The sequence below is a fragment of the Xiphophorus couchianus genome, chromosome 22 (genome assembly GCF_001444195.1).
Source record: "Xiphophorus couchianus chromosome 22, X_couchianus-1.0, whole genome shotgun sequence".
In the NCBI taxonomy this organism is placed as follows: Eukaryota; Metazoa; Chordata; class Actinopteri; order Cyprinodontiformes; family Poeciliidae; genus Xiphophorus; species Xiphophorus couchianus.
The window spans coordinates 8,076,755-8,188,845 of record NC_040249.1 but is presented as its reverse complement, the minus strand read 5'-3'; the positions used below and the strand labels follow the sequence as shown (position 1 = coordinate 8,188,845).

General features: G+C 38.6%; 4 protein-coding genes across 5 annotated transcripts in view; 2 read left to right on the top strand and 2 right to left on the bottom strand.

The window, feature by feature from the left end:
- zranb1b (zinc finger, RAN-binding domain containing 1b) overlaps positions 1–20,257 on the bottom strand; it is a 20,891-nt gene extending 634 nt beyond the window's left edge. The window contains exons 1-10 of the mRNA XM_028006405.1: positions 19,856–20,257; positions 16,190–17,257; positions 10,209–10,396; positions 7,696–7,849; positions 6,575–6,646; positions 5,749–5,947; positions 4,114–4,234; positions 3,611–3,740; positions 1,408–1,637; positions 1–1,207 (exon numbers count right to left, since the gene is read on the bottom strand). The exon at positions 1–1,207 is cut by the window's left edge and continues 634 nt beyond it. Of these exons, the coding sequence (XP_027862206.1) occupies positions 989–1,207; positions 1,408–1,637; positions 3,611–3,740; positions 4,114–4,234; positions 5,749–5,947; positions 6,575–6,646; positions 7,696–7,849; positions 10,209–10,396; positions 16,190–17,171 (2,295 nt within the window). The 5' untranslated portion in view covers positions 17,172–17,257; positions 19,856–20,257 and the 3' untranslated portion in view covers positions 1–988. The remainder of the gene's footprint in view (positions 1,208–1,407; positions 1,638–3,610; positions 3,741–4,113; positions 4,235–5,748; positions 5,948–6,574; positions 6,647–7,695; positions 7,850–10,208; positions 10,397–16,189; positions 17,258–19,855) is intronic.
- A 2,362-nt stretch (positions 20,258–22,619) lies between these two features.
- Positions 22,620–35,259, bottom strand: abraxas2 (abraxas 2, BRISC complex subunit). Of its 2 annotated transcripts, none has more exons than XM_028007384.1 (9): positions 35,145–35,259; positions 33,209–33,299; positions 32,734–32,770; positions 32,323–32,389; positions 31,910–32,100; positions 30,669–30,791; positions 28,181–28,265; positions 27,965–28,082; positions 22,620–26,395 (listed from the first exon to the last, which is right to left on the bottom strand). In XM_028007384.1, the coding sequence occupies exons 1-9, from the start codon at positions 35,214–35,216 to the stop codon at positions 25,827–25,829; spliced, it is 1,353 nt and encodes a 450-aa protein (XP_027863185.1). In that variant the 5' UTR covers positions 35,217–35,259; the 3' UTR covers positions 22,620–25,826. The 2 variants fall into 2 exon arrangements, with proteins under 2 accessions (XP_027863185.1, XP_027863186.1); XM_028007385.1 differs by having other exon boundaries at positions 30,669–30,788.
- An 18-nt stretch (positions 35,260–35,277) lies between these two features.
- eef1akmt2 (EEF1A lysine methyltransferase 2) lies at positions 35,278–42,050 on the top strand. Its single transcript, XM_028007386.1, has 6 exons — positions 35,278–35,436; positions 35,762–35,827; positions 36,685–36,799; positions 37,527–37,634; positions 39,960–40,176; positions 41,543–42,050. Exons 1-6 carry the CDS (start codon positions 35,327–35,329, stop codon positions 41,638–41,640), a joined length of 714 nt encoding a protein of 237 aa, XP_027863187.1. The 5' UTR covers positions 35,278–35,326; the 3' UTR covers positions 41,641–42,050.
- Positions 42,051–46,107: 4,057 nt separating this feature from the next.
- LOC114138287 (protein FAM53B-like) lies at positions 46,108–75,341 on the top strand. The gene is made up of 5 exons (XM_028007449.1): positions 46,108–46,250; positions 59,446–59,703; positions 61,645–61,699; positions 64,798–65,621; positions 74,130–75,341. Exons 2-5 carry the CDS (start codon positions 59,623–59,625, stop codon positions 74,484–74,486), a joined length of 1,317 nt encoding a protein of 438 aa, XP_027863250.1. The 5' UTR covers positions 46,108–46,250; positions 59,446–59,622; the 3' UTR covers positions 74,487–75,341.
- Positions 75,342–112,091: the final 36,750 nt, after the last annotated feature.

Genomic DNA, 112,091 nt, shown 5'->3' with positions numbered 1-112,091 from the left:
AGATTGAGAGAATAATTAACAAAATTCACCAAAAAAAAAAAAAAATCATAAAACTGGAGAAAAATATACATAAAGCTCTTATTAGCTCAAAGAAGTTTCCAAACAATAAATATGTAGAATAAATTCAAACACACACACACACACAACTTCTCAGTTCAATCAGTTTGTAAAAAGTAAACCAAATATCCAAACATGTTATGTTAATGTGCTAAACCTTAGAGGGCAAATCTCCCTTCATAAAATATCTTATTTCAAGCAATGATAATTAATTTGAAATGTTTCCATAAAGGTGCATTGCTTATAATAAGGATATATAATAAGTTGTTTATTATGATATAATCTCTGGTTTTCTGAAGATCATATTTATTGGCTTTGTCCTTGTCAGTTCAAACACACAAAAAAAATGCTTAACAAGCCAAACTCCTGTACAACACATTGAAAAGATCAGGTTGGATGTGTGCTTCTGTCAGTGCCCACGCTGAATAGTTATAAAGTGTTACCTTAAATAAATGCTGGTATATTTCCTTTAATTTTTTTTTTTAACAGCCACATGCATTTACATCTATGGATAAAGATTAGTTTGTTTTTTTTCTGTTACATTTGAAACAAAGGGTCTTCTGCATTTCTGAACCTCTACGCTCCACATCTTTGTCAGTCTGGAGTTGGTTTGATTAAACAATTCAAAGTGTTTCTGTAAGAATTACGTCCGAGTGGCTGTGTGTACCAGAAGAGCAGCCATGTCTTCTGTAGCTTTGGAGGTGGGATAGGTTGAAATAAGGGAGGGGGAAACAGGAAGAGAGAGGGTTGTGGTTCCCTGTCCTCTGCTGGAGGCTTTCACAGTTTGTCCGTGTCGAAAAAAGAATAATAAAAAATGGAAAATCAAAATAAAACCAAACAGAAAAAAAAGAAAGGTAAAAGAAAAATAAATAGAGAGGAGGGAGGAGTCCTGCCTCCTCCAGACCCGCTCCCTCCTTCCGCTTCAGTTCAGTCACTCGTCATCATCGTCCTCCTCCTCCTCGCCGTCGGACAGCGAGGCGCAGGGGCGGATCTGCCTGTAGCCGTCCAGCCACTTCTCCACCATCTGAGTGACGAGCGGGTGGTTGCGGCGGCGGGAGCTTTTCTGCAATGCCACCAGAATGCCGCCTTCTGTCACGCAGCAGTCCAACCACTCTCGAAGGAGCTTCTCCTGTTGCTCTTCGTTTCCCATCTGAAAGGACGCAGCGAGTCTTAATATGCACAACTGTGCTTCACAAAAGTAAACATTAAAGACATGAAATATGTAATATGATGAAACATAGGACAGCAAGTTTAAATCCACACAATGGAATCATTTAGATCAAAGCATTTTCACACACTGGAACAAGCGCACAAAGAGGTAAAACTAGTCTTAGTGGTGGAACTCTTTACTTCTTGTGCCGACAGGAAGTGGATGTGAAGCAGCTTCCTCTCGCTGTCGACCAGGGGCAGGAACGTGACCGTCTCGTCATCGTCTGTGTTGAGGTTGGCGCCTGCGCCGCGATTGTCAAAGCCGTCGTTCTCCATGGCGACCAGTGCTGAGAAATGGCCTCGCGTGTAACCCAGAGCGATGGGGCTCTTCCAGCAGAAACTCTGCTCCCACAAAAGGGGCAAGTACACACCTAAGACAGACGGCGAGGGGCAAACACAAAGGGTATTATATTTACATCAGCCTTTGTAAAAATATGAACTGTTAAAACCAATGACAATTCAGAGACTTCAACATTTGATGTACAATTTGAAAGCAATTAATTGAAAGGAGAAATAAAGCAGTTATAAAACTCATATTCAAGTAAACAACCAACAACTTCTATAATGTGTACTGTGGTTAATCCTGGAGCAGAACAAAGTTCTTTCTTGTTTCTGAGCTGAAACATTGTTTACACACACTCCATTTTACATCAGAAGCTAACACACACAAAGTAAAATGATGAACTTCTTATTGTGTTTTTGCATCACATTCAGCTGCGAGTTGTGTTTGGTATTTTGTAATGACGACAGTTAAGGTTAATATCATTTTTTTTTTTATCCTAAAAATGGGGTGCTGTGGTGGTGCAGGGGTAAAGCACAGCCCACGTATGGAGGCCTTAGATCTCATAGTGGAGGTCACAGGTTCAAGTCCCGCCTGTTGACCTTTGCCACATGTCTTCCCCCTCTCTCATTACCTATTTTCCTGTTTAACCACTATCAAAAAAATAAGTTCAGTTGATTGTCAATACAGACAGGGAAAAATGATAAGTACTCCCCTTTCACAGCTCAGATTTTAATAAAGAAAATTAAGGACAGGAGCCACTAAATGTGCTAAGAAAATTAGATTACTTTTGCCAATTAATCTGGAAATGGCTGTAATAGCATTTCCACACTGTATAAATTCCACCATAGTACAGCAACAAGGATGAACAACTAAGAAACATTTAAGTCTCACACATTCACATCAAGATCAGACTGGCTTACACAGTGCTCCATGTTATCCTTCACAGACATCAGTACGCATGTCAAACGTGAATGATCCCAAGAATAACTGAACCAGCTCAGGTGGTTAATGAGGGTTGCCATGGGAAGTACTTAACTTTGCAGAACACGAATAATTAGTATTTGTCAACACAACTACTTTTTCTCCGAGTGTATAAAGTGCAGAAAACAACAGCGTTATCATATGTTATTGTCATTCTATGGCCTGTTTATGCGCATTATGCAATGATATTTTGATGTGATAAACTCCCACAAGCACACAAACAGAATCATAGTTCTGATGGTCTTTTGTACATAAGACAAATGGATTACGGGATGTTTCTAATCATTTGGGTTGTTTCAGCCCATTTAGACTTGGTCCTAAGCTTTCTGTCTGGAAACTTGAGGATTTATAAGATGCAGTACGCAACTCATAAATCATGACTAAATAGGCTTGGCAAGATTTTGCAACATTATGGTGTTCTGAAAACAAAGATGCAAGTATCCCAGAGTTGATTAGACTTGCTGGAATAAGCCTCTGAAGTTGGAAAAATATTTCTGCTTTTGTAACTCCTAAATGTCTCCTTATGAAACTGAGTTTTGCTCAGCAACTTTCCAAATAAGTACAATGTTTTTGATCAACGAGCCGAGTCGCTCTGTGCTTTACTCTGGCTCCTGGCAACTGGAAATCACTGGTCCATCAGGGAGGCTTTACCACAAGTAGTTGGCTCCCATTGAGGATTTTCATCAAGTCCAGCACACCATCAGTAAGAGCAAATTGAATCCAGACTGTCTTAGAGTTGGTTGTGGAAGTAGACTTCATGTTCACATGTGGCTCTAAGTTCTTATCCTGATAGTTTGCATGTGGGAAATTTACTTGCCTTGTTGTATTTTTGCTCCTCTGACACTGACACTTTTTATAGTTTTGAAGCAAACAGATCAAAAACCCCCAAATGAATGGTACTAGAGTAGGTTGAGTTTTGTCAAGCACCTGAGCTATGCGGGCACATGTAGGCTGCAGACATTTCAAAATAAAAGTCTACTTCCTCCACACCCACGGGAAAGGCTCATCGTAAAAAAAACCCCAACAAAGCATAAATTTTAGAGGAAAACAACATCGACTCAGACAGAACTCATTGCTCACCTTGAAAACGAGTGTAGCCCAGTGTTTCGCCACGGAAACTTTTATAATACTTCACTCCGTAGACAATGATTGGCCTACGAAGTATGTGTGCAAGAACAAAAATGTGGGTCTGCTCCAAGCTGGATCCTGGCTGTGAAACAAAAGTAAAAGACACTGTAAAATTTAAGAAAAGAATCTAGGAGGAAAGTAAGGAAAAACATAAAAGAGGAAAGCCTTTTTTATGCTGCCAATTGTAAAAAAAACAAAAAAACAAAGAAAGCAAACGATTACTAAGCTTTCACGCCCAGATATAAAGCATCCCACCCAAATGCCTGGTCGGTGAGGTCACTCAGCAGAGTGCTGATGACAGACAGAAGGCACTTTCCCAGGACATTACGGAGAATGTTTACTGTGGCAAAAAGCAAGAAACCTTCTTGCATAATTGATGCATCATTAGCGCTTTAAACACAACCTCCTGTCCTCCACGCTAAGACGCCGGTGTTTGCTTTCGTGCACGTGTATACCTGACTGGCGAGCGACAGGATGAAGGCCCAGTCCTCCTGCCACTGCTCCTCTCGGAGGGAGAAGTGCAAGCCGAAACTCTGGGAATACCACGACTCCCACTCCTTCCAGCGGCTGTAAAACCTGCAAAATGCACAAACGGCTTAGACTGTTGCATTGATTCGAACGAGCGCACAAAGACATGGTGATGTGGTTGTTGTTGTTAGTCTTGCTCTGAGTTTTAGAAAAGCTGCAGCTCCTTCCAAGTAGACGTGACTCAAACGAGGCTCATCTTTATTTACGTCTGATGCTCTCCCACAAACAAAGGCTACTATCTTTATTGTGGGAATGATTTCTGAGCAGAGTTTGACAGTGCAAGAGAAAACATGGTTTCCATTTTCTTCTACTCACTCGAGCTCCATTATAAGGCTTGCAATACTGCAAATATCTAAAGCCTTCACTGCACATACACTACAGCATGGGGAAGATATTTTTGGTTAAACTTTTGAAATAAGGAATCATTTCTTTTCACTTCACAGATAGGAATTTAAAAAAGGCAACAAAAAAACTGCGGGAACAAAACTCAATAGAAACATCTTCCTCAGTTTAAAAAAGATTAAATCATGTATATGAAAAACTTTTTGTGTAGATTTGTAATGGAAACTCAACTACTGTCTCATTTCTAGCACTTTATGCTGTTAATCTAAAATGTTAATTTTCCGCAACAATCACATTTTGTATCTTTTACAAATCAAGTAGACAGTAAAGAACAGAGAGAGGCTGTGTTCCTGTCTATCTGAACTTTTTCTGTTAGTTTGTTTTCCAACTTTAAACAACCAGGTCTATTTTTATTTGCTGGGAAAGGTATGTAGTTAAAATTTGTGTCTTGGAATAATCATAGTGTTGGACATGAGCATAGGAGTGCACCGATCTTTGATTTTAAGTGATATGCCATGCAAAATCCATCTTATTTATATTTAAATAGACACAAAGTTTCTGTATTTGCTTTTCTTTTCTTTCTTTTTTTTGCGCTACAAAAAAAGCCAAAACACATGAAATTTTGTTGGCGGTTTCAGTCATTTTGTTAGTTTGTCCTTGGCTGACCTCAAACCTTGTGATTTTGTGAAAGCAAAATATTGCTGTCCACTTTATTTTTGGAGAGGCTCAAAACATTCCTGTAATCTAACCTGTTGTGCAAGTTTTTGAAATGCAAAAAAAAATATATGAAAGATTAAAGAAACTGACTTTTTTTTTTTTAGTTTAGCTAATCCAGCAGTTTGGACAGAAATGTTCTGAACTTTTTCATTTATATTTTGGAGCAGTGCCTCATGTGCAGCTAGAGCAAGTTTTTAATTGCTTCACAGATATTTTTCAGTGTTTTTCAGTTAAATAAGGTTAGAATATTAACAGTAGTGGAAAAAAAATAAAAAATCAACTCAATCGCTCAAATTCAGAATCAGATTGGTAATCAGCCAAAACATTTCAATCTATGCACACCTAGGTCTAAATCCTTCAGTCCTCTGGTTAAAATGCAACTCTAACAGTCAGAGCTTCATTCAGCCTTCAGTCGAATCAGTCACGCTGGTCAAAGGCAGTTTTAAGAGGAAGCTCTGCATCACTGCTGTTTGTACTATTGTTGCTGAGACTGCAGGTCTCACCAATGTGAGCAGTCATGCAAGCTGTCGTGAAGAGTCTTGCGGAGCACAGAGTCCTTGTCGTAGATGCCCCACGTGGCCTGCAGCACCGAGTCGAGGAGGCAGTCCCCCGCTGTGCGGTTCCAGAGTGCATAGAGCCGGCTGTCCAGTCTCGTTCCGAGCTCCAGAGACCAGTTGATGATGGGAGACTCTTCTTCGAGTTCTGACCAAGAAGGAGACAGCATCGGTTATGAGTGCTACTCTCAGCATTTTACTACAAAACCAAACCCACATGAAAGATGGGTGTTCACGTGGAAAAGCAAACAGGTTTAAAGCAAAGTCAACCTGGCTAACTCTTTAAAGGGAAAGGTTTACTTTTACTGTTTACTTTCAAGCCTCCAGCGAACACACTTTTTTTGGGGGGGGAGCTGGAAAAAATTACTACGAGACCTAACATTTCCCATACTGATGTGATTTAACAAGCCCCACAACCGTTTGCATTTAAGTAAATGGAGAAAGCTTCTTTTTTCAGCGTGCTACTATGTCTCCAGGCTGAACTCTAACATTCATCCAACGAGGATCAGAGAAAACCCTAAAACTCGATTGGGCTCATTAGCGCAGAGTGAAACTGGCAGACATGATGGAGGCAGAGCAACAAGCTGGCCACTAAGAAACAGAGTTGGCGGGAGGGAAAATCCATGTAACACAACACTGCCGGCATGGGGGCAGCCTCTTTGTTACTGTGTGTGGGTTGTGAAAGGAGTCCGTGTGTTCGCCTAGCAACCAGACCGTTGTCAGATAGGTGACACTTCAGCAAAAAGGCGCAGAGCTGACGGAGTAAATTATTCACCTTTCTGGACGTCTCGGTCCAGCACCTCGTCAAAGAGCTTCTCCTGAACCGCAGGAGGCAAGTCCTCAATATCTGAAAGGGAAAACAGAAATAATAAAATAAAATACATTTAGCTGAGTCGAATAATATTCAACTTATGACTTTTTGATTCGTTTAATTGTACAGTTTAATTCATCGCGAACTTTAAATGCAACATTTTCTGTACTCCACCCACATTCAAAGCTATATTTTAACATTATTGGCAACATAATACATGCCCAGTAATATTTGCACTGTGTCCTTTAGAGGGTTGCAGAGAAAGCAATTCCCTAGAATGAATAAATGAATAAAATTCACTAGAATTGCCTTGTTTGATGACAAAAGAACTGTGAAAAATAAAACAAAACGATCACAAACAGACAAAAACGACCAACGTTTATCTTGACGTCAAGTGTGCCCACATGTCTGATCGGATCACGATGAAATCCCAGCTTATTTCACCTAAAGCCAACTTATAGTACAGCAGCCAGTGAGCTCAGAGCTGCTCTCAACACAGAAGCTTGTTCTTTAGCTGATATTAATGAATGCATAGCCTGTTTGGAACATAACAGAATAGGTTTTGCTGATGGCTGGAAGCCAATGTCGGCACTTTTCCGCCTGAACACATGGCAAAAAAAACAAAACAACAATTCTTAGCTTAGAACAAACAATAGCAGCCACACAATAAGTGAATGCAAAAACAATTTTAACAAACATCGGTAATCCTAAATGGAGTTTTCTTATGGGTTCAAAACATAAACAGCTGGTGGGGTGGTATCGTCTTTGTGGAAGTACAATGCTGAAACAGTGAGGCAGAGGTAGCCTCCATGTGCTGGCTGTTAGATGAAGACAACCGGAGCATTATGCCCCCGTCAGCATGGGAACAAGACGCCATTTCATACCCGGCGAGTAAACAAAACACGCATTCTGATACACACTTAGAAGGCCAGAGAGAAAAGGCCAGACAATGCGCTGCTGCAGTTGCAGCTGCAGAGTTTCCCCCGAGCATTCGCAGAACCCTATCAGCCTCAGTAATGATATTCATGAATGTTTCTGCTCCACCGGTTTGTTCAAGCTCGTTTGCTAGCCGACGGGCTGCTGACCTGCAGGCAGGGTAAAGGTGACCAGGTCAGTGAGGAAGTAACAGGTGAAGTCGCCCTTGCGCTGATGAAGAGAGGCCGCCACCTCGCGGCGGATCTGCTCCGTCAGTTCGGGACACACCATGGCCGGGATACACTTGGCCGCCTGCTGGGACACCTGACAATAAGAGGGAAGCTTTATTCAGGGATATATGAAACCTGAACATTTCACACTATAGTTGATGGTCACATTTCTTTGTCTGAGTTTTGACCAATGAATGATTTGATTTACTGAGATCTGAGGAGAAAAGTTACAAGCTTCTACTCGTGGGACGAAAGCACATGTGACTTTACAAAGGCTGACATGTAAAATCAGATCATAACAGTAAACACCAGGGGTGTGTTGGTATGAGATTCTTACAGTATGATACATTGCAGTATCTAAAAAAAAAAAGACTAAACATGATGCAGTTCATTTAATTTCAAATAGAAAAGCAATAATTAGTCCAACCGCTTCTAAATTAAAACAATTATTATAAAACTAAAATGTTATCCTTCTATTTTAATTATTGTTTACTGATAAAAAAGAAATAAAAAAGGTTAAAAATTGTTTTGTTCTGTCTGCTACTCGACACACAAACTTGATTCTTCTCTTGTTCCTTTAAGATGTTTCACATCTTTCTCCAAAAGCTTCTTCAGTTCTGAATGTGGGCAACAAATAAGGTTTACAAGTTTTCCCCGGAACAATTACAATAAGCAGGCTCTTAAGGCCACTAATGGGGCTGTTAAGTCCATATGAGTCACTCTGTTTGGGTCTTTTTCACTCGACCATCCAAATATCCCACCCAAGGATGTCAACATGTCAGTTGTTCTGAAACAGAGTTAACTTAATAAGCATGATGGGTATCATGCCTACACCATGATGGCGTAACTACCTTGCTGATTCACTTTAACACCATAACTATCTGTGTTCTTTGCACCCATAAGTATTTACATGTAATTTTTTCTTTTTCTCTCAAGTTCTTTTAAAATGAGGCAAAATGTCACAGATGTTTTTCAACCATCTGACTCACAAGGCACAGCAGAAGAACGACGGTACCACACCACTCCATGCTTCAGGTAGCTAGAGAAAACGTCACTTCTTCTGGCATCTTATTAAAAAGGCTTTAAACTATTGGTATGATAATGCAAAAACCTGTATATGCCTTTATACTGATAACCAGCCATTGTTTCTTTAAGATAAAAAAGACCATGAAAGGTAATTGTAAGGACTAACCTAATTTAAATACAAACAATAAGAAGCAAAAAGGGACATAGGAATATTTTTTTAGGGGCAAAAGTGTGAAATAACATCATAGAGCTTAAAGAAATTATCCAAAAACACCTCCAAATAGTTTTATTTGTTCTGGTTTTGAAGTTTGGGGCTAAAAGCTTTGAATGTTCACAACAACAGCTCAGCGGACTCTGCCATTTGAGCTAATTTAGCTCAAACCTGTCAGAGCTGTGCCGCTGCTAGGGCGGGAAAAAGAGCAGATCCGTCTGTGGTGTGTATATAGGCTGCCGTCAGCTTTGAAGCATTTTAGGAAAGTGATCCGGTGGTTACTCACTGCCCCTCCCCGGAGCAAAGAAACTGGGCCACTGGCTGAGTGGGAGGAGAAGTGTGTATACAGATAATCTGGAATCACTGACAGCAGGCAAACTGCAGCTCAACCGCAGCACATGTCCACGGCCAGCGGGGAAATGCTCACACAAGATGTTGATGCACAGACTGAAAAGCAGTGCTACGTCTTAAAAAATCCATTGTAAAACACCAACAACATAAAAGTATAGTGGTAATTGTGGAATGATTATCATAATGAATAATAAAAGTGGGCCTTATTGCTTTTATAGAGAGTGATTGTTTGCAGTTGTAAACAACACGCTCCCACTGGATACAAGTACTGCAATAATCAAAGCATAATTCAAGAGAAGCGGTTTAATCAGAGCTCTTTTTTGTCTTCTAATATATATTAACATATAAAAAACTGTCTTTCTGTGTAATAAAATTTATGTGATCGCTAAATATTTGTAAGTAAAACAATTGTGTATTTCACCGATTTATTTATTACATCTTACTGGTATTTAAGACATAAATATTAAAATTCCTCACAAGCATATGTACGAACAATCTACATCAAGCCTTAAAGCTATAGTATGCAACTTCTATGAACAATATGTTTTTGTTTTTTTTACATATTTGTTAGAACTGTCAATATCCTAAAAATGCAATGAGAATAATAATATTCTGAGGAGAAAAAAAGCAAGTTCCTCCCTGTGGTCCCATTACCATCTGCAGAAATGCACGTTCGGTGACAAACAATCAATCAGGGCAAAGAAGAGTGTCTTATCATTGTCAGTCACCCTCCTGTACACGCTGATCACACCTTTCCCCTTGCTCTCTGCTCTGACCAACAAATGGCCGCTTGGTTACAGTAAACACACCTCAAAAACCGTCACACGGCAGCTACAAAGTAAAACTGCCTTGCTTCTTGACTGACCTCTGTGAGCAGGACTGCCAGCATGTCCTGCCTCTGGAAGCGGATGGCCAGGTGAACCAGCGTGAAGCCGTCGTCGAAAGCAGAGGGTCTGTTTAAGAGCCGCACTTCGTCTGACGTCAGCTGCCTCGCTATGTCCCCTCCGGACGTCTTGTAAGATTCCACCGCTGCCAGGTCACCTTCCACGACACCTTTTAAAGACAAATGAACGGAGGACAGGAGACGACTTTTCAACAGATAATAAAGTGCAACTCAAGACAAATCTACTACAAAAGCAAAATGTAACATTGAGTTCCCACAAAAGAACATTTAAAGACAAGTTTAGATTTTTTTTTTAAATGTAGGTTTTATGAAGCTTTTAACAGTTACTTGGAAACTTGGAAACAAAAAAAAGCAATTTTATTACCAATCCTAAAAAAAAGAGACTTCAAAAAGGACAGCATGTACTCCAGCAAAATGTATAAAAACATAAGATGAGAATGCGCTTCATCTATGTGGCAGTTGTTGACTGTTTCAAAGTCTAGAGGAAGCACAACAATTCAAGGGGGTACGCTGTAATGTTAGTTGTTTAGCTCTCATAGATCTTAGCAGGAAGCTTGAGACGTGTTAGATCAGACATGTGCAGACCTGTGGTTTCTATTGTGTATTTCAAGCAGAAACGGAAAATAGCTATTGTTTTTAGAAAAAGGGCATCCTGAAAACATACTTCGCATCATACTTTCTCTTACAAAAATGTAAACAAATAATCTCTAAATAGTCCCATGGAACGCGATGTTTACAAAAGGTTATTTGTCATGAAATCACATGCCTGATAACTAAGTGGAAATTATTCTGTTATTTAAGGGTCTAATAAAACTGGAAAAAGGTGGACAGCGTGTAAACATCAGTCATTACATCAATCCAATATGACCTTCACTGCTATGTTATATCAACAATTGGACCAACATGGGCCAATTATTCATTCCTGTGCTCTTGGCTTACACAAAACATATTTTATTATGGCTAATTTCACAATGAAGCATTCATGCTATTGTTGCTGTTCTTTTTTTTCTTGCTTTATTGATCAGAAAGCTCAGCGAGTTCATAAAGATACTGATTTATGGCAGCTGCTTTTACAAGGCTGGCGTTCCTCTTTGATAAAAAGCCCTGGCCCTGTTTCTGTTCATCAACTCATAAAATCAACATTCATGTTTAAATACAGTTATATTCAATTAATAAGAATATGCATTCTGCTGAGGCTATTTTTATTTTTTTTAAAGCAACAACTTTTAAACAGGTATTAAAGATACTTTACATTAAGCCCACATTTTTGTATTAAAAATATTCTTTATTGGTCTGATGTAATAGTTCAATTTTAAATAGTGTTTTCAAGTGGAAAATCTTTACAATAAACAGAAATAAAGGCTTGGTATGATTAGTATGTTTGTAATTAATTTATATGATGTGTTTCACTGAAACAAAACAGCTAATGAGAATTAACTTTACAATAATATTCTAATTTATGGAATATGACTAAAAGTGAAAAGTGACAAAACACCTTAAACTGCTGCTGGTCTCCTTACTTATATTATTGGCCATTATTTATTGCAATCTAGGCAGTTCTTTGTGATATTCATGTACTGTTCAGCAATCCTGCGTCGTAAATTTGCCGTTTATGAGTCTGCCAAAATGTGCATAAACAGCATTGACCTGATTAACATTAATAAAGTGTTGGACTGCCTGTTCTTAAATGGAAAAGTATTGAGGGTAAAACATTCCTGACTCAGAATCAAGAGCAATTTTCAATCCCAGATCTCCACAAAGACAAATATTTGAAGCCAACAGTCCAAATTTCAGTTTTCTCAGCTTGAAGACATAAAAAGTGTTTATTTAAATTTGAAGTTCACCAAAAAAAAAAAAAAAAAAAGGAAAAAGTGAACGAATGGTCATGTAAACAATCAAACACTCTCTGCCCACGAGGTTACATGATGGGAATATTTTCAGTGAAACTTTGAACTCATCAACAGTAGCACCAGGCTCTAATACAGGCTGCCATGCAGTGAAATGTGAACTGCTGTGTGATAAGTCTAAACAAGAAACATGTTTTTTTTTCATCATTTAACCAGAACAAAACCATTTGTCCGTGTATATTATGATTATTATGACAAAACCTAATCAAATAGGAAAGAGGAAACTGGTTACAACGCCTTGCAGCTATACAAACAGGGTCTTCTCATTTCCAGCTCATACAGTAAATGCCCGTGGAGCAGCCTCTCGTACATTTTGACAGCATCAAACACTGCTGAGCTTTTGTTCTCACGTCAAAGGACCACACACAAAGCTCAGCTGCGTGAGCTGTGTGCGAGTGGGAGCTGGAGAGACACAAAGTGGGAGTGCCATGTGGAGCTGGCTGGCGCAGAGAGGGATAGAGAGACACGAGAGGAGAGAAACTGTACAACAGCAGAATGGGATCGCCACCACTTCCTACAAAATACTCCATTAGTGTGGGTGTGCCTTTAGCCACGACTGTACTTTTAATGGTACGCCTAACTAAAAAAAAACACACACACACAAAGAGATGCACTCTTCAAGGCAGATTGATGAGAGAAAATGGACCAATTTAAGTGATTGTGGTGTTCCTCCTACACACGGAGCATCCAGTTTTATCAATTTGCGTAGCGATGGACTCAACAGGAACGTAGACAAAAACTATTATACGGTACAAGTTGGCACTTTGAGGTCTCCTCAACCTGCTAAACCACCCACTTTAACAGGGCGATGCACTTCCCAGGCTCACATTTGGAAAGAGCAAAATACCTTGGTTGTCTCGGGTGCTGCACAAAGAAACATGTCAATGCACTCATGTGCATTAGGTTGTTTATTTGTAATAAAATCATAGTTGGCAATAAAAAGGACGCCAAAACAAGCTGACTTACACCGGACATATCAGCAGTACACCTTTTTTGTAGTAGAAATTATGAAGCTAATGCAACATTCCGTTGCAAAAAAAAAAAGTCCTTATAGAGAAACCTAAAGCAGATTTTCATTAGTTCTTGCATTTTTTCCAGCATGGGGGCATTTAATACTTAACTTCGAAAAGCACACTAGGTCTTAGAGTTTTGCCAAACTTGAAAAATCTGATTTCAGTTCATAGACACCTATAACACATTCAGACTTGGCACATAAAAGCTAGTTTATGAAGTATAAAAAAGGAAGAAAACAGCACTGATAGGTCTGAAAGCATAGAGAATAGAACTGCAGCAGACAGAATGTCACTCTCTCTGGCTGTATCGCATTACAAGTCCCTCAAATTGTAGGTTAAAAAAAAGAAAAGCATTGTTTGGAATATTAATATTGTCCCCACTGATGTCTCGATGACAAAGAATTCATCATATATTGTGCACCCTTCGTCTGATCTTTCTACGGGGAGTACGATCAACACACTGCTATATTAAAAAGTAAAAAGAAGCTGCATGATGAACAGAGACATAGAATGTGACCCATCAAGGTTTGTTGGACGGTTTGGACTGTCAAGCTCCGAGCCCATATAAGATCAATGTAGGAACTTATTTTGATTATTGGCTGTTCTAAAAGGTTTTCTTCTTCTCTTTCACTAGTGAAAAGTGCTGGAAGATGCTGTGAAAGCATTATTATTTTCTTTCCCCCGATCTGAAACTATTTTCCTGATGGCTGGAAAACATGAGCCACCAGAAGCTCCATGTGGATATGATTTCCGGACAATCTGATTGACTTAATCAGCTAATAATCAGCATTATGTCTCCGCAGAGCTGTGAATGATGATCACCGGTGTTGTTCTGATCATGAGGCAAAGCAACAGGGTATTAAAACAGCAGAGATGATCCTGTTGTTCCACTGATGAATCCGTTATTTATAAGGTTCTTCACACATTACCATTTTAATTGTTTTCATGTTGTGCATACAAGCAAACATTAGTAAAGACTTTCTTTGTTAATAGTAGCATTTCTCTAAGCTCTGGTTATTCAGCAGCAGACAGTGTGCTGAGTGTTTGAACATTTCGCCTATATTCATAGGAGCTTCCTTTGACCATACCTCCGTTTCCTCACACATTCCTAAGTAGGAGACTGTAAGCTGCATGTGACTCCTAGATAAGGAACGTTTAAAAGGCTCAGAGTCTCCGAGGCTTAAACATAACGTTTGGCGACTGAAAGCTCTGGAATTAGTGAAATGCAAGCAAAAATAACAATCAGGAGGTTTAATATTTCATGTGCCGCAACAGAAACTATTCAAATCAGACCACACCAACCTACTGCAAAAATGGCTGGCAGTAATGACGTTAGGTCAACATTCTTGACCCCATTATTGACATTATTGCCTATACTTCCATTGGTGTCTCTGATAAAGATTCAAACTTAGAAGAAGTGAAAAAAAATCTAAGAATTTAGTAAATGTATTTCTGTCTGTGAAGCAAAAACTGATGTATGGAATAAACAATATTTTAGGTGTACCGTCATAGACCTGGTAGCATCACATGCAGTAAGCGTTTATCAAATGTCACACTTTTAAAATGTACTTTCAACCATCAGTTCTGGCTCCAGGTCTTTAACACCTACAAGTTATCTATTTATCAATGCCTTCAAACACAACACAGTATGTCTAACAACAGTTTCTGTCAACAGGTTTTGGACAGCTACTTAAGCCGCAGTTTTCAAGACAAACCTTATTAAATACAAACTCTTCTCATTAGACGAGAGCTGATCATAATTAACTATCAAGAACTTTTAATTTCAATTCTCTAAAGAAACAACAATAGATCACTTTTAGAAGGGACATTTTGGAATGAAGCGCTAAATGTCCGCTGAAAAATAAACTTTCTTATGGAGGCGTTTCCCACCGTGGATAGTTTTGTCAAACCACCATCATGCAAAAAACAAGAATTATAGCATCCATAGCAAGTTAATGTTGCCATAGGTTTTCTAAAAAAAATAAATAAAAAAATAGAACTCAACTAACTAACTCAATTACTTAAGACTTAATATGGAGAATCTGGTTGCATTTAAAAACTGAAATTGAATTAATGTAAAAAAAAAAAAAAAAATTTAAACTTTGCAAACATCCTGTTTTATGGATATCTGTCTAAAATGTGATGTGCATGTTGCTCATTTGGTTATAACATTTCTATTGCTGGCATGTCAGTTGTCTAGTCAGCCATCCAGAAACAAGTTGGCACTGCCATGGCAGGCATTTATCAAAGCATGATGTTTGGGACAACCACTGAAAGTTGGATAGTGCTTCATTAATTTTGTCTAGTCTAAATACTCAGCGTGTTTTCCTTTAATCTGTCAATCCCAACATGGCCGCTGGAAGCAGAAAACTAGTGACATTGACCATGAAATAAAGCTAAAATTTTGGTAGACTACACACAATAAAAAAATCACTCATATTAAAGACAAGAATAACAACATCTCAAGTATTATGACTAGAAGCAAACACGCTGCAGAAATGTAGGAACGCAGAAAATAAAAAAAGACCTTAAAAACATCTTTATTTGATTACTGAAACTGTTTGTGGGTTTAAGATTTGTCTTGTTAGTGTTACAGGATTCCTATGAACAGACAGGGATCGAGCCTGAAGGTTAAACTATACACAAATTTAGAAAACAGAGGAAACAGGCTAAGAATGTGTTTCATTAGAAAAAAATATACATGTCTGGTCTTTTTAAATGCTCATCTACCTTTCTTCCCTGCATCTATAAGTGTGTATTATGGATGGCAAACTGTATGGGGAAATTTTTCCTCACTCAGTACTGAGGCATTTTAAGTATGCACAAAATTCCAGAATCAGTAGGTTGCAAATGTGAGTAATCTGGATGTAACTCTATAAAGTCTGTTCGAACAGGTCGTCTTACAACTTGTAAAAATATCCTGCTAAGTTGTATTAGGCAAATATAAGATAAGAATCGTAACCCTTTTATGAGGCTGATGCCTTTTTTTTTAAAGTGAACATCACATAAACTTGAAACTTACCAACACATGCGTTCAGGAAGAGCCAATCCGTCCTTCTCATCCTGTTCTTAATTTGCTTCAGTTTTTTGAAATCCACTTCCAGCTCCTCTTTGCTCCCAATCCCCGCTCCTGACGCCAGTTCGATTCTCTGAAAGTCCATGTTCACCTCAGACTCCCGTTTTTCAGATGGAGGAGACCTCCTCTGGCTGCTGCTGCAGCCCACCACTCCCCCCACCACGCACCCAGTTCCCTGCCCGACGACACCCCTTCTGTTGTCCCTGTCCTGCTCGTTGAGCTTGGAGGACGGCTGCTGGCTCTCAGGCTCTGACGCCAGCTTGATGGGTTCGGCAAGCAGGCTGTTGGGCCGGGGATGGTCGCACACGACGCACTTGAGTGCCTTGGCCCAGTTTTCGTAAGTGCATGCAGTGCAGGTCCAGTGCTGTGTGTGGGTGTTGAGCCTGTTGCGGTCGTTGTATTCCTCGCAGGGGTCTGTGACGGTGACAGGGGCAGCGGGGCGGCATCCGGAGCCCGAGGTCTGCGGCGACTCCGTGGGGCTTCGTGGCTGCTGGGTGTGATGTCCTTGACGAGTTGCATGTTGACCATGCTGCTGCTGCTGTTGCAGCTGCAGTTGTTGTTGAGCCTGTTGCCTCTGACACAAGCACTGGGTACAGCGGATGGCTCGAGGCCAGTTCAGGTAGGTGCACATTTGACACGACCACTTGCTACTCGTCTCAGGAACGTCAGTGACGCGGACGCGGGGTCTTGCGCTGGAGTCCGGACAAATCAGCAGGCTGGAGCCCCCCTGCGACGGACTGTTGCTGAGGTCTGCGGGGTTCCAATGATGCAGACTGGCATCTAGGGCAGGGCTGCTCTTAAAGGGCTCCTCAGTAATGATGGCACCCCCGCTGGGCCTCTGAGCGCGGCACATGGTGCACTTGATGGCTGACGGCCAGTTCTCGTATGTGCAGTATTCACAGGCCCACTTGGCAACCAGCTCTGTCATCGTCGCGCCGCCGCCGGAGGAGGCTTCCAGCCGTTCAGTGGGACTGGCAGCTCGGCTCTCAAGGAGGTCACACAGCAAGCAGTGCACTATGGGGGAAACGAAAGAAGGGCATCAAATTTGAGTAATTATTCATTATAATGCCAGATGTACGCACAAAACAAAAAATATCACAATAGAAAAAGATTGCAAAAGTTGGGACTTCTACATTTTTTTTAAATTCCTCTTAAAGCTGCAGCCTAGAGCGCAGCACTGATTCCTGATGGCACCTCTAGGGCATACTGTAAGCAGCATACGCATGGCAGGCAACTGTGCCCTACAACTGAGCTGGGTAATAAGAGACAAGGACGGATGAAACACGACTCTCGGCGGGGAAGCGCGTGACTGATTAAGACAGACAGAAGCACGGAAATTATGGATGGATTATGAGAGCGCGGCACCCGGGCAGATGCATGTAAATATCTCTCACCCCTTTATTATAGAGGAGCTAGATAATCGGACTGCAAAAGAGGCAAAGCGCCTCTTTGAAGTTGTCTCGTGGCTCACTGAAGCAATATTACAGGCCTTTAAAAATAAATCATACCCCTTGAACTGATGTTATGTGATAAACAGTAAAAGGACCAGATTAATCTAATGCATATTAAAATATAAAAATATGACAGGATCCTAACAGGATATCTTCATACCAGCTGTTCACATTTAAAAACTGACCTGTCAGTCTGTTCTTTTACACAATGCCGCTCAAACTTAAAGGGGATATATTATGTATTTTCCAGACACATAGTGTCATTTAAGTAATTTTGTTAACTGCAGTTGTTATACAAATGCTATATATATATATATATATATATATATATATATCAAATATGACTTAAAAGAATTTTTACTTCCTAATTTAACACATTGAAATTGGGCCTCTGCCTCTTTAAAAAAAAACTTCAGCTCTTTTTGAAACTCCGCCTTCAGGAAGTCATCACAACATTGCCTCCTATATTGACCCTTTAACAGTGTTTTTAACCAGCGCTGCACTGAGAAGTAGTTTGCATAATGAGCTCTGCAAATGCGTAGTTTCACCAGGTGTTTGCTAATTGCTGCTGCCTAGTCTGAAGGAGCTGAGTGGGGAAGTCGCAGGGGAGGGCTGCTCTGTGAGGCAGAAGCTTGGAAATTGCAGCTCTGGGGAGGAGCTGTGCCTCGAAGGCGGAGCTAGGTCCACCCAGGCATTTTGCACAACTGACTGGGAAATTAAAGGACTTCTCAAAAATGCATGACAAAATCATGTTTTTGACAAGAGAATAACATAATAACAAAATGTAAAGGTCAAGAAAGGACTATTTTACGTAATGATTACCTTTCGATCAGATTAGACGTTTTGTTTTTCAGCTTAAATGCTAAGTATACAAATCTTTTGTACACTTTTGTTTTACCTACTGCTCTGAGTATGTTCTTTTATCAACAGATCTTTTTAGAGTCTGTGTACTCCAGCTAACGGTTAATTGATCACTAAGTTAGCTGATGATTATTTTAATAATTGATTAATCACAATGAATCCGATTAATCGTTTCCACCCTGAACCAATCCATTATAGCTCTGGCTGAACACTAAAAGTTGTTGTCTTGTCCTGCTGGAAGGTGAACCTCTGCCTCAGTATCAAGTAACCTGGAGCATCTAACAGATTTTTTTTTTCTGGGACAGCTCTGTATTTTACTCCATCCGTCCAACCTGACCACCAGCATGTTTCACTGTGAATGAAGATGGTGTGTTTAGTGTGTGTTTTTTTAATCCTCTGGAGGAAGCGCTTCTTCTTCTTTTTTTTCTACATGTAGGCCAAGGAGTTTCAATTTGACCTCATCTGACTGGGCAACTTGTTTTTTTTGCATATCTTCTGTGTCCCTACAAAGCTTAATTTCCGTAAAGCTATGTTGTTTCATTGTGGTCATTTATTGTACTTTTACGGTCTACTTTCTGGAACGCCTCAGTGTTTTATTGTTTTGCCACTTTGTTGCAGGTGCTGTATTCTTCTGTGGCTTTCAGGAAAAACTCAGTGGTTCCCCAGACTTTTTTTTAAGTGAGGGATCCTAGGAAAAGTCAGTTTTGTTTTAGTAATCCACCCATCCATCCATAACCCCCCCATCTGATTTTCTCCCAGGGTCAGTTATTACCATCATATGAAACTGGATCCACGCCTCACACGCGTTTCCCGGTAACGTCCTGCACAGTCCCTCAGACAGGAAAGCTGTTGGAAAGAAGTTGCCTCGCAGCTCAAAGGGGAGTAACATTACTGTGTTTACACCACGCCTCTAAGTTTACCAACACACCGTGAGAAATTCTGCAAATTTCTCCTAGCTCCCAGACACAAGACTCGCCGAAAACTGGCGCATTTTCCAGCCAGTGACCTCAGACCTGTTGTGAATACTTTTCTGCTAAATAAACAAAGTAATTTAACTGCCCGTTCGGCTAAAACCTTCCCCTGGAAGCGATAGTTTAGCTACACTGCAGTCTACAGCCACGTTATATCCCGAGCTAGCAGCTGGTGGCTATTTTACATCACAATAACCAACCACTGGTTCGGTTGTCAGACAGAAATTACAGCAGAGCTAGCCCGCTAACATGACCAGATTATGTTTTGGCCGTAACCGCCTGACAGGCCCGAGTCAGTTGTACAAGAAGACGGCAATGTTAACCCTCACCTCTGCTTTGCTGTGTTCATACTCCTCGGTGTCCTGCTGCTTCCCCTCCCGGACGGAGAGAAGCCCTCTCCTCCGGTCCGAAAGTCGGGATTTTCTCACTTGCACGACACTAACCGCATATTTACTTCTTTCTGTGGGAGGTTGCCGTTCAACTGGCAGTACGTGTAAGGTCCAATGAACAATATCCCCCCCCCACCCCCCAAAGTCCCGTCCCTGTGTTGCTGGTTCCAACGCTTCAAATCATTTTAATCCTTTTTGCCGATCAAATCCCAGGTTGACGGGCTTTAATGGCGGCGGAACAGGGGGAGGGAAGCAGCCGAAGAAGGGTTGAAAAATACACTACAGGGGAGAGCAGAGAGGGCTCGGAGCCGTGTTACAGTCAGAGGCTGGATCAGGATTTACCACCTGAATATGCCGACTTCGCTGATTGGTTGTTTTTGTCTGTATCCATTGGCAATGACCAATCAGATTCTACGTCTCCCATTCCAACTGTTAAAAGACTCGGAGGATGCAAAACAGACACGAATGTCACAGCAATAAAAACAGCAGCGTGCAGACTTTATATATATATATTCTTTTTCTAGACTAGTGTGAGATTAAAAATAAAATATTTAATTTTGTGCATCGTAATACGTTGCATTTATGGCAAACTGCCACGTGGTATCTCCTCAAAAGGGATGATGTCATCGTAAAAATACTGCAGCAAGCAGTCTGCAGCAATGCATAACAGCTTGTGCAACAGTTCTCCGTCTGAAAATATAATTGTCAACTGTACTATAAGATTTCTGAATTGTGCATCGCATACGAAAATCAGTTGCCAAATATTTATGTTACTTTAAAAAAAACAGAAACAAATGAGAAACTGTCATTTTACCACTTTGAGTAAGAAATGTATGGAGGTCTAAAAGTGCTGTAACAAAACATCTAATTATTGTCTAATGAGCCAATATTTGACCATATGAATATTTGTCTACATGAATAAAATAGATATATTGTGGTTGTTTTTTTAATACCCATATTTTACACCACTAAATTAAATGTATGCTGATCTTAAGTACCATAATAAGTCAAAAAATGTGAAGAAGAATGTATGGAAGGACAAATGTGCCCCAATTCAATGAAAACAAATGATTACTCAACCAAGTCAAAATTAAGAAAAGGTTGTAGGTTACTATAAATATTTTAGAAGAGTCAATTAGAAGAATTTCACTGCAAATTTCAATATTATTTTACAAGTGCCTACTTATTTTAAGGCCACATGCTGCAGTAACTCAACAATTAATTGTATTTTATCAATACCTGCGCTTTAAAGGGTCAGTATTACATAGTGCCAATTTATAGCACAGTCAAGTGACTATGTCACCTTCAATTGTTATAGAAATGCCAAATGTCTTAAAAGAAACTAGACTTTGTATTTTACCACCTTGAAATCAGGCCTCGTTCTCTTTGAAAACTGCTCTTTCTGAAACTCTGCCTTCAGGAAGTCATCACAACATTGCTCCTTTACTAAACCTCAAACAATGTTTTTTACCTGCCGCTAGTCTTAAGGAGCTGAGTGGTGAAGGGTGCTCTGTGAGGCAGAAACTCGCTTGCTTGGAAACTGCATCTCTGAGGAGGAGCTGCGTCTCGAAGGCAGTGCTCGATCCACCCAGGTGTTTGCACAGTTGAATTGCTGCCACAGCAGATTAAAGTATTTCTCAAACATGCATGAAATAATCAAGGCAACACTCCAGGTATGTTTTTGATGAGGGAATAACATTATGTAAAGCTCAAACAAGTCACTTTTATGCAATACTGCCCTTTTAAAACAAAGAAGAAAAAAACAACTGTCTTTTAGCCTTTTTTCAGTAGCCTAATAGTATCGTAGTGTCACAATTAAAAAAAATAAAAATTACTAAATAAGTCATTATTTAATAAAATTGAAACACACCATCCACTAAAACATTTTTAGATATAATATACATATAATTATTTCACTATGCATTTAATTATTTAATGGCTATTTATTTCCACACATCATAAAAATATTTTACCCATCACCCTTATCCGTCAAAGTCAGAAGGTGGAACTAACACTTCTTCTTTACCAACTGTAAAACTCTCACAAGCCTGTGTTATCTTTAGGGTTTTTCTAAGGGGAGTTACATTTATCACACTGTACAAATAAGCTTTTGATTTGCACTACTTCTTTTGAAGTCAATTAAAAGTGAGGTCTGTTTTTCCATCTGTAACACAGCCTGTCTTTTCACTTTTCAATTACCAAAGCTGAATTGAAATTGTATGGCAGTTCAAAAACACTATGATTCAACAAAAATAATAATACATTTTAATATTACTAAAATCATTATAAAGCTTAGTAAATATCCTATTTAGTAAACTAACACAGCTGTAGTCAAAACAACCGATCTAAACTTTAAGGATAGTCAATGAGGTGCTAAAAAGTTTTAAATGAGCCACAATGACAATTTTAATTATTTCATGGTGATCTACATGATGCAAAGAAACCATGAAATTATTGAATACAAAATCCAAGTGACTTCAAATTTTAATTAAAATTTACATTTAATTTTTTATACATTTTGAAAATGTTTTATTCCTTTTAATAATTCTAATCTTTATAACTCATCATTTAAATATTTTATCTGCATTTTGCAGATAAGATCAAAATAACTGTGATACCATCTATTTTATGAGCAACATATAAGTTAACCTACAAGCAGGTTGACTTGTAGCCTACTTGCATAAGAAAACAAAGGAGCATTAGATCACATATGAACGTCTCATTTATTATCCCTCGGTTTATCCACCTCGTTCTCTGTGCTTAACCAAACAAGTCCTTGGTCAACTTTCATCATATACACAAATCCAGATAAAATTCCAGAAGATCTAAGGTGTGTGCACTGAACTTTGTGCTTTAAGGTGAGGTGATTATGTTACGGTCCTCTCCACAGAGGAAGCAAAAGGTCACCTCGTACAGTGAGAGTACGTGAGTATACATTTGGATTATGCTGCAACTTGAAAACATATCGATCTAAACAGTGTAGATTCTCACATATGGTCAATCTTCTGCACCAAGGAGCTGCAAAGTTTTCACCCGGGCCAACGCCCACAAAACATTTATCAGAAGGTGTGAAGAACAAAGATTATAAGAGGACAATCTCTGAGAAATGCTGCTCTATACCTTCACATCACTCATCTGAGACAAGCTTATACAGTACAGTAAGTGCTGTTTATATGTTATCCACTACTGTCTAATATACATTCATTATTTATTTCCTTAATTCAGGTTTCCAAGGAAATTGCACTCCTCAAAAGCTCATTTAAGTCATTTCATTTTTCTTTGCACAATTGTTACTCTAGGTCATTTTGAGTGCCAGTTCCTGGTCAGTGATGCATTGGCATTACACATCAGGGCAAGGGAAAACAAAATAAAACAAAAAACACAAAAGAAAAAAAATGACATACAAACCGAGTGTCTAAATAAAGCCAAGCTTGTTCACAAGACAAAACCTCTCCCCTCCACAAAATATATCCGGTGCAGTGCAAGCTATGTCCATGCTAAATTTAACAGTGTCTAGAAGTCACCGGTTCATGCAAAAGGTTTTTCCACAACCCAGTTATCCACCGCTCCTGTGGACGCCATCTGCAAACGCATTGATCTAAATGTCAGTCATCAACTTTTTCTTGAAGGCTTCCCAGTTCATTGGCCTTGGCTGCATTTCCAGTTTCAAGCAATTAGGCAGCCAAACCAACAATGCAACTTTTAAGATACAGAAGTTATTCCAGACGGCAAGACAAATAAACTCGAGATGCAGGTAGACAATAGGCATGGGCCATTTACCTATATATTAATTGTATTCTACAACATTTTCCAGTTTAATCTTTTCAATACTATGTGAAAGAAAATGGCAGTTTTCAGAGACCTCATAGCGCCAAGAATAACATCCAATCTGTTAATATTTCCAGTTTTCATAAAGTCACATTTTGGAAACAGCTCTTTACTCAAGGTTATCATACTTTGAGAATTACTGACCTTATAAACTAAACTCTTAAAGCTTTGCTGTGCGGAGCACAGAAGGGCTCAGGGTGACATTCTCCTCTTTTACTGTGCATTGCCAGCCAGCTTCCTGAAAGAAACTGCAGCACTTTTCCCTTGCCAAACAAATTAAGCTATTTGTAACCATTCTCCATTACGAAAAGCACACACAGCACAAACGCATAAATCATGGCACTGTCACAAAAGGAGTAGCATAGAAGTCCATGTACCAAATTAAAATAAAGGTTTCAGAAAGTGTTATTATACCTGTAATAGTCAACATAGGAAGATTATTTCAGTAGCAGTAAAAATTATTGCCATTGCTTTGTTAATGAATTGATTTAGATTATTTGTTTTAAATCTTTGTTGAAATAAATTGATACCATAGTATTTTTTTATTGAAATTAAACTGGCCCATGCCTATTACATGGAAAATATTTAGGCAGTGAAGAAATAGTTGCAGTACCTTAAAGTTAAAAAAAAAGAAAAAACCCTCTGGAAGCTGATAATGGAAAAGACAGAAGATGTTTATCTACTTTCACTGCTCTACTAAAATCTTGATTCTGAGCACAGACACAGACTGCCCAGAGTGGAAGGCACTGTATACTAAAGCAGGGTCAAGATATTTTATGAAAAAAAATAATAAAATCACATTATCTAGGTCCACACACGCAACGTCGGCCCAAGCAGATGAGAATGCGTTAGCGCTGCTGTTAACTAAGCAGAGACAAGAAGGCAAAGAGATTCATTTCCACTGTCAAAATCAACACACTCCAGAGGCCTTTCATTACAGCTTTCACAGAGACGTGCCAGTAATAAAGCGAGTTGGAAGTGGTTATATGAGCACGGTCAGTAGTATTGAGACAACCAGAATGGTAAAAATGAAGGTAGCAGCCAAGTTTTTATATGAAAACGAACAGATAGAAGCAACTTTTACTAGTGGCTATCTCTCTGTGTTGCAGCAGCAAAGGGAACTTTAAGCATTTTGTTAGTAAAGCTACAGTACACTGTGTTTGCCCCGTGAACCCTGTACAATGCAAAACAAAGACAGAGAAGAAAAAAAAGCTGAAACTGTCAAAAAGGACACAATATGTCAGCATTGGTAAAGCAAAAATAAAAAGGAATCTTAAGATTTAAGTGCAGCAAAACACATGAACGTAATCCTAGAGACAAGTCACTAATATTCTCACTCAAAGTAGAGAAATTGTTAATGTGACAATACATATACATATTATGAATATAAAGCACCTATTATGGAAGTGGCAGAGTAATGTTGACTTGAAATCTATTAATCGTTTAAACAGGCAACCATTTGCTTTAATCATCGGACGCTGTAGAACAGAGTCAAATAAGTCAGTAATCATTTGCCTTTGTTTAATATTGTTTAAAGGCAGCAGAACATGTCCCTTTACTTTCTTAAAGGGATTGATCAAAAAGAAAAAAAAAAGGAATAAAAAAATAAATTGTGCAAGAAGTAATGCAAAAAACGACGCTTCAGCCTTTGATGCAAACGTGACACAAAGAATGCAGAAAAACAAACGTAAAGAGAGTGTATAGCTGTTTTATCACAAGCAAGTTAGCCAACCAGCTGGCAGAAATTGCTTTGTTGAATCCACATCTGACTCAGAAATCAGACAGGTCCACATTTAAGTACCTTGAATGGCCTCAAGAATATATATATATATATATCTATAAAAAAACAAAACAAAAAAAACAAAAAAACAGACAAGTTTTACACCAGTGAGACATATCTGCAAAGCCTTGCAAGATTTCCCCTAAAATATGACAAACTACCCAGTGGGAAACCATGTGTGTATGCCTTTCTCTTTCAGGACTGGCACTTCCTTTTGTCTACATTTGCTCATCTTTGATTGCTTCCGATTCCCACCGTTAACAGGCGTGTCGCTGACTCGTGTCCCTCTCCCGTAGCGTGTTTCTATGTCATTTGCGAGTCGCGGGCGTCGCCATCGGGGCCGAGGGCAGCCGGTCGGCCTTGAGCTAAAACGCTGGCTGAGATCAGAGGCAAATGAGACCCTTCGCTCACTAAGTTCTCGTATTCACTACTGTCCTCGTCTGCCTCATCTTCATCCTCCTCCTCGTCATCCTCTTGCCCAGCAGCTTGTCTATCTAAAGAATCAGAGCTTGATCCATCGCCGTTGCCGAGGTACGGGGTGCTGGGAGTGCCAACAGGACTTAAACTGGCACCGAGGCCCATGCCTTGCCTGAGACCGAGTCCCAGGTCTGTCTGGACGGGGGCCGGGGATGGGTGACCCGGTGAGCCCACAGCTTGGGGCCGAGGCAACAGAGCAGCCCTGGTCGGCGGGGAAGAGGAGGAGAGCAGATTGTCGTCTTGGGATAAGAGGTCAGTGTATGATGGGGGGTTTGGTGAGGTACTGGGTCGCTCCGGGGCCGAGGGTGCGTCAAAAGCTATTCTGGAAAGAATGGAGGACGCCTCGCAGGGTTCCGTGTTCTCTTCAGGCGGGGAGCGGGAGTCCTCACGGAGCCCTTTACAACAAACAGACAGGAGATAAAGTTGCTCAAAGTTTTCATTTAGGAGGGAGAAACGCATTAAAACAAATCATCCACTGGTGAAGCATTTAGAGAGGTATCAGATAAAATGAAACTATAACATTTGCTGTCAGATATTGTGCCCTGCAAAAGTTTTCAGACCCTCAAACCAACAAAAGGAAATGCTTCTTAATGAAATGAAAAGAAAGTTTTTGCCTATTCCTGTTTGCTCTGTCAGACAGGATGGAGAGCATCTGTTAGGTTTGAGTTTCAAGCAAAATGGATTAGGTCTGAACTTTGACTAGGCCATTATGACACATGTACAGGCCTGTAACAGTAACAAATTTTGATGGACGATAAATTATCCCAGACGTTATTAAGGTAAACAATAACATTGCTGCTTTGAGAACATTTTAAGGTAGTATAATGGTAATGGCAGAATAAACCCTCTCAAAGACAACAAACTTTTAACATTTCCGTCTTGTACAGCCTCCAGTATGTTTTCTATCAGCACTGACATCTTCTCATCAATTCTCACAACCCTGTCCCTGTTAGTGAAGACCACTCCCACAGAATGACACTGCCACCACCATGTGTGATTGTATATTAATGATTATGTAGTGTTTTTAGCAATGCAATGTTTGGCTAGCAGGCCAGAAAGTTTTACTTTGGTCACATATGACCAGGAGCCTCATGCATAAAAGAGTGAGCAGTTTTCACACTAAAACTTGGCGTACCGAAAAATTTAGAAAAGTGCGTTTCGGCACATGGACCAATGCATTACATCTTTATGAGACAAAAACTGAGAAAAAGTACTATTTACATTCGAGCGAGGTTTTCACATACTTTTATTTTCTTTATTTTGTGTGCGTGTTAGCTTATTATCTGAGGATAAATGCGGCTCAGTTTCATTGTTTACGTTTAAACAATAAAATATTAAAATCATGAAAAACATCAGGTTTGACGCTTCTTGGCCTAAATAACAACAAATGTAGTCAGACTTCAGTTTATTTAGCTGAGTTTTGACGCTTTGTAGTTTGATATTGTCCACAGAGAAAGTCTGCGTGGCTGCCGCACATTTTCACGCCAGCGAAAAAGTGTGCGTATATTTACACAAACTTTGACCCAAAGTTAATTTTTATACATACCGACTTGTGCGTAAAATATGGCGCCCCACATTTTTTGTGCGCAAGCACGGTTTATGCATGAGGCCCCTGACCACTTTCTAAATGTTCGTAGCATTCTTTCATGGCTTGTGTGAAATAATACTTCTTATGACTTTCTTTCAACAGGCTCTATTCTTTTTGCAATCCATCTGATTAGCCAGGTTTATGGAGATTTCCCTCTGAATCCGTCAATCTCTTCAGTACTACTAGAGTTACAATGGGCCGCATGATCAAACCTAAATTGTGTGACAGAAACTTGGTAGTTTAGGTGGACGATATCTAGTGATTTATCCATCTATGGGTATAAAAACTTTTGAAGGCACAACATTTAATCTATTGGAACATTAGGAGTATCATTTTGTCCTACATCTTGACTTTAGAGCCCAAAGTGGATACGTACTTCTTTCCTCTTCTGCAGCTAAGCGTTTCCTGAGAGCGATCTGTTGTTTGAGTTTGTTCACCTCGTCTTGAAGTTTTTCTCTAACACGTTCACTTTGCTCCACCTCTCCACAAACAGCCTGAGGATAAGAGAAGAAAGTGAAAAGCATGTTTACTGCCTGAACTGCTTTACATTGAGGATTAAGCAAAATTTCAACACATCTACCAAGAAACTCACCTGCACTTTGTCTTGTAGGGCACTGTAGACTTGGAATATTGTTCGGATATCCTTCATTACACCATCTTTGTCGAAGAACTCGGCGCTGAGGAAATATTAAAAATCAAATCTTGATTTTGTTTTTGCTGATACAATGATTGCAAAGTGCGGACTTCATTAAAAAAAAAAAAAAAAGATCATCAACCAAAGCCACGTCTAAGACATTAAAATGTCAATACTGCAAAAGATTTCCTTTGCATGTTGAGTGAGGACATTTGGACAGGAGGGCCTGACTAAATCTAAGCAGTCTGGTCGAAGCTGATCTGCAGTAGAAACAGTGGATCTAAGTTTAGACACAAAGACACAAGCCAACGCATGTGCTGGCTGTCGCATACCAGCCTTCCCCTGGGCTCAGCCATCAGTCCTACACAATCTATAATGTTGAAAGAAAAGCTAGACAAGTGCATTCAAATTAGGGTTACCTAGAAAAAAAAGCTAGCAGTCAGATACCAAAGCTAAAATAGTATAGCAGTTTAAATAATAATTTACATAAATATTGATGCCAGTCAGTATTTCTGTCCACCCCAGTTACATAACTTTGAATAGCTGTAGGCTGAAACTCGCTCATCTCTCTCTTTCTCCCTCTCTCAGCTGAACACATGGAAGATGGCTTTTACAAAGGGATGCAGCTGTTCCCATGATCAGACTACCTTCATTTTGTTTTATTGTGCTAATATTAACAGCTGCTGCAAGTCATTTTATGTTGATGTCTAGAGCAAAGAGTATGCCACTGCAAAAGGTGGAGCAGTTGCACTCCTACACCCTTATCAGCCGTTGTACAGTTGCCACCAAATTTATTAATACAGCTGGCAAGTTAAGATTTAAAGTTATCGTTTTACACAGACACCTGCCAAGAGATTAATAACACAATGTTCAAGTCACATAATTTGAGAGAAAACTATTTTTTCCTTTTGTTTTTTTAATTCAGATTTAATTAAAAAATATGACAAGTTCAAAGTAAATTATCCTCTTCTCAATAATCAATTGAAAACATTTTTTTTTTAGCGTTACAGCCATCAAACCCTTGTTGGCCAGATATTAGCATGACTGCTAATCTTTAGCTCTCTACAGACATGTAGTGTCAAGTCAGAACTCTGGCTTGGCTTCCCTGCTACCCAGAAGCGCAAATATTGCTTCCTTCCAGTCAGAAGAAATGTTCAAATTATACTTTAAATTAATTTTGGAATTGACTGAAGACATTAGAAAACGTCACGTGCAGGGTTTTTTTGTGTACTCAAGTAAAAACAAATTCCGTTGGTTCTGTTGTTGGATCTCTAGAAAGTTATCTCCTTTGAGAAACATCAGTACGAAGAATCCATCACAATCTACTAATATTTTGGTGGCTCAAACACATAAAAAAATGTACGCAAAAACGTTCATTGCTAATATATTAATAGTCATTAATGCTGTTATAAATGTGCTCTCTTACTTCAATTTTACTTAATTATTTTTCTTAATTTGTGAGTTGCAGCCCCTACATTAAAACTATCAAAAGAACTGAGTATTTTCTGTGTTGACCAGAGAAGTATTTCTTAATCCCTCCACAAAGTTGCAATGTTGCAATTGCAAAGAATAATGCAAATTCACTTATTTGCAAATTTTGAATAGACTTGGAATTTTCACCAATCACTGCAACTTTTTCAGAAATCAAACCAATCACCTTAAAGTTGTCTGTATTGTTCTGACCAATCACTGCAGACGGCTGAATTTCGACTAAATCCTTTAGGCCCCTTCTAATTTAACCTTTATTTTCATAATATCCTTTCAAAACCAAACCTGCAGGATGAAAGCATGTGTGACGCTAAATGGTAATATTTCATGGGTAAGAAAGCTATCAAAAATAGTAAAAAGGCAGAAACTCATGCATATAGCTCAAACGTTGCACATAAATACAATTTGTAAATTATTAAACAACTTTAGATAAGTTAATTAAATATTTCCCTCTTTTGATTTATTTCAAAAAACATTTTAAATCTGTTGTGCAAGATCTGCTAACACTGTGTATACTGTTTCTGTTAACTTGAATGATCTATACAAAATTCTTCTATTGAAACTTTGATAACTCCTCAGTACATGAAGAAGGTACTTGAAATGTTATTTGCACTTTAAATAATAACTATGTTAAAATCCTGTTTTCTTTTGGTAAAATTGCGTGCAGGAGTTGCAACTTTTTTTGTGAAACCATGTTATAGCAAAAATAAGGCTTGCAAATTTGACAACAATCTTTTGGTAAAAGATGACGCAAAAATTTAGAATTTTAAGCCGCAATATATGGAGTGACATGTTTTGAAGCTCTTTCTGATCACAGTTGCACACAGTCTGTAGCCAAAGTGAACATCAGGTGCAGATGGCTGCGGCACTTTGACATATATCAGGAGATAAGAGTGACTAACTGAACTTTGTTAGCAGTGGCTCGGACGTAGCACAGAAATAGGAGCCTGAGACTTACCCGTGCTCTTTGATGACCTTGGCATAGTTGAGTGAGGTGTTGGGTACTGAGGAGAGTTTGTATTCCTGCTGGCTTGTGTTGCCGAGATTCGGGATCGTGAGTATAATCCTCTGGTTGTACCTACTGAGAAGAAATGACCAGTTAGTCTCCATAAAAAAAAAAAACCCTTTCAAACCATGGCATGTATATATATATTTCTTTTTTTTCCAACCGAAATAACAACTTTGCAATAAATCACACAAATTTTACTATTCAGGTGAAGGTTTTGTGTTTATGCTTTAAAAAAAAAAAACTCAGAACCTCAAGATCGGTGTCTAAAATTAGAACACGAATTAGTCAAATTGGTGGATTGTTAATAGAGCTGTGAAGCTGTTTGCAACAAAATTGACACTAAACTTAGAATTTTATCTGCGAACATTCCAGCTTTTATTTTTCCAACACCTTCACCACGACTCCCCGACCTATTTAATGATTCTTTTTCCTATGTTTCCAGTGTAAACGACTAATACAGGTAGTATAATATTATCATGCATACAGCTAAAGCCATTAGTATTGATAAGGCATTATTACTTGTAGCATTATACTACTAGTTCACTAAAGGTTGAACAAAGCAAAATAGGTAACGCACTTTCTAGGTTTGCTTCAGGTGGAGTAGCTTTGTCCTTGCATACCTCACTTATAACCAGTTGGGATGCGTATAATATTTAATGTTTGTTAAGATGACTCATTGACCCTAACTTGTCATTCTATACGTTTATTTTTGTTTCTTTTTTACATTCTAAGATAATGATGGCTTTGCTACAGCCTAGCCATCAGAGGCTAAAAAGAATATAAGCATACATCTCATAGAAACAGAAAGTCATGGATTACTAATTGGTTATTAGTTACCTATTTTTGCTCACCACTGGACCCCAGCCCATTAATAAATATCCTCCAAAGAAAGGCTGGATTTTTCCCCTAATCTTTTCTGTGTAAAATATGCTACTGCAATAAAGGTGAAGTCATTTTTAAGGCATGTAACATTTATTTTCCACAAGAGCCAATATATTCGTCTGTGTCGCCAAGTACTCCAGTAGTACAGGATGATATCGAAAGAGGTGTAGTTTAAATTTAAAGAAATAATAATACTTTAAACAAAAGACATCTGCAAAAGGACAAAACTAATTCACTAGAAATGAACTGTGGCTAAAGAATCAGATGATCAGACAACATTCTGAAGAGATAATGTGATTCTTTGGCACCTTCGGTTCGGCCTGAAGAGCACATACTCCAGTGCATGCGTGGAGCTGTTGGCTGTAGAGATGAAGCTAAAAAGAAGGAAGACGAGGTCGGGCACACCGAGCAGCTGAGTGAGTTGTTTGTGGATGATCTGCTCCCTGAACGACATCTGCTGCTGCGTATTTCTCCGGAATCGATACCAACCGATGACATTCTACACAATCAAAGATACGTTTGTTTGAAAAACAATGGAATTTCATTCAGATGCTTAAAATGCCATACAGAGAAATGTCAAAATCCCTGTTTGTAGTTAATATGAATATGTAAAAATATACATAAAATATAAAAACAAGTAAAAAAAAAAACTGAACTAATTTCTTTTGTTTTTCCATTAAGGTGAGAACAATATCTGAATGTAAACAAAGAAATGACTCACTTTTCGCCTATCTTTAAGAATGTTGTTGAGATTTTCCTCACTGACTGTACCTGCGTAGTCATAAAAGCTGAGAAGAGGGGGAGGAAAGTCAGTTCAAATTCATTTATCAGATTCATACTCTTCTTCTGACAGGCCTGCAATGAAATCTAGTCTTGTCAGAGGGAGCCATCTACTGTCCACTGTCAATCACAAGGTGACAAAGACATAAAATGGCATTGAGTTGTTTCAGCAGATATCCACCCACCAAGATACTAGATACGGTTTTACATGCACAAAAACTGGTTTTCTTTAAGTAATAAAGCCAAACATCCTGCAGCCCATTATCAAAAGCTAAATCTGCAGATTATCAGACAGAAACATAATATTAACAAAAGAAGTTTAAGCGTAAAAAAAAAGAAAGCTATTGCTTACCTAAATAAATGTGCACATGGGTCATGATTATGAATTTCTGCAAAGAAAAGAACAATTAGTTACAAGTAATCATATCTATACGTTTTAAAGCATTATCCAAATGCAAGAATAAGTGTGGAAAAACACAGCAAATAGACTAAAGTTTTTAAAGCCATCACTTCACTTTATATGGTGGCAAACAAAAATAATAATAAAATAGTAACATCGTATCTTTAAAGAATGGCTTGATTAAGCAAATATGTGGAACTCCAGAAACGATGCTGAAATGTGGGTGAAGGGGAATAATTCATGATTAAATATCTAATTCACCCTGGTACCCTTGCTTATGTCAAATTAAATACTAGAAATATATGCCAAAGGTTGACTATGCAACTGTGGTATGTTGACTCGCAACATATACCGTATCTAGTATCACCAAGATACTAGATACGGTTTTACATGCACAAGTTGACATCCATGTTATTAAGCTGCTTACCTACTACTTGCAGCAGCTCCGAACTGCTAATCTGTGCATCACTGATGCTGACAGTCTCTTCCTGCCTTACATCTCCTAATAGGAAGCCCTCCTGCAGAACAAAATACATTTCACAACCCAAAGTGGAGGCATAATTATTAAATTCACAAAACCACTTGACAAACATTTGTTTCAAAACAGGCATAAATACAAACTGTATTATCATGATTCATGTTGCCTTTAAACTAGACTCTTTTTGGAAATCTATACACGTTTACCGTCATTCGTGTGTCTATTGTTTAAGCAGAGGGGAAAAATGCCTCCAGCTGCTCGTCTGGAGGCATTTACCAATAAGATTGTTTTGAAGAAAAAAAAAAGACAAAAACAAATTACGTCAAAGCCAAATGTCAAACCACAGCCGTAAGCAGACTTTTGGTTTGACCTAAATACACAGAAGAGCTAAAACATGTGGCAATGATGACCAAACATTAAAGGTGCAAAAAAGGCAGTGGTCCACCTTAAGTCAAAAAATACCCTAAAGCTTGCTTAGTACAGTCTGCACTTTAATAGTGCACAGAAATACTGATTACATAACATTGCATCTAATCACAATAATTATGATAATCAGTGTTAACCAAAGCTCTCCATCTAACCTGACAAAGTTTGAGCTATTTTACAAAGAAGAGGAAATAATGTACGGCTCTGGAAATGCAAAACTACCACAGACATACCGCTGCTTTAATTACAACACAACATAGGCAGCTTTGCAAAGTACTGACTCATGATGCTACATACCAATGCATGCCACAAGTACTTTTCTTCTCTCTTTTTTTGTTGTTAAAAAAAAAACCCATCTCAATTCACAACTATGCACTACTTTGTGTTGATCCATAACATAAAAGTCAAGCACATCTTGATGAAATTTGTAGGTTCAAGTATTTAGAGTCCAAGGGGAATGAATAATTCAAGGCATTGTAAGTGAAAAGAGGTCCGGATCAAATTTAAGACCCAACAATTCCAGTAATTCATTAGGTGGGACATTAATACAGTAACTTTTCACAGCTTGTAAGCCATAAGTTTTACGCTTTTAAACTGTGTTAATGCTGCTTGAACTTTAGCTCAGTTCTATACAATTCCTTTATCTGCACAGAGATGTCAGCTGACAGATGTTTAGCCAGGAATGCAGTTAAACTTGTACCTTGCCTTGCAGGAACAAAGCTCCTATCAAGGCCCACAAGATCTCGAAGATGTAAACACACCAGCTCTTATTACCTCAGCTGACATGATCCTTAATGTTAAAAGTTTATTTTACTTCCATTTGTCACGCAGTGTAACTCTTGACTTTTGATAGACACCAACCCAAATCAATAAAACTAGAGAAAACAGAATGATATTTAAAAACAAGTTGAGCAACAGCTATTAGCAAACTGGCTAACAAGCTAATTTAGCTATGCTAAAGAAAATATAAGGAAACAAAGTTATAACTTTAGCTATTCGATCCTCCCGACTAACATTTAACCGTGTTGTCCCTTTATAAAAAAACAATCAGCATTTTAATGCTCAAAGACCGACGTTAAGAGCAGATATTACCTGTACCGATACACGGAAGTCAGTTGACTTTGGCTATCATGCTAAGTAGCTAACTACTGGATATTTCCTGAAAACCTAACTTTAGAAGTAGAAGTATTTATAACTGTATAACAGGTGTTTATGCATACAGCATCCTACATTTAATTATACAAATCCACATTATTTCCTGCTAATGTAATACATTAGATTTTCAGAAGGTTGACAACCCTGTCTTCGTGTTTCTCTAACCATAGTATACAAGCCGGTAGATAGACGGAACCAGGATGACACAGGAAAACAACACAAACTAAAGCTACCAATAAACCATAATACACACCAACGAACTACATAGACCTACGTGAGCACTAAGCATTTTCCGCCAACTTACATGATCTGAGTTGCTGTTAGCGCTGTGATAACACACAGAACTGAAAGTGTAGCCTGAAATGGATGCCGCCATGATGGAAACATCCCTATCAATCCCAATGCCCCCTACGTTTAAGGACGCGCTCCTTTGTCGCAATTGCTTGTGGGAAATGTAGGCTGCCACTGCTGTGAACCCGCAGCAGCATGGCAGATGCCAGACGGGACTCACGTTGTTGTGGAAACTGCTCCGATTCAGAAGAAGATAAATGTTCCGATGATGATTTTGAAACGTCAAAACTCGGAACCAAAGAATAGTAAGAGTTCATTGTCTTAATGTTTGCATGTAGCTGGATATTGACGTCTCAGCGTGTCAGTTAGCTGGGAGCTACATGTTTTTAGCTTGAAGAAGCTTCTGTAGCTTATTAGCCTAAAACACATAGGCTCGGTATGTCGTCACTAAACAAGTCTGTCTTTTGATGCAGACCATTGCAATAAGTTTATTTATGTCTGCTTATTATCTTGCTTATGGCGCGTGTCCCTGTGCATTTTCTTTTTTTATAAGGCAACAGTATTTTAGTGTTTGCCATCTTGAGTGTTGTATTTGCTACACTGGTTTTCAATGGTTTTCTTATTCTACAGTTGGGAGGAAGCATACCAAAAGGAGCTAGAGTCGTTTAAAGACATTGGAGACGTTGGCGAAATATGGTAGGAAGACGTTTTCTGTATTTTTTGTGCTGATCACTCTTTAACAAATTGCCGCATGGTTTTTTTGAACAGCTTTTCAAATGCTGAACTATTTTGTACTATAGTAACAGATTTACCAAACTATAATGAACAGTTGAAACCATTACTTTGGGGGAAAAAAAAAAACAACTTATATTTTTCTCATTATTTGACATCAAATTTGAAGAAACGTTTTTCTATTCTAGGAGAGTATTACCAAACAGTATTATTTCTGAACATGTTTCAGTTATTTTGTCAAATTACCTTCAGACATTTCCTTTGATGTGCTTTACCATATATATATATTTTTTATGTATTCAAGCTTTATGTTACCAAGAAAATCCCATTGAGATTAAAAGTCTTTTTTGCAAGAGAATCCTGGCAGTATGAAGAGGTTACAGAACATTCACAGTTTAGCTTTAAGATAATTCACCTTAACAGCAATAAAAATATTGATATTGACCCAAATTTTTATATCAATGCACTGCTACTTAAATCGTATTATTTCACCACACACGTTGCAGCAATGGATAAGAATGTTTTTGTATTGTTGTAATCTTTTTTTGTTTTTCTTCCAAGTCATGTTGCAATCCAGTTTTAGTACCAGTCTTATTATTGTGGTAGAATCTGGAAATCATATTTACTGATGTGGTTAACTTCCATGCACTATTTTTTTTCCCACAATTTTACCTTTACAAAACAGCATTGTAACCAATCATGTCTGTTTGCACTCTTTGGATTTTGGTTTTCAAAATTTACAAAAAAAAAAAAAAAAAAATCACCATAACTAGATTCACCAGCAATTTCCACAACTTGAAATTGTTTTTTTCTCCGTTAAGGTTTGGTGAGGAAAGCATGAATCGTGTCCTGCAATGGATGCAGAAAGCTAAGATCCCTGAGGATGCGGGCATTCTTGACATTGGCACGGGAAATGGGGCCTTCTTGGTTGAACTGGTGTGAGCAAAATGAAAATAAATGTTCATTTAAATGTCTTTCATGTCTTTGCTAAATATATCATTTTGATTATAAACCTTTTAAAAATGTTGGAAGATTTTCTAAAAAAAAAAAAAAAAAAGCTCTGACATGTAAATATGTTGCTAATATATTTTACAAATTTTTCATCAAAATGTGACATGCATGAAAAAAAAGTGTTAAAATGGTAAAAAGTTACATATATTTCATTGTGCTATATTGTAATACTGGCAAAATACGGCTTTTCTGTTAGGATAATTACATCACAGTGAAAGCTTAATGTGTCAATTGTGATACAAAAAATCAGAAAACCACACAATGTTTATTTTATTAAAAGCATTCAATTTTAAGATAAAATAAATCTTTATTTTCTGTCAATTACATTGTTAATTAGTCTTTAAATGGTTAAAAAGGTTCACTCTACAAAAAAAAAAAGAAATCACAAACTTTTCCTCTAACATGCTATGTGTCAGCAAGTCCTATTGGACCTGTTTTCAGTCTGGGAGAACATTGTTGATTCCCTTTGCAAAACTTATTTTTTGCGCAATACAAATGAATCCCCTTCAAATTCTTCAGGAATTTGAACAATCTGTGTAGTTGATAAATAATTTTTACTAAGAGGAGAACAAGTGCTTCAACCTATCCTTTCACAAAAATGTATGTAACCTTTTACTAACATTAATCTATATTACATTTTCTTTCTTCTCAGGCAAAACATGGATACAGAAACCTTACCGGTATAGATTATTCTCCAGCATCAGTAGAACTGGCCCGAAATGTTCTGCAGGCAGAGGGCTTATCTGATGTCACTGTAAAGGTGGGTTGAAGTTTGCCCTGTAATCAGTAGCTCTGAACATGAAATAAATGCAAAGAAACATTCACTGAGATGCTAAAGATATAAGCTGGTGTGCAGCAGATGTGAAATTGGACTGTCATTTTCATAATTCTTTATAATTAAGGAATGGCTTCCATGTTTATGGTACAGTAAATGTTCTTAGTGTGAGGAACGCACAAATATCACTGTCATTTTTATAAAGAAAAGAAAAAATAAATATGGACATCAAAATATACCTTTCCCCAGCTGCTCTATAGTTGTTTTCATTTTTAGAAAGTTATACAATTAAAATAACTTATTTTTTGTTTATATAAACAAATCTTTATTAATATCACACACCCATAATCCACAATAAATGCCAGGTTTGTTTTGTAGATAATTTCAGGTGATCTTAAAGTACTGTTTCTTGTGTCAGAAAACATGAAGTTAGCCAACCAAACTCACAGAATCATCTTGACTCAGCTTATTAAATTATCTTTGGAAATCACTGATGTTTTGACCATTTTTAAAAAATAATAAATAAATAAACTGCAAAGGTTGTGAACATGTTGCTAGGCATCACCAGCATAAGAAATTACCAACACATTGAGAATCAAAAGTGTCTGCCAGGAAGTTTCAAATGAACTGTGGTTGGGCCACTCAGCTAGACAAGGTTTAGAGCAGGGGTGTCAAACTCCAGTCCTTAAGGGCCACTGTCCTGCAGTTTTTAGTTGTGCCACAGGTACAAAACACTAGAATCAAACGGCTTAATTGCCTCCTTATTGTGTAGATAAGTTCTCCAGAGTCCTGCTAATGACCTAATTATTCTATTCAGGTGTGATGCAGCAAAGGCACATCTAAAAGTTGCAGGACAGTGGCCCTCCTGGAGCTTGACACCTCTGGTTTAGAAGGACAGCTTAAAAAAAAAAAAGAGGTAAAATGATTCTGCATCAGCTGACATCAAAAGCATCTGCCTAGTCACCCTAGAAGAGTGACAGCCAGAGAATCAAAATGATCTGGAGAAATGATGTTGGATGAAAAAGTCATACACAGATGATTGTGGTACAATGTTAAATTATTTGACGTATATTACCAGAACATTAGCGTGGCTATATGAACCTTTTTTTCTTCTTTTTTTGCAAAATGAAGAATCACTTCACCTAAGTTGTCCACTTAAAATCTGTACAGATATCTACTGTAACAAATAATACTTAAGACCATGTCTTATATTCATATATAAGGTTTAGAATGTGTTTTTATATCACATAAAATACTTTTAAACTCATTGAAACTTTGGCAGTAACAGGAATAAATACTATTTTGATGCACTTAATATAGATACATTTGTGTAGAACTGCACAGCTTTCAGCATAGAGTGAGTCTGAGCCAGGCAATGTTTGAGAAACCGTTGCTGTGTTTACCGTGTGGGGTAGTTAGATGGGAAGGAAAAGCCTTGAAGGTAATGGAGGTCTTCCCACCTCAAACCAAACTGGCACCATTGTCCACATAAACCAGTATCAAAACAGCCTATAGATGCATGGTGGTCCAAAAATGTGTAATGACTGTTATCTCTCACATAATGTGCATGCGTTTGCAACTTCATCATGGGTGTCCAGCTAGTTTGAGATGACTTTCTGCTCCAACACTGCTGATTCAAATGGTCCTAACTGCCTCCTGCTAATGAACAATAATTTGATTCAGGTGTGTTGAGCCAGGGAAAGAACTAAAACATGCAGGACACCGGCCCCTGGAGGGACTGACTTTCAACACCACTGTTCTACATGAACACACCCACAAAGGTGTGCTCTCTGCCTGTGTAGGAGGGCTGCCATTAAAAGTCAATATTGACCCCCGCTGGATAGGGGAAGCACAGTGGTGTGAGCATGTGAGAGAGGAATGTTGGCATCGCTATCATTTATGCAGTGTTGGAGGTTGCCAAAATAATCAGAGCGTGTTTGCCTTTTATAGGTCAGTTATAGTTCTAAAACCATCTCAAGTCCCCCTCGGTTCACATTTGAGCATCTTTTAGTTCTGCATGCCTATATGTTGGTCATCTAAAAATATTTCTAGATTTCTAAGCCCAGGTAGCCACTGTTAATATTCCTTCATGAAGCTCGTATTCTGTGGGACTTGGCTGTTGAGTATGTGGCTGGTGGATTCACCCTGGAGGTCTGGTATTTTGTGCTCTGTCCACAAAGAGGGTTCACTCTCTCAATAGTGCCATTGTTGATTCTGAAACTTGTGTAGAAGTATTAGAAATATGACTATTTCCATTTCGTACTGTGGAGTGGACGCGCCAGCAAATTTTCACCTTTCCACTATTTTTAGGAGACGGATTTCCTGAACTGCGGTGGAGAACTCGCAGGTTTTGATGTCTGCATTGACAAAGGAACTTTTGATGCAATTAGTTTAAACCCAGACAACAACAAGGAGGGAAAAAAACTGTATGTCCACACGCTAAAAGATGCTCTTAAGGACAGCGGCATCTTTGCTATCACTTCCTGTAACTTGACAAAAGAGCAGCTGCTGGAGCGATTCTGTGAAGGTGAGAGGAAATCCATTGTTTCAGATGTTAAATGTGCTCATGTGTTGTCGAGTTTGTTTGAATAACTCTAAAGTTTATATTCCATAGTATAATCCTGGAAAACAGATCTAAACAGAGGTGGAGGGCCTCACAAAGGCTTAGTCGGAAATTATGCATTTTATGTGACAGTAGTGGTACATAACTGTGATGTGGGAGAAAAACTAAACGTTGGTTAAGATTTGATACAATTAAAAGTCTGAAAAGTGTGGTATGCATTTGTGTACAACCGTCCTTGAATCAATACTAAATTAGGCAGTCGTGGTGTGATAAAACTGATAATTATTTAGGCTAAGAAACAACAAATTTATGGCTTTTTGCCACAACCTGCAAAATGAATGTTCTTGCGAAAGTAGAAGTAGAATTAGAAGAGAATATCAGAAAATTCTTCTTTCATTATTGACTACCAAATCTTTTAGGAGAATGTGTGTTTGACAAAGTTTGGCTTTAAAACATTGTATTTCAGTTGTTAGCTTGCTAAAACATGTTTTGGTCAGAAACAGCTGTTGCTTAGCTGACTTTTTAAAAGGTGTTCGTTTGGTCACTTAAATGCAAAGCAAATTGACTTGCCCGTCGGATCCAAAACGAAAAACCCAAGACAAGTTTAAAGGTGTATAAAGTTAGTTAAGTTTTTAAGCGAGTTAGGTTATTGAGTTCTCTTTTAGTAAGTAGTCAAGAAGGTCATATTTAAATCATTATGGTCTTCAATGATTTACATTTAACCTAGTGAAACATGCAGAAATTGTGCTGTAGATGTGAAATTCATAATAGTGAGATTGGGGAAAACGCTATTTTAAGAGCTAAAATTGGATTAAAATATTACGAAACTACACATTCAGACGAATGCTAGTTGAGCTGAAAAGGAGCTGCCAAACTTTCCTGATCGTCTCTGGCACATATTTTTTCCAGTGCTGTCTCTCTGGCATGCAGCAGCTTCATCTCAAACTGTTTTGTTGTCTAACTCTCAGTCCAGAAAAACCACATACAGTTCCTCAAGTCACAATAATTACTTGACAGGTTGTTAAGCTGCAGGGAACAACGGCCTGTACAGTTTAAGCTGAGGCAAGCTTTCACTGGTTGTCACCCGTCTCCCTGCAGTCACTCTGGAGAACCTGCAGGGGGCCGAACAGCCTCGAGATCTCCTCTTTCACACTGACAGCTTGCCTTTAGTAGACCCCAGGAAGCAGCACAGATGGTGGACGGATGGTTGTCTCACTTTCCTGCCGGCTTAACCTCTTTTTAGTTACTTATAGCCCAAAAGAAATGAGTGACTGCTTGTGTTTTGATGGGCATTTCTTAACTTGGCAGTATTCTGTGTTTTTTTTTACAGGGTTTGAATTTGTACAGGAGTTGCCTACTCCCAGCTTCCAGTTTGGAGGAAAAACTGGCAACAGTGTGGCAGCACTAATCTTCAAGAGAGTGCATTGATTGAAGTTTCTCATGTGAATGTTTGTCTTTTTTTAATTTCCTTTTTTTTTTTTTTTTGTCTATTTGAGACCAGATATTTTAGCTTGATCTTTTGTACAAGTCATAACTATAGTGTATTGCAATAAAGCAAATCCTCAGTAGCTGACTGGGATTTTTTTCTTTATATTAAATTGAGTTTTTGTTGTTTCAGTTCACTTAGATATTTGAATAATCTTTCAGTTTGATTGTTGTATTGTACTTAGTTTGATTTTAAAAACAATGCTAACACTTTCAGTTATCGTGACTCATTTTTAATCAAACAGAAGTCTGTATTTAGTTTGTACCTGCAGGGAGTCCTAAGCCGTCCATTCATATTTTGCTGAATATTTTTATATTTTTCCTCATTCCATAAATCAAATTGTAATCCCTGACATTTCTTTGTAATGATTTCTTTGAGAGTCCCAACACACAGGAAGCCAGTGTTCTCTCTCGCTAGGTTGTAAATTAAATTTGTCTTTCCAGCCATGCAGAGAATAGGCCCAATCTAATTTGTTCAAATGGAAACCAGCAGCACTGGGGGTCCCGAGGATGATGATTAAGAACCTCTGACACAATGAATAAACAGGAGGCCGTGACTTCTGTGGGAGAGGTGCTTGTCTGCCCTCTTCCTTTCTCAATGGCGTCATTAATATCTGCCAAGCTCTGGATGCTAATTGCGAGCTGCACAGGCAAGTGGCCCGATGGGAGCCGTCTGCGTTGAGACACTCTTGTTGGGTAAACACATCCGAGATTTACAAGAATTACTGCCTGGAATTTTACAAGACTGTGGATATCCTGCCTGGATAACGCATGTTATGCCCACATTTACGACATTGAGATTTTCCCATGAAGTGAAACGTCCTTTGAGGAGTTTCTGCTCAGTTCCTCATGCCCGCTCAATACATTAAAGGCATCACATTAAGCAGCAGATTATTTCAGACTCATGCTAGAGTGTCACAAAGTCTTAATTTTATAATGCAATGTAACCTGCCAGGTTCACACTCTTTGATACAATCCTAGTTTTCTCTCTAAAACAGTACTTCTGGAGGTTTTTTTTAAATCTTATTTTTCTTTTTCCATTGACTGTGTACTGGTGTACTGTGAAGTAAACAAGTTCGACAACAGGAGCTCATGACATCACAAGAGGTTTTACTAAACGTTGAGTAACTTGTGGTCATTTTTAACAGATTCTGAAGCACTCAGGTTGCTTGTGAATTGTAAATGGTTCAGTCTTACTGACTGACCCACTTATAATGATGAGCCTAAAGTTATAGTGGATGTTGATTGGGTGACAAAGCTGAAACAAACCATGATGATGACAATAATTGACTATAAAACTTCAACTGCAATAAAATAATAATAAAAAAATGTATTTAAAAAATCAAAAGATCTTGAATAGGTTGCCACCAAAGTCAAGAGAGTAATGGGCTTATCAATTGAGTGGGGACATTTGATCTAAAATAAATAAAGATTTACAACACCATTACAAAATAAATAGAAAAGCTGGCAGGTTTCATGGGTTTGATAGATTTTGTGGGGAAGCCTAATTGGTAGCTTTAATCAGTAGTAGCAGTACAATAAGACTAACGTAATTTATGTGAAAGTGGACAAACTGAAAGAATTCTTGTTTGTGTTAATATGCCATTTTTAAAAATACATTATTCTTTCAGTTTTATTAAGATTAGGCTGACGACTGCTTCTTTTAAAAGTTTATTATTAGGTTAAAAGAGGTAAATCAAACTTTAGCAGATCATTTACCACCCTAAACAAGTTTCATGTCAACGTTTTGAAGTTTCACTTTTATTCCACTCATGACCTTACAAAAGAAAGTTTTTGGACTTGATGTCACAACCCACTGGAGGACTTGCCAGCAACATTCTGTGCTTTCATTTCAACTTCTCAAGCGTGATCCTGCAAATATTTATATTTTTCACCTCATCTCCCTGGAAACACGTTTGAAGGTCTCCTAACAGGATTTTTGTGGATTGAAGTGAATTGCTCCAGCATGTAGCGGTGAACTTTTCCATAGCAGGATGTGGATGTCTGTCTGACAGTGAGAAACATTCACACTCTGCCTTTTTGAGTAATGACTGCCCAGGATTCAGTGGTTCTCAATGTGTGGTGCATACGCCACTGGATTTACCTAGGCTCCTTTAAAATGATTGTATTAGTTTTTTTTCTGTTTTTACACATTAAATGTGAAGAAATTAATTGTGACATACATCTAAATAGCACCCGACGCCATTAAGCACAACTTCTTAAAAACAAGAGTTCTGTGAAAAAGAATTTAATACCTCTGCAGCTGGAGATGAATCAGTGGTTATATAAATATATATACATATATTTATATATATATATTTTTTTAATTTATTTTTTTTAACTGCTTCAAAATGTTACTGCATTGAGGCCTGTATGTGGCACTGTAACACTGCCACTAAAATATACCTAAACAAAGGAGGTGAAAGACACATGCCTGTAAAGCAGGCTGTTATTACATTCTTTGACCTGGCGATGTGACATTTTGATTATCTCCATGAAAACCCAACAAAGGAAATCACCTCACAGTCATACTGGTTTACCCATCTTATAACTGGTGGTGTTGCTGTAGTATTGATTGTACAACCTCTGCTAAGACAAAGTTACAGCAAAGGTGTTTGTAAAAAAAATAAATAAAAAAATCTAGAAAGCTGTTTTGCAATTTTGATAAATCTTTGGTAATCTGTTTTGATAATCACACACTTACTGACATGTCCTTTTTTGCATCTGCACCAATTATGGAGCCAAATTTAACTTGTAATTCTAGCGAGTATGTGTTGAATAGGCACATACTCGTGCCATCTTGCAACACCACCAGTTGTAAGATGGGTAAACCAGTATGACTGTGAGGTGATTTTCTTTGTTGGGTTTTCATGGAGATAATCAAAATGTCACATCGCTAGGTCAAAGAATGTAATAACAGCCTGCTTTACAGGCATGTGCCTTTCACCTCCTTTGTTTAGGTATATTTCAGTGGTAGTGTTACATTGCCACATACAGGCCTCAATGCAGTAACATTTTGAAGTAGGTTTTCGAAACATTAAAAAATAAAGTGAAACTGGGCTATTCCTGAAAATGTAGGTTTATGTCTCCATTAGTTACCAATAGTAGATGATCCAAGATTAATGTAACTAAAAAGTTCAATTGGAATTGAAACTGAATACCCTGTGTATTTACTTATTTTGTCCACAAAGGGAAATCAGTAGGGATTAGCCATATCCTGACCTCTGAACAAACGTAGTTAATTAAAAGAATGAACAGTCCTGCTGAAACATCTAGTTGGATTTTAGTTTGAATAACTTACTTCCTTTTTTGATATACGTAATAATTAATCAGTGCATAGCATACTAGTTTTTTTTCTATTTCTGACTGCATTCATGATTTTTTCAACAGAAAACTGTCACTTTCAAATAGTCAAACCCGCAAATTGTGTACACTCATAAATTGGCAGATCAATGTCTAATGAAATTTGATTATCACTTCCCTTCTATGTTTTTGGCAATGGACTTGACAGCAGCAAGTACACCATCAGATAAAACTATCACCCACCTGCTATTTAAAAGATGGGTGGATGTTTTTATTTTATTTACATTTAAAAACACTGGGCCAAGTCATATAATTCAAACAAAATATTATGGGTTATAGGCATAAGGTGGAATAATTGTCTTTGTAAACTTCTCAAACTGTTTCCAAAACGTACATTAAAGTAGAAATTTAAAAAAAAAAAAGGGCATCCATTTTGGATTTCGAGACTTGGGTTGGTTGGTGAGAAACTTCTGAGTTTTCCATCCCAAATTCTAGATTTCCGGGAACACTTTGTTCTATTTTCCTTCACTTAAAAATGGGAAACTTTGTCTTCAGAGTAAACTAGTAAATCGCAAGTCTTACTGTACTTCTGTATTAAAATGTCTGTCAATACGTCAGTACTTTGAATATGTTGTGGATTAATAATTGTGGTGTAACTTATGAGAATTACCAACGGCCTTTTATTTACAACATTTTCCAAACATTTTTCATCCTGTTTTGTTGCTTTTCCGAAGAACAGCAGCTAAACCTAAACCAATTTTAGCCTACTAAGTGTAACTATATCGTTTTACATTTAATATACATGACTACACTGCGTAGTAAAAGCAGCAAGAGGGGTAGGAGGAGAACGGAACATACCAACGCGCAGGGGGAAGTAGTGGCATACTAGTTTTTTAAACCTAATTAAAAGTAGCTATTTCTGAGCTTTTAGTGAAACATTTTGTCGTTAAAAGTTGGTGTTAGCGCTTTGCGTGTTAGCTGCTGCCTTGTGTGATTTCATATAAGTTTGTTTTTTTTTGCTCTTGATGCCTCTCGCCTCCCCCTCCGCCGTCCTGCTTGAAGTGGACGCGGATATTGTTGCGCTCAAGTGGAGTCTGAAGTCAGCAGCTCCGTTCCTCGCAGTTCTTCTCAGTCCTGAGTGGAGGACGCCGAACTGACGGCTACAGCTGCGAGAAAAATCTCGTTTTCTCTCTTCATTTATTGAAGATGACATAACTTCAACAAAAAAAAAAAAGACACCTGCTGACCAGGTAGTATTCACTCAGACTCGTAGTTGTTTTAACAGCTGCATCTTGATGTTTCTGCTTGAACTGCTCAGAAGTTTACAGTGGCTCATGCTTGCCTGGGTTTCCCCTGAAATCCAGGCAACATACTTAGGGGAACTAGAAGAAAACTTGTGCGTGTGGTTTTGTGTGTTTAAAAAAAAAAATTCAACTAACATAATCAAAGTAGAGAGATAAATGCTGGATAATGACGGCTTCAGTGAATGACTAGTTTAAAGTTTGGACTTGACCAGTTAAGGCTTAATAAATAGCTTTAAATGTTTAGGACTGGTGCACACACGCACTTATAGATAACAAATAGCCTTTCATGTGACAGTCAAAGCAATGAAACTGAATATGCAGATACCGTACCAGTGTGCAGAGGCAGTGCGGTTGTTCTGCAGTGTATATTGACAAACAGCTCCTCACCACAGTTGTGAGAAGAGACCGAGAGAGAGAGGCATGCTGAAGCTTTGTTCCATATCTCTCACTCAATCTCCACCACATATATACTTTTTCTCCCTCTCTACAGATAAAAATCTCTAATCACTAATTGTAAAGGTTTTCTAAGGACAGTTCTCAAAAAGATGTTTTGTTTGTTCTTTTTGCAGTGATTTTGCTGCTACACCAGCGGGTAAATGTGGCAGGGTGTTGATAATATGCGCTGGTGTCTCATTATGATTATGCTTCTATATGGCAGTCATATACAATAAACTTGTGTTATAACACGTGAAACTGAAACCACTATGAAAAGAAACAATAACAATGTTAGTACAGTAAATCATTTGCAGTTATTCTGAACAGGCCGCCTACACAAGCCTCATTTTGCAACCTCTTTATTGCAGCCTTGTATAATAATCCAAATGAGGGCACTCAGAATGTGGTAGCAAAGTGTTCAACGGCCTGTGTCAATGGGCGATTTATTATTTTTTGGGGTGTTTAGGAAGTCAGAGTGTTGGCTTATGTTTTACCTTGCTTAACATTTTATGACTGCTGGTTGATCTTTTGTGGACACCACAAACACAAGAACACAGAGAACTGGTTTTTGCACCGTAATCGGAAATACCTAGAAAAGGGACCTTTACGGCAGCGCTTGGGCTGTAACGTGCAAGGAAGAGGGACAAATTCGGTCAGCAAAACAGGAAATGTCACAGGCTCTTTCGCAAATCCTGTTCTGTGAATGGCCCTTTCGAATAGAAAATGTAGAAAAAAGTATAAGGTCGACACAAAGCATAGTTAGGCAAAAAGATTTAATCTCATGTCAGCTCCAGTGTCTAATTACATTTGAGATGTTGATAGGGGTGCTTCACAGAAAAAAAAACAAGAAAAAACCCAAAACTGGTTTGTCTCGAAGATAACTTGCTCAGTCTTTCTTATCTATGTGAAAGAATTTTGATGGCTATTCATGACTTTGATTTCCAAAATATACCACCTCTGCAATGTCACAGCAAGGCATGCCATGCATTGTATTAAGGCATTCCAAGGCTAAAAAATAAAGGTAAACCTTCTTCTGTCTTAAAGTGCTTTTAATGAGAAGTGACTGAAATGTTTTCCTCTGTGCCTCCCTTTCAAGACTTCCTGCTTTGCACTGCCTCTCAGCAGGCTGAAAGAAAACTACAACACATTTGTCTTGGTTGCAAGAAGCTAAAATCTTTCTGTTTTTAACACTTCCCACTTCCAAAAACACATGGACAGTCATTGTGCCGGGATGAAATAGTGATGGCAGCATCATTCTGCAGGGTGCAACCCATCACTCTGACTAATGAGCAGCATGTCTATTCAGCAGTCAAAAGTGTTTTCATGTATTACATTTTTTTCATAGTTTCAGTTCATTTTAGCTTGTTTATACTGCACACATTTAATTGCCAAATCAGAACACTGGTCATCTCAAGGCACTTTAAAAAAAAACAAACACATTCAATTTGGTCATGATCTAAACACAATTTCAGCCCAAAACGGCTCAGTATGATCTGTCTGAGAAAACAAAGTAGACACACAAAAGAGTGGTGCCAAAAATCAATATGAGAATCAAAATAATAAGTAGTAACATATATATGGATGACATTATTGGGACTGTAATACTTATTTTAGTAGTTGTAGAAAAGTTTGGTTGCTTTTATGTCTCTAATAAGGGCAATTAGATGCATTTTTAATATTCATGATACAGTGAAGCCATGTAATTTTTAATCTAGGTTATCACACCGTGAGAACCGCATGTCTAGCCAACGCCTGTTGGGAACAAGCAGTCCAGATCCATCAGATCCTGTCATGTGAATCTGTAAACCTGTTTTCATGGCCTGTCTGATGATTACCCTCCTCGACCCGGTCCAGCTCTTTGTTTTTTAGCTCTGCGCTCAAGTCTTGGGTCACGTGTACAGGGGTTGAATTGGCTGGCTTTTAAAGGTCAATTCAGTTTATTGATTTAATAAAATGAGGCATTATTGTTCAACTCAAGTCAGTTGTCAAAAGGGTTTAAATGACATCTCAAGTTTAAAATTAGTTCAATTTTACTCTGCCCTTGAAGTATCTAATTACTGAGTAAAGAAAATGCAATCAACCATTTAACGGAGGTTTCCCGTTTTTTTATACTGAGTGTTGTGGAGGCTTTGCAGCTGTACTCAAAAGTGGCCAGATACCCTGGCAAATTGTTGTTCAGTTGCTGGCAGTCACTTTAATGAAGTGCAGCTTTGGCGTGCAGCACTTGTACTCAACAACAGCTCTGGCACTGTTAGTCAGAGGGCTTGTTTTTGACATGCTGGAAGCATAATTTATGGCAGCAATCTAAGGCTGGTGTCTTTTTTTTTCTTTTTTTCTTTCTCTCTCTTTTTTTTTTAAAGGGGATCACTCTGCGCTGCACTGTGTGTGCTTAAGATGCTAACATTTGCAAGGCTTTTGTGTTGCAAGCAAAAGGTCCTATTAGTGCTCCATTCTGCCAGTGGGCAGCTGTGTGCCTGTGGCTGAGCGGGCCTCTGGTCCATTCAGCGTCTGTGTGTGCAGCTCTAACTCGCTCTACATGCTGACGCGCATGCTGCCACTTTCAACCCTCTTTCGTTTTGCGTTGCCATTTCTACTTCTGTGATATTCCTGCAAAGATAGCGCAACACGATTATTTACCATGACTGTCTGCGCCCATCCGTGTTAGATTTACTTTTCTGGGACCTGTAGTCCAGTGCAGCCCTGCACCCGACGTACTGACACATATATTCACTCCGATCCCTATTTATATGAATTCTGCTATTCTTTCTTGAACGTATTCCTTCCTCATTAACATAACAGATTTGAGAGTCTGGCGTCTTGTCACCCACAGAGCCTAAGACCTACATCTGAAAAGAAAAGAATGGCTCGGAAAAGAAAAGAGGCAGACTTGCAACACAAGAACTACCCCAACCCCCTAAAAACCAGACTCCTGAGATGAAAAGCTTTCTGGGATGCAATAGAAATGTTCCCATCAACACATCTCACTCTTGTTCTCATAGATAGTGACAGTGAGGAAGCACCTTGAGTTCAGAGAGAGAGAGAAAGAAAAAAAGAGAGAGCAGTTTTTTGACTCTCAAATGAGGATCTGTCCCCTCGGGGGCTTAGTTTTTGTTAGTTCGTTTGCATATCTGATGTCTGATGCTATTGCAGACTTTGTGTGTGTTTAACCTGTTTCTGCTGGAAAACCCCATAGTCCAGGTGAGCTGATGGTTTTGCATTTTCTTTCTTTTTGTTATTGTATTCTCTGGTTTATGAACAACAGTGTTTTGCATTCCTGTCTTTACCATTTTGAAATGACTTCTCAAAACGCCAATCCCATCAGGTCTCGTCTAGATGATTCTGTGTGTGACTTTCTGTTTATATACTCCCTTTTTCTGATATAGTTTCCCATTTGCCTCTGATTAAGAAAGGAGAACTGAAAGCTTACAACTTTATTTAGTGTATTTTACAGCCTTTGTTTCCTTTCTGATGCCTAAATAACTAATTAAAAGACTTACGCTAACAATTGACGCTGGTGAGAAGAGACACAATATTTAGACCTTTTCTTAAAACTATTTCCTCCAGTTGATGGATAAAAACACCTTAAATCAGTGCCTCTGGGTTATCCTAAAATGTTTGCCTAAGAATCACTGCTTATTACTTAGACTATGGGTTAAATAATAATTTTGTAATCAGAAATTGGTTTGGGACTAGAATGGGTCGACAAATTTTAAAATAGAATGCATTTTTTGTGTTGCTAGTACAAGTTGTACTCAGCAAATCCTGCTAACTGGCCTGACAAGTGACATGTTTCCAGTATGTTTAACAAAAAGCAGCAATTCAATTTTACCTTCGTGCCAAATTGCTATCAGTGTTGATTGACGGTGGGGCAAAGAAATACCTGCAACATTTCACATTGTACCAGATTTTCTAGTGAAGACAAAGCCCAGATCTTTGTGGGTGTTGGTTTATTTTTCTAGCTCAGAAAAAAAGACTTTAATCTGACATTATAAATTATTTCAAGTTCTTTGGATATAATTATGTGGTTTTTCTTTATCACATTTTCTTTTTTTTAATCTATTACGATACTCTGAGTTTTTTTTTTTTAGTATTCATGATGAGATCACATGATGATGAACAAGCATGAGTCTGAGCAAATAAACTCCATGGTATTACAAGTTTTATTGCCACAACATTTTTTTCATACATTTGTGGATGTTAAGTTCCAAGGATTCCCTCTGCCCCACAACTTACTGGAACGCTCCTAGTCGTTTCTGTGCAACCTTCAACATTAGAAACCAGACCTCAAGTTGGTAACGAAAAACTTTTCCTGTTTTCTGTAAATGGCTTGTGACACTTTGTGTGACATTCTTCAAAACTGTCTCTATTTGGCTTGATAGCAGAGACACTGTCACCTGATAATCCTGCTCTTACAAGCAGGACCAATTTTCATGGAGACTTGTAATAACCTACAGTCTTTATGCTTCTGTAATATATTATGTTTGAATCCATTTTACAGGTTATTACAAATAGCAGCACGGAAAACAAGTTACTTAAGTTTGCAACCATCAGCTAACTAGCAGCAGGCCAGGCACTCATGAGAAATAAATACAAAAGTTTTTTCTGACTAAAGCTAACCTTTCTGACTAAAAGTCAGAAAGCTAATATTCAAAGAGATTCTTTTTCTCAAAAATCTATGTGAATGTACGTATGTCACACTTAAGAAAATATAGATTTTACTGTGGCCACTTTTTATTGCTGTGAACTTTTTCACGGCAGCTCCATATGGGTCAGAATGACCTGATGGCATTCTAACTTTGAGCCACAGTATCACAGTTTCACAGTATTAACAGGATAATTGAAAACATATGTTCTGTTGGGTTCAACTCAAGTCAGTTGTCAAAGTTTAAGTGATGTCTCAAGTGACACTCCGATTTTAAACTAATATTATTCTGATTCTCTTTGTTCCACACAGCTTTAGTCACATCATCACTCTCTCTGGCATCTCATTAAAATGACTTCAATTAATGTTGTGGAGAATTTATACAGTTTTGAAACTTTTAACTTTTTAAAACCTTGGATGGCTTCAGCCCATAAATCCCTATAATCCTTTCTAATCAATTCAAGGACCAGAATCGGACCTCATTCTAGTCTGATTCTGGTTCTTTTGTAATTCCTAATATAACACGGCAGTTGTTGTTATTTTGGTTTAGCTACATGGACTAAAGCAGACGTAGAAAAAATACAGGTAAAGTCGATTACTACTTTCAAATCCATATGGTAGTTGCATAGAATACTACATCTTTGTGTTGCATATGTATACCAAGTTGATATTTGAAATTAGCTAGGTTATCTGCATGGGGAGCTAACATGCAGTCATCTACTACAGACATGCAACTTGTAGCTTGCTAACTCTAGCTTTAACAGTATTAGCTTCATTAAAGTGAGTAGAAGAACATCCCTGCTTGACTGTCCAAGTTTTTCATGACCAGAAATGTTTCCAAACAGCCAAGCAAGGAAAGAGTGTGGCTGCCATCTTTAAGCTAGCTGACTTAAAGATGTGTAGCCTACAGGTGGGGAATAGGGAGTGGGGGACTTCATACATTTGGGGAAAATACTGGCCACTTTCTGCTTTATCTCAAGAAAAGGACTTTAAACTTGTTATGCGCATTGTGCCTTGTCAATTATTTTGAATTGCTAAAGTCATTCTGCTGACAGTGACTAAACCGGCATATTTTTTTCACAATATGAAATCATCCACTTAAGTAAGCAAGTAAGAGGCGTAAGAGGAAGGAAAACTACTTAAAATGTTTTTGGTAAATTCCAAGCTTGCAGTCAACAATACATTCTAATTCATACTATTTTCAACATTGTGGCAATGGTCCTTCCTGCTTTGCTTCGCACAACGTAGAACACCCTCAAATTGTTTGACATTTTTCCTATTTATAGCTGCATAAACAATGGTGGGCTCGTGAAAGAAAAAAAAATATATATACCCAAAGTCTCACACCTCCAGCTTGCTCTTAAATCCTGACTGTTTAACACCCCTGTTTCACAGTGTGCTGAGCAGTCAGAGGGGTCCATGTGGCAAACTGAGCCCCGTCACGAATGAATGAATGGGCCGATGGAATGCTGCATAGTTTTCATTCTGACATACTCCCGTCCGTACACAATCCCTAAAACTCACCCGCAGCTCTATGGTGGGAACATGGTGTTATGTAACACCAAAAGGATACTTTATTGGCTGATCAGTTGTGACAAGATGTGCAATATAACTTACTTTTGCAACACAGGAGGGGTCCCCGTTTTATTTATTTTTTTATTTTTATTTTTTCTGAGCTGAACAATTGCAAGGGTTTGCCAGGAGCTCTGGAGGCTCCCATGTAATGTATCCCTGATGGATTAGGGCCTTGGCTTGTGTGCAAAGAACAGAGCAGGGCCAGGCACTCATGGATAATGGAAGAAAGCACCAGAGAATGGCAAGGATTGATTGGGAAGGAGCAGTGTAATTAGTGGGCTACCTGATGTATGAGTAGCCATGGCATGTAGGGGTTACTCCCAGGGGCAAGGGGCCTCATACCTTTCTTTTCTTAAACTAAAACACCTGATCCGATGCCTGTCAAGCTTCTAAAGAATTAATTTAACTAATTTCTGTTCTGAGACACCAGGGTCAAACCTGAATACATTTCAGAGTTTCCCAAGAAGGGTGAAAAAAACCCAACAGTTTTTAGTTTGCACATAGCTTAATAAACGAGCCTTTCTCATTGAGGCAATTTCCTATAACAAATACACTTACTCATAAACTGATGAGCTGTCCATACAACAGTTTTAACAAGATTGGTGACGTCTGCTGTCTCCAAATCAGCAGTTGTCAATGTTGACCTTCGTTTGTGTATGGCTGCTATGGCTACCCATTCAGTTCCTAGAAACAGTGTTTAACTTAGCAACTATTTTATAAAGTACAACCACGCTCTTAGTAAGTCAAGAGTGTGTACAGCATATATGAGGCATGAAGACAGATAGGAACATCATTTGAACTATGTCGTTAAATTTGTAAAAAGATGCAAATTTGTTTTGTTTATACACATATATGCTCATTGTGAGTTTTATGCATTAGACTGTGAGTGTATTGCAATAGAAACAAAAAAAAGTGATTTGCCCACGGGCAAAGATTTAGACCGTGGTCAAAATCTTGCTGCTGTTCTTAAACAGCTGCTGCTGTTTTTGAACTATTGGTATTGCGAGAGCATAAATAAAGTCTGTAATAATGTTTAAATATGTGACTGAACATCTTGTAACTGGTGTTAGTCAGTTAGGCTGTTTGATAATAGATAGGTTTTATTTTCAGTATTTTAAGTTCCTCAGGGTTGAATGTGTGCAAGGTTGGATTTATACCAAGAAAAATGTTTTTTTTTTTTATCATATTTTGTACTGTCAGTAATATTCTTATCACAAGGCCAAAGCACCTACAAATAACTAGCAAATTGGTAGAAATTGCTCCATAAAGCAATAAAACAGTTGCAAATAAACTTTTACACAAGATCTTTGGAGAAAAAAAAATCTTAAATCACTCGTCTCACAAGGGGCCAAACTTGTTAGCTTTTAAATCATTTCTTAGAATTTTTTTATGCTTTCTGATGGTCCCTTAGTGTTTTTTGTCAGACACATACTCCTTTTTCTCTCATTTTTTCTTCAGGGTCTGATCAGTTCAAGAGGATTTTTAGTTATATTTTTTGTGATAATACACAAAAACAAGCAAGCTGAAGGTTTTCAAAACCCTAGAGATGAGTCTTTCATGGTGAATCAATTTCAGTTGGGATCTTTAGACACTGTTACCAGCTTCCTGTAACAACAACACAACTTGTTCCACTTTCTGGAAACTGAGAAATATGAAGGATAAAATAGTTAAGAGTAATAATAGTTTTAAATTATATCAGATATACAGCTTAAAGTTCATGCATCTCTTTGGTCTTGTGCCCTGATGTGTGTTTCAGATGCTATTAATCTGCTATAGAAAGTCTCTCATATTTTCTCTTTGGTTTTTTGAACTACTTCCTGTCAGGCCAATTACAAGAACTAGACAGGACATAGTAGAAAAGATTGAAAAAGAACAACTTTAAAAAGCTTGGACAATTATTAATTTAGTAAAGTGCAAAGAAATTACTTTTGCATAGTGCTACATGTTAAATATTTCTTTTTCTTTAACCTATAAATCTAAACACATTATTATTTTCCTCTGTGGTAGTGAGGCAAATCCCCTGCATTACTGCCATTTGCAATAAATCCAGTGTAATGATCAGAATTTGGGACCTGCTCAGTCTGAGTTCTTTGAGTCCTTTTGTTAAAGCAAGAGTAACATATTATGCACTGTATGTCAAGCTCATTTGGGGATTTCTCCTTTTGCGTCTTTGGTAATAAAATCATCGAGCTCCACACCCAGTTTAGCAGCAGCACAGTTTTACCACAGGGGAAGTACAGCTCATACATTGAAAGTATGCTTACATCTGCAACTGATGTCAGTGTAGCTTCGTGTCACTTTGTGTCGTGTAGTAAGATGAATTCCGGTGTTAACTGCACTTAAAGAATGACTGTTAAGAAATGGCAGATCTGAGAGGTGACTTGATGTTAGGTGAAGTTTGCTTTTGCTGTGCGAATCTGGAGCTACTTGTATTTCAGATCCCTCAAAAAATGAAAGAGTCAGTTGAACTGAGTGACATGTAATATTACAGTAGTAGTAGTAGTAATAAAATCTGCAAAAGTGAAACTCTTTAGTTTTATCTTTATGTTGACACAAATAGATAAAAAATGTTTGAACGTATTCTTTGAACAGTCTTATACAGCATGTGTATTGCTTTATTGTTATTCTGGAATTGTGTGTAAATTCATAAAATCCTACCGACGCACATGAAGGATTATGGATCATAACGAAACTGGAGACATTGTTTTTACCACAAATAAATAAACATGAATGAACATGAAGGATGAAAGTAGCAACAAAGACAAAGTGGGATTTTAGCACATAAAACAAAAGCACTGTCCATCGGGGTTTAGGTCCACGTAAATGCAACTTTTGATGTCTAAATGTGGTTGATCACTTGCGCTAACCAAACCTGATTTTTCTATATTATTTTTTGTTCAAGTCAAACTTGGATGGTACCAAAGGGCTACAAAAGTCTGATTCAACATTTCTTACTAGATCAAATAAAAGCAAAGGCAAACTAACCTTAAATAGCTGTGAACACTGATCTCCATGGACATCCAATGTTAGGTTTTTAAACTGATGCCTCCAATGTGGAGTAGTGTAGCTAGGCTCTGAGACACCTTCAGAGAAGAAGAAAAGAACCAGATTTATTAGATGTTCTTGTTTCTGGAAGCACAAATAGAACTGAAACAAAGCTGCAAAAAGTCACAAACAAAAGAACTAGCTAAATGTCTGGCCGATGAACTTTTAACAGTGACGATAGAAAAATGTTTAACTGACGGATCAAGGCTTTGTTTTTCCGCTTGTGAAGATGTACTGGTGTTAAAGTGGGCTGATTTTGGCCTACTTTCCTTCGCAAGTGGATACTAGGGTGATGGCTAAAGGAGTCCGTGGTATGTCTCAAAACCCCCCAAGCCCTTTAGGACGACTTTTACAACCTAAAGCACATTATCTTGAAGAGGGGTGGCTCTGTATTTTCCATGAATTAACTGTCCTCATTTAAGACAATCACAAAAATGTGGCTAAAGTCAGCACCTACATCAAGAGTCTTAAAAAAATTGAGTAGTATAAACTCAGATGCCCACGCAGCGCCTTGCTTGCTTATCATAATCTAGTTTGGTGGAAAAAGAGTTCTTTAATTTTATTTTGACAGAAAGCCACTGATCAAAGTCTTGACACCAGACGCGTTCCGCACAAGTATGCAGTGGCCACAGCCAACTGGGTGACGGACAGCAAACGTCCCATCACAGAACTTTATTGGGGGCCCAAATGGGCGTCTATTCATCTGTCTGAGCAAATCACTGTCTGGGCAAAGAGCCATGTCAGCTTAGGTGCCCTTTTTTTGCGCCCTCCTGTGTCTCTGACTTTTTGTGAGCTTAGCGCCGCTCTCTGCAGCCTGCTATAGGCAAGTAGATATAACATAATCCTGTCCAGCCCACAAATATTGAATTTAAATTGGGACTAATTGACTTTTCCCTCATTATTGATTTGTGTAACTGGTTTTGGAATTGGAAATGTGTGGTATGTTTCCTTTACAATCCCACAGCAATTTGTTGAGAAGGTGCATCAGCATGCATGATTCAAAGTCCTTATAGCCTTTTGTGGTATTTTAAACAATAAGAAAAACATTGATAATGCCTCTCCTAGTTTTCAGTGAAGGGATGTATGCTTAAGAGAGGCTTTGTGATTCATCAAATTCCAAGTTTACTACAAGACCAAAATGCTATCAAATAGAGGAACAAAACAGCGAACATTTTATCATATCAGTGCAAGTCCAATGCAAGTACTCTACAGCTAAACTAAGCTCTGGTTTCCTCATCATGACAAGATGGTTCATTAAGTAAGCTTGGCTCCAGGGTTGAATTCACACTCGCTCTTGCCCTCTCCCATGACCCCACTTGCCAGTCCCCTATGCAAGTGCAGGTTAGCATAAACAGGCAGCATGTACAGGCACACAAACACAAGCTGCTGTTTCAGCCCTTATGAACACATCCTCAAATCACCCTGACCTCACACTGTCGCAACCTTCATGCATGACCACAACGCGCCTTCGTCCTCATTCTGATTACCGCTCATATACACACAAACCCTGCTATGCTGCTCCACCCAAAACTTCGGTGTCGGCCCTAATCAGTAAAGCAGTCTAAAAAAAAAACTGAGCCAGGAAAACATTTCCTCCTCCTCCAGCTCTCTCCACCAGAACGAGTGCCTCTCGTCTGCAGAGGCCGGTTGTGCTCCAGTGATTCTCTGGGGTAAATGGAGATAATGGGAGTCATATGCTAGCATTTGGTCCGAGGGGCAAACTTACATGAAACATTTAGATTCTTTATGTAGTCATGCAACTTGTGGGGGGAAAAAAAGGATTGGACAAAGATGGCATTGTGATGTAATATGACAAGACTATGGCGGCCCAAATATGTTTTATCCAGTCCCTGTGTAAACAACTCCCTCATATGTTTTCTTTTAAGAAGTTCTCAGCAAGACTTGCTGTCCCTCAAAGCTAATTCAGCCCTGTGTGCACACCCTCACACCCGAGAATGTTTAGTGCAACTACCCTTACTTAACGCTAAACCACATGCTAGAGGCAGGGTAACATTGCAGGCCTGGAAGAGCCATTAGCTTCATATGTTGTTCCACATTAGAAAGCTGTCATTACCCAACATTTGACCTGAGCTATGAGGGTATTTTCTATTTAGATACTGTCAGTAGGTCTAGTGGCTGGTTGATGAAGGAGTTAGGCCCCCAAGCCAATGCAGCTATCTCTCCTGAGAAAAGCATGAATGAATGAGCATTCTTCCATTTGAGCAAATTACAGCCACATATGCTCCATCTGCCCTCCACAGGCTTTTAAGAGTCTTGTTTGGTGCAGTTTAGCTTTGCCAAATGCGGGTGCAGGCGACCGCAACTTCATATATGTTCCTCCTTTGCTCGGGTCTCCTCACCACATCTGTAGTCGTTTGACGCGAGTCCTGTTTTTTTTTTCTGGCATTAGTTAATCTCTGCCTTCTGTTTCAGCGCGTTAGGATTTCCACATGTCCAGAACCAAAACGTTCAATTATTTACAGGGATGAGGAAGCACTCGGCAGGCTGTTTTATTTACCAGGACAGTAGTTCTATAGGCGTGAAGTTCTTCTGGTAATTTGGGTGGTTAAACATTTTGAAGTGTTAGGGTGTTGAATGCTAAATGGAAATGTTTGTCACATCTTTTTTAAGTCTTTTATCCAGATTTAGTGAGTAAACATTTTCCATTTTTTAGCCCATTTTATATTGTGGATTAATGGATGCTATTTCTGCAAATATAGATTTGTATACATTGCATGTATTCATATTTTTTATTTATTATGTTCTACTGTTTACATGTAAAACAACCTGCTTCTGGGCCCGTCACAATTCAGTTTAGCTCTTTGCAATTTTAAAAAAAAGTATCTTGTATTCCTATTTTTGCCTTGATTAAAAATCCTCACCTCTTGAACCTTTTCCACAATCTTTTCACCACAGAAACAAACTCCAATGGGCATGATTGTGAAGTGGAAAGAAAATTGATGTATGGCTCCCAATAGATTTTCTCCTAGGTTTGCCCTGATTTTAGCTTCAATTTGGTTGTCCATGTCTAGGAAAAGTACCCCCATCAGCATGATGCTGCCAGGACCGTGTGTGACTGTGGAAATGGTTTGTTCAGAAAAATCTGTAGAGTTGGCTTTCTGCCATACAATGTTTTGCTTGCAGGCCAGAATTTGACAGGGTTTGTAGGAGGATGTGGATGTTATTTAGATGGAATATTGTACAGATCATATTTTATTAGTTCATTCCAAGTCCTTACCTTGTACAAACAGCCTGAGAGGCTAAATTTCTCTCACAAGCCTCTATTTGCCTAATACCGCTGAAGGCGATACAACTGTGTTTAAGCATACCTCTTTCCAGGGTGGAAAAAAAGAGCAGATTTAAGTGAATTACAAAAACCCCCATCGTTTCTTTGTTTGGTATTAATGTTCTTTTCGTTTAAATCTCCTGTTTTGGTGAACACAGGTATCAGCTGTATTACCAGAGACTGGCTTCGTCAGCACTGCTCTCTTCAGATGGGAGGTCACAAACTGCTGGTCCGCTTCACCCAAATGCACTATCTGCATTCTGCCCTTGCATAAAGATGGCCGCCCGTGGCTTTTTTCTGCACCTGTACACCCCGGAGCAAAGCTGCGTGCTACCATGGTGATCATTTTCTCAAAAACACTGGAAAAGAAGAAGGGTGTCAATGATGTAACGTCCAAGAGCCCCGACAGACAGCCGGTAAGAGAAACTTTACCTTCAGGTTCATTAATATCTAGTACGGAAGTCATCGTGGAGGTAATCACATGTTATACATATTTGGGCAATCTAAATGAGTATTACAGACTGGATTAAGCAATATAGAAGTAAATGTAAAATATGCAGAGCTGTTTTAGTTGAAAGTGTACCTCCTCACAAGGTGACCCATGCCGGGTCTTGTCCATGTCAAGAACTTTTCTGCACAATTTATCCCACAATCTTAAATATGCCAACATACACAGAATTGGTTTGAAATTAAGTGTGCTTCTGTTTGTTGATGTACAACCACTTCACTTTTGATTTATGTTTCTGAAAGTGAACAAGAGGATACTCTTTATTTTAATATTTTTAAATGTAACCTGTCTTGTATCTTGTCTAGGCATTTCAGGCATACCATACACAGAAGGCTACATTGCCCAGGGTAGTTTTGCTCTGAAAAGAGATGTCTTAAGATGGTGTCCTAATTGTATGGCTGACTTTATTAAATCAAGACTGCATATAGCATCAGAGTAGACAGGCCATAGTGCTGCCACAAAAACCTGTGTTTGTATGACTTTCATTCATTTGGATTATTTGTGTATGGGGGTGTGAATGGGTGGATATAAGTATGTGTGTGTGTTTTCTTTTATTTATTACTTTGCATTTTTCTTAAGACACAAGAGACTAGCTTTAATCAATAAAAATAAAATGGTTTACAAGATGTACTCCAATCACTCAAGTAGGTATTTAATAGAAAAATTATTAATTAAACTACTGGATTCCTTGGTTATGCCATTCATCCCTGAGGGCATAATAATAGGGTGTCACTGGGCTGTCCTGCTGTAGATCACTGCTGCAACATAAATATGTAAATCTAAATATCTAAAAAGAAACAAACAAAAAAAAAGCTATTGAGTTTAGGTTACAAAGTGTTTTCCTGTGATGTTTTTATCATTGGCAACACATTTACGTGTTTTAGATTCATTTGCCTGTATCTTAGAAAACTTTTTTAAAATTATTTTGTTGTGGAAACAAAGGTGCCAAGGTGAATGAAAGCAAAGAACCACATTGTGACATTTAGTTTTATCCTTTATAAAACCACCACCATCTGGTCTTCACAGTTACCAGATGGTGGTGAGATGACTTCAGATGACTGTAAAACATGTAACCGCTTCTTTAGACTTCAAGTGAAGTGAATTCTTAGATAATGTGCCGTGGGTCCATTGTCCAGCTTTGTTTGGAGTTTTTTCACCTTTTCGTTTAGAGCGCTGACTGTATATATGAACAAGCTTAGTGGAATAACTTTTTTTTGTTCTCCAAGTTCTCCTGTCATTCCCATTTTGTAAATAGCCTATCATGTCAAATCATTTTTACACCTTAGAAAAATGAAAAGTCATTTATTTATTTATTGATAAGTCCTTGACAGTCTGAGTCTTATTCCTTATTAAAACTTTTCGCAAAGTAGTGTTAATTTGCAGCGTTTGCATCATCTACCTTGTCTTGATGAAATGTCGTCTTTTATTTTTGGTTCTGGTTTCCCTTCTTTAGTGAAATGTCTGGCTCTTTAAGTTGCTAAATGTTCCAGTGGTTCAAAATAAGTCACCCAAAGAGGTGCTACTTCCCTGTCTCATTTCTGCTTGACTCTGAGCAGTTGTTTTGAATACTTCAAAGTATCTTCACATTCTGCAAATAAAATGGAATATTGATAGAACAAGACTTGTTCACTAAAACAATACATTTTTCAGAAAATTAACCAACTTCAGATATATTGATGTTTTCAAAAGAAGAATGTGAAATATGTGAAGGGTATATTTTTTATTGCTAGTAAATGAGTGGAATTTATGTCAATGTTTTTCTTTGCCTGACGGGCAATTTTGCAGGAATTTTCTTTCCTGCATTGCAGTTTGTTTTGTATTTTACTAACTGTTTACTTGTTCTCTACAGAGTGATCTCCACATCATGAGCAGAGGGACCACCCTCTTCTCCCGTGGAACCGTGGGTGAGTTGGTCTTACTTTATCCCTCCTTGTGTGTTAAATCCAAATATATGCTCAAAACATAATAGTTTAATGACAGACCGTGGTACAATTACCAGCAAGGTTGCTTGGGTTTCTATTTAACTCCTATGAAGAGGTAATAAGTACCAACAGCCAAGCTGTAAGCGAGGAACATTTGTAAAATTCTCAGTACGTACTGGAAGTAATTCATTTACTGAAAAAGTTGGAACTTGGAAACGTCAAAGTTGAGAGATTAAATTATGTTTAGATCATCAGAAGTGTGAGAAAAAAAATGTAGCGGCTGTCAGCAAGTTTTTATATGCAAGGCCATATAAAATTTTGAGGTTAGGACCAAACTCTTGCTTTTCCACTTGGACTTTTGTGCTCTCTTAGTTTTTTTTTCCCTCTTAGTTGTTTTAATTGCACAACTGGAAATTTCAGCTTTTGTTTAAAAATTAAATGCGTAATTAAATTGAATTCTTCTACCCATCAATTAGAGTATTTTCCTTCTCTTTTTCATGGGATAACACCACAAACTGAAAGATTCCATGTCACATTGCAATCCAGCTTTAAGATTTTTGTCAAAATAGTGGTACTTAGAAGACTTCAAAACATTGGTCTAATGCATTGCCTCTTTAATGCCTTTATTAGTCAAACCATCACGTTCAGTGACCCTGACTTCAACTGTTTTGTTGTTAAGTTTAGTCTCTCACTTCTCCCTTTCTCCATCTGTCCGTCATCCCCTTTTCATGATAAGGGTGCACCTGCCTCCATACAACGTTGCACAGCATTCTCATGGGAGTGAACTGTAATTGAATACACTGTCGCCTATGTCAACAATTTCCCCTAGGCTCTGTTGGAGCTGCAATAATTACTCCCTCTGTTAAAAGACACCCTGCTGTAAATACAAGTTTCCACTTTGACCCCTTTTTCTTCTTAGCAAAAATGTGTTGACGTCACACGTTTTAGAGCGGTCTTCCTTTTCTACTATTAATCCTGCTCTTCTGGAACAAACACAAATATTTTTGAGTTATTTTCCAGCATTACGGCATTGAGGTAATCTCTGATGCCCGCATACATTCTTAGTCCACCCAAAACGGTTGTTTCAACCAGTGATGAAGTTTTCCCGAACCTTGAAACGGCTTTCCAAGATGATAGGATTTAGACTGCCAGAGGATCTCTTTGCCAGAAGCCTCAGTTGATTCATTTGGCTTTGTAGCTTAAGCAACTGTGGCACTTTACTGTCTGCTTATTATCTCATGCAGCTGTGTGGTAGACCTCCATGCTGATGATGAGATACCTGCCAAATCCCACTGTTTTTCAAAGCATATTTCTTGGTTCAAGAATTTGCATTTGAGCTGGTGAAACATTCAGGAATGCTGACTTCCTCAGAATTTCCTAAAAAGCAAAACAAAAAAAGTTAATCATCCTGCCTCCACTGTTTTGAGGAAAACAAAAAAATTATCTGTAATAATGAAATGAATAGACAAGACTTTCATCTGTGGTTTTTCTGCTTGTATTTTATCTCCTCATGTGGGAAATAATCCAACACGAATACACTGTGATCTCTCTTAGTCATACTGTTGGTTACCTAACTTCATGCTTTAACGAGCTCTTCTTTGCCAAATTCCTCTTTGAAACGACCACCTTTTTAAACTTCCTACTAATCTTGAAGCTCTGGTCAATGAATACTAGGTTTCACAGTGCCTTGGAAGAGTTAGTCATAGTCCTTAAATTCCTTTTCAAAGCTAGTCACGTCACAAAACTCTAACGTGAATGTGTTTTATTAGATATTATGTGATAAACCGGGGGTGTTAAGTTAATCACAGAAGTAGCCAAAGCTTAAAACAAAAACTTCTGTGATGTGAGCTTTAAAGTCTTTAAAACTTTATTTTCAAGAAAAATGCAAGAACACAATAGCAGCATTTGTGCCATTTTGCCTGATTAGTTCGCTTGGCATTGTTCTTCCCAGCTAGTTCATTAATGTGTGTTGCTAAGTTCTGTGTGGTGGAAAGTAGATGGTAAATGAACTGATTTTATGTGGCGCTTTTCTAGTCACACTAACCACTCAAAGCGTCACATCTGTATGTGTGTAGAAGCTCAAAGTCAAGATAGTGTCGTCTCAACTTATTGTGAAGCACACTGAGTTTTTTAATATTATGTGTGTGTGGGAGTGGGTTTCAAAGCACCGTTTTATGCACCCATGTCTGTACTTTCAAGTAAATGTGGCAGTACACTAATACATATATATAATTGTAACCTACTGTCAATAATAGATTTATCAAATTCTCTTTTCAGCCATAACCTTTAACCCAGGACACATCTGTAATAGACCAACACAAAGTTGCATGTATTTGTGAAGTTTCTTTTCTTTATTTTTTTCTTTTCTTTACTAAGTAAGTCAAGAAAAATAAATCTAGCATCGGTATTGATTCCACAAACAAAGTCTATATTTTGAACATAAAATCACAATATTGATGATAAAAATATTCTTTAGCTGTAATAAGTCAGGCAATATTAATTGTTGCTTTTTTAAAATGGGGGTGTTAAACAAATTTGTTTAGTTTATCAAAAATGTTTAATTGTATTTCTTTATAGATATTTTTTAGTTTTTATGGGAACAGATGCTGTCTTAGAAACGGGATTGGTAACTTGAAGCTGTATCAGTAATAGAAGTAAATATTAAATCAGCCAGTCATTTTCTACTTTTTGAGTCACATATTTCTTACGGTCAACATTATCCATGTTTTTTATCACACATGAGCAACATTGAATTGAAGGGTTGAGCTGTTTGGGTTATTCATTTATGAATCAGCATTTTCAGACAAATGAGTTTTAGCTTGTTGTTTAGTACAAGTCAAAGCTCATAAATTTCTTTTGGATTTTCTTCTTAGCTGTGTGTTTTCTTTGAAGCTTGCAGCAGCTTTTGCTAGATAATAATATCTCCTAATATCTCTAGAAAGCTTTCAATACTTTGGTAGTACTTGTGTATGTAAGCTGAAGGCCACAATACTCTTTTTAATGTAATATATTTTTCTTAGCTTTAATGGTTTTAGGTCTCCGTTTATGTCAGACTGAGCCTGTTTTTTTATTAATTTCAGAGGCAGACAGATGGTTGGACCTGGGACGAAGCTGTGCCATCCAGCAGAAAGCTACAGATTCCAGTTTGGAGAGCCTGTGGGACGTGGTGCCTGAACCCGGAGGCCTGCACTGGGCCAAAGAGCCGGGCAGCACCACAGCTATCACCAGTCTGATAAGAGATCTCACTCTGGGTAACACCGGCACAATCGGCACCCACGCGATGCCCGTCCAGACACATTTCACACCCGCAACCCAAGCTCCTGCGGCTCCCCCGAGCAAACGGCAATGCCGCTCCCTGTCCTTCTCAGACGAGTTCAGTGGGTTCCGCTCATCTTGGAGACCTCAGGGCTCCCGAGTGTGGACGTCGGTGGAGAAACGTAGGTACCACAGTGGGGGGAGCATCCGAGGCGGAGCGAGCCACTTCCCCCCAATGCAGCGCAGCTCCAGCTTTAGTTTGCCCTCATGCTTGAGCGCACCCTCAGACGGCACCCGGGACCCGCCACTCTTCAACCAGCAACTGCCTCTCCACCTTCAGTTCACCGCCTCTTCGGTTTCCCCCAGCTCTGTTTTCTCACACCACTCCCACAGTCAGGTCTTCCTCCGGCCTCTGTCCCTTTCCCACGAGCAGATCAGTCTGAGAGAGCTCCAGCAGGAGGAGGCGTCCGAGACCAGCTCTCCGGACTCGACCCCGGAGCTCGGAAGGAGAGGCGCTGGGAAGGGCAGTCTCTCTCGGAGCAGGTCCCAGCCCTGTGTGCTGAACGACAAAAAGATTGCTATGAAGCGCAGGAGACCAGAGGATGCCCAGGAGCAACGTCCCTCCCTGGATTTGGCAAAGATGACTCAGGTTAGTTGGAAATGATGACACTCACTGACAAGAACACACAAGCACACATTCATTTGAAACCATATAAGTGGGAAACTTCTGGTGCTCTCCTTTTTTCATGGGATTAAACTTAAACCAGTTTCAGTTTATGTCTATAAGTTATTCTGTAAAATGCACTTGGGAATCCCTACAGTGAAGTACTTACACAAACAAATACCTTCTTATACATGTTTTTTGTTGTTGTTGTTTTTTTTTTTACCAAAGGCATCTTAAGGTGATCCTCAAACATAATTAGAGAATATTGTCTTAGTGTGATTACCCTGGATTAAATCAGTCCTGAAAGATGTTTTCTAAATTAAGTTTTCCTTCAACTCATGGAGTGGAGTTTCCCATGTTCAATCACACAACCAAACAAATTATATTAACTATGAAAACTACATTAATTATGAATTTAGTTCAAAAAGCTTAGCTTTTATCATATTTAGCTTTATTAACTCATTTAAAATGTTATATCAGCATCTATGTAAAACTTGGACTTCATGAAATACTGCAGATCAACACCAGCAGATTACGGTACATGGCTCCCTAAATTATCACAACAATCCACCTTTTAGCCCTCTACACTCTTTCTGCAGAATCCATGAAATGTATGACATTCTTTTTGTGCCACCTGGTTGAAAAAGACTCGTCCGTGATTGGCTGGTGGTTCATTTATGTACAACTAAAGTGGCGAGCGCAGAGACTGAGCAAACAGAAGCAGAGCCGTGCGCAGGCTGAGTGCGAGTTGTCAGAGTTGAGCTCTGCTGAGTGAGCATTTGTGAGATTTATTCGCATACGAATCAAATTGTTGTTCATTTATAGATATGTCCGCTCAGATCACTAAAATAATGCCATAGAAACATAAAGTTTACTTTGATGACAAAAGAGAACTTTGGAGCATGAAGCAATAATCCAGTCTTTTTCCTCTTTACCCTGAGTTAAATTCTTCTGATCACAATGTTGGTGCAGGAATGGGTTAACACAAAGGTTGTGGCTGTACTAGACCATGTCATAGTCTAATGACTATGTCACTACTGTGTTTAATAGCCACTGTATCACTGACGTTAGCCATAATCCACACCTTTGTAAATCTCCCACAAACCCTTGAATGCATTTTCCTTCTCAATCCTCTAAAGGCTGCAGTTATCCCTGTTGCTGTGCACCTTTCTCTACTATGTTTTCCTTCCACTTAACTTTCCAATACTATTCTCTGAAAAGACAACTTCTTAACCAATGATCTTTTGTTGCTTTTTTTAACTTTTGGAGTGTGTCAATAAACGTGTCTGCTACAAGGAGCTATCAGGTCCTTATCACTATTTAGCACTTGGACATAAGATTTCTATCATGTAAATATATTTTTACTCATCTTATGCAGTGTTACATCCTTTTGAGAAACTGGAAATAAATGACCTTTTAAATGATATTCACATTTTATGAGTTGCACCCATGCACATCCAAGTTGTGCACTGTTTTTATGAACACAATCAGAAAATAATCCATCCCATGGAGGAACTTATGGTAATCTAAGTGTATTTTGTCTACTGTCAAAACAGTGAAAGAAACAATGGGTGATTAATTTTTAGGATATTTGGATGTGCTGATCTCCATCTTGCGTTCCCCATGTCGAGAGTTTGTTTGTTCTTTTTGTAAGGTCAGAGGAAGCGCTGGAACATTATAAATGACCCCTGGACAAACCCAAACCCGAAATAGAACGGCACAAGTTGTTTAATCACATGCACTGTTTTAAATCTTGCCCTGATGGTTTTTACAGAACTTGTCCTTTCTCATTCCGTTTATAGTTTTCAATGAAATGCTGAAATTCTGGACTCAATCGGCAGCATGAATGCCTAAATAGCTTTGGGCTATCAGATTTTAAACCATGTCTATTTTAACTTTTTTTTTTTTTTCTGAGCACAACTTTATGATCCTTTGAAATGTACTTCCATAGCATTTCTTGTCAGGGGAATTTGTCCTTTTCCTGACCCCTGATTAGAACCTATTTATCAATTTATCCATCTACTCTCCTTTCCATTTTTCTTTTTTTTTTACAAGCTGCCGTGTTCCTAGCCAGTCATCCTTAGGACTCAGCCAGGGCTGGAGAAGCTAGGCCTTTGTAATGGAGTCTAGCAGGCATGTTTCCTCCAGTCCTGCCAGCTGCTAAAAGGGGGGAAAACAAGAACACTGATGACACATCTATATACACATTATAAGTCTACGCGCACTCGTGGAGTCAGCTTTATCTCTTTCAATACCTTTGCTGATTCCAGGTGATTGTTAAGGAACTGTGTGTTCTGAAGGTTTGGCAGATTTGCCAGATTACCTTTATCTACTTGCATAACTGAAACCAGCATTGTTGAAGCAAGAGTGCAGGTTTGATGGGCCATTTCAAGGCTTTGCTATCCGTGCGCTTCCCTTCCCACATGCATAGTTGGAGTGAGAAATTTAATCTGCATGTGAGTGATGGCAATCTCCTTTTGAAGCTCTTACTCTTAACCAGTGGTATTAAAGCTGTGATGTCTTTTTTTATTTGACTTCTGAATTCATTTGGATTTCTTGATTACTAAATGATAAAACTTCTTTAAGTTAGAAAGCTTGCTACTTTCTTGGCCTCCTTATAAACCGCCTATATGCACAATATGGAGGTGAGTCCGTATCTCTCAAACACATCTCCTGTTCCATGTGGAGCTTGGTGCATGCCACTCTCTATGTGTAAGATGGCTGAGTTTGGTACTATATTAATTAGCGTAAAGATTTTACATTGGTCCTTGCAGCAGCTTGGTGGCAGTCAATGCACTTTGCACCAATGCTCTTGAGAGGGCTCCAGTAACTTGAAGCAGTGCCAGAACAGTGAGGGTGTGATGATCTGGCAAGCTCAGATCTGCTACAAATGATGTTATGACCAAGTCAAACTAGTGCATGCCGACCACACCTTCTGGATAATCTAGCACTTCTGCTACCAGGCTCCTGCATGTCAAACTCAGAACTTGAATATGCTATAATTTTGGTAAAGAATTACCACAACTTCCCTTTGCAAGCTGCAAGCATGTCGAAAATAATCGTAGTAAGAAATATGGAGTGCAGTGCTTCATTATGCTTGTCCTGCAAAAACAAAGTTTGGGTGTGTTTTTTGTACAGTGTTGTGGCCTAGTTGGGTCTTAATAAGTCAGCACGAGACAGTATTTTTTTGTGAGCTAAGCTGTATAAAGCGCTATAAGCCCATAGCTGTAAATATAAGAAACACATGTTTAACATGATCTAAGGGCTTTTATTTAAAAGTGCTTTCTCATAGCTTGCCAATGTTGTTTTTTTTTTAAAAGAAGAGTGATATGTAGTTTTCACACCTTGACTTGTGAAATTTACAAACAGCTGAAATTCTTATTTTCTATTAGTATGAGTAAAACTCGCCCAACCTGCACATCAGGAAGATTTCTGCTGGATCTTAAAAAGTCTTAAAGTTTATCATCTCAATTTTAGGCCCTATATGCCCTATTGCATTTTTTCAAATGTATAATATCATATACTTTCCATAATATAAAAATATTGTTGTTGTTATGATATTACTGCTGAATGTTTTGTAGATTTTGGACGACAAACATATTTGGACTCTTTTCTTGCTTTTTATCCCACATAATATTCCCACTGATCTTTGTTAGCCTTTGTAGCTTGGCTATTAAAAAATGTATATCAAATGTGGGTAAGAGAGCAGTGAAAATCTAAAATCTAAAGCGTCATAATGCAGAATTTGCATGCACTGAGTATAATAAGGTTGTCCTTTTTTTTTCTTGATTTCAAGATCAAACACATTCACACTCTGACATTGACCGCAATTCAATACATTGTGCACCTCTAACATTTTTGAAAGCATAATTGATCAAAACCTCAGTGTGTCGTGATGCTGTTAACCAATTCATACCTATCTGTTGCACAATACGTTGCCTAGAGCTTCCTGGTCCATTTTAAAATGAAAGCACAAGGCAGATTTTATATCTATTTATTCCTGTTCCTCAGGTATTCATCTTCCCATATTTTTTTAAAAAGTGGGTGTGTGCCGTACCAAACTGTCAGACACAAAGGATGCCCTGCGACTTTGCTTCGGGCTGTAATTATAAATTTCTACTTCCTCTCACATCTTTTATGTTTATGGAGTTATGTGTGTGTGCAGAAGAGTAACAAAAAGAAAAGGGGGAAAAAGCAAACATTGATCATGATTGACAAACGGAAACCGTTATACTGGAAGGGTTAGAAATGGAGTTGTTACCTTTGAAAGTGTGTTTGTGGTTCACTAAGCAGAAGGATTGTGGGAGGATGAGTCTCCTGTGTGTTTTGTCAGTGGAACATGGTGTAATTTGGCCTTTAGATTCCCCCAGACCACGTCAATGACAGAGGGTGTGAATTCTGGGGATGCATGTCGTGCTAATTGGCTATAACCCGAACACTGTAGGGATTTGCATGTTGCCACCACCAGGATTTCTTGAATATCCTTCTAGCAAGCAATGTGTGTCAGTTCACCCCTCAATCAACTGCCTCTTTTATCCCTGGTTGGCCTTCCACCTTGGCGCGCCTCTGTTTTTTCCACAGAACGGTGGGCGTTGCCAGCTGTCAGAAGGGGAAATGTTATCTCTTGATAGTAGTTAACTTGTGGAGCGATTGTTGAGGCAGCATACACTCTGCTTTTTAGGAAATGGCTTTTCCAGCGTCTGTCTGATCACTTGATAACTTGAGTTCGGTTATTCCAAACCCTGACGAACATTGACAGGGAATCTTTTGGTGCTGCTGCGTTAGCGGTTTTTGGTGGCATGTTGGGCAATTCAATGTTTGTTCATGTGTGTGCAGATTTGTATGAGGGAGAAAAAAACTGGCAGACTAAGGAAGAAAATATTATTCCAGAAGATAGCGGAACAACTCCTCTTTCCTCTCTATTTATATCTTCCTGCTGGTCCAAGTTCTCTGCCCCCTCCTCTGCCTGTATCTCTTTCCATTTCTGGGATTGCACACATGGTGATCATTGTTGAGTTACAAGCCCTGTAGGCTTGTGGGAACTCCTAGTTGGGTGCGTCTCTGTGTGTCCTTACTCATAAATGTGTATCAATCCATAATATTGATAATGACACCTTGTCAGTATCAGATTGATACTTTAGTTTCAGATTCCTTTTTGAAATTATACTTTATTATTGCACTACAGTTTCTTAAATCTACCACAACAACGATTTGTTTTGATATCCTTTCAGATTATACATTTTTTCCACTTTATTTATTTAGGAAAAAATACACACAAATTAGCTTTGTAAATTTTTCTTCATCGTGTTATATTTTGTAGACATATATAGACTTGTCTTACTTTTTGGATGAAAGGAAGAACCACAAAACACATAGAGGTCAAAATTTTGATGAGGTATCCAACTTAAATTTAAAAAGGAAGTATTGGTATCAGCCGTACTGGCCCTGTGTTTATCTGGTATTTGATCATCTAATAGTCACATTCATGCAAATAGTAACTTGAAGCGGTTTGAGGTAGTCAGAGCTTGTGAGTCTTATTTAGTGTCACCGCAGAACTAAATGAACGACAGCGTGAATTTTTAAAAAAGTTCCTTCCAATTTTTATGGTATTTTATTTCAAGCATTTCTGTTTATAATCTGCATGACTCTTCTCAGTTTATAGTGCAGAACTTTTTCCCTTTCATTTACAACGCTATTGTTTATCAGGAGGAAATTTGCCTAACGTCTTGGCGGGTGAATCTGCAGCTGCCTTTCCATCCTGTGTTGTAGATTGCATGTTTTCATTGAAAAGCTGTGCTTCAATGGCTCCTGCTTTGAAAAAAAAATGCCTGATTGGTGTTTATCATTTACATATATATATAAAGAAATACACCTCTGTGACAACTAATCACATTCAAACACAGAATGCACCGTTTGTGTGTCGAGTTTATTGTTTTTAGGATTTAGTTTGCTGTGGCAGGAAAATTGCAGACTGGGCCTCACATAGCTGCCTGCATTTCTCCTTGCAAGAGTAGCGGAGACCGCTGTTGTTGCTAAAATTAACAGAAACGCCAAAGGCCCTCGGTATAGCAGGTGTCTGAATTGTCTGTTCCTTCTTTCTCTGTAAACACCATGTAAAGCAGAAGCAGATTAAGTTAAGAGTGTCATTAGATGTGAAGTTGTCTTTTGTGACTTTATTTAACACTGTTGACAACATCTCTAAGGATATGACACTGCATTTTGGGGAAAAGTGACAGACTAATAACAAACCCCGTCACCCTCCATACCAGAGTATACCATGCAAACAGTGTTTTCCTTTTTCTGTTCTCTGGAGGAATGCCCGAGTTCTGCAGCAACTATTCAGTTGACGGTGTTGTGCAACTTCAACCTTAACAAAACTTGTTTTATGTTCAGTTCACACAGGTTCAAGCTCGGCTGTCTGAAATTGCTCGAATTCAAATCATACATTTTCAGAATTTTGCGACAAAACACCCAGTGCTATATTCATAGTCTCCACATGAACGTGAGCACATCATGAATCGTTTTCATGAATTTATTTTTAACACTTTATATATAAAGTGTTAAAAATACTTTGCTCACTTAGTGTATTTTAGCCTAAAGTACACATAAAATATCTTATCTCCGTTTTTCTCCCTGAATTATTAGAAAGAAAATGAGTCTGAACTGTTGACTAAAAAGCACCTGCTGAAGAAAACGGTTTTAACCTCTGCTATGCATGGCTGTGTGAGTTTTCAGAAAGAAAAGTTGGCAATGGAAGAAACACATTAAGCCGCTGCTTTATTCCCCATCCTGTTTCTGATGTACCTGCTAACCCAAAACTGTTTTCACGCCCCACCTGCAGCAGGCATGTGCACCGTAGCAGCAGAACTGGAAAGCAGAAACATCTAAACATAATGTGTCCGATTTGATTGTTAAGGCAGGTGCCTTCGGTTTATATTAATAACTTATAAATCACAGCAGTTACAGTCTTTGCCAAATATTCTCCGTGGAATATCCAAAGTCTGCCTTAAAATAATCTTGTATCTTTCATGCACTCGCGATACATTTCATTGTTGATGGGACCATAAATTATGCTGTCTACCTGAAAATCCTGAACAATAACGTCTTCAGTTTCTGACCTTAACATCAAGTGCACTTGCAAACACGACACATTCTGAGCAGGCTGTTTGTCTTCTGAATTAAAGCAATTCTGCAAAACTAAGGCCCTCCACAGGGATATAAATGACTCACAACACAAACACTTAATGGTAGCCACACTCTTTTTCTCCCCCTCGACACATAAAACCTTTGTTTGTAAAATGCATGTTATATTTAACATTTAACTTTAATTAATAAAGAAAAAAAAATCTGTAAGGGGGAAATACCTTTCACTGCACATCTTATTCAGCATAAGATATGTGTAGGATCTGAAAGCTTGATATATAAAATATAACTTTGCTGCTCCAGCCCACCACCAAACCCACTCAAAGCACAGTCTGCCTCAGTAGATTTTATAGAAAGCATATTGTGCAGAAGCTGCTCCCCCTCCTTTTCTTTGCCCTCGTCTCTCCCTCTGCTGCGATAATTAGTAGTGGGGTAATACTGGGGAGGGGGGATTTGAACGCAGAGTTCCAAAGCTTAGAAATCCCCTTTTCTACTCCGCTGGTGTAAGTACAGCAGAAATGCCTCCCACTTTAACATGATCACCTCAAGTGTTGTCAGATGAAGCTTGCTAATTCAGCAAAAGGCAGCAGAACTTTAAGCCCAGACAGCAAAACGTCCTGCCTCAGATTTTTTCTTTTCAGATCGGGCTCTGTCACAAAAACACACAGATTTCCAGCTCTTGGCTTCAAAATCTGCTTTTCAGCACGTGTTAGACAATGCTACAGGTGCCTATCGTGTGAGATTAGGCTTTGTGGAGCAAACCCATCTCTATTCATCTCCATGCCTTGAACATCTGCTGCCTGAGGGCACTCTGGTGATCATTAACCCCTACACCGCTCTGCACCTCTGTCTTTGTTCGCTGCAGAGAGGAAGCAGATAACTTTGAGCCTCTTTTAACGTCACGTTTTGGAAGCGGGCTGCAGTGTTTTGCTTGCATACATTCCATCTGAAACTCTCAGCGACTTAAATAAGGAATGACTTTACCGTACTTGGTGCGTCTCTAGCCACGCATCTGACCAGACCGCTCTCGGACAGAACATACTGTCTGTGGTTTGCAGCTCATCCCGTTGATTCTTTTTATTTTTTTTATTTTCCACTATCGACCCAGATTGGTCGGAATAATGCGTATGTTCCCCGAGTGGCTTCTGTGTGTGCTTGTGTTTACATGTACACATGCTGTTGGTGAAAGGCAAAGCCAGCTTTTTGGCTGCCCAAACAGAAACCCAATCTACTCATATGTTCCTGGGGAAAACAAACTTGGGTTTAAATTGAGAGCTGTCAGAACTCTTTAACTTTTATAGTTTCACTGAAGTGGAGTAAGAATTTTTCCCTGCTCTTTCTTCCATCCAGAAACTTCAGACCTTTCAAAGCCTCAGCTGGCCCGGATTCTCGTCCTTGGACGGCTTCAAGTCCAGCCCGAGCGGGCACTCGTTCGATCCCGCCGGCCAGTCGGAGGCGGACTTCGCTGCTGTGTCTGAGCGGGGGCTGGAGTTGCGGACGGACACGGTGGCGGACGACGAGGAAGAGGACTCGTCCTACGGGGAACTGGACAGCGATTCCGCTTGCAGCGTGGACTCGCGGCCCGGTTCCCCTGCGTGCTGCACTGTGGACAGTAAACGCACCCTCTGGAAGGGTGACTGCGTGAAACAGAGGGATATTTTCCAGCTCGGTGGGGAGCTGGACCTTGAGCAGATTGAAAGAAACTGAACATCCACTGTAAGGTCACATTTAATGTACCAAGAGGTGACTAATGAAATGCCATGAAAGGGATAAGATACTGAAAGGACTCAGAAAGTGATCCATAATGAAATATTAAGTATGTTGCCGAAGATTATCTTCTGAATTTCACGTATGCCTTGAACATTCTTTCTGCTATAACCAAAAAAGCAGCACCCTTTGAGGATTTTTTTTAGTTTTTATTTCTTATGAGTTGGTGATTTGACTTACCTCAGGAGTGGAAAATTGGGGGTTTCTGTCTTAAAAAGTGTCTCCTAACCCTCAATCTCTTTCCAACCTGATAATCTTTCCAAAGTCAGCTCACTTTAGTTTTTTTTTTGTTGTTTTTTTTTTAGTACTGTAGTAGTAGCTGAGCTCACCTGTATTCAGCTCAGATTTGCTATTTTCAGAGTAATCTGAAAGCTGGGGATGAAACAGAAGACAAAGAGGTCTTCTTTCAGACATTCAGTCTTGTTTTTCTCCTTTGTCTATTGAGCGCACACATAAATCTTTTAAGTTTGAATGTAGGCTCCATAAGCTTTATGAAGAGTTGAAAAAAAAAAAGAAAATCAAAAAGTGCCTTCTTTTGAATGCTTGTTCTTGTAGTTCTTTTCAAGGAGAAAAGCCTCACCCTAAAGCCACTGTGTCTGACGTTTATATGCAAAGTGTATGTTTGAATTAAACACTGAATCTCTTTTTGGGTTCAAACAGCAGTGTGTATTTTTCTACATTTCTTTTGTTTTTTTTGGAGGGGGGGATTTTTTTTGTATGTTGTTTGCGAAGGAGCAAAGATTTCAAGGCCTTTCTTCTAACTGAATGGAAATAAATTCACAACCTGCACCAATACGTCTGGTTTATTTGCTTCTTTCATTTCTGCACAAGGCAGATTTCTAGATCAAAGTTGAGATGAGCAGTTTCCAGGTGCACTTTAGAAGCTGCACCCTCTCCCCCACAGTCACTTCCTGCATCATGTTTCTGAACTACTTTTTGTTGTTTGTTTTTTTTAATACTCTCTTTTCAATCTTCTGCAGTATTTTCAGATTTGTATTTACCGGTAAAGTTTCATTTATAGTTCTTTTCTTGCAGTTTTTCCAAAATTTATCATAGTGACCATAAGTTGTACAGTATTTCACTGTGATTATATATTGGAGAAATCCACAGCTCAGATCTGGCATTGTTGAGTAGAAAGAAGAAGATAGTCAAAAGTTTTACTTAAGACAGCAATAAAGCATGTAGAAGAAGGTGCTCTGGGCAGATGAAAAATATTAGTTTTTGTTCGAATGCAGGAAACTAATAATCCATCCTGTACACATCATCCCCATAGTGACGGATGGCGGGGGCAGCATATTGCTGTGGGAATACTTTTTCTTCAACAGAGGCAAGAAGGCTGATCAGAGCTAATGGGAAAATGGATGGAGTGGAGCTAAAAAGCTTCATAAAGCTTGAGACTGGCACAGAGATTCGCCTTCTAGCGTTACAACAACCCCAAACATTCAGCCAAAGATACTTTAGAGACGGTAATATCTAATATATCAGAAAGGCCTAGTCTAAGTAGGTCTAATTGTGAATTTCTGGCAAGGCTTTGCAGCTGTAATTGTAGCAAAAAATGACGCTACAAAAATTGACTCAGATGTTTTGGAAGCATACAATGATGCTCAACAAATTTCCAACAAATGAGTATTTTCAGTTAACGATGTAAATTAGATAAAATGTGAAAAAGTTAAAGGAGGTAAGGCACTGCATGGGTTGGCACACAGCAGATAAGCAAATTGCAGAGGAAAAACACATACTCCAGATTTATCCAAGAGAGTTTTCAGTATGAGTCCTTTCTCACGCCTTTAGCTCTCATGTCAAAAGGACGGTTTGTTCCAGTACGGATCACGTTTTGGCTTAATTACAATATTTCACAAATCTCCCTCTGTGTGTATATGTCTGCATTTATTTATCTAATTCTGCATCACCGTCCACCTACAGATTATCATTGATTGTCAACCACTTTATTGGATGCACAAGATTAGCAAGATGAAGGGATGGTTTATAATTATTGGAGAATATTTTGTAGTCATACTGAGTGACATCCAACTGGTCAAGAAACCATTTATTAGCTCAGTATGTTTGTTGAACTTTTGATAAGTCAGGAGTGAAAATATTTGTTCAAAGGTACCGTTTCATTCTCATGACTGGGTGCGATTATGATCTGTACTTTCCTAAAAGATTGCCTATGACCCCAAAATAAAGAGGCAGGAAGCCCAGACTTGGAATATTCCTGGCCTGCAACTCAGCAGTGACCAGAGGAGGTGACATCAGGAGAAAATACCTCAGGACTTCTAAAGCGGGCAGACAGCGAGAAGACACGTCATCAAGGCGAGGTTTTTTTCCTCCCAGGGATTTCCTATCATGTCTGATGTCAGGCCAGACACACTTACAGCACCTGCCTTCTCAACAACACGTACTCATGTGGACGTCTGCGTCCAGGCTGCAGCGAGGGCTTCTGTCATCGTCATTATTAGACACCAGGGGATGCATGTCTGAAGCACAGAGAGAGGACTAATTGTTTTTCCAACACAGGGGATAAAAGCACAGACTCGCTGAACTGTGTTTATGCTCAAAACAGGATGCAACAAGCAGTTGCCGCTTTTCCTCCTGTGCTGGCCTTGGAGGAAGGTGAACTCTGTCGTCTCAGCACTCAGCCTTTGCCTTACACAACAATGCACCCAAACACATACAGCACAGAATCTCATGCTGTGCGAGACCCTGAAAATAGATTCGAAATGTGATCACTCTTTGCACGCAGAAAGTTTATCACCTACATACATAAAAATCCCTAACCGCCCCATGCCTGCATTTTCATTCCTTGTTGGTAGGACATTAGTTCAGTCCTTCTCGCTTTCACTGTGCTGGAAACACAACAAGATGTTGCTACAACATTTGCCCACTGCTTTCATGCGCACGCATACACACGCTTCCTCTCTCAGGGGAAGTGGCAGGAAAACTGGGGGAGAGAGTTAATATCTGAGCTAAAAACACTATAAATAGGGAGCATTGTAGTTGTAGTTGGCAGATGTGGACGGAGAGAGGGAGACAGGAAAGGCCATGTTAGACAAATTTACTGCTCAACCTCGATTACATGTGGGAAAACACTGGCTGAGCAAAAGGCTGTGCTTAAGTCTTTGCAAACTTGTTTTAACTTTGCTGTGGGGACTTGAAGGGAGCTGGACTTATGACATTCTAATAATTTATGTATCTTCATGCTCAGTAAAACGCTGATTATTTTAACCATATATGTGTGTGTGTATTTTAGGCCTACATGGTTTGACTTTGGGACATATAGTATTAAAATGACCTAAAGTCAGAAAAAAACAGTATGTGTGTGCAGTTCTATGAAAAGCCTTTTTTCTTTAGACTTTTTAAAAATAATTATTTTAGCACAAACTTCAATGTATTTCATTGTGACAGACAAATACGGAGTAGGATAAATGGAAGGAAAACGATACAAGACTTTTAAGGCAAAGCAAACTGTTAATACATTGAGAAAAATGGTAAACAAAACCAAACAAAAAACAAAAAACAATAGAGACATACTGCTAAATGTGGAAGTATGCCTTGTAAGCTCTAAACGCACCACACAAGTGCCTGAATGTAATTGGCTGCGGAGCTGGCTGTCTGTATTTAAAGAGCCCTCCCTCACCTGGTTGACATCACGTTGTTTTCCTTCCGGTTCAGACTTCTGCGTTTGCTGGCGCTGCGTGCTAGGTGAGGCGAGCTTTATAGCTCTTCATCAAGCTTATTACTTGTGGGCATTTATTTTCATTTTACACTACTTTACGTTTGTATAAATAAGCTTATGGCTGTAAAATGACAAGCTAAGAAGCCTTTTGTACTGTAGATGTGATAAAATGCTAGAGTGCATGACAGTCAGTAAAGGTGAATGAACCCCTGACCACTGACCCTGTGATCACTGAAACAGCCATTGCACTTTTGATTTCCAGCAAAATAAACACAAGAATAAAATTGCCCTGCATCAAACAGAACTAATATTGATTTGAGTATTGATTTAAACCAGAGTACTGTGGCTGTTCATAGATTGATTTCTGTTTTGTTTCTATCAGGTGTTTTTCATTCACTAGTCTTGTATATCCCATAGTCTTCATCTCCCTATTAGTGTGATATCTGCTGTCCTTAGACACAATAACATTGTGTGAATTGTTTTCTTATGAACATCTGGACTAAAACTTATATTTCTCAACAATTTGCAACTTTCTTGGAGCTGGGACAAATGCGTGTCTGCAAGAAGATCTATAATTTTCTCTAGTTTTGAAGAAACACAGTTGTAATAGCCAAGAGGCATAACATAATTCACAAATCATTGTGCAAGTAAAACTCTGAAGTATGTTGATCTGGACCTGCCTGCTTGGAAAAACATACTGCTGAGGTGGATTGCATTTAAAGAGTTATACATTTTATTACATTTTATTCAAATTGTTGTTTTCTGGCATAGTTATTAGATTTTCCCCTTTTAACTTTTCTTAACATTTATAGATTTGTAGATAAAGTTACATATAAAAAAATGTGTTGCTGGTCAAGACTTTGTTTCAATAAAGTTTATTTTTTTTCTAAATGAGGTAAAAATTGTCCTGTATGTTGCCTGATTTGAGGTCAGCTGAATTGCTAAGGAGATTAAATCTTTTTTTTTTTTTTAAATGACTAAACAACTGAAAAGGATTGCTTTTGAACAACACCAAAATGGCTCCCTCAGAATATTTTTGCTAAACTGTTTAATAATAAAATTAATCTAATGTGTGTGTATATATTTATAATTATACATTTTGTAGTAAATATGACATTCTTGTTCAGATTCTCATCAGATATCCGCCAACCGTCTGAACTATCCGTGTGCTGGGAGCATCGCAGAAGACTTTCTGCGGAAATGCAAGTGGTTGTCAAATAGCCTTGGTCATAAGACAACATATTTGTGTTATGTCGATTGATTTTTCAGTTGATGGAAAGAGTGGTATTTTAGTTGCTTATTTGTTTTCTTTGTCTTTTCATGCTAACTTCTGGTAACCACGGCTACCTGACAGCATTTAGACCGTGAGGTGTCCATTACAACTTTCCACAAAAACTCTCTCTCATAGTACGGTACCTTGGTGTAGTATATAGCTTAATGACTGGAGGGTAAATTTATTTAAAAAGTGTTACTTACACAAAAGCTACTCTTACATGAGCTTTGCATTTCTCTGTACCTTAGAAATAACAACTAAAAATATCTTCTTGTATTTGAAAACACCTTGTGCTTAAGGTGGGGCGACTGATATGTCCTGTGTCGGACAGGTGTGTTTATCTTTGTCTACATGTGGTGCAAGTAAGTGCTTACACGCATTGGCAGACACCTTGTTCGACAGGTGGCTGGTGGTATCACATGTCACTGATTGACTAGTTCTTCTCACGGGGGTGACGGAGGGCAGCTGAACAGACCTGTAATTACAGGGTCTGTTGCATGACAACCATCTGAAGTGTACCTGGAAATCTGCCGCATGATTTTCTCATGGCTATTTTTTTTCTTTCTTTCCAGGTCTGGAATGGAATTCAGGTCTATATTTTATGAAATACTCATTTGCGGCCAAAGTAGGGTGAAATAGAGATTTTTGTAGAGTGTTGCATCATCTGGCCATTACATGCAGGTTATTTGGCTGAGATAAAGCCTGAAACGCACAAGACATCTCTCTGTAATATTCTGATTTTGCTCACTCTATGAGAAACAGAAAGTCGGGTCCTGATGTGGTGTGATATTTGTGATACCAGCTGCTTTCTGGTACTATTCTACTTGATCTTTTTTTAGATGTTGTCATATTACAACCACGCAATTCAATGCATTTTACCGGCATTTTGGTGACACACCAACACGAAGTTACGCATAACTGTGAAGCGAAAGATTCACAGTTATGTGTGATTTGTGGTTTTCAATTTGTCCTTAAAAATAAAAAGCTGAAAAAAATGTGGTGAACATCTGCGCTGAGCCTCTTTCACTGATGGTCTGAGCAAAGGAGAGGCTGCAACATTGCGCTGCTAAACATTTATTCCATTTTGGAAACGCGTCAGCCAAACATTTACCGTTCCATGCAGCTAAGTGCGTTGGGTGTTTGATAAAATACTAGACAGCGCAAAGGTCTTTCACTCAATGGAAGGACACATGCTGTGAGACAGGAAACATGTGTTAATTTTTCTTTTGGAGCAGAAGTGCGTCTCACGCAGGACACCGAGTGTTGACATGCTACTTACACAGTGACGACTGAATGGCAAACAATGGAGGACTGAAATAGATGTGTTTTTGGACAGGCTAGTCCTCATCCATCCATCTTGCTGGAAACATTGGAGTAAACCTATACAGAAAACATCAGTAGTGTGCAGATCTCACCTCACTGAACATCTGCAGTAAATAACCAGTGTCTCAGAGACAGGAAAGCAAAACAAGTAATAGATCTTCTCTCCAAAGTATATGGCACAGGTCTACCAATGAGGAATAACATTTTATCTTCACATATCATTTTTGTAGCAAGTTGCAACTCAATAAATCCTCTTTTTTAAAAGTCTATACTGACTTAAATCTCTGCATGACACAAAGCTGGAGCAAACAGACTTTGTCTCACTGCTGTGTCAAATTTTTTTGATTTATAACATGGCTTCAGCTCCTCAGAGGCCACTGCCCTGTCAGTGTGACTCTCCGGTGTTTGCTTTTCTGGCTGCAGTTTGGTGTGTGAATGACTGGAATGAGCAGGGCTGGCTCAGGACATCAGAGCCATAATCAAAGCTAGATCAGTGATTAGTCAGAGGTGACTACTAAAAACAGCCCTAGGGTGAGAAAACACACACCACATCTGAGGCCTTCCTGCTTGCCTTTGACCTTTGGCATGGCAGTAGACAGGTATGTCTTTGTGTGTGGGCACAGATGTTTTTGTGATGGTCTTCCATTTGAGCCTGCTGATGTCTTATGTCTGTTTAATATCTGGAATATCCTGGAGTTCAAGTTTAAGTATCTCGGTTTAGCCTGTTAGGCGATGTTTGTAAAAATGCAAGAACATTTGCTTGCACAGTGTAGCCTTCACACTTGAGCAAAAGAAATTCAGAGTACAAAACACTGATTACATTTTGGATTCCATGTTGACCACCCACTTCTGGTTAATGTTTTCAGCATTTCCTTTCTTTTTGAGTAATGTGGTTTCTTTTACTAGCAAAATGCCTTAAAGGTGAATATGTAATGTTTTGCAGTTTCTTACAACAACCATATGGGTTTCCAGTGCTTTCCTTTGTTTACCTTTGTCATTTCCCCTCTACAAAATGGTATTGCACTTATACAAGACTCATCTTGCTAATAAAACTAAATGCGTGTTGCAATCATCTAAAAAGATGTAGTTGTAAATGCTTTCTTAAGAACTCTTCTTTTCAGCTCACATCTCATATTTTCCATTTGATTTAGGCTTAGGAAGTGATGAGGCCTTAAAGAAAGTTTGATTTATTGTCTTTGGAATAATTTCTGTGTTGATTTGACTGTTTTGGATAATTGTCACACGTAATGTTTAAAACACTGTTGCGCATCAATGTGTTTAAGTTGGCATTGCTGTTAGAAAATGTAGTCATTATAGGGCAGTTTTGAGATGATTGTATGAAAAGCAGGTATATTTTGTTGACTTTTAATTAAAGTTTGCAGAAATCCTTGATGTATTGGAAGTACATGCAACAGCATGCATGAAGTAGTGGAAAATTACACACTGATGTGCTAACGCTGGTCTGCAGGTTAATTAAACCAAAGACGGATAAAGTCAGACTGAATTTGTTTTTTCCTTTTTTGTAGGAAATCCAACGGTTCGGGTCTCTGTAACTATGTCGTGAAGATTGCACAGCCATAGTGAGAATAATCAGTGTGATATCCATCAGGCCTGTTCTTTCACCCTCTGGCTGGGTGCGTCCAGGAAAGGCGCCTGCCGTGCGCTCACATCTGTAAACAAGGGCAGACGAGTAGGCAGCAGTCCATGATGTTATCATCCTGGCATTAGCTGCTGGGTAGATAACAAATGAACATGAAAATGCTAATTAGGTTCAAATTAAGTCCCCCGGATAGACTAATTGGTGGGTTTCTGGCTAATCAAGAGAGGCAACTACAAGACAATTGATTGCCTGGGCAGATTAGGTCTCCGTGAAAACATGTTAGAGAAAATGCTACATCCCAAGTAGTTGATGTCTGAAATATTTGTAGTAATTATCTTTCTGGGACTATTCACATATTATGCTGAAACCAGGTGTTTCCAAACACAGTGTACAAAGATGAAAGACCATTTTTCATCTCTTTATTTATTTTTTTTTTTGACTAAAACTAAAACATTTTCTGTTTAATGAATTTGGGATTTAAGAAATTATTTTTATTTCCTACATACCAAAATAATGACAGAGTTAATTCTTCAGAGATTTTAATTTGCTTTCTTTAAACAATTGCATGACTGATGTCAAACATTAAAACAAAAAATAATTATCAGTTCTTATTATTCTTAGTTTTTAGGGTTTTTTTGCCTGCTTTGAGACTGAATATCTATGCGTGGAGTCAAAAGTAGTATCAATACATGGAAATTCATCTTGTGTTGAAGTTGCAGAATGAAGTCCCCGCTTCTGGTGAAAATGTTGAAATACTGATTTTTGCAGGAGTTCTTACCAGAATTAGAACATATCAAGACTTGGTGCAAAAGTTGTAACATTTATTTCTGACTCCATGCAGAATGATTGAGGTTTTTGTTTTGTTGTTGTTGTTGCTTTTCAATTTTCTATTGCAATAAGGTTGGTTTCATGTGGCGCATGGAGAATGGTGAAAGGTTTACTGTAGAGGAGGAGCTGCATTGCAGACTGTTGAGTGGAGGCCCAGATGGCCAGGCTGTCGGACTGAGGATGCATGGAATGCTGTGTGATCGCAGATGGAGGCTTAGCAGCAGAGCCATTAGCCAAGCTTAGATCAGGAAACAACACTGCTTTTTCCTGCTAATGGATCATTTGCTGTTAGAAGTACACTCACAGCATTCACACGTGCAAGTAAGAGACTGCAGTGTTTTTTGGGGGGGGTTTTTCCGCAGCAGGTCTGAGTACAGCTAGACATGCTAGCAGTGCTGGGAGCTATCCTTCTGTCAAACAGTGCTGTGAAACTTTCATTGTGATGCTATTGTAAACATTTGATTTGAAATCTGAATTAGTAATTGAAGTATTCGACGCTATCACGAGTCAGTACGCCTAAAACAATGAGTTACCATGAAGAGCAAACATTGGCTGGTAGAGAAACATTGCTGCCTGAGGTGTCACCCAGAGTTCTTAAGCAACTCTTTCTGCTTCGTGTATAATCTGATAGTGTTACTTTGCTCTTAAGTGCTGTATCAGAATTTATTTGATCATATTTTGGACCACTTATTGGTGGTACCTGATTGCTATTGTATTCCTGAGAATTGTAGCTAACCATGTTTGGCCCTTTATGATCATAGGACAAAGAACCATTCCATAAAGCTTAAGCAATCTCAAAATAGTTTCTTGAATGTGACAATAAATTCACTAGAGTTTAAAAGACATCGAGAGTCACCGGTTCTCAGTCAAATAGAGCACAATTGGGATGTAGTATTGTTCTAAACTTTACTTTACTAAACTTTTAAATTAGAAAAATACAGGTATTGGGTAAATTAGGTGTTCCACTGTAAAAAAATTAAAAAATCACAAACTTCTGAATCTTGTTTGTCTTCCCTAACAGACTTGTTCAATTCATCAGAAAACCTGCTCCTTCTCCTTCAAGAACCAGTTCAGACATTTTAATGACATACCCATATCCCTCTTTGCAAGATACTCATTAGCAGCCCCGTCGGCATGATGGATGAATTCAGTTATTTTGTTTTTGAAACCCTGCGGGGAGGAGGAGCGTACAGGATTCTGGAATGCCGTCAAATCCTGCCGGGTGGAGGATATTCTTTATGCGGTCGGCCTCAGTGCTTCAGGTTCCCACCAAGTACTGACAGATTACTAATCAGCGTGATCCACTGTTGCTTCTTTGGTGTGGGTCCATGTCAAGGATATGCGCAGATAGTTCTGTTTGATCTGGGCTGCGGGAGAGAAAATTATTGCTTAGAAAAATCCTTGGTAAAGCACTCTGCAGCTTGCCATTATCGCGCAAGTAGCGGTACATCGTGTGTCGCACTGGCTGTGCCTCTTTTTTATTTTTTTTACAATTTTCATACGAGTAAAGACCTCAAGGCTGACGTGATTTAGCTTTGCTCTAAAGAGCGACCAGGTTACACCTGTAACTAATGGAGGAAGTAACAAAGAGAGGCTTACAATTTGAATGCTTTCATCTGTCTGCACCTCTTTTTTTTGGGCATCCTATTATGGGCCTTAATTTTCTTTTCTAAGACCATGTTTTCACTTCCCTTTACGTCTTCAATCTCGGTGTCACACACACACAAACAGAAACTAAGTCAGGCTTTGTGTGGAAGATCAGGGCAATTGACTGCAAACAGTCGGTGCCTTTAAAATGCGCATGCAGCGTCACAGCGACCTGAATAAAATAAAATAAAATGAGAAAGACAGTGAGAACAATGGAGCTCTATGGGAGAGCACAGACAGAGCCGGTGTGTGTTTTTCCTGCCTCTTTATAGGTTTGCATGTCCATGACAAAGAAAAAAAAAAGAAAGGCCTCCTTCCATGTTTGCACAGCGAGTGCTTTCCAAGTGTGCATGCTGTGCCTGCACTGTTTGTGTACAGTCTGCGTATGCCTTTGAGTGATTAAAGAATGCAGTGGCCTGTGTAGGAGGCAGTCGTTGTTTGTGTAGCATGCTGAGTGAGTCAGTTGATGCGCTTCACGCCTGCCTGAGATCTAGATGTTTCCACTTGTTCTGGTTCTTTTGACTTGCTCCTCCCTTCCTTTGACATAGCCTCATAATCAGCAAGATGAAGGGGTGGGGTAAGAAGGAGTAGGGTAGGGGGCAGGGGGTGGTTGAGCTCTCCATCTTTTTTCTTTTTTTTTGTTGTCTCCTTCTGTGCACTCACTGATCTGACCTCGAAGGAGGAGCGAGGGGCACATCTTTCCCAAGGCAATAGAGTCCAATAGAGGAGGAAGTAGACCTGTCACTGCTTCTCCAATTTATCAGCTTCCCGTTAAGATTTACAGCTGTAGCAGGACTTACCCCTTTGCATGAGAATCCACGAGCTGCTATGAGGAACGAGGCACACATGCATGCACACGAGCTCTTTCACGTACTCAATGCCCAAGTGCACATGTTCTCTGAGAAAAGAGGAAACTGTTTTCAGATAGACTTAGTTGAGAAATGTAGGGGGATGACTGAACCCAGAGAGCAGCTACAGTACAATCATCTCTAAAAGCTCTGAGACATAATTCTTCTTTTTGTGAGATTGGGATGCTTTATTTTCCGACCATTGTTAATTCAAAGGCCCCATTGTTGGTTATAGCTGCTGGTTACATTGCCTTGGTTTGAGATGTTCATCCTCGTAGACCCCGGGTGCTGTCATTGGACGAGAGGCTGGGCACATCCAGGATAGGTCAGTAGTCCAAGCCAGGACAACACAGAAACACAATGAAGAGAACCCATGCATGTGTTGGGAGAATATAAAAAACTCTATGCAGTCTCAAATCCTGGCCTTTCAGCTGCAAGGCAACAATACCAACTTCTGTCCCGCAGAGCAGATCACATTTGAGTAATCATTTATGAACTTCATGGGGAAACAATCAATTGTTGTAGACAAAGCTTTAGGGTACCCAAGAAAATCTGTCAATTATCTGGACCGTCTCCAAAAAGAGAAACTAAGGGGTTAGGCTTCCACCAGTGCAGAGCTTGCTCAGAATGGCTGCAGGGAAGTGTGAATGTTAATGCGCACATGGTGAGACCTGATTTAAAAATCTTCTGTTTCTAATTTCTTAACTCTTTGGTGCAGAAAGTGGTTGAAAATTGATCAACGTGAGTCATGTTTGTTTGTGTAAGGTAGAGATGGGACTGCATATGAACACAGCCCTTTATTAACCACTCCAACTGTCAAAATGAAAAAGACACATTCAACACTGGGAGATTATTATCCCATGAAAATAACTCAAAAATAGTGCAAATAGTTTGGATGGCTTTTTTCCATCTTTCCTTTTCACAGAAAGTTTCTATTTATGTCTTAGAAGGAATGGAAAGAGATATGAAGCCGATGATTGACCTGTTATGCTTTTGCATTTTGCACAGTTTGTGGTGCATTTTTTTTACCCGAAAGAAAAGATATCTCACTAAGTAAATATTAACATGCATGGAAAAACATTAAACAAACCCATTACACCAGAAAGACTTTCAGTATTCAAGATGCCTCATGAGCTGACAAGTACATTATTGCAAGAGAACGCAATACCTAGTGTGAGGGAAAGCAAAACTTATTGCATGAGATTGCAAAAAATTTGCAAGGTAACCAAAAGCATTGCATCGTTATGCAATACTTCTGTAAAATGTAAAAGTAAAAGTATTGCATTAAATTTGCAATACTTTTGCGAGGGAATACTTATTGAGAGGGAATGCAAAACTTTTGCGAGGAACCTATTAAAACTTTGTATAAACTATGTGTTTCTCACTAAGAGCCTTTTAAATTTCGTAAATGCTCATTATCGACCTTCAGTATGTCATAGAAAAAAACGTCTCATAAAAAGATCTAACAATACTGAACAAGGGAAGTTTGTGAGAAGCAACATTTCTGTCAGACTCAAACCATTTGGCTACAAGGCCACAAACAGCCAAGTTTAAACAACGTCTCTACAAACTTCCAATGTTACAACCAACAGACTGACACTTTTTAACCACATATGAGTGCAGACCAGCCACAAAGCATTCATCAACCCTTGTCCCTCATCACATGTTCAATGTGTATGCTGAGATAAATACAGGAAAATTTCAGCACAATGTTGTCTACAAAGGCCTTAAGGAGTTAAGCTTCGGAAAACCCCACAGCACACTATTCATTTTCCCTCTCATGCCTTTGCCAGCCCACTCCACCCGACTATTATGGTGGGGTTGCTCTCCTGGGACCCTCCTAACACAGACACTAGTTTGGAAACCCCTAGCATGGCAGCCGGTTGCATTTCAGCAAAGGAAAAAAAAAAAGAGGGGGGAAGGAAAACACAAAGAAAAGGAGAGAACAGCGCCACTCCTGCTGCATCTTCCTGAGTCTGTGACTTCCATCCCCTGTGAATGTAAACAAAACCGTGAAAGAGAAAAAGTACAGGCAAAGCGAAGAAAATATTTTGTTTTTGTTGAAAAAATGAGTGGTGATAAAAGCGGGAGAGATGAAACAGTCCAGAGGAAAAACATGTCTTGGCAAGAGGCGTGAGATACAAGTCACCAGCTCGTTTGCTGCAGTCACTGCCAGACGCTGATGGAGAGAGAGAGAGAGCGCGCAGTCTGGCAATGAGAGCTGGCCTTTGAAAAATGCTGGCACAGACAGATGTTTTTATGTCCCATAAGTGATTTACATTTAAGAAAATTATTAAAGTTTCAGAAAGAATGAAATTTTAACTTGTGCTTCTTTTTTTTTTTTTTTTTTTTTTGCAGTGCTGAGTAATGTCTAGTTTCAGTTCCCACATATATGTTTGTGGGCAAGATTTATTTTTACTTGAACATTTACAAGTAATAATAAATCTACTCAATTTACAATATACTGTAAATTTGTGGTTGTGGCAATATCAGTGCATGCGGTGTCAATATTGCAAAGAACTGAATGAACCACAGTAAAAAAAAAAACAATAAATTATTTTAGTTTTGTGCACTCAGGCTCTCTGTACTAGCAATGCCTTTGATAATGTAAGGTCTATATCATGTTATCATGTTATTCCCACATCATAGACATACCTGGAGAGTTATTTTGACTCATTCACATGCTTGAGAAAGTCTCCAATCTCCCACGGCAACCATTGGACTGCCTTAACACTTGCTCATACACTGACCCAATGCAGTCTCCAAAGACTTCACTCCCTAACTGACCTCCCACCCCACAGTGCCTCCTGCACACAGCTCCTCCAGACTAGCGGCAGCGCACCTGGTGGAACTTGATCTGCTTCTAAGTTGTGAATGGAATCAATGGACGACATTGAGGAAACTCCCGACTTCCCCCAGTTAGGATCTGTAAGGCCGACTTTGCATTTCAGTGGGTCCTCACATCAACAGTAGTAAATAGTAGTGAAAACATGTTTATTTTGCGAGACATACTTGTAAGAGCGCGCTTAAAATCAACGCTACATGAAGTGCCAACAATTTAAACTGAACATATTGAAAGCGGTGTATGCTTATGAAAGGTAAAGCTTAAAAAGATGTCCGTAAGACGTACTGCGAACAACGTTTATTATTGACATTCTGACTGCTCCCACTTTGTTAACTGGAACTCTGCCACCTTGGGTGTGACAAATGACTTCCGAGGCAACTGGAATGCAGCAACAGCATTTTCATAACAAGCGAGGGTGATGTAGTTATCCGATTGTGGTATAAAATGGAAAATACATAAAACACCCTTTAATGTAGCATAAAAATCATCATTGTCAATATCATTGGTAATAATTATATTTGCAGAGATCATGAAGCAGAAAGACACGAACAACGATGAGTTGCATATCTGTTTATTTATTGTAAACACTGCATTGACCAACATTATGCTTTACCCCATGTTTTCCCAAAATCAAGCAGCCCTGGCCTATAGCAAGTTTTTAATTAGGAGTGCACGTATTTAGCTCTGTCCAGCTTCCCAGAACCTCTAATCAGCTTCCATTTCCCTGTGAATGAAAAGCATCTCCCAAGTCATGATGCTGTCACCACAATGCAGGAATGGTGCATTTTCATTGTTCGCTTCCTGCCACACATGTGCAAGTGGGCAAAAAAGTCTCATATTTAAATACACTTTGATATTGACTGCAAGATGACAAAATGTGAAAATGTTCCATGGATAGAAATGCTTCTGTGAGATGCTCCAAACCCAGACTCAAGTCTGCGGAGTTAGCAAGAAACTGACTAAAATGCCCTAAAATCACAGGGTCATCAGTTCATGTGCGCTACACACTGTTAATACTGGAAGTTCCTGTCAGCCAACGACAAAGGCCTACACCCTGGTCCAGTGTCACAACAAAGCGTTGTGCAACCTGTAAGGAACAAAACAGAACCATATTAAAAGGTGTGTGTGTGTGCGTGTGTGTGTGTGGACCTGAGCAGAGAACAGGATGCCAGGAACAGATTGATTGGGTGTCAGGAGAAAAAGAGGAAGACGTTTTATGAGCAGTGAGTTCGAGGCTGTTTTTGACATTAGTCCCTATTACACTTTATTTATTTTCCACAAAATGTTCATCTATTACTCAGTTTTCAGAGTAAGACCTCATAAATAAAAATGTGGTGCCTTGACAGCTTTGTTTCGACCTTTAAAGTATGTTCCACATGTTACAAATCTTTAATAAATTTTCATCCCTGGGGAAGAATACATTACCCATACATTGAATAGACATATAAATATGCAGCAAAACAATTTTTTGTTTAAAAAAAAGAGGATGTTCATTTAAAATAAATTGCTACTTATATCTTGCACGTGGTGTAAAAATACAAACCATAATGGTTGTACAACTCTGATAAAAACATCTAAAACATGCCTTTAAATCACAGTCATAGCTCCCATTTCTGCTTAGTATTTCACATGACTTCAACATTTCAAAAACTGTGGCCACTGTGGCTCAAAATAGTTAAACAGACCGAATGCTTAACCAAAACGTATGGGTCTGTCTAACGTACACTTCGTTAGACAGACCCATACGTAGACTTTGCTGATCCCTCTTTTGATCATTTTATATCTGGGCAACAATATTTATGAAATGTTTCTTCCAATTCTGATAGTTTTATGCTCAAGAGATGAGAAACATCCCTGCCATACATCATGCTTTGGCGAAAGGCCAGTCAGTGAAATGACTGCTACTTTTTCCTGAATGGATGTGAGCTATATATGACGTCTTGTAGCTAATAGTGGCCATTTCCCTTTTTATTTTCAACAAATTGTTTGTGTTTAAGTATGGTCATACAGTTTTTTTAGGCAGATTTCAAATTAGACAACTGACATAAACCATTGACATATGGGTAAATGCTTGGTGAGGAACATGGAGAAAAAATTAATAGGAATAAAAATTATGCCAACATAACACCGGTGGCTTCTTTTGTCATTCTCAGTTCTGTACCATTTTCAGAGGAATGTGGTTTAAGCTCATCTATGTTGATCAATGTAGTTTACAATTCTAAGAAATAGTAAGGATGAACCATTGCTGTGTCTAAACATAGACACAGAAAACATAAATCTTCAGACGCAAAGGCAACATTTTCCCCTCCATCCCTTTGTGGAGAAAGAAATACTCCACAGCTTTTCCAAGAAGGACTTTCTTTGGAATTATCAATGCAATATCTGTTGAGTTTATAAATGTTAATATTATATGTTATTGTTGAGATAAAAAAAAACATCGATTCATGACGATTTCCATCTAGTGGCAGTATATGTGAGACGATGATAGAATGATTGATTATTCTCAGGTTCCGTGAGAAAGGTGACTGGTTATAATCCAGGCCGGATTTTAAATGGCCTGGATTAAGCAGGAGATGCTTAACCAGATAATATTGGCAAGCGAAAAACATCCAGAAATGTAGCCGGTTTGTTGGAAAGGGAGAAATAAAAAATGCAGGGCAAACATTTTCCTCCTCCGTTAGTGAATCCTGTACTACCCGTTTGCTTTGTTGGTTTAAACTGTAACCTATTAATGAAACAGCCGTTATCAAAGTGATCCCAAAATGATTATTTTGATAAGTGCACAAACTACAATATGAAGAAATGAATGTAAACAGGTTGAGTGACTGCCTAGCAGACTTGTTCTTTTACTTTTGAACCTCTCGGTTATGCCCTCCTCAACCACAAACTGGTGTAAGATTTCTGCTTTCCATCTGCTCGCCTACACGTTTCTCCGCCTTTTTTTCTCCCTTGTCTAAAAGTTGTGTTCAATGAAAACCAACAAGCACAGAGAAAGAGAGAGAGATCTGTGTAGTGGAGACCTTAGACACAAACAAACTTGTAACCTTGTTAGAATAACAAAGTTAAACTCTTGATTCTTGATCATGAGAAACACAGTTAAGATGTTAGATTTTCTCTGATGGTTATTAAATTAAGCTGTAAAACATTATAACTGTTATGAACATTAGGCCCCCTCACTCTTTCACTTAGCTGTTTTCAGATATTTTCTTATGCAGTCCCCCTTTTCTCCCCCGTATTTGATTGCGATCGAATAATTTGCTTACAGTACATGAGTAATAATGTGATTATTTGAAACCCATGTTTGTTACTTTGCGACCTCTGATGAGTCACCATCACTCTCTACGGGGTGTTGGGTCATTAAATAAATAGTTGAAGGAGACAGATTTATTTCCTGAGGTCTTTGAGTGTTTTGAAGACTGCTGCTGCTTCGACAGCTATTCTTCAATCGCATGGACAGATTGTGCACCAAGTGGGGGAAATTCAAGACCATTGTTACCTTTTGCTGGGAAGGTCGACCAACAAAAGCAAGCACTGGTTGGCAAGGTAACAAAGGAGGCCAGATCACAGCTTCCAAGAACACAGCTGTGTCATGATTTGTAAGTGTTTGGAAAAGTCTTACGTGTGTTTCCAGTTTTAATAATTTATTTGTTATTCACTTAGATCTGGCCGATGTGTGTTTACTTCTTGGAGTGGATATAATAATAATCATTAGTAGTATTTTTTTATTATTATTAGTGTACTAGAGTTGGGTTCTGTACAGTAGTTTGTCTTTCTGGTTACTGTTTACATTTTCCATTTATCTTTCAGCCTGCTTCTCCTTGCACTTGTTTCTCATCTCCTAACTTTCCTCTACCTGCTCTGTTCCCCAGCTGTTCCTCTTTACCAGCAATTAGCTCCTCTGGTTACTTTGTAACTCCCACCTCTTCCTCAGTATTTAAGTCTACAAGTTTTTCAACTGACTCCCTGCGTTGCTCTTCATATTTCTCTTTGTTGCCCTCTTTGATCTCCTCTGTGCAACTCTGCATTGCACATTGTAAGTTTCACGTGTTACTTGCATTGAGGTTATCTGTTCTGCAATTCTCTGCACGTGGGTACTCCACGCAAACCAAACATGACAAGCTGTCTGTCCACTTTGCTTTGGATAAGACAGTGGACTGTTGGATGACTATTTTTGGGATGGGTGAGATCACAATAAAATGTTTAATCCCCTCCTTATTTCAAAACACTACAGAATCTTCCTAAAGGATCAACAGCTATCCAGTAACCAAAACCGTTTCCAAACTGTAAAAGTTCTGCATGAAACTTAAGGAAATATGTATATACTGCATATATATATATACATATATAATTTTATATTCCTGTCACAAACTCATATCTGTTTTGTGTTTCCCTAATGTGGGAAGATATTCTTTAAGTAAAAAAAAAGCAGCAGCATCACCTCTCTGTACATTTCACACAGTAATTTACCCTGTAACATGCATAACACTGATGTCCCAATAATTACATTGCTGATCTCAAACAACACTTACAAAACATTATGTTTGTGCTGATGAAGATTCACTCATCTTTGGAAGTTGGCTGCTTAAAAGTGACATCCCATTTAATTGCTTTTGAAATTTTATTTCCACCGGTTTGTCCTTAAATAACGACAGAAAAAGCATCATAACGCAGTGATGTCATGGCAAATATGGCAAAACCCTCACCTTTTTGCATGACAAAATCCTTGTTCTACCGGCATGTTTTATTTGTCAACTTACTGTTCCAACATGAAGGGTCAACATGGTTATTTAGAATGTAACACATTTATGTGATCAGAGATAAAATGACCTAAGTGGTAGTTATAAAGTCATGTCAAAAAGCAGGCGTGGCTTTTTAAAATAAATCACTGGATCGGCCTTACAAGAGCTGCTAAGTAAACTGAGTTTAATGAGTTTTTAAATCCCAAAGATTAAACTTCTACAAGGCCCAGCTTGAGTGTGAAAGAGAGAAAATGTACTTATCCATGCAGATGTGAGCACAATACAAAAATAGGGGAATGTTTACTGCATGTCTAAAGGGTTATCTATGATGAAGGAAGTGCGTGTGTAAATGAAGGAAGCCTTACTGAAAGATAAACACACCACACCTCGTACTGTCTTGTCCTGTTGGATCGTGTCTCACAGGAGCAGCTGCTTTCATTTGCCGGGCTTTTCAAACTGGTTGGTGCTTCAATAAGAATGAGCCACTTCTATAGATCCAACCTGACTATATAAAATAAACAGTTCTTCCGTGATTATATATGTATATATTTTTTTACTTTGACTGGTCCACCTCAAATGTCCATTTATTTTTGCTGTTGTTATTTTAGCCATTCACTTCCTGTTGTGCTTCAGATCTTTGTCCTGCTGCACAACCCAAGTGTGCTTGAGCTTAAGGCCAGAAAATGATGAACAAGAATATTTTTGACAGACAGCAGAATTCATTGCTACTTAAATTACATTTCTACCTCTATGTTTAATTGTTGACACGAGGTTCTGTTTCTGAAGTGCTGTGGTAGTTCTACCAAGGTGGTATAACAGGATACACACCTTTCAAAAGGTTCAGATTTGATCTTGTCAGTCCACAGATGTGTGAAAGATCATCAAATTCTTTTTTTGCTAAAATTAGATGACTCCTTGTGCTTATTTTGACTAATAGTTTTTGGTGTTGGGGCTCGCCACTGCTTGTCCATTTATGGAAAATGGCTCTTAAAGTGGTTTGTTTCAGTCCTAAAGCCTATAAAAGATCTTTAAAGCACTTCCTAGGTTGATGGACATCATATCTTTATCATCTGTTCTTGATTTTCTTCAAATTTAAACATGATATGTTGCTTTTTGAGATAATACAGGTCTGACAATAAGAAGTCTTTTGTGTAATTATTGAAACTGCCAAAAAAAACTATCTAATTAATAGGGAATAATTTACCAAGGAGGTATTATATATATATTTTTTTCAACTTATGTTCAAGTTGATTTATGTAGCTTTTTCCTCACAAGACATGATCATCAGTTTGAAACGGCTTATTAGAATTATTCAGGTGCTTTTTGATATTGACATTTATTTGATGATCTAAAACATTTAAGAGCGTCTTGTGTGAAGAACATGAAACTAGGTGTCTTCAGCAAGAACAGACCTTTCCGAGTTCATGGGAAGAGCTCCGACCAGCAGGAAAAAAACGCACCAACTGACATCTGCTCCGCTTATGTCACTGCATATCATGTGTTCTTGAATTTAATGCATAAACTAGACAGAAAGTTAGAAAGACAGTGCATTTGTCTGCATACACTATGGGATGGCCTGGACAAAGGACCCCTCTTTGCCAGACAACGCTCCCCGCAGGTTATTTCTGGTGCTGTGCTGGAGAAGAAGGATGAAAGAGTGGCCACAAAGAAAAGAATGTGGTTCCTGTTGTGGTCTCAGGGAGACATGGGCAAGTCGATGTAGGGGTGGGGTGTCTGCCTTTTCACATTTGGTGGCCCCTGGGGGTGCATGAGTCAAGGTCTGTTGAAGAGGAGGGGCTGACTGGAGGAGAAAAATTGTTTATGGTCCAGAGTCGGAGGGGTCAGAGGTGTGGGCTACGCTCTGACAGCGCAGGGATACAATAGGTGCCACCTCTGTTTAACCCCACAAAACTGAATGTTTTCAAGAACGGATTCTGATTTCAGATGCTCATAATTCCCTTTAGAGTTATCGCAACATCTCTGCAAGCAAAAACAAATACGGACAGAGGTGTGCATGACAAGTTAAACTCTGAGGTAACCTCTCTGGAACTTGAATGCAAAAAGCCCAGTGTGTGTGTGGGAGATCTGGTTGTGTTTACTGTGGGAACTGAGTGTTGTGACAGCAGAACTAACACTTCTAAGGCCTTGTTAGTTGTAGTGCATGATATACTGTAAATGACTATGTGACTTGTTTCCCTGCAGTCTGTGTACACATGCTCCATCGTTGGCAGACTCCCATAACTGCCGTCAAGAAGCATTGCCGCAAAATCAAGTTTTGCCACCTTCTATCTGTCAGTCTGTCTGTGTTTATAGCCGCAGGGCTGTCACAACACTGCACTCACATCATACAACCAGCAGCCAGGCAGCTCTTGCACTTTATAATTAGAAAGATTCTCCATAAAAATCTCACAACAATAACAAAAGGGAAACATAATTCAGATCAGAGATAGGCACTGTTTGTGTCTCACCCAAATAAACTGGTTTCATCTGACAAGACACACAAACAGCCACTTTGATTTTAAAATTCCCTGGAACTAACTGTTGTCCTTAACTTGAAGTGAATGCTGAATGAGACATGATTTTTAATTTTTCCTTCGCAAATAAATGAAAAGTGTGCCGTACATTTGTATTGAACCCCACTGACTCAATACTTTGGGAAACTGCATTTTGCTGCAATCACAGCTGTGAGTCCTTTTGGGTGAATCTGTCAGCTTTGTACATCTAGAGACTGAAATGTTTGCCCATTGTATGAAAATAGAGTCAGATGAATAGGGAGAGTCCATTTTCAATTGGGCTTTGACTGGCCCATTCTGACACATTAATAGGATTTTACTTTCCCCCATCGTCTAAAAAGTTCAGTTTTTACCAAATCTGGCTGCATCTTTTTTTTCCTGTGCTCTTGTGTCACCTACATCAGTGTTTCCTAACCCTGGTCCTAAAGGCACACTGTCCTACATGTTTTAGAGGTTACCCTGCTTTAATGTGCCTGATTCATCTGATTGCAGTTCAACAAATGCCTGTTAATCAGTCATCAATTGAAATAAGCTGGACTGAAGCAAGAAAATACCTAAAACATGCAGGGCAGTGTGCCTTGAAGACCAGGGTTAGGAAACATTGACCTACACGGCTCATTCTTCAAAGCCCTTTACAATTTCAGATTATGGACTGAACAATGCTCTGTGAGAGTTTAAAAAGCTTAGTAAAATGTTTTATAGCCTAACCTTGACATTACATTTTCCATACTTTGAGTTTGTTGCTTTATTTACCAGAGATGCTCACTTGGGACAATGGCAGTACAATATAGGAAACTGGCAGTATTATGGAAGACTTGGGAAGGAGTTCACAGCTATTAAGTCAAGAAGAACAGTATATGTTTGTTGAATACCAAACATTAGAATTGTCCTCTAATGTTTGGTATTCAAAGAAGCCTTTGTTCAGCTATAAATTGACATATATCAGGTCATAAAAGAATAAGGACAGTAATGCTTGAATGCACTAATGAGCACTTATCAAGGCGGAAGGAAGGTTCTTGCAAGTTGCATAGAGACAGAACGCCCATATCCAAAGTCCAAGAAAGATCTTTTATAAATGAAAAACTTGTCTCATTTTACAGCATGGACACAGCTTAGTTGTTGAAATAACTAATGGAGAAAATACATTCTGAAGTCTACTCTTGTTAGGTTTTGTTGGTAGTTTTATTTAGCTGTGACAGACAAAAACATGAATCTTAAAAATGTCAAGGCAGTCTGTTGTCTTTTGCTGAACCTTTAGCCTCACAGTCTAACAACTGAACCACCGGTTGAAAGTATAGATGAGTGACTTCTTTTTAGCCAAAACAATCTGGTGGCATCAACATTTATCCATCCAGTCATCAAACACCTACATCTACCTGTGCTTGCAGGGCCAATGGGAGGCTGGTGGCTATTCCCAGCAGTCATTGGGTGATGGGGGTAACATCCTGGACAGGTCACAGAGACACACAGGACAAGCACACCCACACACAAGCACACACTCCTAAGGGCAATTTAGAGAGACCAGTTAACCAAACATGTTTTACGCTGTGGGAGAAAGTCATAGTACCTAAAAGAGACAAGGACACCAGGATACAAACCCATATAGTTGCAAGGCTACAGGCGTCCACCCAATGTGGAGTCTGGCATCAAAGTTCTCAAAAAAAGAGGAAAAAAAACAGACAATGATAAAGAGTATCACAGATTTTCCCTTTCATTTCTGCTGCAGAAGAACAGAGACAATATAAAGATGCCAAAGAAAAGGTTGCAAAACAGTGAGTGCCTTTGCACACACAAATATTCCTTCGGATCAGAACAGCCTTAATTTGCAAGTAATGTGACATTACTTATTAACTTATGCAGTTAATAAGTTTCTGTCCCTGAAAAATGTTTCAGCCTTAGTTAAGCAACCACAGATAGGATACATTTATCAGCCTATAAATCATACACGAGTGATCTCTGAATGCTGATTACCATTACTAGTTGAGAGTGTGTGTGAGTGAGAGCTGCAAAGGTGAGAAATAAGTGGCTAGAAAACCCTGGACAATGGATGGATGTGATATTTTGTTGGTATAAGATTGAGTCACAAATTCAGCTTTCACCTATTATAAGAAAGCGTCGCATGCACAATGTTGCAAATCTTAAATCTGCTGTGGCTTTAATCATATAGCTTAAAACAAGGAAGAAGTAAAAAAAAAAAGAAAACAAAAAGGAAAATAATTAGGCTTTATTTAAATAGGCAATTTAGCTGGATTGTTTTAATTACACAGGCTGATTTCCAGGTGGTAAAACAAACCCGTGTTTGTAATTGATGCAAATTGTGCTAAGCCTGTCAAACCTTGGTCCAAATTCTGACAACCCAAACCTGACCAAATCTGGAAACCATTTACTGGATCAGATCTGGCTCACAACACAAATAAGTGTAGCTATAAATGCGTCCTATTCAGTCTCTTATGAATGACTCTTTGTTATTATGCACACAATAGATCAAAATCACTTTGCTGTTTGTTTTGTTACTTTTTAGTTTTTAAATACATTGAAATAGATTTTATATTGGTCATGAAGCTACATTAAAACAGAAAGGGGGAAAACATTTTCATGCAATTTTCATTAGCTTAGTTGTTTTACTAAACTAAAACACTATTTTAGCTTAAAATAGGTCTGAGTTTTTTTCACAAGGGTAACCCCCCCGCCAGACCTACAGGTACATGTACAATAATATATGAATAGTTCATCTGCCTAATTAACCTATTATTTTTATTTTTTGACATTTAAAAAATATAAAAATATTTTAATAAAATAAAGATTCCTCATATTAAAATCATAAACATACAGCAGGTAAAATTAGTGATGAACTAGTCAACATTTTCTCAGGTTAAATATTTCCAACTGGACCACTGACATAAAATTTGCAACAGATGTTGGTACAAACCCAAGAAACCCAGTCATAAAAATAAATCACAGCAAATAAGTCTCAAAATGCAGTTATGTGTAAAGAATTGGAAGAACTGCAATTTGGATCAAACTCAGGCTGTTGTCTGGGCTATTCTAGCAGTTTTTATTTATTTTTTCCTCAAAAACCAATTGTTTATCATTGGCTGGGTGTTTGGGAATATTTGCTTTCTTGGAAAGCCACACTCGTTTCATGTTCAGGTACTTATCCAGAACGTACCAGTAATTTTTGCGTGCATCCCTCCTCCAGCTCTATTAAGTTAGCCAGTGCCGTATGCTCTAAGACAACATATGCTGTACCGGCTAACAGGCTTTTATCTCCTTAAACCCATACACACTTGGGTTGTGAGGCAGGACAAAGTTTCAAAGCACATGAGAAAATCCACCATGACCCCAAATCGCAAAACACAGGTTTTGCAGTGGTCTAGTCAAAGTCTGGAATTAGTTTTGATTGAGATGGTGTGGCATGACTTTAAACAGGCTGTTCATGCTTGGAAACTCCATCTCTCCAGTATTGCTGAATTAAAGTAATTCTGCTAAGAGATAGTGTAATTTTTGCCACAGAAATATAAAAGACTTATTACTAGTTAACGCAACCGGTTGTTTACACCAAGGGTGGCACAAATTAGGTTTGGAGGAAAACAATTAAGCTGGTTTTTGTTTTTTTTGAAAAGTGAAATCATTGAAAAACTGCTGCTTGTATTTTCTCAGTTTATGTTGGGCTGATGCCAACACTTTTGCTGGTCCGATCAGCCTTATGCTCTTGTATCAGGAACAATAAAACACCCGTATGGTAAGCATCCAGGTGCAAGGTTAATTTTACTTGGAAACATAATGTATTTACAGATAATGCTGTCCACTGCCCTGAAATGTCATTCTGTCGCACCATGTTCCAGGAAAATGTCATTTAGATACCAATCTGGCAGAAGGACAGGAAATTTGAGATGCTATAACCAAACCAATAATCCCAGTGGTGATTATTTAACACACTGACCAAGATGCAGCTGTCCTGGATATGCAGCCAAAAAGTCCCTGTAGCTTTGAACCTGAGCGCAGCCTTTGTGGCTGCAGATAGATGACGCTGGGAGGGTATCTCTGTGTGCATGTGTGGAACAATAAAACAGTTAACCCTCCTCCAACTTCCAACAGACATGACCCAGAACAGCACAGCTAATGTTTAGCAAACACAGGTGAAGGGTGTGCATATGTATGAGTGTGTTTATGCCTCTTTATATAACCTCATTCTGACCTGGCTCATCTTCTAATAGTCTTTGTTAAGGCCACTAAATCATTTCACAGACTGTTGCACAACACGTTCATGCTCTTCGGAGAACAGGTTGTGCTGCCAGCGACGCTCACACTTAAGACAACCAGCACCAAAACATACACTCACACCTGTCGATCTTCATGTAGTGCAGCAGCTGTTTCAGCAGAGAGCACATAAGGATTTTAATCCAGAACTAAAACACAAACAAATTTGGTTATTAGGAAATATCATAATCCACCAGACTGTCTACTCCACCTTCTCTGCCATTACAAGGAAAGGTCCACTAGATGGTGCCATTTCACTTTTAAAAGTGGAAAGATTCATTGTGCGCTTGTCAAATCTGCATTTCACTCCATCTGCTTGGGTTTCAGGATGAGTAAAAACATTTTGTTCTGTAATTTTTAGCAATTGCTAATGACACTGAATTACTTAGATTCAGAGAAGCATAAAGACACACCCTATCTGCCTGAACTGATGGCAATGTGTGTTCTTCAGGGCCACATGTGAGAGTTCTGGGAGATCACACTTCACAAGCAAACTTTCAATAACTTGTTGATAGTTATACAGAAATTCTGACTTCTTTTGCGTTTATTTCTGTTTCTCAACTTTATTGTTACAGTACTTAAAATACTTCTCAGTTTTCATTGACTCAATAACAGCTGTTGAGCTTTTTCCCGCTCATCAACATAGTTTTAAAAAAAATTAAATTGTGTGTTTGTCTGCATATATTTTTAAAAATTATTATTAATACTTTACATTACAGTCCCTAGGTAAGCAAGTCCAAAAATGTCCCATTTCAAGACATAAAAAAATAATTCAATAATAATTTACAGAGGTCATATCCCTTATTTCCACCCATATACTAAATATTTAAGTTAAATTTATTAATACAATTTGAAAAGTAAGAAGAAATTGCACTCAATAAATTTTCAAAGAGTAAACATCGATTTAAATATTTATTAAATCATTTCATGTGCTGCAGTGCATAATGCAATCATTGAAACTGTCACTGTGGCTCAACAAATACACATTCCAACTTGTTTCAGTTTTGAACCATGATATTCACTACAGCAGTGTAGATCAACATGGCCCAGGATGCAGAACAAAAGGAATGAATCTGAACATACTGTAAAAATTCCTTTTCTCTGTTTCTGGCTTTCTGTGGGACCCAACACACCGCCGTGCTTCAGATTTTTCTCTGCTTCAGCATACTTGATGTAAATTAATGATTAGTTAACACGACTCTGCTGAGAAAATAATTAAATCAATTCAATCAGGCTTGCTGAAGCATGCCTGACACATGCAGATGCATACGTGCAGCGGGGGCGGGACCAGCAGACGAGGCACTCCAAGACACAATTTAGGTCACATAGCTCCATCTTCTGTCTTAGAAAATAGTTGCTTTCTCTGCTGTATGAAAAATGCTTACTGGATTTGTCTGTGCGTGAACAATTGCAATATTTCCATGGAAAAACTGTACAACAAATAGGACAAATGTAACATAAAACTGTAGACACCTTGGAGATATTTAAAAATATTTAGAGATAAAATTAAAGAAAGTCAAATATTTCAGTTCTTGGGCAGATGATTTCTAAGAATATAATATCATTTGATATAACTTTATTCCTATCTGTTCTTCCCATTTGTGTTGAAACAGAAGACTATATTTTTGGTAAATACGGTTCATTACAACCAGTTGTTGTACCCTGTGGAAACAGTGGAGTTGCACTACCAATTGTACTTGCACAGCACCTATTTCATATTGATTTGACTTGTTTTATTTCTTCACAAAAAGAAATTCACTGTTTTTCTCCTCTGTTGTCTGACTTTGGGGACAATCATTTTTGTTTAATTCAACTTTTGTATGAGAATCTGCAGGATTTTTATTCACCTACCATCATTTTGAGCAGAAGGAAGAATTATGTTTGGATTTCTAGGAAAATCACATTTATAAATTTAAAGCAAAAATCATAGTTTGTGATTATTATGATTATTTTTGCACAAGTACCAGGATGGTTTGGGTAGTTTTTTTCCTCTAGTGAACAAAATTGCCATTTGAAAAATACCTCTTTATAGAAAAGGGGGCAAATACTTGTTAAATTTGAACCAAGCCATTCTCTGTCGAACAAATATACTGTAAATTCAAGAAATATATATATATTTTCAATAGACAATTTAGCCAAAATGTAATTATTAATAATCAAGAAGATGGGCTGTAATGCTCCCGTAATTTGATGTTAATGTCTACAATAAGTAGTAGTGAGGATGGAAGGAAAATTGAGTTATTCCCCTTGAGAGTGCTGTTCGTGTCCCAGAGGGCTTATCAGTTGCCCTTCCTGTCCTTTATGCTGCCCTGTTTGCAGCTGACTGTCACCCAGCCAGATAGATCGAGGTCTAATAGAGAGACCTGTGCTGTTAAGTGATTGAGCTGTAAATATAAAACGACCTGGAGAAAGACTCTCATCATGTGTGAACTCATTCAACACTCTCTGTCCTCTTCCTTGACGTCTGAGAGTGTCTGAATCATGCCCATCATCGAACCTAGGGACATCGCTGACCGTAAGGGAGGAAAGCGAGTTGCGTGGCCCGTAGTAAACGTGTGTACGTGTGTGTGGGGGGCGTGTGTTGGCCGTGAGTGAAAAGGCTTGGAAAGGCTGCTGAAGCATTAAACTGCAATTCTGGGATGATTTTCATATCGGGCAAACAGGAAGGGGAGATTGTGCAAGGTAAAATTTATGGAAATGGTCATAAAAGGTGAAGACTGCAGAAATGGGATATGTCAATAAAACTCACAATCTACTGCAGTTTACTGAGCAGATGAGAGACACGGCTGTTAGGCAGCATGGATCTAATTTTCTCAATAAAGCCCCTTTAAGTCAACAACACTAAAGGTTTCATAAATCCTAATACAAGACAGATTAATCAAGAATGTTTATTTTTGGCATAGCGCCACTGCTGCAGTAAATCTCTTGGTAATAGCAGTATTAGCTTTTTTTATTTAAAAAAAAAAAAAAAAAAACAGCTTCAAAATAATTTTACCTACAGACATTTAAAATTTTCCAAATTCTTTATAACATTTGAGGATTATCATGAGGTGGTTATTTTCTTGTGATTAGACATTTTACTTTATATATTCTTAAGATTATTTAATGAATCTTCCCACCTAAATTTTCAGCATCTAATGTCTTATCAGGAAGTAGCATTTACTTTTATTCAACCTATATTAATTTGATACTTTCCTGTTGGAATTGAAATCATTATAAAAATCCAGTATTTTTGCTTAGAGGTGAATTTGGCGATTCAGCGAGTCATGTATGACACTTCATCTGAACATCTCCACATTTCTTCCATGGATGGCTGACTGCGCCACATGGACAGTGGTGCCGAAGACACAAAGGGATGGGTGGGTCGGGTGGACGGGCTTATGAAAGCCACTTCTGGGGGAAGCAGAGGACCCCAGCTGTGTTAATAGCAAAAGGGAACATTATGTGCCAAAGTAAAACAATTACAGCACAATCATCTTTAAGTTAGGGGGCAAATTATTTTGCCTGACGGTGGGTGGAGAAAAACAGAAATATTTGCTATACACTGTCAGCTCAGGCTGTGGAAGAAGAAACCTTAGATTTCTGCTCACACTGCATCGTTTTCCCGTTTCACCTTTAAAAAGAGAAAATATTAAAAGATACACACAACTTCAGTTCACTTTACATTGGGTTTGACATTTTGACTCTAATATTTTCTCAAACGCCTACTTTTCTTTTGTTAAAATTGCAATATGTAACTTTTATTAAAAAAATATGTTTTTTATATATTTATTAAAAATGTCACCATGTTGTTATAAGTTATGAGACAGATAATCTGCGAAAAGCTCAATTTGCTCCACCTACTCCCTGAGCTACTATTGCTGTCTGGAGTAACGCATCGCTCTCGACCAAAAAACTATCAATCAGAGCCAGGAGGAGAGTCTTAGCGCTTTCAATCAATGCTGCTAAATGTGCTGGTTGGGGAGAAACAACTTGCCGTTAGAGGAAAACCGTTTATCTGCCGTCATCAGTGGTCATGCTAAATTGCCTGAGCATTCACAGCATGCTAACCTAGCTGCAAAAAAGCAGGATACTCAACGCTACAGAGACTGTGAGTGAGAGCGCTAGGACCCACCTTCTGAGTCTAGTTAGAACTGGGAGCACTGGGAGAAGGCAGAAGAACAAAACTGTCATGACATAGTGACGATTTCAACAAATATGTAAAATAAATATATGTTTTTTTGTAAAAGTTACCTACTGCAGCTTTAAGACTCACTCAGAAATGGTCTGGCAGCCTCTGTCCACACTTAAATATAAATATTTATACATAACTTTTTATGTTACTACTAGTGTAGTAACATAACAAGTAGTAACAAGTAATCATTGCAGAAGTAACATTTAATCATGGCTTACATTTGTGTTCTCACTTGCATCTTTTACTGACAAACTTTAAAATTCGAGCAAAAGTAATGAAAGTAGTAAGCACGCATATATGATTGTAGCTTTTATCTCTCTTTTTGAAAATATAACAGTAAGTTATATATAAAAAAAAAGTGACAGTAATTTTTGAGTACACAAAAGGAAAGTTATGCCTCATTGACCCAGCCTGGCAGCAGCTTTTTGTTTGGTTTTCAGGGTTTAAGCAGAAGACAGCTGTCCTGTCTAAACATTTTCAGGTCTTTATCTGAGGCAGTGGTCACGCTCAGTGTCAGGACCACGGCTCCTCGGGGGAAGCCTGAGCCTGGATCAACAGTAATCTTTCTTCCATGGAGGTCACACTCTAGTTATAAGAGAGCAAAGGTTTCCCTCAACCAAGCTTCCATTAGCGATCTGTTAGCCACAGTCCACTGAGAGGGAGGCTGGCCTGAAGCACAAGCTCCTGGGAGAGAGCACACACATACAAGGCCACACACACAAGCATCCAGACACACACCCGGGCTCACGGCACGGACCTTGTTTGATGAAAAAGAACAATTAAGGGAGAAATGAGGGGGAATTATCGGGGGAAATGGTTGATGAAGACTTTATTGATTAGAGTGGCTCCACTGATCCAGCTCTCATTGTAGCAATTACCACTGGCTGCCAGCAAAAGTGGGGGTCCTCAACGTGTAGGGGCCCTTCGAAAGACAATGATGCTGCAGACGTGACTCAAGGAAGCATTGTAGCCATATGATCCTAAAAAATTAGGGTAGAGGAAGAAGACATGATAATGTATGACTGCTTTGTAAATAAAAATAAAAAAGATTTCCCCAGTAGTTTGTTTTATTTTCATAAATCTGCCTTGTTTTATGTAAAATATTTAGAGTAAGATGAAATATGCGGTGCAGAAGAAAGCAAAGTCTTCCTGTCTTATTTCTTTTGTCTCTTCTTTATACACACATACAAAATCACCAATAACTAACCCAAAATAACTGTGAATAAAGCAATAAAATCTTATAGGGCCACATCTGAGCAAACAGAGACCTACCAGAGAGCTCATTCATGGTTTGTTCGTTTGCTCAGCTCAGCTATTTGTATTTAAATGGGGCTGATGCCTGCTCTTACACCAACACTGACGATACAACGATGGCAGACACTTCCATGGGGGGCTTTTAATCTGCCTCCAAAACAAATCTTACAATTGCATATTTACTAGAAGGTCTTCGTAAGAGGGAACGGGTTGCCAGTTGTGTTGTGATTTTGCCTGGCGAGGCATGAAAATGTGTACAATTACAAGATGAATTTTTATCAGTGCGGCAGAGAGGTCAAAGGTCATTTGACGTAAAAAATCTGTGCTGAAGCACTACAGTGACAGAGGTTGATCTGAATCATGACCTTATATGATACCAGTTGTGAGGAAGCCTGTTTTTCTTTGCAACAAACAATATTTAAGAACTACAGCGCCTGTTAAAGTTTTTGAGATTTTGTCACATTGTAGTCACAAACATCAAAGTATATTACTGGGAAAAGTCACATACAATTATGAAGTGTAAGGAAAAGAATACATATATATTTTTTAAATGTTTGCAAATAAAAACCTGAAAAGCAGGAGTTGCATATGTATTTGTTGACCAGTCAACACTTTTGAAACGTTTGCTGCAACTTACGCTTTTTAAGGAATGTCTCAACCAGCTGTTAACATCTATAAATGTTTGTTTCTGCTAATCTTTTAACTTTCTCTCCAGCCCGAAGCTCCTTGGAGCTGCATATTGGATTATTCAGTCTAACCCTGTTTTAAACTTTGCCGCAGCGTTATCTCTGTTATGTCTGTTGTGTTCCATGTGCTTCATGATGTTTGTTTGCTTTGATTTGGTCTATCACATAAATGCTCCATAAATTACATTAAAGTTTGTGCTTGTGGCATGAACAAAATGTGAAAAATCGAGAGAGGAGTGAAATTTTTGCAAAGCAGCTTCATGATTTGCGAAGTGAAAAGAAACTTGGGCTGGCCTTCGAAGAAAACTGTCATTACTATTAAGATAAGGGAGAGAAGAATTCAATCCTAAAAAATAAAAAAAAAAACTTCACCTGAGCCTACCTTTAAATCCAATCGTCAAATAACGCTACATTTTCTATACAATTTGAGTCTTTGTACAAAGTAAATTATATTTGTTGGTCTTTGTTGACATTGTAACTGGAAATAAAATACAAGGCAACAGAAATCTCAGTAGCATCCACCGTCTCACTCAGTGTACCAACCAGTTTCCAGCCTCCAGAGCTGTTTAGCAAGGGCACCCAAACAAGATAATGGTCAAGGGAGAAATACAAAGGGACAAAGACAATCTGTTTATACACTAGATGGAGATGAATGGAGCGTAATCCATTTCCTTCCATTTCGGCTGCCCCTCCTCGCCATGGCTGTTGCCTACTTAACCACAATGATGATTAATCCTGCACTCACTATTTATATTTTCTAATTGCAATTAGCCTGAACTATCAATTACACTTAGTGCCTAATTGCCCTTCATGAAGTCAACTCCCCAGGTTTAAACAGGTCCATTTAAATAATGTAACTAATAGCTCTTGTCTTTACGTTGTGGATACATCTTCATTGCGGCACGCGTAAACCGTGATGGCTGCTCGTAATTTAACGCGGCAAACGAGAGAAGGAGTGCAGGTGGCACTGTGGGACTAATTATGGTAAATGAATTATGATGTGACCTTCTCAGAACAATGGCTAATCAATGCTCCCGATGACTGACAGTACGCTCTCTATGAAGGCCAGAACTCTTATACTTGCAGATCTTAGCCGTTCTAAATAATAAAAACAGGCAGCTGAAAGTTTTTTGTTTTGACTGTATATACTCTCATCTTCTAAGTAAATCACTAATCTTTCTTGGGATGTAGAAACAGCTTTTGTCTGCAGGAGATACACCGGCCATGTAACATTCACAATCGATATTCAAGTTTACAGACTGAGAAAGAAAATGTCTTTCCAAAACACAGCATACGCATGTGCAATGGGGAGACAACAAGCAAGTCCATGCACAGTATTTACATTTAATATCTACATAAATCCTGTTTGAACTTTGTGAATAGTGCATGGGTCTTCAATTATACAAAAGGCATTTTTTTCAGCTAAATAATACAAATGTTACATGACCTTTTTTGAAAGAAGACAATGTACTTATTTTTGATAAATATCTATTACTTAGAAAATTGTTGTTAATTCTAAAGAGTCGTCATTTCATATATGTTTTTAGGTTTTAATACTGGGAGGATTTTCTTCTATAATGAAACTATGCAAAAACCACAAACTGATGACAAGAAAAGTAGATTTAAAACAACATTGCTGTTATTTTTAAGTCATCTTGTTGTGAAAATTGAACTAGCATGTTTTATTTCTCTCCCTGGTTCAACACACCTGGATCCATTGATGGCTCATTAGAAGACCTAAGAAGAAAGTTGACATGCTAAAAAGGTGGTTACTATCACCAGGGAGAAGGACTGACTCTGGGCACCACTGTCTTAGACCCTGCATTTGTTATTATATCTATATTTAAAAACATTAGTTGTTTCTTTGTCATTTTTAGTCCAAAACTATTAAGAGTCATCGCAGAATGTCTAAAGGGCCACTTGTGGTTTTGTTCTTGGAGTCTTCAATGTTTGAAGCAACAACCTAAAAACAGAATGCTGACAATTAGTACCACTTTAAACATGATACAAAGATGCTACAAGAACTTAATTTACTGTATCTAAATTTATGTCTTCTTCTGCCTACAATTCTGCACAGATTATAATCCAACATGCAGGCCATGCGAGTAAACCTGGCAACCAGCAAACATTATGCTGATATCTTTAGAGTCAAGCATACTCAACTGCATACTCAAATATGACATCACATTTCTGTGAGGTCAATAGACTAGATCCAGAGGCAGTCTTCAGACTTCTAAATCTAGCTTTTATTCCTTCATATATATTTACAGACATAGTGCACCAGATGTTTATTTAAAGTGTTAGGCATTACACATTCATACCTCAAAGAATCATGAAAATGTAATGTATTTGAAAGCAACTAATTGGTGTTATAAGGTTTTGTCAGGTAACTTTGTCAAAAATAAATAAATAAATTAAATGAAAAAAGATAATCTTAGTAAAAACCTAATAATTCTGAACAGATTGGTTTCCTCGCTGAAGAAATGGACACAAATTAAAGGTTGAATTGTTAATTTTTCATTGTGAGAATCTGGTGCTGCCAATAAAAATGTATTTATCTTGAAGGTTTTAAACATCATCTAATATGATTGGATGGATCTGTCTAATACTACTTCTTTTAATGTAACATTGTTTTTGTTAGGTGTTATTTGTGGATAAGTCAGACCATGTCTTAGTACTTGAAAGGTTTAGGTTTTCTCTCTAAACACCACACATCTTTGTGATTTTCAATACCAAAAAAATAAACCCAGAACTTTCCGTAACACAGTGAATTTTGTCTTTATTTTCTTGAGCTCTAAATATTAAAGGTCCTTCTGTTTTAAACACTAATAAAAGAGATGCTAAGCTAAATGACACATGATTCTTCCTTAGAGAGTGGTGAAGCCAGACATAAGGGAGAGAAAGGCCTGGGACGGACTTCACATTCCACTTTCTGCCCTCAAAAAATCTTCATACACAATATGACATTCTCACAGTTAAAAATAGACATTAAATGACCGGGTGTCTTAATTTTCTCTGCGTTTTTAGTCAACTTGGCTGGCAAACATACAACTGTGATCATCTACAAAATGTACTAAATCATTGTACATGAAAGAAATCAGTAAAAGTTTGATGTTGATGAAAGTCTGAGATAAAAAAAAGCTAACAATAGGGTCAGAAACTGATAGAGCAATGATGTATACAACTTTATCTATCAGCACAAAGAGGCCCACACGAACACACCAGAAGAACGTTAGCTGACAACAGCAGTGTTTGAACTGACCTTTACCTTGTTGTGACAGGAGGTGCACCATGACTGACAGTGTCCCTCAGAACAATTTACCCCCACCCTGCAATACCCTCCATCTACTCTGTGATGCAGTTGACCCCTTTACAAATCACCACCAACTTTTACACATCTGCTGCCTGTCAGCATCTGCCAGGCGCACTCACCCGTCCCGCCTGTAATGAAAAACTCTCATTACTCGCCTCCACCCAACAGGTACGGGACCGTTAGGACAATTACCGGGCAACGCCGCTGACCTTGTTGTCGAACAGAGTCGAACAAACAGAGAAGTCTGATGGAAAAGGAGCCTGGCAGCAAGATTCAAGCTCTGCTGCTCATGACGAAGACGCTGTTCTGATCTCAAACAATACCGGTCAATGACATATGCTTTACAATTAAAGGAAAATTTGAGATGTGAGGATACTGCAGAACTTAGTGCTTCACTGACGTCACAAAAGGCAAACCAAACAGATCTCAATAGAGATAAACATCCCACTATGGAGAAATTAACAGAGATTCTCCTCAAAAACAATGCATATAGGCATATCCAATGTAATTATCAATGAATATACAGTTTATTTCAGTAGTTTAAAAAAAACTTAAGATCATTTTTATTTTATGGCCAAAACAATCACTGGAGATACTGCAGACATGACAACTGTCACTGACAACCTGCACAAAGAGTGCTGCATGCAAGCATGATAATGGAAAGTTGAGTGGAAGAAAAAAAAAGTGTGGTTGAAAAATGTGCACAAGCAACAGAGGAAACTGTAAGCTTACAGTTGCCTCTAAGATGTTTTGCTTTGAAAAACACCTGAGAGAGATTTTGGAGGTTCACGAACTGCAGCTAGATATATCCAGGACACGGGCAGGAACTGTAGTATCAAACAACTCCTTAACATGACACAAGTTCTGAGAAAAAGTAGAGTGGTGAGATGGTTGAAGTCCACAGTCAGATTCATAATAAACCCCATGAAGTTTGCTGGTCATTGAAACCGGTACTGGTACCTTAGAAAATCATGACATTATCTAAAATGTCCTGGCTGTATTGACCTTAGCCTCAATAAAACACAAAGAACCAACACCAGCAGATGGCATGTCTCTCAAAAACACTTAATATGGGAACCTATCACTGAACTTTGAGTAGCTTAGATTTTGTCTTCAGGCTCTGATCACCACTCCTAATATATATTTTTCCTTAGATCGGACAAACGAATCAGATGTTATCTTGGGTTCAGGAGTCACTTGACACAAGGAATGCTGCCCATGTCCTGAGTAAGTTTGAGTGACTCCATCTGTGGCTTTCCTTTCTTGTGAATGTTGTCAGCGACGGCCTGCCGGACAACTCTGAGGTCAGCGTTTTTCCCCATGATTGAGTAGTCCATAATATAAATATAGCAGTATAGTCTGTGCTGTCAATGCCCCATTGAATGTCTGTGGTAGATGCAAACAATCCCATAAAAGAGAAATGGATAAGATAAGCTGTGCATCGAGGATCAATTTGGTTCAGTTATTTTTGTTAAGATATAACAATCAATAATTTCTACCTCCAAACTAGATGAGGACCCAAAAATAAAGAAAGAGCCAAAACCAAAAATAAAAGGCCAAACATGCTTGGTCCTAATGTCAGTTTTACCTTTTGTGTTTTGGGATGTTGCAAGAGTACCAAGTGAAACCTATAAATCATCAAGAAGAGCTTCCATATTCCAGAGTGGTCTGGAAGCTGAGTTTGCAACAGAGTCCTTTTTGCTGTGATGCTCGGATGGTTGGTGATGATTGATGGGAAGATCGTTAGCTTTTTAGAAGGACAGGTTCAGAAAAATGTGGCATAAATGTAGAGTTTTCATCTTTGTTCTGTTTGGGCTTGGCAAGTCCTTTCCGTCTGATGCGATGGCAACATTTCCTATTTAGCACTAAACATAAGGTTCAGATGATGCTGATGGGAATGTCATTAGTGGTCCAGATGTTTGGTCATATTCCAAAGTGTAGGGGAAATTAGAAGTGAAAACGCAGAGGGAAAGTCACCAAAATCATCTGGCTTCATTGGAAGAATGTTTGTTGTCAAACACAAATTTCCTGTTCATCTCTCTCTTATCAAATGCAATCAGACACAGAACAACAGAAAACAGTTAAAAGAATTAGCAGAATAACCTGTTTTAGATTAAATATCCTTCCTTAATGATTGACCAGACTCCTGTTGCTCTTTTGTTTGAGTCTCATTCACAGGGAAGTGGAGGAGGCTCTGTTGGAGCTTCAAGAAAACAATGAAGACAAAAGTCGGAGAGCACGACTGCGACTCATAATCTTGCTCCTGCCATTAGACAAATTATCCGATGCTTAGCAGCATCCCTGGGAAGTGGCTACTTTATTGACCCCAGAGGGGGGCGCTGAATAGAAGTGTGTCTCTTCGGCTCCCTGCTGTGCTCGACAGTGATCTCTCCTCTCTGAAGTCTCTCTGTGGCTCAAGCAGACCCCAGAGTTGAACCAGCTGTGGTTCCTGCTCTCAGAAGTCTACCTGCAGGCCTCTTTGTCCTCAGGGCTCGTCCTTTTGTCCCGCTGACCCACGCAAACAGATGTCCGGCCACTGGGCTTTCTCGCAGGAAGTTGTAAACCT

Bases quoted from the DNA above. Each gene is read 5' to 3' on its own strand.
- abraxas2 (XM_028007384.1), bottom strand. From the start codon at position 35,216: ATGGCGGCATCCATTTCAGGCTACACTTTCAGTTCTGTGTGTTATCAC. The intron at 32,101-32,322 runs GTGAGTCATTTC...TTGATTGTGTAG, and splicing joins TTCTTAAAGATAGGCGAAAA to AATGTCATCGGTTGGTATCG. The intron at 28,266-30,668 runs GTAAGTCTCAGG...ATATTTCCTCAG, and splicing joins AAGGTCATCAAAGAGCACGG to CGCCGAGTTCTTCGACAAAG.
- eef1akmt2 (XM_028007386.1), top strand. From the start codon at position 35,327: ATGGCAGATGCCAGACGGGACTCACGTTGTTGTGGAAACTGCTCCGAT. The intron at 35,828-36,684 runs GTAGGAAGACGT...TTCTCCGTTAAG, and splicing joins GGAGACGTTGGCGAAATATG to GTTTGGTGAGGAAAGCATGA. The intron at 36,800-37,526 runs GTGTGAGCAAAA...CTTTCTTCTCAG, and splicing joins GGGCCTTCTTGGTTGAACTG to GCAAAACATGGATACAGAAA.
- LOC114138287 (XM_028007449.1), top strand. From the start codon at position 59,623: ATGGTGATCATTTTCTCAAAAACACTGGAAAAGAAGAAGGGTGTCAAT. The intron at 61,700-64,797 runs GTGAGTTGGTCT...TATTAATTTCAG, and splicing joins CTTCTCCCGTGGAACCGTGG to AGGCAGACAGATGGTTGGAC. The intron at 65,622-74,129 runs GTTAGTTGGAAA...TCTTCCATCCAG, and splicing joins ATTTGGCAAAGATGACTCAG to AAACTTCAGACCTTTCAAAG.